The 137,889-nt window shown below is 48.7% G+C and overlaps 1 protein-coding gene across 2 annotated transcripts; it reads right to left on the reverse strand.

Moving 5' to 3' along the window:
- Positions 1–22,690: 22,690 nt before the first annotated feature.
- Positions 22,691–121,255, reverse strand: HUNK (hormonally up-regulated Neu-associated kinase). 2 transcript variants are annotated; one of them, XM_082723828.1, is made up of 11 exons: positions 119,701–121,255; positions 80,794–81,086; positions 69,141–69,196; positions 63,926–64,061; positions 52,094–52,221; positions 45,174–45,309; positions 40,352–40,514; positions 37,550–37,633; positions 32,623–32,670; positions 28,735–28,915; positions 22,691–25,990 (listed from the first exon to the last, which is right to left on the reverse strand). In XM_082723828.1, the coding sequence occupies exons 1-11, from the start codon at positions 119,959–119,961 to the stop codon at positions 25,332–25,334; spliced, it is 2,145 nt and encodes a 714-aa protein (XP_082579954.1). In that variant the 5' UTR covers positions 119,962–121,255; the 3' UTR covers positions 22,691–25,331. The 2 variants fall into 2 exon arrangements, with proteins under 2 accessions (XP_082579954.1, XP_082579955.1); XM_082723829.1 differs by lacking the exon at positions 119,701–121,255 and adding an exon at positions 118,469–118,564.
- Between the last annotated feature and the right edge of the window lie 16,634 nt (positions 121,256–137,889).

A 137,889-nucleotide genomic window follows, 5' to 3' on the forward strand; every position in this document is an offset into this window, starting at 1 on the left:
ATAAATGTTTCACTCCACTATCTTCTTGCTTGCCTGGTTTCTGAACAGAAATCCAATGTGATCTTTATCCTTTTTCTTCTCTAGGTAAGGGGTTCCTCACCCCCCCCCTTGAAATCCTTTCAAGATTTTCTCCATGTCTTTGATTTCCTGAAGTTTGAGTATAATACACATAGAAGGAGTGAATGCTCCTAACCCACGTGGACAGCTTTATGATCACTGTGTTCCTACAGCACTGGAGTGAGGAATTCCTTTCCTGTGCATGCGTGCATGTACATTCACACTCACACACACACACACACACACACACACACACCAAACTGCCAAGAAATTCTAAATCAGAAAAATAAGAGGTTCCCTTGGCATCTGTAAATCTTCCATTTCATGGGAATAAGTTTCCAGACTCTATTTTATAGGATCCTGGAAACACAAGCCACGGTGACCCACAGGCATCCCGTCTATCCCTTGGCCTGGCAAATAAACACTTTGAGTTATGCAACATGTTGGGTTTCAACGGCGATGCAAAGTTCAGGGTCGGGCGGGGGGTGGGGGGCACAGTCCCTGCCTTGAGGTTCAATAATTCACTGGAAGGACTCATGGAGATCTGAAAGCTTTATACTTATGGTTACGGTTTATTGCAGGGAGAGGGTACAGATTAAAATCAGCCATGAGAAGAGGAGCATAGGGAGAAGTTCAGGAAAGTTCCAAACACAGAGCTGACAATTGTCCTCTCCTGTTGGAGTCAGGACAGCCTCATTCTCCCAGCAGAGATGTGTGACAATCTGTAAAGATAAACCAGGAGCCAACCAGAAAAATTCTCCAGACCTTGGAGTCCTTATCAAAGTCCCCTTACTTCACCCTGGTTGACCTCATACATGGTTGACCTCAGTATCCAGCCCCTCGAGCTGATACGGAGGGACCTGATGCCCCCACCCTAAATCACATTATAGTTGTAGCTCAAAACCTCAAGGACTCCAGGCAAGCAAACACTCTCCTGCCAGGCAAGATGTCTCAAGGGCTTAGCGATCCCTTCTTGGAAGCTGAAGACCAGACCTCTATCTTGGGAAAAGTTGAATTCTTCAGCATGCAGAAGATGAGAGTTCTCTCTCCTCTCAAAGGAACCACATCACACCTCACATCCCCATCTCTTCACTGGGCCTATAAGTCTGGAGAGACTCAATTCATAGCCCTTTTGTCTTTTCTGGATCAGATACCACCTCCTCACCCTAATCTAAATAAGGAGATATAACGTGAAATTTGTAATACTATTTGAAGATATTGTACTCTGTTATAAAAGACAGGAAAACAAATGGAGGGGATGAACTTAATAAGGTGAAAGAGAATGAGGAAGCAAGCAGCTTGGGAGACATAAGCAGAATTCATAAGAAATGTTAAGTATAGTAAGAAGTTAGTAACCTGTAAGAGATGTTAGTGACTTAGAAGGAGGAGGAGGAGGAAAATAGCCAGAGGGCTACTTGCTCTTGGAAAGACCAGGTCATTAGGAATGGGTCATGCCACCTCCAAGCTCATGGCTTTGCCCCTGCATCTCTCCAATAGAACAAGCATACATGGACCACAGGCGTCTCCCTCCTGCTGAACCCCTCGTCAACCCGGGCACCAAACCATCATGGCGGAAGGTTGGTGCAGGCCACAGAGAGAGAGGACATGTACATGTCATGCAACCTGGATTTGGGTGGATGGCCTTTCCACCTCACCGGCCCACCCTCCTGACTGGGGTAGCGGCCCTAGCCCTTTCTCCCTGCTTTTTGCTTCGTGTTTTAAGTTGATTTAACAAACCAACAAAACCTTGAGAGGCGAGCATCTTAACTGGAGCTGTGCGTGTCTGTCCGGGGAGCACTGGAACTGTTCCCAGGGCAGTGTTCCCAAGACCAAGGTAATTTCCCACCTGACAGTGGGGTTAAAGGTTACAAATGATGATAAGAGAAAATTCGACACAGAGCTCAGGGGCGGACCCAGCATTTCACTGACCTTTGAGGAAGGAAAGAGGAAGATGTGGGCCGTGCTCCCAAGGCTCTGAGGGCAGCATCCGTCCCCTCACAGCCCAGGGGAGGAGCCTGGATAGTCTTGTGAATAGCGAGTCAGGCAACTCTCTGCCTTAGTGATTCCCACATAGGAGGGAAAAATCATGAAGCCAGGATTTGGGTATTTATTTTTACCTCATACCAATTAAAATAGGAGTGTTTTACTTTTTAAATGGGTATTTATTTTACCTCATACCAATTAAAAAAATTTTTTTAAAGATTTTATTTATTTATTTGACAGACAGAGATCACAAGCAGGCAGAGAGGCAGGCAGAGAGAGAGAGAGAGAGGAGGAAGCCGGCTCCCTGCTGAGCAGAGAGTCTGATGCGGGGCTCGATCCCAGGACCCTGAGATCATGACCTGAGCCGAAGGCAGCGGCTTAACCCACTGAACCACCCAGGTGCCCCGGAGTGTTTTACTTTTTAAATGAGACAGGGTCACCCTGATCTGTGACTTGTCCTCAGAGAAGTTCCACTGGAAAAAGGTTCAGGATCCAGGACTAAATTTCCTCTCTGTCCAGGTGAAATGATTGAGAAGAAGAGCCTTGGGAGAATAAATGATCTTAGAAGAGACAGCTCCCCTAAAGGAATTACACTCGGCCTTGGAGGAAATGGTGGGAAGGAAGTAGAGGCAATCTCGCCCTGGGGAAAAAGAGGGGATGGTTGCTAGGGCTGGGGATTGGATTCGAGTACCTTCCTCCCCCCCTCTCCCCCTTCTGCGCCTCCCCTTGCCATCCCCCACCACACATCTTTTCCTCAATGAGCCCCAATAATTCTAAAATTCGTTGTAGGAGAGAGTTAGGGAAATAGAGGTGGCCAAAGGCTCTGGGAGAAATGTAAATGAGTAAAAAACTTAAGCTCAACAACACTAGTAACTTCAGAAACAGGATTTTTTTTTTTTAAGATTTTATTTATTGATTTGACAGACGGAGAATACAAGTAGGCAGAGAGGCAGGCAGAGAAAGAGAGAGAGAAGCAGGCTCTGCACTGAGCAGGGAGCCTGATGCGGGGCTCCATCCCAGGACCCTGGGATCATGACCTGAGCCGAAGGCAGAGGCTTTAACCCACTGAGCCACCCAGGCGCCCCGGATTTTTTTTTTTTTAATTTTAGTTATTTATTTGTCAGAGAGAGAGAGTGCGCACAAGCAGGCAGAGGCGGAGAGAGAAGCAGACTCCCCACCGAGCAAGGAGCCCGATGCGGGACTCGCTCCCAGGACTCCGGGATCATGACCCGAGCTGAAGGCAGCGGCTCAACTGACTGAGCCACCCAGGCGCCCCAGGAAACAGGAATTTAAAACAATACAATTCCTTCGGAGAGTTTGAAACAACTGAGCAAGATGGCTTCAAGTCTGTCCAAGTCTGGAGACCTTTCATAACTCCCTGGGTATGCCTCGAGATGTAAATGATTCTGATTTTAGAGGTGTTCTTTTTCCCCCTATGCTAGTGAAATAATACTGTTATATCATCAAAAGTTGCAGGTATCTGGGATTTAATAAAAGCATGATATCCAAGATTTATTGAAATTGTAACTCAAGGCGGTCTTGTGAGATGACAGTCTTAATTTTCTTTGCCATTGTTCATATGGAGATTTCATTTGGAGAAATCAGATCCGGAAACCAGCACTGAGTTTTGCGAGAGGAAATGGCCCCATCTGCATGATGCCCGGAGCCTTCTCTCTCTTTCTTCCTTGGACTCTTGCCCCACCCCCCACCACCGTCCTGCTCCCTCACCTGTCAGCTGGAGCCTGGGCTGCAGAACTAATAAACTACTGAGACCCAGTCACCTTCCTTGTTAGCAGCTCCTCCTCTTTCCTCGTCCAGAGAAAATGGACGTTTGGAGGTTCAGCTAAAGAACTTTCTGGTTGGCTCCCCTCTGAAATAAAGCTGAAACTGCCTCGCATCATCTAGGAACAGAAATGTACAAGATGGAACGTCCACGTGTTTCTTCCACCCTTCACTTGTTGAAGGAAAGAAAGAATTTCCTTTTCTCTTCCCTCTGTCTCCTCCTCTCCGCTAGGAAAGAAGTTACCCGTGAAGAAGCAAAGCTCGAGAGACTATAAACTCTGAAAAACAATCTGAGAGGTTTGAAGTGGCGGGGGGTGGGAGGTTGGGGTACCAGGTGGTGGGTATTATAGAGGGCACGGATTGCATGGAGCACTGGGTGTGGTGAAAAAATAATGAATACTGTTTTTCTGAAAATAAATAAATTGAAAAAATTAAAAAAAAAAGACAAAACAAAACAACAACAACAAAAAACAATCAACCTAACAGAAAAAGAAAAAAAAAAGCAAAGCTCAATCTTCCAATAATGCCAACTGCCATAAGGCATTTTCCTTGGGCTCTGGTCTACCTACAACCCACCTCCCCAAGGGGCAGCTCCACTGAATATCTGGGACACAAGTTGTGAGGGCTGATCCCTGGGAAAGTTCTGCCACATTCCCAACCCCATGAAGAGGGGGAGATTCTTGTGTTGTGATCATTAAAGGATTCTGGAACCACTTTCTGGGATTAGCAGAGGACAAACCCAGTAGGATTTCACTGGCCGCCACCATCGTGACCCTTAGGAAAGTTCACCGAAATATTTAAATCAAGCAAGGCTGCTGGAAACAGAAATGCTGGCGGAACCTCCCGTTGGGGGATCTCTCCTAGGCCCTGTTCTAACTCGCAGTGGTGGTACATTTTGCCTCAACCTTTGAAACTAACAAGTGGGCCGCTGGGAGGACCACCGATGCTGGCTTTGAAATTCCTGGTTGTTGTTTTCTTTTTTTCTTTTTCTTTTTAATTCCCGTTTGTATCCGCCCAGGAGCCGCTTGGCACCGCGTGGCTGGGAACGGGCGGAATGCCAGAGCCTCATGGCTGTTCCAATGGCAGATTAGGACGTCTGAGAGGCTGCTTCATTCACAGTTTGCATGCCTTGGCCAACGTGAACTCCTCCGGGAACCTCCCCACGGATCACGTGGATGGGGGGCAATGCGCAGGATGCCCCTGCCACTCACGCTGCTGGCTCAGACTCAGTGCGGCTGTAGTCAGCAGCCAAAGGGAGCGATCAGCCTGGGGGGCAAGCACGGGGTGGAGGGTGGGGGGCCTTGGAAAGCCCCGTCCTCTCTGCAAGCGTGCCAGGTGCCTCTGCTGCAGCCAAGGCAAGGGTCCCCCATCATCCATGCAGGCACAGAGGCATCAGCTGGAGGGCAGGGGGCAGGATTCTTGCCCAGAAAGGCTCTGGTAGGCTTGTGTGTTTTGTTAATGTCTCTGTAACCAGCCTTCACGGGCACGATATGCACTGAATTGTCATCCCCAAATTCTTCCGTTGGAGCCCCAGCCCCGCAATGTGACTGTATTTGGAGGTCTGAGCCCAGGTACATAAAGTTAAATGAGATCATAAGTGTGAGTCCCAGTATAAAAAGAATTAAGTGTTGTTATAGGGAGAGACTCCAAAAATCTTTCTCTCTCTCTCTCTCTGCACTTGCACAGGGTAAAGCCCAGACGAGGACACAGCTAGAAGCTGGCTGTCTATAAGCCAGCAAAAGAGGTCTCACCAGAAACACCCCTGACAGCACCTTGACCTTGGACTTCCAGCCTCCAGGACCACAAGAAAGTAGTATCTTGTGCAAGCCACCCAGTCTATGGTATTTTACCGTGGCAGGCTGAACAGACGACTGCAATAGATTTTCAGAGCAAAAACTGGGGAAGTCCAGGACAAACCAGGACACGATCGTCACCTGACCTAGGGGTCCCATATACCCCCCATTACCCCTCCTGGAAAGCACAAGGGTATATGCTGCCAGCCCCCCTCCCACCATGGGAAGGTTAGCACTCCTCACATCTTCTCCAAGGAGCTCTGGTCAGCCCTGGGCTCTGGGCAGGCCCTGGGGCCAGGAACTCCAGGGCACGTCCGCTCTAGTCCTCTGCGGATCCGGCAGTGGGCTGCTGAAGGTCACAGGGACAAGTGGGTAGAAACAAAGCAAACAGAAGCTGGGAGATGCATGCACAGGGCGGATAAAAGTGATCCCTGGATTGCTGGAAAGAGCATCCAAAGTGTCCCCGGGGTGGGGGCACTCCTATCATCCCGTTTCATAGATGAAAAAAGTGAGGTCCAGGGAGATGAAGTGATTCGCCCAAGACTAGAGAGCTTTGGTTTGGGGCACCTTGATTTTAGAGTTCTGGCCTCCAGAACTTACGAGAACAAATGTTGGTTGTTCTCAGCCTCTCGGTTTGTAGCACTTTTTTATGGCGGCTACAGGAAACTGAGCTGGGGGCGGGTGGCCCGTGATGGTTGGGGGGGTGGGGCGGGGGAAGGATCTGTGATCATGGATTCGGGGGCATGATTTTAAGGACCCTGGGCAGCTGCGGGGTGTTTAAATGAGTGGGGACCACAAGGACAGCGACTGAGATCCCCAGGTCCAGCCTCCCCGGCTTCCCGAGAGCCTGGCCAGTCGCTGCCGCAGCAACTCCCCGTGGGCCATCAGCCATTGTCAGCGCGAACCTCCCCACGCAAACATAGTCCAGCCCCCAACTGCTGTTTTCTTTTCTGAGCCTCAAGAACACATGTTAGAAATCAAGAGTTCCCTGCGGACCTCCTACCGTGATATTTCCAAGGCTGGTGATTTACTGTGCCCAAAAGGTGAACAGGAGCCAAGCGCACCCCGGGGAGCACCAGTTCTCCCAACGTGGGTCCTCAGGCTCAGGGAGTCACCACACCCCAAGGGGCTCACCCAGTGACCCTCCGACCTCGCAGCCTAGGAGCAGGGAGCACCCCCAGGCTACCCTTGAGCCCCTCCCCACTCCTGGAAGGTCCTCTTGGGGCAGGGAAGCCTTGGCCCTCATGCTGACTAGGAAGCGGAAAAGAAAACGACATTTATGGAGAGGTTTTCCTTCTTTTGTTATGTATTTGCATTTTGTATTTTGTATTTGCAGCCAAGACTGCATATGCACTTAAAAAGAAAAAAAAGCTTAAAGACGCCTATTTTCTTGATAACGGTACTGTGGTGGCAGAAGATCTCATCCCCAGCCCAGTCCCTAGGACGGCCATCCTCAAAAAAAGAAAACACACACAGCAAGTGTTGGCGACGATGCGGAGAAACTCCGGGCTCTGCTGGCGGGAGTGAAGCATGGGGCCGCCACTCTGGAAAACAGGACGGGGAGTCCTCAAAAAACTAAACCTAAAGTTATCATATGATCCAGCGATGCCCCTTCTGGGTGTGTATCTAGAAAAAGCGGCAGTGGGGTGTTGAACCCGTTTCGTGGTACACCCAAGCTCCGAGTAGCTTCATTCACAATAGCCAAGGGGCTGGAGCAACCCGTGTATGCATCAGCGAATGAATGGGTGAGACGAATGGGGTCTATCCCTCCGAGGACTGAGTCAGCCTTCAAAAGAAGGGGGTCCTGACACCTGCTGTGCCACGGAAGAACCTTTGGGGCATTGAGTTACATGAGAGAAGCCAGTCACGAAGGGAGAACTCCTGTGTGATTCCATTGACAGGAGGCACCTGGAGGAGTCACGTTCAGAAACAGAAGGCAGAACGGTGGGTTCGTGCAGGGGAAATAGGGGGTCGGTGAGAGCTTTAGTGTTGCAAAATGAAAAACATTCTGGAGGGGGACGGTGGTACCAGGTGCAAAATCATGTGAACGTACGTATGTCACGGAATTTCACGCTTAAAAAAGCGAAATAGTAAATTTTATGTGATGTAGATTTTTCCACGATTAAAAAAAAAATGAAAAAGATAATATTTGGGGAAACCGGGCGAAGGGGGTACGGGAACTCTCGGTGCTAGTTTTGCAACTTATATGAGCCTAAAACGATCCCAAAATAAAAAGTTTTTTAAAAATCCATTTAAAGAGTAAAGATGTCTTTATAAATGCACAGGAAAAAAATTCTGAGTACACATCAAATGTCGTTTTTAGGTCATGGGATTTGGGGAAAATATTTTTTCCTCTTTTTTAAATTGTCTAGACTCGTTAAAATCCAATGGCATTATTTCAATTGAGGGGAGAAGGAACCCTACGTTTAGAAACTCCTTGGATCCTCTTCTAGTTAAACAGAGAAATGTCTCTTTTGACATCCGAGGGCCAAAACAGAGTCTTATTTTAAGAGCCCCAGCCCCTCGCAAAATTTATTTATAAACAAGTATTTATAGATTTGTAAATCTATATTTATAGTAGTAAGTACATTTCTGTTGAAGGAATTATAGCCACCATCCCTCTAATCAGCAGTGAGATGAAAACAAGACAGACCAGCTACTAAATAAAGGAAAACAGGCGTCAGCCACAGCCGAGACGAGTGGCCGGATGCTACATCCTGAAGGGGAAAGAGTGTCATTGCCACCAAAGACTAGCGGTCTTGTCCGTGGTAATCAGGAAACTTTTCTATGACGCTCCGTCATGACATAGGGACATGGGGGCTCTGGCGCCTTCCGCCATCAGGCCCCTTGAGCGTTTCCCACCCCCTCCTTCATTGGAAACCACCGCACAAAGTGCAGAGAAAAGATTTCTTGGGAAAATTGGAGCCAGAATTCTCGCCTCCTGGATGACAGGCTGTTATAGGGTAAGTAGTGCGTCCCCCTCCCCGCCCCGCCAACAAAAGATACATTGGAATCCTAAAGCCCAGGACCTAGAATGTGACCTTATTTGGTTGGAGACAAGGTGTCTCTAGAGAGAACAAGGTTAAAAGGAGATCGCTAGGACATCCCTAAATCAATACCCGTATAAGATATCCGTATTCGAAGGGGGGATACAGAAGTGGACAGGCTCAGAGGGAGGAAAGCGTGAGGACACGGGGAGAAGGCAGTGGCCTTCAAGCCAAGGAACAAGCGAGGTTCCCAGAGACTAGAGAGAGACCTGGAGAAGAGTCTCCTTCGCAGCCCTCAGAAGGACCCAAGCCTGCCAAAGCCTTGATCTTGGACTTGACGCTCCAGGACCGCGAGGCCAGGTGTTTCTGATGTCCCAGCCTCCTGCCCGTGGCCTTGCTACGGCAGCTCTCTCGAGCAAATACACTGGCCTTCGCGGCACTTCCAAGCCCTCTGCTTTTTGGACAAGCCATTCTCAGGCCGCTGATGAGGGGGCTCTGCCCTGGACTCAGTCATTGCCAGTTCAACCCTCTTTCCAGACCCATCGGCATCTGAAGCAGCGGTTTTCCTGTTTGTACTGGAAAAGTACGAGCTTGTCATCTTTGGCCCTGTTATTTTAGGCTGCCTGACAGACTGGATCTTAGCCCATCCCGAAGACCCCCTCTCTCCATTCTGCCTCACCGCAGCCCAGAACAGAGGGATGCCGGACCTAATGACCTTTGACACCCAAGACACCAGCTACCCTGGGAGCCCCAAGGACAGAAGGACGACAGGTTCCAACCAGCCGGTTACTCAGCCTTTCATGTCCCGGGTCGACAGACAGAGTGGGCACAGACTCAGATCGGGGTGCGTTTCCACCCTGCAAGGACTAGATGGTGGCCACTTTTTACTTATTTATTATTTTTTTTACTTTTTCAACCCACAGCTTGTGGGTTAGCCCAGAATGAAGGAAATGCAGCAGCCCACACGCCACCGTGGGGAGGGTGGTGGGTGAGTTCAAACGGAGTCATGAGCTCCAACTCCATGTGGTTTGGCAACATGAAGACCCAGCAGTACTAACGTCTTCAAACCTCAAACCTCCTCTGCCAGGGGATGAGGGACCCTCAAAGAGCCTCCCCCACCCCAGTTCCGCAGGGCCTCCCTCCTGTGTACCTCCGACCTGAGAGGGAGCCAACAACTTGCTGGGCCCTTTCTTCTCTGCACTAGCTACATTCTTGGGTGATCTCAGCCCACGTCAAGTCCAGCCAAACGTTAGATCTGAAAACCACAATAATGTCTCTGTTTATATAACCATCCAACAAATGTTTGCTGAGCACCTCCTATGCTTGGGGCATGGCTGGTACTGGGAATACAAGACGAGAAAGGTAGGTTCCCATGCTTAAAGAGTATGCAGTTGGAGGAGAAGGGAAGGGGGGAGGGGGAGAGAGATGCAGACATAGTCGACTGTCTGTGGATAATAATAGTAAGTGACATATATAACCGGTTATGGGAGAATCAGAGAGCATCCTTGTGGTTCACTGAATAATGTCCCTGGGAAAGATAGTCACATCCTAATCCCCAGAACCTATAAGTGTTATTTGTTATGGCAAAAGGCAGCTTTGATCACAGAAATGATTAAAAGGCTCTTGCTGGGCGAGGAGAGATTCTCCGGGATTACCCAGAGGGACTCCGTCTAATTGCAAAGGGCCTTATAAGAGGGAGGGTCAAGGGTCCAAGTCGGAAAAAAGAGGCATATGATAAAGGAAGCGAAGACGGGTGTGATGTGTGTTGAAGGGGTTCACACACCCAGGAATGTAGGCAGCCTCTAGAAGCTGGAAAGGCGGGAGACAGATTGGCCCTTCAGAGCCTCCAGAAAAGACCAGTGATGACAGCACTGTGATTTTTAGCCCCATCAGATCCATTTCAGGCTTCGGATCTCCAAGGACGCGCGAGAGGTTACGTCGGCGTTGTTAAGCCATTAAGTGTGTGGTGATCCAGGACAGCAGCCACAGGCGGCTAACCCAGTCTCCGAGGTCGCGGGGGGATGATTTCTCCTGGTAGGACCACACCTGACACTGTCTCACGAAACAGGCAGGAAAGGGGGCCCAGCAGAGAAGACGGCAAATGCGCAGGGGGAAATCTTAGCAGTTGAGCAGTGCCAGAGCACCAAGTTGTAGGCAAGAGACAGTGAGGGCACAGAGCCCTGCATTCTTGCTGAAGAGTGGGGATTTGTGCTGATGGCCGTCAGGAAGCCAGGGAAGGGCCCCATGCACAGGAGTCACGTGGTCGGGTTGCTATTAGGGGCCAGGGCCGACGCAGGGTGGATTTCGGAAGACCTGTTCCCCAGACCCTTGATGTGAGGGGCTTGATGAGAGTTGATCAGGGTCAGTGTATAGGCGACTGAAGGGTGGAGAAAGTTAGATCCTGACGTTGGTTGACCGTGGGAGCCAAAGCACGGGATTCAGGCCTGGGGGCCACAGATGACAGAACAGAGGAGTGAGAGCAGGTTCAGAGGGGGACACTGTTAAGTCGGGCTTTGCAAGGATTGACTTGGACGTGCCCACGGAGTATCTGACAGACGTCCCTCCAGAAAGGGATGGACCCCCACCTTTGAAGGTCAGGGAGCTCCAGATGGTGACAGCTCTGGCTGGCAGAAAGGAGCTAGACAATGATGCGGGACGGGAGTGGGGGACACCGTTGTTCAGAAAGCAGGTGAGAGAAGAAGAAATCCAGGGGGCAACCAAGAAGCAGGAATCCGATAGACAAGACGAGAGTGATGCAACCAGGGTAGGAAAGAGTTTCTGGAAGGAAAGTGTCTTAGCTTGATCTTAAACAACCACCGTTTCTTTTATCCCAGTTCCGGAGTCTGAAAGTTCCCGATCAAGGTGTCGCAGGGTCGGTGTCTCCTGGCAGATGGCTGCCGTCTCACTGTATGTTCACGTGGCCTCTTCTCAGTCCCCTTCTTCCTCGGCCATGGGTTCTATCCCATTGGGGACTACCCTTATGACCTCATTCAGCCTTCCTTACCTCCTTAAAGGCCCTCTCTCCAAATACCGTCACACTGGGAGTTTAAGGTTTTCACCTATGAATTGGGGAAGGGGGGCAGAATTCGGTCCATAACAGAGATAGTCCAGGAAAATAAGCAAGAAATGTCCGCTAGAAGGCACGGCTGGCGGCCTGTCAGTGTGACTGTGGCCAAGGGTCTCCATTCCAGCAGGTTCCGCAGCCCGGGGCTGACGGACTCGTGGCTCCCAGTGGGGACGCAGGGTACAAAAGAGAAAACCCAAAATGACTAATATATTTGACAATGAGAAAAGTTTAAACAATGCGGGAGAACAATTGCTGCGAGGCGGTGGGAGAAGATGCCCAGCATGCAGTGGTCCGGCAAGGTGAATGGAACAACGTAAAGAGGCAGAGGCAGCGAATGGGAGGACATCTTTGTTGGGGGGGAGGGGCGGAGGGGAGGGGCGGAGGGGGTGGGACAGAGAGATTCTTTTTTTTTTTTTTTTTTAATAAACATATAATATATTTTTATCCCCCCGGGGTACAGGTCTGTGAATCACCAGGTTTACACACTTCACAGCACTCACCAAAGCATATACCCTCCCCAATGTCCATAACCCCACCCCCCTTCCCCCAGCCCCCCTTCCCCCAGCAAGCCTCAGTTTGTTTTGTGAGATTAAGAGTCACTTATGGTTTATCTCCCTCCCAATCCCATCTTGTTTCATTGATTCTTCTCCTACAGGGACAGAGAGATTCTTAAGCGGGAGCACCCCGGGGCTCGATCTCACCACCCTGAGATCGTGACCTGAGCCCAAATCAAGTCAGACGCTTAACCAACTGAGCCACCCAGGTGCCCCGTGAGGACATCTTTAATGATGGTGGATACGTTGGGATGAGAAGGGGAGAGGAGAAAACAGACTCAAGATGGGACCGTGTTGGGTCAAGACAGGGTAGGACTGACGCCTTACTGTTGTTTATGGGGCTCTACAGAATAAAGCTTTGTGGGGAATTTGGGGGGACTCCTAGCCAAATGGCACATGGCCCTTCTCAAGTCAGTGTATTAGTTGGGGTTCTCCAGAGAAATAGAACCAATCAAATATGCATACATGTTATACATACAATATCCATGTCTGTGAAGGACAGATTTACTATAAGACATTGTCTCATGAGATAAGGAAGCTGAAAAGCACCACAGTCTGCCCGCTATAGGCTGAAGGTCCAGGAAAGCTGGTGTTAGAATTTAGTCCAAGTTCAAAGACAGGAGAACCAAGGGAGCGTCTGATGTAAATCCCAGTTCAAAGGCCCCAGAGGATGGGATGAGATGTCCCAGCTCAATGAGTGAGGCGGGAAAGAAAGGGGAGAATTTCTCTTTTCTCTGTGTTTTGTTCTATTCAGGCCCTCAAGGAATTGGGTGATGCCCGTCTACACTGGGGAGGGCAATCTGGGTTCTGTGTCCTCCAATGCGGTAATGCTAATCTCATCCGAGAAGGTGCTCACAGACCCAGGCAGATCTAACACGTAACCTGACTGGAGCTCCCTGACTCGTCAAGTTGACGGGTAAAACTCATCCTGACGGACAGAATAAACATTCTAGCTCTTCCCTGTGACTACATCTGTCTGTTCATTGAAATGGTTTCTGTGTGCTCCAAGAGGGGGCCTGCGAGGCCGATGGAAGTCAATGACTCATCTTAAAAGGAATTTGCTCCAACCGGCCGGACCCCCCACACCTGGCAGACAGGTCCGGGCCAGAGGCCTGAAGAAGACATGCGTGTTACTTCATGCCTGAGTGAAAATGGTTGTAGTTTTAAGAGCAAAGGATCTCAAAGTTTGTGTCAAGTGAAACAATGGGCAAGCTAGACATTTGACATATTACAAAGAAGCCTTTGGAGAAGAAGCCGAGAACCGATGGCAAAGAGGAGAGGTTTCGGACGGTCACGGAAGGCTGAAGCAGGGAGGAGAGCCGGTTCAGCGACGGAGCACGAAGGGGTGGCCTTGTCACTCACGAGAGCGGTGGAAATGCTGAAAGGTCAGCATGTGGGACAATTCATCATGAGCGTGTTGGCTGACGTGTTACATTCACTTGGAAGACAACTTGACCACCAGGGGAATTTCTGTGAAAACTTGCCAAGGATTCTGAATGATGAACTTAAAACTAAAAAGCCTTGGCATTTGTTCTGACTGTTCAAGGGTGTTGGGGTGGGGGTGGGGTGAAAAAATTTTAAAAAGCACACGTTTTTGAGAAAGATAGTAACCGATCACTGAACATGGTGTCTCTATTTTGATCCAGAAGCAAAGCCTGAGGGTTTGTGGTAGAAAACTTCAATATCCCTAAGACTTAGAAGAAACACCCGGGGCACCTGGGTGGCTCAGTGGGTTAAGCCTCTGCCTTCAGCTCAGGTCATGATCTCAGGGTCCTAAAATGGAGCCCTGCATCGGGCTCTCTGCTCAGCAGGGAGCCTGCTTCCTCCTCTCTCTCTCTATCTCTCTGCCTGCCTCTATGCCTACTTGTGATCTCTGTCTGTCAAGTAAATAAATAAAATGTTTAAAAAAAAAAAAAGAAGAAACACCCATTTCCAAAACAAAAGTGAAGAAAGTACCCATTGTTTCTTTCACATCAGTGATGTTGTTCATGCTCACAAAGGAAGAGTTGACCAGACTTTTTGTATGCATAAATCACATGCAAATAGTTAATGCTTTCATTGCGCTTACTTTGTACCAGAGTGTACAGGGTGTCTTATATATATTAACTAATTCATCTCATTTACCCTATTACCCCCAAATTCCTATTTTGCAGATGGTTCTGGATTTGATGTATCTTCAATCACACCATGCTAAATGGCAAGAGTGACAAAAGAACGTGTTTCCTGCCTCCCATGTGGAGTTTGTTCTGATGGCCCCGGCTAGCCCTTCATCTTTGGAGGATGGAACTAACATGTGCTTTGTGAATGGACCAGATGTGGGAGGTGAGGGAAGAGTGTGGTCCAGGATGATGCTCAGGTTGGGGCGTCTGAGATGCCCTTTACTACGTTAGAGGGCGTAGGAGAAGCTGGTCTGGGGCACGAGATTATTTGTTTTGAATACAACGGGTTAGTGCGGACCTTCTGTGGGGCTCCATAGGCATGTCTAAAACTCCAGAGAAGGTTCTGTTCCGAACAGAGAATTGATGAGTGATGTGGATTTTGTGAGGAATCACAGGTCCCATCAAGAATCCATAAACCCTCGGGCACAGCATTCCCCCAGCTGTCCCTCTGTGAAAGTCTATGTCGGGAGGACACCAGAATGTCTACCTGCTTCAGGATCTGCCTTCCCGGAATGGGCATGTCAGTCACTTCGTGTGATCGGATATGGATTCCTCTCCTCTCTGCCTCCAAGCATCCTGAAGTTTCCACCCAAAATGTCACCTCCTAACATCCTCTATTCTGGATGTCACAAGACTTTGCAGAGTTGACTTCCCTGTCGTGCCCAAGGCTTCACGTCAAGTCCAGATTTGCCAGGCTTCCCGGCCTGGTGACAGAGAGCGGGGCCCTTAACTAGTAGAGCAATGAATAGCGTCTCCTCCAAAATTCACATCCACCTGCAACTTCAGAACATGACCTCATGTGGCAATAGGAGTTTTTTAGATGTAATTAATTTCAGATGGCTCTAAGTTCAATGACTAGTATCTTAATACAAGCAGGCCACATGAAAGCACACAGGGAAGAAGGCCACGTGAAGACGGAGCAGACATCAAGGAGAATAGGACACCAGAGCCAAAGAATGCCGATCTCTGCCTAGAACCACCAGAAGCTGGAAGAGGCAAGGAAGGATCCTGCCCTAGAAACTTCAGAGAGAGCATGGCCTGCTACACCTTGCTTTCAAACTTCCCTTCTTCAGAACCGTGAGGGGATTAATTTCTATAGTTTGAAGGCACCAAGTTTGTGGTGACTTTCCACCGCAGTCCTAAGAAACTAAGCCAGGTCAGTGGGGTGAGAAGACATACCACCCCGCCGTGTGATACGGCATGTGCAAATGGACAGTGGCTGGGAGATACGTGACAGCAGGACTCTGACCCACCACCTCTGCGGTAACCAGACTCTGAAGTCAAGCCGCAATCAGCCCAAATGATTAGGGCTTGGTCAGTGACTCCCCCCAGTTTTGCCCCTCCTTCCAACTCAGAACCAACCAGAAAAGTCTAATATGCTCCCCGAACCAGTCATGTAGGATGCCCCCCTTCTAGTTTGCCTGCTTCCAGCTTGCCCAGGACAACAGCCACTCAGCAGGGCACACCTGAACTCTCCCCTTTATCCCGCTGTAAAGCTTTCCCACTCTTCTGCCTGCTGCTGAGTCTCTGCTGAACACAAGGGATGGTTCTGACCCCTTCGCTGCAGCAAGCTCTGAGAACTGCCTCTGTTCTCATCGGATGCTCTTCGTTATTTCCATACCTGCGATTTGTGGGCATGGACTGCTGGGGCCACCATGACAAAATGTCGCGACCTTGGTGGTTTTAACCACAGAGATTTATTTTCTTACTGTTCTGGAGGCTGAAGATCAAAGCTGGCAGATCTGGGGACTCTCTCTTGGGCAGACAGATGGCAGCCTTCTCACTGAGCTCACGTGGTCTTTCCTCTGTGTTCTTGCATCCCTGGGGTCTCTCTGTGTCATCGAATCAGGTTAGGGCCCACCCTCCCAGCAGCCCTGTTCTGAACTTAATCACGTTTTCAAAGCCCCTATCTCTGAATGCATCTCCTGCAGTACTGGGGGTTCAGGGCTCAATATATGGACTTGGGGAGAACTCAGTTCAGCCCACAAGAGTGGAGAAGGTCAGCTGGAGGGAGACAGGTGTGTGAATGCTGTCTGGTCAGCCATACACCTGCCTCGTAAAAATGCCTTATCTGTGTGTAGCCTTTAGATGGTTTGTGCGTAATGATGTTGGAAGCTTGGGGCAACAAGATGTGAGTGAGGATACCGGCAGTTCAGAGTCGGCATTAGGACACAGAGAGGAGTCTGGGCCTCAGTGTCCTGGCCCAATAGATGACTGTGAGAGGGAAGGAGCTGGGCCATGGTGCTGGCCCTACTTCTCATATAGTTGCCTCACATTCTTGCCAAATCTAAGGTCACCAAAGGTAAACAGCCAAATGGCTGTACATGCTTTTGACAGATGAGGACAATGGCTTCACCACACAACCAAGGTCATGATTACTTGTTTCCAGGGTGGCGAATAGACTTAGAGTAGCCGGAGGCAGTGCTTTGGCTGCCACGTGTGAAGGATGTTGGTACCCAAAGTTTGTGCCCTATTTATTTTCCAGGACCTTCATTTTTATGTTTAAAAAGTATTTGAGGGCTCATGCCTGAATTAGGGGAGTATTTCCCTTTCCCCTAAGTGCCCTTCAGCCATCCACTAATCTAAGTCATTTAACTCCTCTTGGCATTTACTCTCAATCCTACTCACTCATCATTCTGTCCCCCACCCATCCACCCAACCTCCCACCTATTCACCACTATCCATCTACCATCCACCACCCAACCATTCACCACCTACCCATCCACCCACTACCTACCATCTACCAACCCATCTATTTGCCATCCATCCAACCACCCACCCATCCATCACCATCCATCTATCATCTATGCACTCATCTGTTCATCTCCCCAATGACCCATCCATCCATCCACTATCTACCATCTACCAACCCATCTATTTATTATCATCCAACCACCCATCCATCTGCCACCATCCATCATCCACCCACTCATCTGTTCATCTCTTCACCCACCTATCCATCCACTACCTACCACCCACCCATCTACCATCTACCTTCCACACACCCATGTATTTACCATCCACCCAACCACCCATCCACCTACCACTATCCATCTATCACCCACCCACTCATCCACTCATCTCTCCATCCACCCACCCTCCCGTCCATCCAACCATCCACATACCCACCACTATCCCTCTACCATCCATCCATCCATTATCTACCCACCCATCCACCCATCTAGTCATCCATTAATCCATTCATCTATGTGTTTAGATCACTGGTTATAAATACAAAGATGAGTGAAAGAGTGTCCTAGAGCCCTGGAGGACAGGGCAATATGTTGACAATGATCATAGTCAGTGCTCCAACGTGTATACCTAGGAGTACTCAAAGGAAGTCAAGACAACTTAGGCTTGGGAAGGTGGAGAGAGCTCTATCTGTATCCTCTCCCTTCAAACACTCTTCACAGACCAATTTCCTTCTTTCTGTTATGATCATCACCATATCCACCCTGTGGACCAAAGCTCTGAAAGGGGAGCAAGTAGACCCAACATCACAACATCCCCAAGCATCCCAGCCTTCCTTTAACTCTGGGCTCTTTGCCAGGGCTGGTGGGAAGAAAACTGACCATGGAGGCGGGACATTGCCACCGACAAATTGGGAGTTCTTTAATGCACCGTTTCTCCATTTTTGTGTCAGATACATCATGTAAATCAATGTAAAATGAGGGAGGTTGGCTCTGACTTCTACCTTTCAAAATTATTCCCAGAACTATCCAAAGCAGAGAGGACAAGGAGGGTTGGACTCGCAAGACTCACACTGATTTTGCATCTGAACACTTGACAGGTTAGTTGTAAGTTAAAAGAAAAATTAAATTTAAATTAGAGGGGAGTTATAGAAACTCCGCTCCATGAAGTTGCTTTGTGCTTATTCTAAAAACTTACATTTTTTTGGTGCTCTTTGAGAACTGCCCCAAATTCCAGGAGACTGAGGCTAGGGCTGGGTGACCACCCCCCACCTGCCAGGTCCCTGATTCTGTGGCTCGGACCCGAATGTTCTAAAAGTGAGAATTGTTCATGTAATTGAAGCGGTCATGGGTGGGAAGGACTCTGAATGGGCTCTTTGGAACTGATTCAGATGACACGATTCATCTTTCATGAAAGGGGACACTTGTCAAACCTGCGGTGACACGGCATCATTCAGGTGTGAGTAATGGCAGTGATTCATCTATGAGACACTGTCCCGCCTCGCATCTGCTCTAGATTTAGACTTGTTCTTTAGGACTTTCCACAAGCTCTTTATCAGCCACGAGAACCCATTTTTGAGAGGCCATTCACAGAGAGAAAGGGGACATGGCTTGAATGGAAAATGATTTGCGCCCCAGAGCCACGCTCCGTTCAGCAAGGATGAAGTCAGGGATGAATCTGAGGGTGGGGACTCCATCGCAGGGCCGACTCCTGACAGGGACGGCTCTCCCGAAGCACCCCCAGGTCTGTGGACAGCAGCCAACCCTGAAAATCCACTAAGAGCAATACAGGGAGCAAGGCCAGAGTCTCTCCCCACCTCCAAATTCCCTTAGGTTAAATGCTCACCCCAGGCCCTTTGCCTGGTTCATTACTATGAATGATGACGCCTTCTGAGCACCTGTGAGCCCAGATATCACAAAAGAAGTTCTTTCTTTTGTGAAAAGAAAGGTGGCTCGTTCCTAAAACGAGTGCCTGCAGTGTGTGGCTGAAATTCTGATTGTGTGAATTGGGCAAACGACCTAAACTTACCTCGTCTGAGACAACACGGCCATTTACAAGGTTCTTGGGAAGGTACAGCAGGAGGCCTGAGGGCCCAAGTCTGCAGTGGTCTGTCTTTATATGCCCACCAGGTAAGAATTGTTGTCACATGTTTCAAGGGCCGTAAAGAAAACAAACACCAAACTACAAACCCCAAAATGAATATACAGCAGAGTATATTTCCCACCTGGAGAAATATACTGGAGTGTATTTATATAAATATACCAGGAGTATATTTACTACCTGGCCCTTTACAGAAAGTTTGTGCGTCTCTGGATTAAAAGAAATCTACTTGGAACTGGCTGGCACAGGGCCTGGCACACAGGGGACACTTGGGAAGGTAGGCTCTCACTGCCAAAAAAGGAAAAAAAAGAAAAGAAAAGAAAGGATATTCCAGGAGTGATTTAGTTGTCAGAAAATGTAAATGGGATGCAGACACAAGAGAAAGTTTGCCAGATTTGTGGAGCATATAAAAATGTTCCTATCTGGCCTCCCCACTGTGTTGGTTCTCTCGGGCGGCCATGATGAAGAGCCATAGACCAGGCAGCTTAACAGAAACTTATTTCTCTTTAGTTCTAGAAGCTGGAAGTCCAGCTGTCGGTGGGTTTGATTTCTCCTGAGGACTCTCTCCTTGGCTTGTGGATGGTTGTCTTCTCGCTGTGTCTCTCTCACGGTGTTTCCTCTGTCTGGTGTCCCTGTACGTGTCCAAATTTCTTCTCCTTGTAAGGACACGGGTCAGATTGGACTAGGTCTCACCCTAACGGTGGCCTTATTTTCACTCACCTCTTTAAAGGTTCAATCTCCAAAGACAACCACATACTGAAGTCCTGGGAGTGAAGGCTTTAATATATGAATTTGGGGGAGAATAATAATTCAACCCACAACACCCCCTCTTAAATTAAATGAAACATTAATAATTAACAATGCTTATTCCTTTGTTTGGGACAAATAACCCATACATACTAAGAGGTGCCATAATTGGGTAATGGAAAGGGAATGGCTGGTCTAGTTTGCGGGGCAGGCATCTTTACCTTCCCTGTGACAGAAACAGTGACTGTACCCCAAATATTCATATGCACCCCCACATCTCTCAGCCTCTGGCTCATAGGAGGGCCATGGCACTAGTTGCAGCCCTCAGAGAACAGGCAAGGGCAGAGGAAGGCCCACCACTTCATGCTCTCTCTGCCACAGCAGCCACAGAACCATGTTGGGTGGATGGAGCCAATGGGCCAGAAGCAGCCTGAATCCCTGAGTCACCACAGGGAAGATGGCTGCCCTGGCGTCAGCCAAACTGCCTACACATCTGTGTGAGAAATAACCTTTATTGGGCAAGTCACAGAGATTTGGGGTTTGTTAGCAGAGCAAAGCCTCGTCTATCTAACACATCGGGTCACCAGAGAAGAAGTGAACCCTGACGAAGGGGTCACGGAAGGCGTTCTCCTCTCAGACCCGCCATGAATTCACCGCCCAGCTTTGGGCGAGAAGCCTTGTTTGTGACATGGGCTCGCTTCCTGCCCTCTTCAGCTGGCTCCAGTAATGAGGCCGATACAGAATCCTTTTTGTTATTCCTGAGGGTTTCTAATGCCAGCCAGAGACCTTTCTTTCAAAATAGCTAATGGGTCATGTTCTGAGCAGGGACTATGTTGCGTAACTAGCTCAGGACCTGAAGTCGGACCCATTTCTTTCGTCCACCTGAGAACCATGCCATGTCCTGGCATTGTCTTCTCTGCCAAGTGCCATTGCTTGGTTTTATACCGCTAAGCTCTGACTGACCCCTGGGTTTACTCCAACCCGCCAGAGCAGGTTGCCCCAAACGTCTCCTTACCCACACACCAGCTCAGACGGAGACAGACCCACGGAAGGAGACTACTTTCTGTAGGAAGGAGACTCCCCACCCTTCCCCCACCCCAGTCCATCAGTGCCACAGCCATCAGATCTCACGGATAACTGTGTGTCACGGAAACAGGACCGCAGAAAACAAGTATATACCCCATTCGTCTCTGGAACCAGATGTCTGAAAAGCTCCCTTGACGAAAAAGCTGCCACAAATAATACATTCATTTACTACTCAGGAAATACGCTCCTTTCATTGAGAAGTGATGACATTAAATTGAACCGGCTCCCAGTACTGCTCTGAATTATTCTCACTGTGCCTGGAGCTCACAGGGGGTCCTACAAATAAAACAATAACCGAGAGGCTTCCAGACCCCCCTCCCAAAATATCAGTCTTGCACTCTTTCTGAATTCATTTCATTTTGTGACATGGCTATTGAGAAGATGTTTTATATTGATTTAATCTACTAAAATCTAATAGCATTTTAAAAGCTAACACAGATAACTAAGAGTCCCAGGGGTCGCTGCTCACTTGGAAGACCTGTTGAAACAGAAAGTCTTTCTCTGTGGTTGGATGGTGAAAAGAGCGTGATGCGCAGAATCTTAAGAAATCAGAATCTTATGATTCTGATACTGACCTGAAATTGCAAAGACCGGTCTATGGGAGGAACTTAAAGACACCTGTTGTAATGGCAGCTTGTTCACGGTGGATTCCCCACTTTGTCCACAACAGCCACACTCTGACTTCTGCGTGTTCTTGGAGGGGGGAGCCCTGCCTCCCAGACTTGCTCTGGCACCAGCTCACTTAGGGACATTGGGGAGTCCTTAAACCATTCAGGGCCCGAGTTTTCTCTTCTGCAGAAAGCTTGGGGTTGAAGCACATCATTTCAGGTCCCTTTCTGTTCTGAAATGTTTCTGATCCCTGGGTGGAAAGAGCATCGCCAAAACCTGATACTCATTGGGGCTCCCTGAGCCCACCACACTTCAGGAAACCTGGCATGGCAAAAGGTGCACTCCCACTACACCATCCTCTGAGCTACACTGTGCAGGGGGCACAAGGCTTTAAGTGAGGTGATATATATGTATATATATGAAAAGCTTTTAGCAGACAGTGATGAGTGAAGTCAGAACTAGGACAATTCAATCCTCCCATCCCCCTCATCACCCTTCTTCCCCCAACCCTAAAGCAAGGACAAAAGCTGGAGGTACTATTCACAGATGTCATTCTTCAGGTGCCATTTTCAGAATCTCCAAGGGAGGTCCTGAGCCTGCTGAAAAAGAGGGAAAATGTTGATTTTTCTTGAACCACCGTCAGCTGTCCCTTGGTCAGATAAGAATTCTGTGGATCAGGGCACCCGGGTGGCTCGGTGGGTTAAGCCTCTGCCTTCGGCTCAGGTCATGATCTCAGGGTCCTGGGATCCAACCCCACAATGGGCTCTCTGCTCAGCGGGGAGCCTGCTTTCCCCTCTCTCTCTTCCTGCCTCTCTGCCTACTTGTGATCTCTCTCTGTCAGGTAAATAAATAAAATCTTAAAAAAAAAAAAAAAAGAATTCTGTGGACCATAGACCTGCTACGAGGGAAATGAAGCAGTGATACAGGAATGGAAGATGTCCCCAGATGCCCTACAGCTGGGTTCCCACCTGTATGAAGTCCGAGGTGGGGTCACAGACATAGAAAACAGCCTGACTGTTGCAGTGTACGCATTGTGTTAAGATTGACCAAATGCAAAGAAATGAAGCAGTCCAAGTGAGGGAAAAAGTGTATTTCACAGTCATTATAAAAGTACATATATTTAATAATGGTGACATAAATACATTCCTTACTTATGACCAAATCGTACAATTACACTTGACTTTTTCCTCCTGGACTTCACGTGGCAATAGGTCAGTCATTTCCATTGGTTAACTACAGGCTGACTGAGGTCATGGGCACAGACTAATGAGAGACAGTCATGGGTGGCAGAGACAATACACTCTGTACTTAACCAAAGGGACAGTCAAGTTTCCCATATAAATATAATAAAATAATAAAGAATTTAACATTTCTTCTTTCACTCGGTTTCATAGATTTGTCAGGTGCTCACATACAAAAAATACAGCTGGCTCCCCCCGTTTCTCACTCCCCCCTCACCTCTCACTGGATTCTGGAATAAACCTGAGTTCACAGTTCAAGCTACCAATGGTGACATGGTCAGTTAGCTGCATGACCATCCGTGGCTGCTCCTGGATTGAGGAACAGAATACAGGTCCCAATGAGCTAAGAGCGATACAGAAAAACACTATGTTCTAAAGGCAAGTACAATACGAGAATGAGACACAGGGGGCAAGAAGTCCACAAGGCACAGGGACAGGGCCTACAAACCTGCAGAGCGGGACACTTGCAAAAACGGTTCCTTCACGGATCAGAAACCAGACACTTCACATCCAACGGAGAGGGGTCTTTTTCAGATGCTTTTCTTCTCTCTGCTTAAAAAGCTCCATTTTCAATGGAAAGTTCTGGAACCCGGTCTGGAGCCACAGAGAGGGATAACACCAACACCCAGGAACCCGACTCCTTCATAGCAAGCCCTAGAGCCAGGAGGACCCCATCGAGGGGGGAGGCGGCGGCTCCAGGGTCTTGTCAAGATCAGCCGAGACTGGGCCTATCCCAGCGGCTTCCAGGGTCAGACAAATACCTTTCCTGCCTCGGTCAGAATCGTGCAGAGCAGAAGGAGGTCACAATGGCTAAATGAGAAAAGACGAAGAAGCACCCCCCAGCTCCCCGGCCTGGGCTGGCTGCCAGTGGGAATGAAGGTGGGCTTCGTACTTCTCCAGGCCCACGGCCTGTTTCAGACTCAGAGGGCTGAGCGGACTAGTTTTGGGGTGACCTGTGGGTTCTGCTCATGCCTGTACGAGTCAAGAGCTGAAGACCCCAAGCCACAGTGTGACCTGTCTCCTGAGCTAACCATGATCTGCCCCGTGCTGGTTCTTCTTCTTTTTTTTTCCCCAAATTTGCTCATGATGGAGTGGCCTCCCCTCCCCATCAAGCCCCAGGGCCCAGGCTCCACGTGGAGGTGGCCCCAGCAGGCTCCTGCGAGACATGGTCAGACAACACGGAGATCCACAAAGCCATGCAGGGATGGCACAGACAAGGAACCGGAGACGCATCTTTGGTTCAAGCCTTGGCAAAAGGTGTGAACATGGGACGCAGACTCAAAGCGCATTCGAGGAATGCTGCTCTCCTCAGAGAACACGTGGAACTGCTTTTCTGACCACGATTCCCGCCGCGGGAGGCGGCTCACAGCTTACACAGAACCCGTCCGGCCGAAACCCCTCTTGGTCTCTTGGCAGCCCCAAAACGGCACTAAGCAGAGGTAATGAATGGTGCTTTCCAAACGCATCCACATTGAACCTTAACGTCTTCTTTCTCAACACCCAGCTGTAACTAGGTCCCATGCCTTCCAGAAGGTTAGGCTGTGTTGGGAAGGTGGGAAGAACACAGGGCCCACGGCGATCGTGCCCTCCTGCGGGCCATCACGGGGAGGGCCACCAGCCACTGAAAGCCTCACGTGGGAGGGCGCCCAGGCCCTCCACGTGTATCATCTCGTGAAAACATGACTTTGGTAGGCTTGCTTCTCATCTCCCCACCCAAGTTTTTTTTAAATCCTGTTACTCTGATTTGACATCCCCTAAGGAAAAATCATCTTTGGAAAAGATAAGTCGACACTTAGCAAGTTTCAACCAAAAAAGATGGCAAATGTGTGTCCGCTTTGGCCTTCGCCTTTCGTTGGGGCGCCACCGTCCGGCTCCATCTTGGCCTGCCCCTTCCCACGCAGAGAGGGCGGCACCGCTGGCCGAGGCTGCGGCCCACTTTCCTCGGAGGTGTCCGAGGCCTGGCCGTTGAGTCAGCAGCTCCCCGGGCCCTGCGAGGAGTCACCTCTCCTAGAGGAAGGGGAAACGCTCTGGGACACTGCCAGTCCCCACGTGACAGGCTCCCTGCTGAGAAGTCACAGTCCCGAGAGGCGCCCCCGGAGTACAGCATGAGCATAGAGCCCATAACAGGCTGGGACAGGGGTAGCCCAGAGGCTGATGGCCACAGTGGCCCAGCAGGGGGAGGCGGGCAGAGGGCTGGTGGGCGAGCGGGCAGAAGCAGGACACAGAGACTGCACCTCTAGCCAGACCTCCAAGTGAATTCCGGCATCTCTGGGGTCCCTGTGCAAGGCCGGGCTGTGCAGGCTTTGGGTCTGTGGGTGTCAGCCATTCACAGTTGGGAGACGGCACGGCAGGGGGAGAGCAGAGACCCTGAAGGAGGCTCCCATGCGGCCTTCCAGTCGTTACACCCTGATGCGCGTGCGGAGCTCTGTTCCTTTGCTTTCCTCACAATCACCCAGAATCCCACCCCGGCCCAGGTCAGCACTGGCCCTTGACCCCATCGGGCACGTCGAAGGAGAGGCTCACGGGGGCCATGGGCTGCAGCGGGGGCATGCTGGCCTCCAGGGGCCGGTCTGCGGAGGGCTGCAAGCTTTGCTGGCGTTTCCGCAACATCTGTCCAATGCCCATCATGGGGAACCTGCCCCGGCTTTTCACGCAGTTTGGGCTCCCCAGGGGCTGTGTGGGGCCACTGCTGGGAGCTGGAGATGGGGAACACACACCCTCTTCCTTCGGGGGGCTGTTCTTTTCTTCGTGAGCAAAGGAGACCAGAGTGGGATGCAAAGGAGTCTGCAGGGGGGACAGGCTTCCGGGCAGCAGGGCCGGGGAGAGTGTCCGCTCCCCGGGACTCCCGCGGCCCAAGCCCCCAGGCGAGCCGAGAATCCTATAGTGATGAGACGGGGACAGTGGCTCCGTGTGGTCCTCGCGATCCACGGACTCGAAGGAGCGTACCATATCCAGCACCAGGGGGTCTTCCTTGGGGGGCAGGCCAGGGACCCCAGGGCCCTGCTGAGGGGGCTCTGGTCTCTTGACAATCCTGGGGGTCCTGGGAGGGGGGACGGGGATGAACTCCATGGAAGAAGAAGCCACACAATTGGAGTCTGAGGTTTTGCGGAAAATATTGCGGCAGCCGAAGGAATCTGCACCCAAGAAAGCAAAGGACAAAGGAGAAAAACAAAAGACATCGTGAGAAGAGTTGTATCCACTGTGCGGACGGCCCTCCCCGGCCTGCTGTGGCCTCCTGACCGAGCCAGACCCCTCTTAGGGAGACCAGAAGGAACCGAGAAGCAAAGGGCTCCGGCGTCCGGCGCTCCCCACAGGGAACCAGATGCTCTTCCTAGGACAGAGGGGACAGCAGGCCGGGGACAGGCGGCCTCCCGCATCCTGATCTGCCCACGGCACCACCTTAACATCTGCTCTCCTTTCGGTTGCTGAACTCCGGACCCTGCCAATGAGTCTTTGAATAAAAAAAGTACGTGGCTCAGTGGAACGACCGCCCCACAGCCAGAATGACACGCACCCGGCCTGGCTTGCTGCGGACCCATGAACTTGGTCCTCAGACAACTGACCCTGGAAGGAGTGTTTCCCTCGTGATTTTGTTTTTTGGGGTTTTTTTTTTTTTTTAATTGTGTTTAAAAAAAAAATGACATAAATTTCTTATCCTAATCATTTTTCGGTGTATAGTTCAGTAGGGTTAAGTATATCCCATGTTGTTGTGAAATAAAACTCTTAGTGGCAGAAATCTAGAACTCTCCCCGACTCAACAGGAACTCCCGTTCCCGGCCCCTGGCACCCACCAGCCTGCTTTCCGTCTGTGACTCTGATGACACCAGGCACCTCATGTAAGTGGGATCTCTGCTGCCTTCTGGGACCAGCTTGTCTCACTGAGCAGAACCTTCTCGAGGCTCACCCGTGTGGTAGCAAGTGTCCGAATTTCCTTCCTCACGATGCCCAGTCGGACCGGAGCCTCACCCTGTTCTGACAGGGGTGACACACTCCTCATCTACACACCGAAGGCCACAAGCTAGTCTTCACAGTTTCCACCTCAAGCAGGCCCAGCCTGGAATCCAGGTTTGTAAACCGGGCCAGAAAAGAAAGGGAACCCCCCCAAATTTGAAGCGCAGGGCAATCAGGCCAAGTTCCTGCGGAGCAAGGCCGGCCTCGGCGTCCCTTCTCTGCCCCCAGGCTTTACGGGCCCCCATCGAGCCTCAGCCGCAGGATCAAGCAGTGAGTCACGAGCAGCCGAGGCCCCCAGGCATCCTCTTCGCCTCACATGAATAAATCGCAGGTCCCAGAATAAATCTCCTGCTCAGGCCACCGCAGGTTCCTGGGGTCCGCCGGTGGAGACAAGCAAATTCTCACCAACGGCTGACGTGCGCAGTGCACCAGCCAGCATGCGAGCATCCTCTCCCTGCGATGGCCGTAGGCTCCTAATTGGTGGCCCGTGGTCCCCCTCCTCTGCCCAGTCCTGCGTCCTCCACTTCCCCGGAGGTGCAGAGCCTGTGAGGAAGCCTCCCACGCATGCCCTGCTCATCCCCAGCCCAGAGTCACCTGGAAGTCACCCGCGCACCGCATTACCCACCCCCAGCCCCCCACCCTGTGAGCGCTCTGGCTGGCTCCTCCTCATCCATCCTCATCAGGAGGCAGGCGCCTGCATGGATCAGGAGAGAAAGTTCTAGAGCCAGGCGGCCCAATGGGAAATCTGGACTCTGCTGCTCACCAGCTCTCTGACTTTGCACGGTTCCCCGTGCCTGGTTCCTCTGCTCTAGAGAGGAGGGTGAGAATAAGCTCACTGGGGTGAGCTAAGAGCCTGTAACAGGGTCTGGCCACACAGCGGGTGTTCAGTGCTAATGACTGCGACCTGCCAGGCTCTCGGACACCTCAGGGCGAAGGAAGTAAAATGCAAAGAAACCAATGATGACCTGCCGAGGAAACTACCAGGCACAGAATCCACCTCGAGGGTGACAAAGTTTTCCAAAGTGTCAGCACTGACCTAGACTTTCTTGGGGACAAGCACAAGATAGCACCATCAAGGGCCCAACTTCGCTGCTGGTGACCAAGCCAGAGAGCAGAAGCACTAAGGGAGGGGGACAAACAGAGCTCCGCCCAGAGAGATCCCCTGCCTTCTGCAAGCTCAAGAATGAAACTGAATCCAGTGGAACTTTCCTCCCCGGCTGAGAACCAGGTCTCTCCTAGGGGAACAGTCCCACTGCTCGGCACTCTGAACCTTTCCAACACCTTCCTGCCCCCCTACTCGCTTTCCACACTTCTCCGTGCTGTCCCGGAGGAGGGAGCCTTGTATTTATCAGTTACCCGAGGGAACGAATTCGGATCCTCTGAGGGTCAGGATCTTAGCTCACAAGAAGCCAAGAGAGCAGGGGTCTGAGCCCCCCACCCACAACCTAGAGCCCAGACTCTATCGACCAGGCTTCAGTGCCTCTACCGGGCTCTCTCTCCTGTGCACGCTCTCTCACCACCATGCCCTGCACCCCGATCTCTGCTCCTAGAATACTGAACACCTGTCCCTTGTTCCGCAACACTGGGCACCCCCATTTACTCCTGCATCCCAGTCTCTGCTGCTGGAATATTTTGTTCCCTGATCTCTGCTCCCAACCACGATACCATGTACCCCGTCTCTGCTCCCACAATACAGCGCAACCACCCCCCCCACCACCCCGCTGTCTCAAAGCCTGCCTTCATAGGCAGCCAATACCGCACGGTCTGGACCTTGACGGTTCTCAGGTTCCCTTGGTGTGCTCCCTGCCTTCCCACGGGCACAGGAATCGCGTGCGTCCAGGGACCCACACAGCCACCCATGAGGAGTGCGCAGCGACCACGCATCTTGAAACCCAAGGGGTCCAACCCGCAGCCCGAGCTGACCCACCTTTGTCGGGGAAGCCGGCCTTGGGGGCCTTGCGGTCCTTCAGCAGCGCTTTCGTGTTCTGAATCTGCGTGATGAGAGAGGCCGAGGGCTGTTTGTGCGCGGGCGCGTTCTTGTCCGGCTTCTTGGAAAACGGCCGATGAAGAAAATCTCCTCTTTTTTCTTGTTCTTTGGGCTTTTCATCCTTCGAGTCAGAAGTAAACACATGGCCTCAGACACACACAGATCTCCGAGGAGATCCGAGACAGCCCGGACTCCCCAAACTCTGCTCTCAACTGCACCATGAACGTCACAAGAGCCAGGGCCCCGCAGACGCTCCGGGGAAGCTCCCTTCCCTGCCACACAGCCAGCTTCCCTCACCCCCAGCTCCCTGCACGGCGCTGTTTAGAGGTGTTCCAGCAAGGGCAAGGTCACCCTGAGGAGGTCCGTGGTTCCAGAACATGCTGGAGAAACTAAGGCATAGCCCATGAGGACTTCTGGAAATCTGTTGACTTATCTAAAGCAGGGCCCTCAGATTTAGCCCGCAGAGGAGACACAACCACTTCCATGCCCATGTCTACTCATGTGTGTTCAGTCAAGCCAAGGAGGCGGGAGCCCCGAGCCGCCCTGGGCGTTTCTGACCCGTGCCCACCCTTGGTCACACACGCCCTCGCGTGCGCACTTGACACCGGCACTATTTAGCTATTTTTGCTCAAAGTCTTGCCTTTCCTGAACTCTACCAGGATCCCTCTGACGGGAGTGAAGTTTCCTATTTTACGTATCTTCCACCCCACAGCCTCTGGCATAAAGCCAGACACACAGAGAAGGTTTAATAGGTATTGAAATGTTTATTTTAAAAAAGCCAGTGAAAACCGAACCGAATTAAAATCGAGTTCAAGCTTCTGGGAAGGGAGTGATATGGCTCTGGAGGTCCTTCTCTGGCCCTGAAGAGTGTCTGATGTTTACCGTTTAACAGAGTCCCTGACCTCACCACCAGGGAGGGGGGGAATAAAAAAGACAGTTTTGCATTTTTGCCTTCAGTGTTGAGAGCATTTGCGATTCAAGAGAACTCATCCATTTTTCATGGGTGTTGTTGAAAAGCTTGTAAGGAAGCCTTGGAAGGCTCTTTCTGATGAGCATTTTCAAAGCCTCTCCAGAGTGGGGTTCATTACGCCCACTCTGAAAATGGCAGGGAAGGAATTGAAAGTGGGGGTGCCATGCTGAGCCTGGGGGTCTCCGTGAAGGCCACCTGGCTGTCACCAGTGTAGGGCCGAGGTGGGAAGAAAGGAGAGGCGGAGCCCAGAGAGTGGTCGTCCTCTCCCGTTGCCACTGCGGGCCCTCTGGAAGCCTGGGGCAGGGCCAGGAGAGAGAAAGAGCGGGGCACAGGGGCTGGCGAGGGACAAGGACTGAGCTGTGGTCCCCAGGCTCCAGGTCGGCATTGGGGATGGCACAGAGAAGGCTTGTGCTCCGGGTCCCAATGCAGAATGTCACTGAGTGGAGAGAGGGGGCCGCCTGCTCCAGCCCATCTCGGTCAAGGCCAAGGTTCTTTACAGCTTCACTCTCCCTGTTTCAGTGAAACACCAACATCCCCTTCTCTAATGCAAAGGGGAACAAGCTTTCACACGCCCCGGTGCCCCAAACATCAAAGGGCACATGAGAGGCTTGTCCTAAAAAGTCTGGCAAAATTTCCTCCTCTCACGCTGTTCTTTCTACTTCTGTTTTTATGAGGAAAGTCACCAGGTCCACTGTTGACACTCTGAACAGCAATAAGGCAATCAAATGCACTTCTATGAAACACTGTAAAACAGTGTTTAGAAGTAAAGACAAGATTGGCGTTCCCTGCTTTTCAGGACTGGTCTACAACAATGAGTACAGTCCCCTTTGGGCTGCTCTGGGACCTTAAACTCTTTAGAGAGCTGCGGGGTTTCCTGGCTTCATTTTAGCTCCTCCCCAGCTCTCTTTGGCTTCTCAAAAGCGGAAAAGCCAAGATGCAAAGTTTCTGGGCCCCAGCAACACTACTTAACTAGAGTTCATTAGCATGGAGAGGTGTACTAGACATGAATTTTCTGCAGAGAGAACCCAAGGTTGGCTCTAGAAATCTCTCTGGTAACTGACAAAGGGATATTTGGCACCAAACAGAAAGCTGCTATGGAGGGGGTCAAAGGAAGGGGGAAATGGAATAAGAACACCTGCTCGGGCCACCCTATTGAACCTAATTCCAGGATCCTTCACCCTGGTGTTTCTCCCAAAGGCCCCAGGACACCCTTCTCCAGCCCAGAAGAATGGGTGATTTCATGGTGACCTGTTTCCTGGGGGGATACCAAGAATTCAGAGTCCGGCAGATCCCTGCCAGGGATAAACTGCCCAATCGATCGGTGTGGATGGTCGACAGCCCACACGAGGGATGCGTTTGTTTGCATGTCACCAGCCAATCTTAGCACCCTCCAAGTGCAGGTAACCAAATGCAACCGATCATCCAATTATACCTTTTCATTTGCATGCTCTATTTTCTCCACAAGAGATCTAGGGAACAGGATGCGAAAATGCTTTATGTAACAGAAACAGATCTTCAGAGGGACTCATTATGTTCCCCCTTCGACATGCCCACACCCGCTCCTGCGCTCCGCTCCCAGCGATGCTGCTGCCTGCACGGCCTCTTTGGTTTTCTTCTGATTCTCACTTGCTCCCCACACCCACACACACCCCCCACTGCAACCTAACTCCCCAAGGCAGATCAGAGAGGGGGAACCCCAAGAGGACCCAGAAGCAAGCCCCGTACAAACCTCCTGGTTTTCTTTAAACCACTTTCTACCCACTGCCCAAGAGAGCGGACGTTTATAAAACTGGACACTTTGAAAATGTGGCATGATAAAGGAGGGTCTGCCCAAGACTCTTCTAATGTCGGGACTGTTTCAGAGAAGAGAGAAAGCAGCTAGTGAGTGATGGTGCACCGGGCTTCTGGAAGGAGCGGTCTGCAGGCCTGACAGCAAGTAGGAAGAGGAAAAAGGAGGTCCTCAGCCTCTGAGATCTGAGCCTCAGCACTGGTCCCTTGAGACTTGTCCCTGTGACTCCAGCCTTTTGGCCTTTCAAAGAGTAGGACTCCTCCACTTTCCTCCTCAGCTCTGCTCCTGTGGGAGTAATAGGGTGACCTTCTGTTGGGATGGCCCAGGGGCCCAGGTGTTACTTGCTGGTTGCTTTGGGAAAGCCACAGAGATCTGATTTTGCCACAGGACAAACACAGCAGAGTTGAGAAAAAGAGGGCTTGGTTCATAAATTGGCCCGTGGAAGCTCTGGACTATCACACAGCCCACTTCTCATGCAGGTAGATACATAAATGCATAGCCAAGTATAGAGTTACAGCAAGACAATAAAAAATGATCAACTAAACCTAGAAAGCACCAGTCTAATATGAGGGGATTCTGATAAACCCACTCACAACTGGATTCTGCATTTTAATTCCAGACTGGGATGAGGGGAAGGGATGTAGAGTCCAGACAGCCCCGAGCAGAGAGATCCCTCAACCTTCAGGGTCATATGTCATGGTTAATTTCAAGTGTCAGCTTGGCTAGGCCACGGTACCCAGTGTTTGGTCAAACAGCAGTCCGGATGTTGTTGTAAAGGTTACTTTTCAGATGCGATTAAATCAGTAGGCTTTGAGTAAAGCAGAGGACCCTCCACAATGTGGGTGGGCCTCGTGCAATCAGTTGAAGGCAGTAGAGGAAAAAGACTGATGCATCCTGAGAAAAAAGGAATTCTGCTTCCAGAAGGCCTTGGGACTGAGCTGAAACATCCATTTTTCTCTTGGTATCCAAGCATCTCTCTCTCTCTCTCTCTCACACACACACACACACTCTCCCTGTTGGTTCTCCTTGGAGAACTTAGACGAATTCATCATAACCCCCAAGTTCTTACCTGCACAGCATGAAATTCAAGGTCTCTGGTCCAGGTGTCCAGGGAAGCCTGTGAACAGCAACATTGTCAACAATTTAGAAACTGTACCTGCTATTTATCCCCTAAACTCTATCCCCGACCACTTGCAGCTCTGGCTAAGAATTATTCATTTCCATGTTTAGAGACAAGAAGCCAAACTCTTAAATCACCACGAAAGTAGGTAGCAGACGCTCTAGGTCATGTACTGAGTAGGTTTTCTAGCCAAGTTCTTAATTAAAGTCTAAAACATGTAACAGAGGAGTGCTCTAACGGCAAGGGAGTGGTTCAACCAATGCATTTTCTCCAAGAGTAAAAACACGCACGGAACGAGCACCCAGACCAGGATACAGAACCCAACTGTACCCCCACCCGTGTCCTCTCCCAGTCCACAAAGGTAACCACCACTCCGATTTCCAACAGCACGGAGTGTCTGATCTGATTCCACACTTTATTTTTACAAGTTGCATAGATTTGAAATAAGACACCAAGGGAAAGTTTCAGTATTTTCCCTTTAAACTTACTGCCCCTGTGATGGGTTGAATTGCATTCCCCCTAAGTTCATACTCTGGAGTCCTCACCCCCCAGGACCTCAGAATGAGACCTTCTTGGAAGACAGGGTCAGGACAGGCCAATCATGTCCCCTTTGATGCTTGGGGGACAGGAGTGTGAAAGCGCATTCTCCTTCGCCTTTGAGGAGGGGGCCCGTTGGGGGGTCACCTTTACGGAGGTCATCTAGCCCCACTGCGATGGGACTGGGATTCTCATTAAATGGGAGAAACTGGACCCAGAGACACACACACAGAGAAGAGCAGGTGAAGACACAGATTTCAGTCGTGCTCTAAGCCAAGGAACCCAGAAGATACTGGTAACCCCCCGTAGCGAGGAGGCGTGGGCCAGGTTCTCCCCTCACAGCCCTCGAAAGAAACCCCCCGTAGCGAGGAGGCGCGGGCCAGGTTCTACCCTCACAGCCCTCGAAAGAAACCAACCTTCGGCTCGGACTTCTGGCCTCCAGAGCTGAGAGACAGCGAATCCTTGCTGTTGAGCACCCTGTGTGATGCTCTGTGACAGCAGCCCCCCGCGCGCGGGTCCGGTCCTTCTGCGACCCCCGGCACAGCGTCCCTCCCAGGCTGCCCCATGGCTCTGCGCCACAGAGGAGCCCTCCAGCCCGAGCTGACTTTGATCTGCACATGAGCGATTTTAACATACAGGGCCTCTGGTTCTCTGCGGCTTTAAGAAACCAGTTTAAGTACCATGGCTGCCTCTCCTTGACCTCCGCAGCCCTTGGTCCTTGAGGGCAGCTTTTCTTTTCTTTTTCTTTTTCTTTTCTTTTCCTTTTCCTTTCCCTTTCCCTTTTCCTTTCCTTCCTTTCCTTTCCTTTCTTTTCTTTTCTTTTCTTTTTTTTTTTAGGAAGAGGAGTCCCTGGGGCACATGCTCAAGGCGTTCTAAGGTGAGACAGATGTCCCACTTTTACAGACATACTTGCCACCTTTTAAAGGAATAGGAGGAGGAGAAAGGTGGGGAAGTCGTCCACGGACAGCCCTGTAATCCCACGGGGGAAATTATTCCTGCTTAATTCTGCTCCTTTGTCTCCTAGGAGAAACAGAATTGGAGCCGAGAAGAACAAAGAGGCCACGCACGCTCCCAGGACACGGACATGGCCCCGAGCCACCCCCGAGCCACCCGGTGCCAGCTAGGGCATGACCTGAAACCCATCCCTCTCCCCGCGGCTTTTCCTGGACCAGCGGATGGCGACTGCGAGGAGGCACACGAAGGCTCCGAAGGGGTTTTATCTAGAAACCCTGGGCCCCTTCAGCTCCTCTGAACACACTGTCTAACTGGCCTCATTCCACGCTCTGGGCTCCAATAGAGGCGGGTGAGACAATCTCAGAATGGCCTGTAATTTAATTAGTACAAGTATGGCTGCCGTTTGGAGAAAACAAATGGCTCATAGAAAATTGAAATGCTCTTTTTCCATTAGTGTTCCTATTGAAACCCTAACCATTAAATGTTTCAACAAGTGTTTAAAACACTCGCCATGTGTTTTCAGGCCAAATAAGATAATCATCCGAGAAAATAATCTGGGTGGAAAAAAAAAAAAAGGCCCTTTTCCCATCACAGATGCTTTCAAACAAACAATCGCAGGGGTCAGGTTCAAGGGCGACCAAGGACACAGGCACCAGCAAGGTGACTCGGAGGCCACTTAGGGCTCACACATGGGGCACTGGGTATGTTGTTACTGGAGTCCCTCAAGAGTCAAATGCAGACCAAGAGGCAAGGGAGCCTCATGGTGAATTCTGAATCCTCTGCACCCCAGTAGAGGTAACAACCCTCAGAGCAAGTGACTGGATGTCCCTCCCTGCCTTAGGGCTTGAGCAGCAAAAGGGACACTCCCTGCTCTTAATGAATTCACAGTCCAGAGTGGGAGATAAGCATGAGTCAAACACTCCCTGAGCAGCAGAACGTGCAAATGGGACAAGTTCCAGGACGCGGAATGGGGTGTGACAGCCTGTAGAGAGAAGGGACCCAATGGCAAAGGCCACAGAATGGCGGGGGTTGGAATCTGAAGACAGAAGAGATCAATCAGCAAAGAGAGGTGAGGAGAACATTCTGGAAGAGGGAAATAGGGAGTGCATAGCGCTGGGAGCCAGGAGAGCACAGAAGTCTGAAGGTCCCGTGGGTCTGAGCCCACAGCAGGAACCAGGGCTGCGTGTGAGGGTCTGGGGGACAAGTTAGATGCGGCGGCCGTATCACCGACTTTGCCTTCCAGGTGAAGGAAGGCTTCGAAGGCTTGGAACAGGGAAGTGATCCCATCTGAGTATGGATGGTTGGCTCTGGCAGCATGCCGAGAAGCGAGAGGCAGGCGTTCATGGGAAACGGGTGACCAGCGAGGGCTGTGGCCAACATCTGGGCCAGAGGCGGTGCTGTCTGGACGGCCGGTGGGAGGGTCGAGACGGAGGGGGTGGATGGGGTTGGAGAAGTTTAGGTGTCAAGCTGGCAGAGGGGCCAGGAAAAGCACCTCCTGTGTTTCTGCCCTACACCGAGTGTGGGCGGTCACCGGCAGAGGGACACAGGGGTGGGGCGGTTCCAGGCACGCTGGACTGGGGACACCTTTGCTCATGCAGGAGGAGGGTTAGTAAACAACCGGCCAGAGGGGTCTGGAGCTCAGGGGAGTCTGCCCCCTACACCACCTGCGCCCTCCTGCCCTCAGCCTGAAAGCCGTGCTCGGGCTGGGGGCTCAGCCCCGGAACCCCCACCCCCACCCCAAAAGCTGACCTGTACCCCTTATCATGCTGGCACTGCAGCCTGTCTCAGAGGAAGTAGGAAGCCCAGGGTCAAGGCTAAGCCCTCCCACCACAGCCATCCCTGGAGCTCCTCCCATCTTCCCCACCCTCACTCCTCCCAGCCCCCCAGCCCGCACGGCCACTCCCCCTCACTGCCCACGTGACCAGCAGAGAGGTCTGCCCTCACTGTCTTCACTTTCCTCCCTCCCTTTCTGGAGCCCGTGAACTCTCTTTCTGCCTCTGCCACTTCCGTGGGCTGGTCTGCTGACCCCGCCAGAGTCTAACTAACAGCTCAGCTGACCCCACGGACCATTTTACACTCGGCCTCTCCCGCGGTCTCCTCTGCGCCATTCCCGGCAGCGTCTCCTACACGCCCCCAGGCCCCCCCTGTCACCCTTGCCAGTTGCTCAGCCACGGGTGCCTCCCCATCCCCACCGCCCTCAATCTCACCCCCCCCCCCCCAGGTTCTGCCTAGACGGGACAGCCCTGCCATTCTGCCCTGCCTTGACGCTCGGGGTGGCCTTCCTTGGGCTCCTGTCATAGCAGTGCCTGGCAGCTCAGCTCTGTGTCACCCGTGTCACCAGACTGGCTTGGGCCATGCCCCAGGTGCTCTCTGTCGCAGACAGGGAGCCCGGAATGGTGTTCAGTCACCACCCACCCTCACTCAAGAACAACCCAGAACTTCCTTCCGAGGTGACTGGCCCAGCTTGTGCAATCACGAGGATGGAAAACGGAGTTCGAAAAGGGAAGAGGAAGGGGGCAGGCCCACGGCATGAGGAAGGCTTCCATATTGATCTCTCCTTAAATGAAAACATTCCGGGGGCATATGGCAGAGGCTCCTGGGGGAAAAGCAAGCAGATTCCCAGGAAAATCAGTGAGAAGGCAGAGGAGCCACGTGTGACAAAGCACCAAGTGAGGAGTCCGGGACGGGTGGGTGGGGGTGACCTCAGCTTGGGCCCCGGGACCCCGGATCTGGCTTTCCAGGCACAGTCTCTTCACAAGCACATATATTGGGTCCAACACTGGTACAACTTGCCATACGATAGTAGTTTTCTAGTTTTTCTCTGAAATCAAAGAATCTCAGTGTTTTCTCTTAGATATGTACTGGGTAGCAATAAGTTGCCAGGAATAGGTGCCTGAAAAAACTTGGTTTCATCCAAAACTTTTTCTGTCCCTCATTTACTATCTCCTTTCGATGCCAGGCGTTACACTCACGTACTTTTTTGAGCATCTATTTTTGCCTTCTGAAGCCCTGACAGTGGTTTCCGACCTTGGCCACTCAATGGAGTCAGCCAGGGAGCTTTAAAAAATACGGAACCCCCACCCCACCGTCCCCTGATTCCTGCCCCCATGAGCTTCAGTGGGGGGTCAGAGGGGGCAGTCCACACACCCAGATGTTTAAATGCTCCCCAGTGATTCTAACATGTGGCCACAGCTGAGAACCACAGTCTGACGACAGAGATGGTGGCTTGACTGGAAACCATTTTTCCGGGCTCAGTTGAGCCAGGAAGCATTTGTCTTTTGCTGCTTCTACGTCCCACCATCCTGGGTTTCCTTTCCATTCTGCTCTCCAAATGGAAATCCACTCTTCCTAAGCGATCCTGGGTTTTGCTTTGGGGGTCACTCACCTCGTAGGGCTCCTTGGCCGGCCTGCACTTTTCTATCTGGTAGAGCTGCGTCTTGTAGCAAACGCTGTCCTGGATGTCAGATTTCTATCAGACAAGAAGAGGGGGGGAAAGCATGGTTTAACCCACAGGAAACAGAAATGTCCATTAAGCAGTCATTAATTTTTCAGCCAGCACTTGGCGGAACAAGTGTTGAAAGCGGCTGGCAAGCCAGTTCATTGCGATGCAAAGCCTCATCTGAGGACGGCAGGCAGGCGGGATGCGGCGAGGGGGGAGCCCCGGACCCAGAGTCAGGCAGCCTCTCCTGCTGACTCTGGGCACATCTCCACTCTGGGCTGGTCTCAGATTTTTCATCTGCATGATGAAGGCTGCTCTAAGATGTAAAAGCAGAAACCAAGTATGTGAGCTAGAAAGAATAACTTACGTTATAGAACCATGAAATAGGACGGGGACCTTGTTTATTGGCTTTATTAAAAAACAGTGAGCCTCGTCTGCGCCTCCCCCCGTGATTCACAGCAATTCATAATATGGGTTAAAGACGATGGCCAACTATATCTAAAACAATCTAGGTGCATGATGGAGGTCCCATCCTGCCTGGAGATGGGTAAATTACATGACTAATTGGTTTACTAACCAACAAATATTCACGGAATGGCCTCACAGGCTCCGACACAAAGTCCACACTTCTTGGTTCTACGAAGAAGAGATGAGAACCAAGAGAGAAAGGGAGAAACGACCAATAATTAAGTAATAATCAAGGTATGTATTTTACTTTTGAGTTCACTGGTTTCGGTTTTTAAATTATACAAGGCTTGTTAGTAATCGGCTGATGAGATTAATAGCTGAGACAGTGCATCCCGTGCAATTAAATCAGCCGTGCGTGGAAATTGTGGAGCGGACCAGCTGTAGCTGTCTGTGGGGATTAATTCACTCTGGTTAAAAGCAGCCCCTTGCCTAGACACTAGTTCTCAGACCAGGTAGGTGCTATGATTGAAGGAACAAGCACCAAACAGACATCATACAATAAAAACCTTCTCCAGCGAGAAGCACATTCGCTGAGTTTCCATAGAACATTCTCAGGAGACAGAGCAGGGCTCAGCTTTGCAACATTTGCGTGCCACCCCGACGCTGGGCAGAGCGGAGGAGCAGAACCAAGCAGATGGCAAGAAACAAAGACAAATCAAGACACAGCCGAAGAGCTTCAGTGATTGTTTAGGAAGAGCGTGAGTCACCGAAATTTGTATCTGTACATACGGAGGCAGGCAGCAGAAAGAAAATATTTTAAAAACTAAAGACCTGGGGTACCTGGGTGGCTCAGGGGGTTGAGTGCCAGGTTCAGGTCCTGATCTCAGGGTAGTGAGGTCAAGCCCTGCCGCGGGCTCTGGGCTCAGCATGGAGTCTGCTTAAGACTCTCCCCCTCTGCACATGCACTCACGGGTGCGCTCTCACTCTCTCCCAAATAAATAAATAAATTTTAATGAAAAAAAAAAATACTGAGTCAAGGGTCCTGTCTTTCTGGCCTCCACTCCTCTCCTACAGTAGCTTTCCCGCAACGGTGACACCATCTCTAACACCCAGTCTCAAAGCTGAGTATTTGTCCCCAGCAGAAGCGTCATCCGATCACTGCTTACACAAAGCATGTTTTCTTCCCCTCCATAAAACACTTCGTATTTTTGGGGCACCTGGGTGGCTCAGTGGGTTAAGCTGCTGCCTTTGGCTCAGGTCATGATCTCAGGGTCCTGGGATCGAGTCCCGCGTCGGGCTCTCTGCTCAGCGGGGGGCCTGCTTCCCTTCCTCTCTCTCTGCCTGCCTCTCTGCCTACTTGTGACCTCTCTCTGTCAAATAAATAAATAAAATCTTTAAAAAAAAAAAAAACACTTCGTATTTTTAAAAGCCTTTCACTGTTGAGAATGCTTCTCCTTGTGTACGTCTCTCCTTTGGTGGTTCACCCAAGAAGTACTTCTGTGGATAATTTCCCGCTGGAGCCAAGTCTAGCAAATTCCCCAAGCTGAGTCAGCTTAGAAACATCTGCAGTCTCGGCCAACTGTCTGACAAACCTCCCAATGAGCTTCTTCGTCGATCTAGCAATGTTTTCTAGACATCTCCCAAATCTGTTTGCTGAAGAGATACGCTCTGACCATCTTGTCTTCTGGGCATCATCGCGTGGTCCTTTCTGCCATGGCAGGGAATATCATCTCCCCTGTTCTAGGCAGATTATCGTCTTTAGCCCTAATACAGAAACCTCACAAAAGGTTTCAAAGCCTATTGTTTAGCGGAATTTTGCGGAACACTGGGTTGCCTATCACATGACTTTAAATAACACCGCCATGAAGGGCGATTCTCATGGGGTGAGGGCTTCCTTTTTACTTTCCAGAGAAGTACAAATAAATAATGGCCTCCTCATAGGCCATGCTTTAGAAATGAATGCCTGAGAGACACTGCTCCCCAACTGGTAGGACCACAGAAGTCCCCGATGCCTTTAACACGGGAACCCAAGATACTCAGAGGCAGATAGAGAAAGCAACAGAGAAACTGAAGGGGAAAGTGGCTTGAATGTCTACCGCTGCCGCCCGGGGGAGGGGGTTAACTCTGTGGGAGGATGTTTGAAAAACACCTCAGATAAAAAGCACCAGCCACCTGAGAAGCAGGTTTTGCTACTACTTTATCCCACATTCAGAAACCCAGCCTCCCATTAGTTCAAATTAACAGCTCAGATCAGGTGTCAGCAACGGAGAAACACTCCAGGTGTAAGAGCTCCTTTTTCCACGGAGAGCAGAGAAAATGGCCACGAGGGCCCCCACTCACCCCTGACAGATAGCGCTCGAGTTTCTTGTTTAAAAGGAAGTAGATGGCGAGGATGTGGCAGGCGCGGTTGGAGAGCACAGTGTTGATCACGTCGCTGTTCTTGTAACCCAGCTTCTCCGTCATGTGAAGCACCACGCTCGGGCTCAGGTCCTCCAGGGAAATCCTGCCCAGCAAAGGGAGCACCGGTCACCTCTCCACCTCCACTGAGAAGCTCCGGGGCCCCCTTAGCGATGCTCACAAACATGGCGGCACAGAGCACCCACTGCCCCCCACCAACCAGGGCCCCAATGGACAATCGTGTCCATCCATCCACCTGTCCATTCATTCACTTGACCTTTTTATTATGAACAATGTCACACAGACAGAAAGCTAGTAAGAAGAGTATAAATCACTTTTGTGTACCCAATACCAGGAATACACCAGTGTTAACACTTTGCCCTATTTTCTTCATTTATTTACTTGTTTATTTAGTGCTCAAGCATTTTCAGTCACAGACATCATGATGATTCATTCTTACACACCCCAGTGTGCTCCTTTAAGATCCAAGGACACCTCCTGCAGAATCACAATGTCATCCGTATACCCAACAATTTAATAATTTGTAATAATCCTTAGTATTCTCTAATATCTAGCCTATACTCAAATTTCCCCCAATGAGCTTCGAATTTCTTACAATCTGGCAGTCTTTTCTAAAAATGTGTTTACTGGACACAGGTATAGAGCCCACACTTGAGTTGGGTGAAAGCTGGGCTCGGAAAGGAGCACATTCACGAGCCAAACCATACTGCGTTTAAAGGAACAGTGTGAGACCCTGCATTTACAGAGGGAACTGGGGGCTCAGGTGTAAAGGAGGGTGCGCTGGGAGGACAGATTAGAGCTTCTTCGCAGGGGTATTATGAAGATAAACTCCTTGGTTAGAACTGAATGCTTGTTATTTATTTATCTACTTATCTACTTATCCACTCATTCCCTTATTTATTCCTTCAACAAGTCCCTGTCTTGTGGAGTCAACATTCCAGTAGGAAACAGATGACATTCGTTCATTTAGTCTTCATGAAAATCTTATGAGTGGGTACTATGATGATCCCCATGTTACAGACGGGACAAACTGAGGCCCGCAGCTGTGAAGTGCACTGCCCCGGGCTCCCACAGGCAAGAAGGAGCGCACCCTCAGGTAGAGTCTGGCTCGGAGTCTGGATGCTAAACCTCTGCACTCAGCAGCTCTCAAACAGACAGACACGAGGAAGGGCTGCGGAGAACAAGCAAGCAGGCTGGGGCGTGTAGCACGTGTGTGAGGGCAGCAGGGGTACATCATCAACTAGAACACTCTAAATCCCATAAGAGAGCTATAAATAGGGCAGTCTGAGCAGAAGGCAAGCACAGCCGGCCGGAGAGCTCTGTAGCCCACCGACCCTCCGCCAAGGGTCCCAGGACACTTTTTATGGGACCTCAGACCATAACATCCCGAGAAACCACCCAGGACAAGCCCATAATGATACAGAAGAGGAAACTGGTTTGCGGGATTTACAGGCCAGCTGAAAAGGGGGGCAAGAGCAGACGTGGGTCCGCGGCCCACCTTCCACCCCGCATGGTGTCGCCCATGGCCGCACACTCCCTCGCTAGACACGTAAGTGCCGTTCAGAGAATGCACCCAAGGAACCACAAAATCTGCCCTCCCCTCCTTGTTGGCCACAAAATCAAATTCTCGATAATGGATGGGAGAGGGGTAGGAATGACTAGTGGTAAAAAAGCAATAATAATAATGTTTGTTTAAAAAGAATGCAAATGAACTTTGACAAAGCACTTACTAAAGCAGAAGGCTCCATTTGGGAAACTACCCAGCAATGCCCGTGTGGGCGTGGACCTGCCCCTGGCCAATCAGACCACGGCCCTGTACCTAGTTCTTGGCCAATCAGACCACGGCCCACATGGCCTCACCCCTGGCCAATCAGATCACGGGTACATGAGCCGCCCCTGGCCAATCAACCACCGCGCCATCCTCGGCAGCACGCCCCATACCCCGCCCTCTACCCAGAGCAAGCCGGGGAAGGGAGAGCGATCGGGAAGAGGGGTGCCTCCAGGGTGAGGTTGGGGGATGGAGGTGAGAAGGGGGCAGTAAGCAGGGTCCGGCACCCCATCCCTGCCCTTCATATCTCCTGTCTTCAGAAACAGGAGAGCTCTGCCAGAAGACACTGTCGACTCCGTTCACTGGGAGTATTAAACATTTTCAGTAAGCAACATGTATATTTGGAAGTCTGCAATATCAGTTATTTAATTGTTTACTATCTCCCCGTGTTTGAACGATATAGACCCTAGTAAAACATTCCAGAACATTAGCCAATGACTTCCTTCCCCTCCCACCCACCCCCAGAGCTAAGTGGACGGTGGGAGACTGTCCAGGCTCGAGCAGGGCGATGGAGGAAGGCAGCCAAGGTCACCTGCCTAAAAATATCTGCTCCTAGCACAGGGAGGCTGGCTCCCTGCACAGCAAACTCTTGACTGACTGGCATGAATATTTATTATAAAAAGTTGACTTTTAAAGATACTTTCCTCTTGCCTTTTGGAGATCAACTTGGAAGCCGAAATGACTTAACAGAAGGCTTTACGGAAGAGTGATATAAAACATAAGCCCCATATTTTCGCTCTTTCCCAAAAGTAAAACATTTTAACGACATCTAAAATAATGACATCTGAGGCTAGGCTTGTTAGGAAGCTATAAAATATACTTTATGATATAGTCTGTATTCCTTTCCCTGATCACACGCTCTGACCCCGATTATCTGTGCTCTGGTCAAACCAGAAAAATAACTATCAAAAGCACTGTTTCTTTTTAATTTTTCTTTCTTTTTTCTTTCTGGTTTTGTTGTTGTTGTTGTTGTTGTTGTTTTTTGCCTTATCAAAGTCAAGACTAAAAAACCAACCTCCTGCAAGAGTTTCTTTAAATCTCTTTAAATTTCTTTAAATCTAAAACTTTTTTAAACGGAACATGATTTTGCCTCTGGTAGAAAATGAGCAGTGGGCCGTGTATAAACAGAAAATAGCAAGTGGTTGTTTTTTTTAATATACATGATCTTAACCATTTTCACAGGCCAACTAGTTCATGGGCAGCCTTTAAGTTTCTGACCCAAGTCCAAAAGCAAAAAATTGCTCACCTGGCAAAAACCAGTGGAGGATCCTTGCATTTAAGTTTGAATTTACAAATACTGACTACCACCCGTGGGAAACTATCGTATGAGACGCCATGGTATGATTTTTTGTCAGTGACGATGGGAGGTGGGGGAGACTGGATTTCCAATACCAGCGCTGCTTCCTCTGAACAGCTGCCATGCTGAGTGGATTGATTACGCTCATTTAGGCAGTGATTACATTAGCTTAATGACTCATGTGGCTGCCACCAGCACCCCCTCCTCTAAGGAAAAGCACACCTGCATGCTGCCGTCTTCCACAAGCACAGGTAATGAGGCATGGCTCCTCGGCTTTGTTTTGCATCTCACGTTGAGGTAATATTTCTGGTGTCTGTTTCAGATACCGGCCAAGTGGAGCTCGTGTTGGAAACCAGCAATCTATTTCCAGATTCCCTTGGTAACCTAAGTAACCTAGACTTTGCTTAAATTACATCTCAAGAGTCAACTGCTAGAATTCTAGATCACTATGGAGTGAAACCACCTCATCTACAGCCACAGGGAGGGTAAATTTGGCTCAGTAGCACGAGAGGCAGACTCTACCGTGGCCTCTTAAATTCTTTAGGAACTTTCTCCCCAAGACAGAGCCCTGCTTGCCCATCCAATTTGGAGAACTCAGTGTGACAGCTTTCTTACAGCTTGATGGATGTTTCTAGAATTTTCTGAACATTTTGAAAATATCTGTACCCCTTCATTAGCATCTGGGCTTCAGACCAGAGTGACCAGGCCCAGGCCCTAGAGCGTGGGTCTCAGGCCTGGAAGGTATTTGACCCATGTGGTCTTCATGTTTGCTGACAACAAACCAAGGTGAGGGGCCTTGTGCCTTTACTCGGGGAAGTTAACAATATGTCCAGTGAGTAGGCAGAAAGCACAAGGCAATGTTTTCTTGTACTAGTTTTCAAATCTGTAGTCAGCACAGCAACAGTGGAGACGTGTGTGGAGGTGCCCCTCAGGGTCTCCCCGCCTGCAAGCCTCGCCTGAAGCCTTCTCCTCTTGGAAGCTGTGAAGGGGAAGCCCTCACAGGAAGTCCACAGGGAAACATGGCCTGAAGCAACTGTCTCCTTCTACTGCCTTTTCTTCCTGCCCCCAACATTCTAGGCAGGAACTCCACATCGGAGCAAAGAGGCAGCAGCAGAAGGGCCCAAGGGGCAGTCTGAATGGCAAGAGGGACTGTCCCACTGCATTCTGTCTGAGGCTGGCAGGAGGGCTCGGGAATGGATCTCACACACACTCAAACACAACCAGATACCCTCACAGACGCACTCAAACACACACACACTCACTCAGGCCACAGCTAGTCCTAATGGTCCCTTTATGTGAATTAGAAGGAGGGGCCACTCTGAAGATGCAAGTCGCCTGGGCAAGTCTGACAAGGGGACTGTGGTGTGGATTCCAGCCTCCACCCACCCCTGCTGGGTGTTGCAAGCCGGGCACGCTCGGCACAACCACATGGAATGGCCCCATCTACACTTCCTCTCGTGTGCTGAGGGTATGCGGGCACGGAGTGGGGGGGTGGGCTGCCACGAGAAAACACAGCTTTTCCTTAAATCACCTACCGCTTCCTGTCTAGAAGGATTCAGGGCTCCTAAGGCAGCCCCATCCAGCCTGAGAAGGGGTCCACTCTGTGTGTATTTGGTTACCTGTTGGGATAGGTGACGTTACACGGCACTTTGCCCGTGTAATTCTCATTAAGCCAGCGGTTCGCCAGTGCTTGCTGGATATTGGGTCTCTTCACAGGATCTGGTTCCAGGAGAGAGCGCAGGAAGTTGATGGCGCCTGGGAAGACATTGGGCAAACATACCCATGTTACAGGCCGAACACAGATGCCCCCAAGACTCAAGGCAGGTGGTCCACCCCCTCTCCTGAGTCACGGCCAGCACTGGTCCATTCCCTGGATCTCCGGGTGCCTCAAGTCCCAAGAGCTTAAGATATCTGTCCAAGAGTACACGGTGAAGCAAGAACCAGTTCGGGTCTCCCCGCGTCCTGCACATCCCAGGACAGCCTGTGTTCCAGTCTCGCAGCCCGTCTCTAAAGATAAGCCCAAGAGCTGTTCTATTTCCAGGCTTGAAGGGATAAAAGCAAGTAAAGAGAAAATGGTTGTCCTCAAGGTGGGTTTTTGAGTAAGTACTCAGAAAAGAACCAGGGGGTAAAGGCACTCTAAATTATACCCTCTAACTTGCCCCCTCACCATGTAACACACAGTCTCAAGACACCAAGAGAGGTCCTGCTTGCTTTCCGGTCTTTTTTTTTTTTTTTAGGGTGCGGGAGAGGCAGAAGGAAAAGGGGGGAGAGAATCCTAAGCAGGCTCCACGGCCAGCATGGAGCTAGACGCAGGGCTCCATCTCACAAGCCCAAGATCACGCCTGAGCTGAAATCAAGAGTCAGACGTTTAATCAGCTGAGCCCCCCAGGTGCCCCTGGTCCTTTCTTTTAAAGGCATTTTACTTGGCTGCCCACTTAGTTCCCAGACTCTGAACGGACAACACGGTGCCCAGACCAGCCAGACCCCACACAGCCAACCCGATCCGAGAGCCAGGTTGAGGGAAAAGTGTAAGAACACTCTCTAACAGTCACCCAAGTTTTAAACACCTCGTTTGTGTGCAAAGTTCCAGTAAACCCATGTCTACTTGATGGGCCCCTTCCTTTTGTGCTTTCCCTCAAAATGAAGGGGCTGCTTGGGCAGGATGTACGCCATTCAAGGCTGTCCTTATTTTGCAGCCGACCAAAGTTGGCTGTGGTCACATCAGCTACGCTGAGCGTGGTATGTAATAAAAGAGTACTAGAAGCAACTGACAAACTATCCGATCCTCCCATCCCCCTTTCCTTTCCATCCCAGGCGAAAATGATTTTCAAAAGCCCTGGGTCTCTTTTCATTAGATGAGCTTTTAACAGAGCACCTGCTGTCCCCCCGGGCACTAAGGATAGGAAGCTGGTTCATCTCTAAGTAAGTATTTGCAACCTTGAAGATTCTAACAATGTGGGACAATGGCATGATGTTGGAGAACATGCGTATAATTCACAGGAAGGTCACAGGCTCCCGGACTGCTAGCAGAATACACATGACCACATATGGGTAAAATGCCAGGGAGTACTTCCAAATGAAGATGGTCTGTCTTGCTTGAGTTGTGGGGCTACTATTTTCTTTTCATTCTATGCTCCTTCTTTTATGGAGCATGGTCATATCATCTTGGCACTACAAAAAAATATCCTTTTACATAGCTTTGTCTATAATATTCAATTTCCCGTATACCAAGTAATAGACTCCAGAACACAGTCCTAATTGGCTTCTCCCGCTGCCTGCCACTCCCCTGCTTCTGTCCATTCTCCTGCTCTCTCTGACAAATAAATAAACAAAATATTAAAAAAAAAAAAAAGAAAGAAAGAAACAATTTTTACTTGGTCATGCCACCGGTAACCCCCCAGTGGGCTCTCATCCAGTTGGTGTGGTCACCAGAAGGTTGTTTCTCATTAAGAACGGCGTGGGTAAAAATAAGTGCAGACACCAGCTCGCACATGAGGAACATTTAATACTCTGAGTTTTATAGTGGGGTCTCCAAATAAAACTTTCCTAAAATATTCTTCAGTGGTATGAAAAGCAAGATCTCTTTAAACAAGCAAAAAAAAAAGTTCCTCTTTCCAGAACCTCTAGCTCCCTTCTCTCCACTCCCCAACGTTGCAAGAGTCATCTGGATACCTGATCAGGGTTGTCTGTGGGTCAAACAAAAAAGATGTGGGTTTCCAAAATTGAAATGTGGAGGCTGCGAGTTCACAACGTTTCTGAGACATCTCTGTAGCTTACCCTCAAAGGACCTGTACAGCAAGGCTACCACCAGGCTTTTTCAGAGTATGATTAACCAGAAATGCTAAGAACAGACTGGATGTGTGTTTCTGTTCTATTTTCAGAACCACGCGCTCTCCATCTTCGCAAATTGCTGATGAGCACAAGTAATTTGAGTTCTGATCTCTACGGATGAATTTTATTTCTTTGGACATCACCGACATTGCGTTCCTATCCAAAAAGGACTTTGAAAATATCAGGAGAGTTCTCCAAAGTTTGTCTTAATGATCTTGAAAATCCCAATGTTTCATGAGCAAGAGGGATTAAAATTCTCCACTGTCCTGGAAAGCCATGGCGGGCACAGCCTCTCATGGCTCTCCGCTCTTCTAAGCTAGTCACTGGGGTCTCCATTCAGGCCCCAGGGTAGGGATGACCCACACAGAAAGCTCTCTCTCTGAGCCCCATATCACATGCAACACACACTTCTCTGGTGCAAAACCTACTTTCCTCCGGGAGGCGTCTGCTTTCCATAGTCTGGACCAATGTGTGTGAGCACCTTGACACCGTACCTAGGGAAAGGGCTAGAGGCCACAGACACAGCCACGGGACCTTCTGTAGAAGGGGAGCCCATCAAACACGAGTGGAGTCCTATCCCCACTCGAAGTTCCCTCCCTACCACCTCCAAGGCAAAAGCAACAAGTTATATGACCTTTGGACCTTCTCAGAGATCTCCGTTGGCGCTGGGTTCTCAGAGATCTCCCTTGCAACTGGGAACACCTCCCCTTCGGCTTCACTTTCCTGACTTCATGGTACAAAATTCTCCTGCTCGGAAATGACTGTCTGGAATGTGGAAGCACCATCACTGAGATGTAGAGATGTAAAGACAAGCTGTCTGAAAAATATGTAAGCCATGAAAGGCATTCCTGACGCTGTGATGCGCCAAGTGCCAACAAGCCAAGAGAGACTGTCTGGAAGCAAGAACTGGAAAGGTCCCAGAAGCTTCAGTTTCCAAGCTACGTGGTGGAGATGAGGGGCAATTCTTCGAAAGCAGGCTTGAAGGACTCACAAAAGCAGTAACACTGTCTTTTTTCTTCCAACTCAGCAAAAATGCTCCCAACTTAATCTAAAAAAGAGTACTACAATACAGTCGATGGATAGAGATCATTGCAGATATAAGTGACAGAGTCATTAAATTAAAGATGCATTGGTGAGGGGCACCTGGGTGGGCTCAGTCGGTTGAGCGTCTGCTGCTCAGCTGGGGGTCTGCTTCTCCCTCTTCCCCAGCCCCTCCTCCCGATTGTGCACACACGCTCTCTCTCGCTCTCTCTCTCTCTCAAATCAATAAATAAAATCCTTAAAAAATTAATTAAATAAGGGTGTTGGTGAGAGACTTAATGAAACTGGCATATTTACATCTGGACATCCTAGTTCTGACATTACTCAGAATATAAAAGCAATAATAAATAATTCCCCCAAATCTGGGGGGAAGGGAAGCATCTTATACCCAGTAAAATAAAGGGAGAGAGGCAGCCCAGTCGAGGAGGAAAACCCAGGTTTGGGAGTTGAGCAGACATAAAATCAAAAACAGAGAAGCTACGTAAGTTCATTGAGACTCAGGTTCCTCACTGATACACTGGGACTAAGAGTACTTACCTTGCAGGATTATGATGAGAACAAAGGGATAATGTGAAAAGCACTTACATCTGGCCATTCAGCTACTCTTGTTGCTGGACAGTGAGTATTTCTGGATATAAACGAGATGGTACCACATGGTATCATACAGGAAGGTGGGCCAGGCTGGTTGGGAAGAAGGGGTAAACCCGGCAGGGTGTAAAAGGCTAAGGGCTGGAGAAATGGGGGGTTGTCAGGAGGCCAGGGGCTCATCTCCAAAACTGGGATCCTTCACTGTGTAAACAAGATAAGAGAGCCAGCGCGGAGCTCAGGGCCCCAGTGGCTGGGGTCAAGTCCCATCCGTGAGCAGGTGGGCGGATCTATGGGCTGCCTTCCAGAGACATACATTTGGACAACCCAAGTCAGCAGCCTAGATTCCCTGAGCAAACACCACGCTTGATAGCTGGCATGTGCCCTTGTTGAGGAGAAATACTTATATATCCCAATAGTTTAAAAAAAAAAAAAAAAGGTTAGGGAAGGAGTCTGGATTCCTTAACTGGAAAATCAAATATAGAAATGCAATTTTGGGGGAGCCTGGTTGGCTCTGTCGGTTGAGCAACTGACTCTTGGTTTAGGTCCGGGTCATGACCTTGGGGTCCTGAGACTGAGCACTGTGTGGGGCTCCACACTCAGCAAGGAGTCTGCTTGTCCTTCTCCCCCTGACCCTCTCACAGAGAGAGAGAGTGAGAGAGAGAGAGAGGCAGAAAAGCAGACTCCCGGGGCGTCTGGGTGGCTCAGTGGGTTAAGGCCTCTGCCTTTGGCTCAGGTCATGATCCCAGGGTCTTGGGATCAAGCCCCACATCGAGCTCTCTGCTCAGCAGGGACCCTGTTTCCCACTCTTTCTCTCTGCCTGCCTCTCTGCCTACTTGTGATCTCTCTTTCTCTCTCTGTCAAATAAATAAATAAAAAATCTTTAAGAAAGAAAAAAAGAAAAGCAGACTCCCCACCCAGCAGGAAGTCCAACACACGGCTCGATCCCAGGACCCTGGACCCTGAGCCAAAGGCAGACGCTTAACCGACTAAGTCACCCAGATGCCCTTAAATAAATGAAATCTTTTTTTAAAAAAAGACGAAGAGGAAGAAAGAAATGCAATTCTTGCTTGTTCACGCTTGACAAGTCAAGACAACAAAGTCCCTTAGGAATGTGAAGATCTTTAAAAAGCACACACAGAGCTTAAGGCCAAAGTCAAAGCTGTCTGCTCAGAGCAGGAGCCAACCCCAATGATGCTAAAATTGCTCAGAACATTTCTAATATATCTTCTTTGGAATTTCTTCTGAACTATTTTTTAAACACCTTCAGGGTGGAGCTTTTACTTATTTAAGGTAAATTTAATTTCCACAATCAGAAAACACTCAGAGCCCAGCCTGCTAAGTCTGGGTAAAATTACTGGGGTTAAAACGGTGTTGGTTCTTTGCCTTTTAAAGGTTGAGATATTGATTTGAGAGAGTGAGAGCACGAGAGGGAGGGGCAGAGAGAGAGAGGATCTCAAACAGACTCTGTGCTGAGCGGGGGACCCCAACACGGGGCTCGATCCCAGGACCCTGAGATCATGACCTGAGCCGAAACCAAGAGTTGGATGCTTAACAGATGGCACCACCATTTAGAACAATGTCAGTTCTAAAGTCAGGAGACTGACTTCTTGGACTGCTGAGCTACTTGCCCTTGTCCTGCGGCACAGCCCATCCCAGGGACCATGGGCCAAACCATCTGCTCCTCCTCCCTCAACCCATGGCTCACACTCACGCTGTTCAACAGATGTTACCCATTTTCTGCCTCCTAGACACACACTTGGGTTGTATTTTCCCATCCCTTTTACAAAGCACATTGGTGGGAGACTTAATTGCTAAACAAGATATGATCTAGACTTCTCTTCCTCCACATGGACCTGGTATGTTTGAAATGGTAGCTGCTCCAGCAGGCTGGGACCCCAACTGACTAGGAGGGGTGGAATCCTCCAACTCTGGATTCAGTTCTCCGCAGATCTGTGGCATGAAGGAGAAAGAAGTCTTTGTCGTCTGAAGCCACTGAGATTTGGGGGCTATTTGTTACTGCAGCACAGCCCGGCCTATCATGACTAAAATAACGAGAAGCCTTTCTCTAGGTCCTTAGGGTCTCCACAGGATCCAAAGTGAGCTCTGTCTGCCTTTTCTAGACATAAGGGTACAAAGAGATTCTACCCTCCCTAGCCAAGGGGAAAGTACAGACCAAATTAGGTCATTAAATACAGGAACACATTTCAGCTTGAATTCCATTTGGCAAGCATAAATTCAAGGTCAGCTTCATGGATGCCTTACAAACTCAAGAGAAAAAATACCTAACAGTGATAAAATAAAAATTCTATATTTTAAACCATGTATTGTAAGTTGAAATAATTACTTTTTTTTATTGTTGGTTGGTCACATGCCTTATCTCAGTGAAGCTGAGTTTATTGTTTATTCTAAGGAGCCAATTAAATGATCGCCAGGGCCAACGTGAAGCCAGGAACTTGAAGTGAATCGTGACCCAAACAAAGGAACGAACTGTGCTAATTTACTGGATCTGAAACCAAATCTCAAGGCGACCCATTTACTGAAACGTGAACCACCTGAAATTCGAGAGTACTTGCCAAACACACCTGACGATTCAGTCTAATCAAGTCACTGAAACTACATATATTTAAAAACTTTCGACCAGGCTCCAAACCTCAAATAGCAAAACAAATCACAGACCAAATTTGAACGAAAGCAGTATTTCTTTACAGGGAATTGACCGAGGAAAGCACAATAGAAATGTGATTACAAATGCTTTTTTCAAAGACAACCTTATAATATGGTGAGATTGAAAACAATCAAGGCTGCAATTATTTTTTCCAAGATCCTTTCGATGAGTGTGTTTTGTGCAGAAGGAGGAAGGAGGAAGTTGGGGGTTAGAGTTATAACCGAGAAGAAAAGGACCAAGGTGAGACAAAGAGTGGCTTAGCCATGGGAAACTCAACCACCCCTGAGTCAGAGTTTAATCCCAGGAAAAGGCCTGATACCATTTCTGTGAAGTAAATACTGGTTTCATGGACAGACCAAATCGGATAGGCACACAAGTCCTGGAACCCGGGAGTCACAGCAGCGGGCACCTTACCTGCGGAGAGCTGGGTGGGGAGGGGGTTCATTTCCTTGTCCACCATCTTCTGGTACAAAGCCCTCAGGCTAAAAGGCTCCACCGTGAAAGGCAGGGTCCCGGTCAACATGGCATACATGTTCACGCCTCTAAAGAGAGAGACACCAAAGCATGAGACCCGAATGAGGCTCCCGAGAGGGGAAGACAAATAGGGCACAGGCTTGGCAAAGTTTCAGCCCCGTCACTTTCATGCTGGCCTCAAGAGGCCTTATTTCTAGAAAACCACGGTGAAGGAGCAAAAGCGAAAGGCATGGGTAAAAGCTCGCCTGAGAAGACTTGGACAATGGACTGTGGAGATCAAAGGAGGCTAAGGAACTTCTAGAGCTGCCCCCTAAGGAAGGGAAACCATGTCCTTCCTTCTGGAAGGAAGTCCAGATGAAATTCTGTGGAAAATACCAGAAGCATGCTAGGAACATGCTAGCATGAGTGAACATGCTCGCTAACATGAGGGAAAGTAGTCTTGCCATTATGGGGTCTTCCAAGGATGGCTCACAAGGTGGAGCCTGGCCTGTTGTTCCTTGCGCCTGTAACTAGAGAATTCCACGGGCGGCAGGGGGTGGGGGTGGGGGGGAGTGTCTCCTTCCCGCTCTTATTTTTTTTTTCTTTTTTTTTTCTTTTTTATAAACATATATTTTTATCCCCAGGGGTACGGGTCTGTGAATCGCCAGATTTACACACTTCACAGCACTCACCAAAGCACATACCCTCCCCAGTGTCCATAACCCCACCCCCCTTCTCCCAACCCCCCTCCCCCCAGCAACCCTCAGTTTGTTTTGTGAGATTAAGAGTCACTTATGGTTTGTCTCCGCTCTTATTTTTTATACCACTCTTCATTGTGAGATTTGGCCCTGAGCCCTGGCCCCTGTAGCTCCCATGTGGTCGGAAAACCTTCTGAGTGGGCTTAACTGCTCATATCCAAAGCCAATGGCAACATCTTCTGGGAGGACTTTTATTTTCCTGATGTGCAAACCCAGTATCATTTTGATGAGATTTCCTGATGGGGATGAAATGGCTGCCTCGCCAAGAGGTCGCAAGCATTCAAAAGGGCCCGAGGGACTATGTTTTAAAAACAGGCAATAGGATTTCCAGTGAAAAAAAATCCAATGAGACCGATTGAAACAAAGACCCTTGGGGCCCAATTCCACGGAGGCACCTCCGAATTACAGTGCTCCGATGATGGCAGGTACAGAGCCCACGGGCTCCAGCCAGAAACCATTCTCAAATTGCAGGCATAACCCTTAAGACCCAGTTCCTCCTCTGCAACCCACAGTGGAGTTAAGGAGAGAGATACATAAACGTCCAGGCGACAGACATTTGCTGGCCGGCTCTCTGCCCCGGGCAGTGGTAGAGGTACTGGGCAGCCGTGAACCAGACAAGGCCCCGCCATCTTAGACTGTGGGAACAGACAGTCAACAAGTCAACAGGTGACTTAAGCACCATCTCTTCAAGCAGAGATGAATGTGCAGGGGGTTTAAGAAACTCTGCCGCTCCTGACCATAGAGGTGTTCAATTAAGGGAGAAAGAGGTCTTTAATGAATACTTGAAGACAGGTGGCCTCTTGGGGAAGGGGTGAGTATCTGAGTGAGCTTCTGCGTCTTTGGGATGGGGATGGTAAGCTGGGCAGAGAGGGTCCAGAGACAAGAATGAACCAGGCGTACACAGAGCCATGTAGACAGCATTTCCCTGTGTGTTTGGTGGAACGCCCTCCCCGGGACAGGAATAGATATTGGGCAAATACAAGTTCACGGCCAGACAATCTGGAGAGCAGTCATCTGGTATGAAGTGATTTTTAGGGGCTCAGAATGGGGAGCAGGAGCCTGGGGCAGTAAATCGGCAGGCTGCTCTCGACGGCTGAGCGAGAGGGACAGGCAGGCCAGAGAGAGAAAGGCTAGTGAGTGACAGACATCAGAAGGAAATGTGCCAAGTTGTCCCCAAACCTGGCAAGCAGGCCCAATGGTGGGAATGGTGACAGAACTGAAGATGCCGGGATGGAGAACTAGGGCTGGTAACGCGTTGGAGGACTCATCCTGCAAGGCTGCATCGTGGAAACGTTTGAGCCAGAGCTAAACATCTTGGCTGGGAGGATTCTTGGAGACCAACAAGAGAGAAAACTAAGAAGACCCCCCGCCCCCCGACCCAGCTGTAGAATTTCTGCATTCGAAAAGTCTTGGACACGTGGCTTTTAGAACAGGAAACCCTCCCAGAACATCCACAGAGTTCTTGTTGGGGACCCCTGAACCGCCTTCAAGACCGCTGTTTCCAACCTTCCCAGTGCAGCTCATTCCATTCAGGGCAACTCTAGGCACGAGGAAGGCATCCCCGTACTAAGCCACAGTCTCTCTCTTCTCCCCTTTGGTTGTGGAACAAGACTGGTCCTCTCTGTCCCTGCTCGCGTCTGGGCACTTTTGTCTTGGTCTTCATATTCACACCTAGACCTGAAAAGCCTCGTACTTACACAATATCAGTCCCCGAACCAACAGGTAAATGTTTTATAATACCCAAGGGTATAGTGTTTCCCAAACTGAAGTATAGAGGACACATCTTCAGGGCTTCTATTTTTTAGTTTCTTTTGGCGATATACATCCTACAAGTCGCAACCAAGGCCATCGGATGGCCACCCTAGAACCAAGTACACACTGGATTTCCGAGCTTGCTTTTGCATTTGTGTTTACAAATACACAACCTTTGCCCAAATACAGCACTCTTATTATCACAGACTAATGAGGAAGGAACAGAAATGAACTCTGGGAGGGGGAGTTCCCAACGTGCACAGCATCACCTGGAAATTTGGATCTGCAAATTCTGGGACCCCGCCCAGAATCTCTGGGGATAGGGCTGTGGTTGTGGGCTGTGGGTTGTCACAAGCCCTCCAGGTGCTTCAGAGGCAAGATCAGGTTTGGAAGCCACTGGAAGGGTGAAAATGGGGGAGGGGGGAGAGTTGAATTACCACACAGCAAAGGGCCGAGCAGCTCAGAGCGCCTGTGCCCAGCAAGGAGAATTATGCCCAGACCTCTTAGAGCAATTCTATTCTCACGGCACCCGTCTAATGCTGCCCATTTGGCTATCTGGGGATTCTTTCAGTCTTGGTTAAATTTAATTTGTAAATTAGTTTGGGGTTTTTATTTGTGCAGGGAAGTACACAAAAGGAGTTTAATCTTGTGTAGCGTACATTCAAGTACATTAAGCAACACTTAAATAAAATATAAATTACTCAAGTCAATATAAAGAACTCAACTCTTAAATAAAAAGAGTTCAAGTCAATGCCAGGAGTTACCAAGAATGTTCTTCCCTTTTAAGAACAGTATAAGATACTCCAATTTGAAGAAGGCTGCCCTATGACCTTTTCTATTTCCCTTTGTCTTCAGGGGACATAGAGCTTCCTGTCACAGGTGGGGAAAATAAAATAGTGCTACATTCTGTAGGAGGCAGGACATTATGGTCATCATGGAGGGAAATCCGACTGAAGGACATAATATGTAACATGAGGACCAACTTTAAAGCCTTTATGAAAGTTTCTTTCTGGGGCTCAGCTGGGTAAGCGGCTGCCTTCAGCTCGGGTCATGATTCTAGAGTCCTGAGATCGAGTCCCACATCGGGCTCCCTGCCACTCCACCGGCGGGGTGTCTGCTTCTCCCTCAGACCCTTCCCCACTTCATGCTCTCTCATTCTCTCTCAAATAAATAAGTAAAATCTTTTTAAAAAGAAGAAGAAGAAAGTTCCTTTCTTCAAGGTGTCTTTGAGACATCTGCTTGCCACCAAATGGCTTCAAAAGAAGACGTTCCGGTCACCACCTTTCTCCATTATCTGGCTGAGACCCCAGATAAAGGAAACAGATGCTTGTTCTAAAGACAGTGCTGGTGACCCTAGGCAGAGGAGTCCAACTCCATGGAGCGAGTGGTTTTTATAAAAACCGATTCTTTTACCAAACCGACTCTCAGAATTTCATGTCGCTTGGAGAATTTTATCATCAGCATAAATAGTTACAAGTCATTAAAGAGAACCCCGCGGTCTCATCCGGGGTCCCTCCTCTACAAAACATTCGTAACAACAGTACCTCCTTCTCAGGCTGTATGAGGGTCAAATGAACTACGCCACAGAAAGTACTGGATTCTGGGCCTGGTACAGACTCAGTGCCTGATCAACATGATGGGCTTCATCACTAAACTTTTAAAAACCACAGATACAAAGCTATAATTGTTATACAATTGTATCCTGTTGCCAAATTAATAATGGAAATCTACGTGAAGAGTCATTTCGTCCCAGGAGATTTTATAAAGAAACAAGATCGAGCGCCTTCCTTCCTCTCCTCCAGGCTTTTCATACATGTTTAATATTGGGATAAAGGGAAACCTCATCCCTCTGACATTTCAGAAGTATGTGAGAATACCAAGGGAAAAATGCGGAATGCGGTTTATAAACTTCTGTAATCCCACAGAATTAGTAGGAGTCCCAAGACATGTTCAGAATTTCCTGATGTGTCTTTTGAAATATGGTCCAGGGGCTTTCTAACTGTTCCGTGGCAGACATGGGGCCCCCAGGAATCACAAATGGGTTTTTTGCTTAATATTTTTTAAATTTATTTAGTAGAGAGGCAGTAGAGGGGCAGAGGGGGAGGGAGAGAGATTCTCAAGCAGACTCCACGTGGGGTGCAGAGCCCAACACTGAGCAGGGAGCCTGCTTTTCCCTCTGCCTGCTGCTGTCCCCTCTCTCTCTCTAGCTCTGTCTCTCTGTCAAATAAATAAATATTAAAAAATAAAATAAAGCCTTGAAAGTAGAGTGGGAACAGATCTGTCCATTTGGAAAATCTCAAACTTCATGACTGCTCCTTAAAATGGACCATGAAGGAAGCAATTTGTTGTGGATTTTAACACTTTTCCTTCCCTTTTCCTTTTTTCCTTTTACATGTACAGGTTAGCTACAAAAAAAAAAAAAAAAAAGCCTGAGATTTTATAACTGAAAAATTTTAGAAGCTAAAGGAAATCTGTCTGGTAAAAGTCAAAAGCCCTAAGCTATCCAAAAGAAGTCATAGGTCTCCTGTTTCTACCTCCTTCTCCTGCCATTTTGAGGGGGTATAAATGGAGAGAAAATGCAATTTCTTCCCCATTGGACCACTAGCAGTAGCTGGTGATATCTGTCAGTATTTACAAAAGAGAGCCTAGGGGCACATGGGTGGCTCAGTGGGTTAAAGCCTCTGCCTTCAGCTCAGGTCATGATCCCAGGGTCCTGGGATCGAGCCTTGCATCGGGCTCTCTGCTCAACAAGGAGCCTGCTTCCCCCTCTCTCTCTGCCTGCCTCTCTGCCTGCTTGTAATCTCTCTCTGTGTCAAATAAATAAATGAAATCTTAAAAAATCAAACAAACAAACAGAGTCTAAAGCCTAAATGCCTGAGCAGAGCTGGCAACAAGATGGCTCCCATTCAGCCAAGTTGTCTACCCAAAGGGGCAACACCGGGGAGAGATTTTTCCCACTAAATGAAAAGAGATTCAGAGAGACTGGGGTGGTGGTCTGGGTGTGTTGTACACCACCCTCCAATAGGCACAGGTCTTCACATAAATACTTCACCCACTCCCACTCTCACCCCCAACCAGGCACTCCCAGGAGAGCAAAGAGCAGCTTTGGTTGAAACAATATAGCATTTCCAATGTTTTGGGGATTGGACTCTCAATTTCTATTTTCCTTACTCTTAGAGATTCACCAAAGTTCTCAAAAGGGCTCTGTAATGTTCTGAAAATAAAGTTAATTTTTATTCTTTTCATTTAAAAAGTACATCTGGATTAGTGTTTTTTCTTTTCAATTAGCATATATGCCACTCTGAGGAAAAGTCAATTAACCATAAAAATGGTTCACTACCACAGAATGAACATTTTTGGTTTCATGTCTTACATCTCAAAGTTCACTAGAGATCAAGATATGCCAGTCACCTCGATTAAAGGTAAGACACGGATGATTTGAAAGATACTCATAAATGAAAATGAAGACCACTGAAAATAGTAAACTGACATTGTTAATGCCCAATTCACTAGAGGAGGAGGGTCCTGGGGGCCCAATTAATGGAAAGAGCTCTCCTTCCGAAGACTTCCATGAGCGACAAGCTGGTTTTCTTCTGAAGTCAGTCCCAGAAGTCTTGGAGAAAGGCGCCATCCATCCGTCAAAGCCCAAACCTCTGGGAGGCAGAAGTTTGCTCTTGATTTGAGAAGTGAATTCTTTATTCTGTTGTTTCAGAACGATAAAAAGGATGTTTTATACTAACAGTGTCTGACCCAGAAAGAAAATTGGTTCCATTTTCTCTCTCCTTCTTAAACGGCCTTTTAAATTAAATTCTCTTTGGGTTTTCCATTTCCAACTCTGCCAGCAAAGTCGTGGGCACCAAACAGAAACCCAACCAGTATCTCAGACACAACATCCCAAAGCAGTGGAAAATTAATCTCTTAAAGAAGGTTCTGAAGTTTTTCATTTTCTCCAGGATCAAGAATGATCGTCATCAGGTTTTCATACGTTCAAGCCTCTGCATATGCTGTTCCCTCTGCATATGCTGTTCCCTGTGCCTGGAAATCTTCCTCTCCTCTCCTCCACCTGGCAAACTCCACTTTATGCCTCAGACGCAGATTAAACTCTCCTCTGATGGCTTCTTGAACTCACCCAGCTATGCAGCTGGGCCCCCTGAAAAGCCGGAATTGTTTACAGGTAATGCAAGTAGGCAAGTACGTGTGTTAGTGGCTCCGGGCCACCATGACAAAATACCACAGATGGGGTGGCTCAACCAACAGACATTTTCTCACAGTTCTGGAGCCTGGAGCCAACGTGGCGGGGCTGTGGTGGGTTCTCTTCCTGGTGTGCAGATAGTCACCTTCTTGCTTTGTCCTCACTGTCGGAGAGCAAACAAGCTCTCTGGACTCTCCCTTCTAAGGACCCTTATCCCATTATGGGCACTCCACCCTCATGACCTCATAAAGGCTCCACTTCAATTCCTAATTCTGGGGAATTAGGGCTTCAATGTATGGATTTGGGCGGGGGGAGGCTACAGTTCAGTCCATAGCAATCCATAAGTGTGTTCGATTGCAAAACAAAACAAAAACCCAAATCCCACACATTCCGTACCACTCCCCTCATCACAGGGTGGAAGCTTCTCTCTCTCCCCTTGATTCCGGGTTGGCCTTGCAGCCTGATTTGCCCACTGGAAGGTTAGTAAATATGACACAGACGCTTCTTGAAAAGCGTTCATGCACTAGGGATTGCCCTCTCTTACTCCCGGGGGAACCTTCCACCATCACGTGAATGAAATTCTGCATATTTTTTGGTCTTCTTTGTTTCTGGTTTTCATATATCCAGTAACTTCTTACTTATGGGTAGCAGCAATGCTTGAGAATTTGGATTTACAATCGAACCACATGGGGCTCTCAGCTGGGTGGCTGATGGGGGCTTCCACTCGGCTGGGTAAGGGATGACCAAGAATTCCGTTGGTCTACTTCATTCGTCTGTTAGTGAGCTTGATTCAGTACAGGAATCACTTCCTACTTCCTGGGAAGGAGAACGGCTCTTGAGATCTGGAGTGGTAAATTTTGACTCATCAGTTTACTTTTGGCCTTTCCTAAGATTTCAGAGCTTAAACAACAGAAATTGATTTTCTTACAGTTCTGAAGGCTTGAAGTCCGAGCCAAGAGAGTCAGCATGGTTGGTATTTTCTGAGGGCCAGGAGGGAGAACCTGTTCCATGCTGCTCCCAGAGCTTCTGGTGGTTTCTGGCAATCTGGTATTTCTCAGCTTGGAGATGCAGCATTATGGCGTCCCCCTGTGACTCTTGTGTCCCAATTTCCCCCTTTATAAAAACATCTGTCAGACTGGATTTTATGACCTCATGTTCACTGGGTTACCCTTATAAAGACCTTCTCTCTAAATAGCATCACATTCTGAGACACTGGAGGTTAGGACTCTGTCATATCTTTCGGGAGGAGAACCCAATTCAATCCGTAACACGTTGTTACCCACCTGCTTATAATTTTCCAGTGGCTTCTCACGACCTTTAGGGCAAAACCCCAAACCCCTTCCCACACCTCCCCTCCCCACCCCCACCCAGCCTTGCCACATCCTGTTCCCTGTGCCCTGGGCCCTTCTCCCTGACACCCCCCCCCTCCCCAGAGTGCAGTTCTACTCATCCTAAGGAGCTGGCTTTGAGGTCTCCCCCCTGGAGGCCACCCCCATCCTTCTTTGCTGTATCCCACCCGCCTCCTCCTCAGCCGTTCCCACACCCAGCTTATAGCTTGTTTAAAAACCGTCTGTCTCAGGGCGCCTGGGTGGCTCAGTGGGTTAAGCCGCTGCCTTCGGCTCAGGTCATGATCTCAGGGTCCTGGGATCGAGTCCCGCATCGGGCTCTCTGCTCAGCAGGGAGCCTGCCTCCTCCTCTCTCTCTGCCTGCCTCTCTGTCTACTTGTGATTTCTGTCAAATAAATAAATAAAATCTTTAAAAAAAAAAAAATAAAAGTCTGTCTGCCCCACCAGAACATAAACCCCACAAGAGGAAGCACAATGTAGTAGAAGTAGAAGCAGTGAAAAGTGACCATTTAAGGCCAACGCTAGTGTCAAGCCAGCTTGGTCAAATCCTGGCTCTATACCCACTATCAGTGCCACTTGCCTGAGAGCCCAAGACTCCTTGGGCCTCAGTTTCCTTATCTGTAAAGTGGAATCACAGAGCCCTCCCTTGAAGGGTTGTTGATAAGATAAGTTAATGTTGATGAGATAAGTTAATACTTGCAAAGCCCCTGGAGCACTACCTGTCACTCCATCTGAGGGACATGAGCGTTAATAATGACCTTTATGGGAGCAGGGACTGACCAAGGCTGTTTGGCTATTTTACTCCCCGTTGTGCACTCAGAATTCGGCACAGTGCCCGGCTCAACCCCTATTTGCCAAATGAACAAATTGCTGGTAAGCTATCTCTGGCTCTCGTGGCTTCTTTTTGTTTTCTAAGCTTTATCAACGGCTTCTAAAAGGGGCCTCGCTGATGCCATTGCTGTGAATTAGGCATGGGTCCTGTGACCTCATCCCCTAGAGAACATTCCAGGGTCAGCTAACCCAGACTTCCCCCAGGGAAACCTCGTTATAAGAATAAAACAGAGTCCTTCTCGGCTAAATAGGGAGAGACCACAACTCCCACAACTCCCCCCTGCAGGGTACCAGCACACGGAGTCTCTGGTCTACCTGGGATCCAGAGCTCTATGCCACAATCAACGAAAGACCAAGGTGTATAGGGCGTGTTACTTTCTGTCAAAGACTTCCCCACACATCAATCTCTGACACCAGGACCAAGAATGAGGCCTGATAGGAGCTTTTCAAAAGACCTGAAGCTGCAAATCACCTTTTTGGCGGGGTGCGGGGGAAGCAACCAAGTGGGAGGTGAGTGGAGAAACATCCAGCAGCTCCAGACAGCCCAGTGGTGACAGACGCCGGCGTGGGGGAGGGGAGCGAACATTCCGGGTCACCCCCATCCCTCCCGCAGCTTCCCCTCCACCCTCCCTCCTCTGATGCCGCGTTCCCCATGGAATCACTACTTCTGGCAGACGGAGGGGGACAGGACGGGTGGCAGGAGACCACGCCCCTTTCTTTGAATCATGGGGTCCCAAAAACTGAGAGAGCCCCTGGGGTCCCTAAATGTAGCTTTCTTTCTCAAGTCCAGGGACTTGGCAGGAGGGGCAGGAAAGAAGCCTGAGCTCTCACGCCTGACCCTCACCCTGTGCTGCCTTTTACAGCTGGTGCCTTTCATTGCCCCTTGGATTTCCCCAGACCAGGAGAGACAGCGTCTTCCCATCCTATAGTCAGCACAAGGGGATGAGAGGTTCCACGCCGGTGAAACGTGCCCAGGAGCTTCCCTGAGGCTCTGACAATCCACAAGGCTCCTTCCCTCTACCAACGCTTCTAGACAGCGAGGAGCTGCCTGCTTTGCGAGTCACGGAGCGGAAAGGTCCCCCTTTGTAGGCTGAGCCCCGTCACCATGACAACTTGTGCTTACACCTATCCTTCCATCCCAGGGACAGCAGGGCCGAGGAGGACACTGTCACCGGCTCTCCGGCTGCCGGCTTCTCATTCCCGTGGCTGTATCCCGCTCACCCACCTGTTACATCACGCCTCGGAACCTCTTGGCCTTTCAGGCTCCCTGTGCTCCACAGCCTTTTTATTTTAATTTTATATTTTGTGCACCAAGGGTCCCTGGTATAGCTCTCCATTTAGCATAAGTGAGTTCCCCGACTGTTAAGGAGAGAAGGTGATTACAGACTCTAACATGTATATTCTTCCCTTAATAAATATCTACATGCACCAGATACGCGTGAGAGTTCTTCAGCACTGAAAGCAACAAGAATGGATTTCACCTCAAGGGTCGACTCTGATCCCTTGGCAGTGCTTTCCGACATTGTGCTAAGAAGGATTCTGAGGCCCTTCTGTGAGTCACCAATGCCGACCAAACAACCCAGGGCACCTCGAGGAGAAGGTTTCCTCTGCCGGGACTTCCTGCCCCCACTCCCACCCATTCCAGTAGCCCCCCCAGAACCCGCTCCCTGGAGTCTGCCTGGTTCAATCCCCAGCTCCACCACTTAGTAGCCCCGTGACCTTAAGAAATTTTATTTTTGGCTCTAGCGATGGGTTTCTTCTTCCATAAAACGGGGATAGTGGAGAGTAACAGCTTCGCTGGGTTCCCGTGAAGATTAAGTGCCATACACCATGCATGGGGCAAAGGTTCCCTTTTCTCCAAACAGGACAAGGGACAGGTAGCGAGAAGGGAGAGAAGTAGGGGAATTCCAGAAATGTGTGGGGTCCACACACTCTGGGTTCAAACAAGCCACCCTCATCGTCAGCTTCCTTAATCAGGAGCCCCCCTCTGTCTGCAGCCCACCTCCCCTCGGTCAGGAACTTGATCCCCACCCCGGAATCCAGGATTCTGCTCGGCTCCCTGTACCATGCACACCTGATGCTGAGGGGCTCACTCAGCGTGGGGACCATGGGGACCATGGGGACCCGGACTCAGCAACCCCACGGCAACCCCTGACTCATCCCTTCGGCGGTGACTGAGTTTGCCCCAGGAGGCCCACGCTGTGCGGGACACTGGCGGAGCGGACCCATCAGGTCCCCGTGCTCACGCAGCATCCTTTCCCGACTGGGGAGACAGACACTAAACGGATTCACAAACCATAATATGCCAGGCTGCCATGGGTGCTAGCGAGGGCTATGCAAGGGTGAGGAGACAGCATCATGGGGGCCTTTCTCACAGGGAACTCAGCGATGCATTCTGCGGGGGAGGAGAGGGGACACTGGATTAAAACCAGAACGTGGGAATGGACAGGCCACCCGAAGATCTGGGCAATGGCATTCCAGACCCGGGGCCTAGCAGGTGCAAAGCCCAGACTTGGGAAAGATGAAACAAAGGCCAACGTGCCTGAGGACTCGTGAGTGGAGGGTTGGGCAGGAGGCCCAGGCGGCTTGCTTTCTGGGACCCCTGGAAAGCCACGAGTTGATTTTAAAGCAAGGAAACCACAGGAGTGACTCCTGAAACCAGAACATGAATTCTGGGAGCTCAGGACCCTGTTTTTTTTCTTGTCTCCCCAGCAACAGAATGAATTTTGGCAAAAGCCTCTCCGGTGGTCTGTGCAGAACCAACCAGAAGGCACAGAGGTGGGAAGCCAGGCCCCAGGAATCGCTGGATATCTGTCCCAGAGCAGGTAACACGACACCCTTCTCATGGAAAACTCAGGTTATTTTGTAAGAAAGGGAGATCGGACGCGGCAGGAGGGCACGGTCCATAACTCACATGGACCAGACATCGATTTTGGGGCCGTATTTCTTCCTGGCGAGAAGTTCAGGCGCGGCGTAGGCCGGGCTGCCGCACTGCGTGCTGAACGGGTCGGAGTGGCCCAGGATCCCCGCACAGTTGCTCAAACCAAAGTCTGCAAAGAGGGGAAGACAAAACCGCCTCCGAGTTAGAAAATTGTGAAACAGAAGAAGGAAGGAAAAAAATAAAACAAAAACAAAACGAGCAAACAAACAAAAACCCCACAAAGCCAAAAACAACAACAACAACAAAGCCAACAACCAGAAGTCAGCAGGAAAGGAAACATTCTCTCGGGCTGACACATCAGTCAGGATCCCAAAGGAACACCGGCAGCTGCAGACCATAACCTCCGAATACGGGTCCCAAGCCTGGAAACATCGGACCTCAGGCCTCACTGTAAGATCCAGCTAGAGCTAAAACGATGTTGCACCAAAACATATTTTCACCAAACCTTGCAAATGAGTCATCTAGGAAAAAAAGGGAGGCTTCGCTTTCTAGGACGAAAGGCAAGAAGAGAGGACGAGCGGAGGCCTCGGAGTCAGCAATCTGGCTTTCCAGGGGCCGCGTGTGAAACGCAGACGGGAGATCCGTTTTCTCTGGCTGGGTCAGCGTCACCCCAGGTGACATGCGATCCCCCCACGTAGACTTGACTTTTTTCAGCTCCATGTTTCATGTTACGCAAGTCATTGGAAAATGCTCCTGATGCACGTAGCCCTACGTGGGGATTGGAAGAGGGAAACCATCCCCCCGACGATTTAGACGATGCTGAGTGTTGGCTTGGACGCTCACGCCAGGAGACAGCTCAGCGACCTCCTAGCGTTGCCTTGTTCTCGGAGGATGAAGCAAATGGGAAAAGCCAAGAAGAGCCCAATGCCTCCAAAGCTTTTCTTTCGTGTTTACGTTTTTGATCCTCAGGCTACGGCAACTGACAGGTGATCAGCGACGTCAGTGTCTCGTCCTCATCTGACATCTTTCCCCCATCTTTGCTGGCCCCCAGAATTCAGATCATGGCTTCTCCTTTGAACTTCAACATGAATATTACGGTTCTCGTCCCCCAAACAGGAGACTCTGCGCACAGGGCTCAGTGGCCAGAGACGGGCTCCATGTGTCTTGAACAAAACCCCTGTCTTTTTTTCCTCAACCGGCAGGATTTATACCTGCTTTCACGACTGTGTTTTCTCCTTGACTGACGGGCCACCACCTGCACATGCATGAGTGCTCTAACCACTCCGGAAGGTTCAGGAACAGAGGAAGACGGGACAGGACGCGAAGGGACTCTCTCAAGTCCACGAAGTGACACCCCGGGTCAAGAGGTCCTACTAGAAATTCTCCCCACAGTCGCTGGCTAAGGCTGTGTCATGAAGGAGCGTTCCTAAAAAGAACCCCCACCAGGCAGAGCGCCGAAAACTCTTCAAGGCTCCAGGCTCGGAGACGGAGAACCAGAACCTACCCCAGGGACTGGCAAACCACCCGGGGATGCTGCTTGTGGACACAGTTAACTCTTCCTTTGTTTCTGGTTTTTATGATTTCATGTTTTCTTCTCATGATTTCCCTTTGCTCCCTACACTCCCCCCACACCTCCACCCTCCCTGCCCCAGTCCATACCAGTAGGTCCCACATAACCTGCCCAAAAAGGCCCCTACAGGAGCCACGGGGCCCCCAGTTCACCATCTCAAGGGAAGATCTCTGTGCCAAAGGATCTGAGGGCGCCTGTTCTCAGACCTCTCGGACCGTGTGGTATCGCCTACACGGGAAAAAAATGGAAAGGCGAATATTTTCATAAGAGGAAAAATCATAGCGTGCTTGAAACTGGATGGTTGCTTAAGTGTTTTAGATCTGCAAATCACCCTAAAGGAATTTTAATAAAACAACAAATGCAGAAAGAACACCATGCAATAAAGATTACATTGTTTGGGGGGCAACATTTTAAGGGAAGTTTCGCAGTCATGTTAGAGGCCCGCTCTCCTAGGAGTCCCGTAAAGTTTCTCTCTAGATTTCTGACATTAGATCAAAAGACTCGGTGTCTAATCTCAGCGGGGCGCCATTCCCAGCAAAGGACTGCCTCATTCAGGTCTCTCCCTCCACCGCGCCTCCCTGCACTGGGGTCTGAGAAGAACAGCGGGACACCAAGAGGGCAGGGCGGGTAAGAGACCAGGTCACCCCCAACCCTCCTACCTACCCCCTTCAGCTCCCCCCTACCCTCGCTCCGCTCCCAGGCAAACTGGAGAACACAGCGCCTTGCCTTGTCACAAGCAGTTTCAAAAAGGTAAATTAGCAGCTGATCTGGTGGAGGGAAGAGAAATCTGCATTTTAAATGACTTAAGGTTGACCTCGCTGGAAGGGTTTCATTTAAAATGTATCCTAGAGAAATAACCGGTTCTTTTCACACCCATAAAGGCAATTATTAAAATGTTATGCACGCGCCTATAATTAGAACAGTGACACTAGAGAGAGGTCCGCCTCCTGGAGTGTCCCCCAGGTCTGCCCCAATTAGATCTGGTAAATAGAGAAGCCCACGAGCCTCAGTTTTCCAAGAGCCACAAAGCGAATCTCACAAAAGGTCCCAGGGAACCCTGCTGTGGGACACCAAAGTGAAAAACCGTTCTAAACCATCAAACATCAGACTGCTTTTTCTGAAAGGGGGAAAAAAAAATCTTGATTAAATCAGACCTTACCCCAGTTAGCTCTAGTTTATTTGAAACATGGTGGACCTGGCTTAAGTAAATGCATTTAAATCGAATTATTTCAAAGAAGGAAAACTATTATATGAGGCAATGCAAAGAGCTATAATCCATCTTTGAAAAATAACGAGGTAATGCTTTTGAAGAAAAGGTTCAAAGAGCTTTCAAGTTGCAAAAAGACAGTCACAGAAACATGGGGTCCAAATGGCTTGACCCAGGGGCAAGAAAACGCACATGACCCCAGGTCTTCCCTTCCTCCAGCGCCCACCACTAGCTTCGTGATTGACCCATTGGGGAAAATCGGATACTGGCCAACACAAGGCAATTCCCAGTTGTCCTCTGCTACTGTAACGTCTCCTTGGATTACGGGTGTGCGGTAGGACTTCTGGTTAATCCTGGTCATAAGGGAACTGGGAGCTACATAAAAAACTCCAATAATGGGAAATCCAAAGATCAGAGCCTCCTTGCCAGCAATCTTGGAAATGGTGATCTCTGACACCACGGACAGAACCCACTTGCGTCCCGGCTTGGATGCCTGTCCATTGGCTGCCATGTTGAGCGGAGATGACTTGAGGCATCCGAATCCAAATCCACCATCCTGCTCTCCTCCAGGGGAACCGTGGGCTCCCACGCACGGAGGGCTTGTCTTCCTCTCACTTGCACGGCTCTGCTCTGAGAGGGTTTGCCAGGCGGCCAACCTGTAAGCTACTTATCCACGCATCCGCCATCTACAGAGATCGGTTCTTCCAGAATCTTCTGAGCACCCTTCTAACCAACAAAAACAGCTGTGCTTTTCAACACCGCTCATTCCACAGTGCATTTCTAGTGTCATACGTGATTGTCCAGGGCTATCACTTGGGGAGAAAAGAGAGAGCGAGCCCCCAGGGGAAGGGAGGCAAGAGGGAAGAGAAGGGGCAGCGGGAGTAGCACCAGGGTAGGAGAAAGATACAGCCCCTGGTGACCTGCCTTGGCCTCAGTCTGGATGGTGCACGGGGGACGTGAGCTTAGCCTTTACTATAAAGGACATCCAGCCTTCACGTGGCCTACTTTCTTATGATCTGCTGGAAATCAGAACCAGTAAGACATCCACAGGAATGTCAACGTCTGTCTTGTTTAATGTTTCTGTATTTGGCCCTCGGGACAACTGAAACACGACAGTGAAACAACACAATAAAAAGAAAACTCTTTGAATTCTCCATTATAAAGCATCTGATCTTTAAAATCTTTGGGAGGAAATTAAAAAAAAAAAAAAGGTTCCCTCTGGTTAGTTTTCTAAAAATTGGTATGTTCATTCATTAACACCTGTTGGTGGTGTTTAATCAGCCAGCCAAGGACTCCTGGTTTGGGGAGCCCAAGAATCTAACTGGGTTACTTGAATGACATGTTTCGGAGAGTCTAGTGATGGTGTTTAGGAGTGGCCAAACAAAATTTCCTTCTTGGGGACAAGAGTTAAATTCACACTGTTCTATTGATCCTTCTCTTTTCTCCTAATATAAAGCCTCTTCAAGCCATCGAGATGGAAAAAATGACTTGCACCTGAGGTGGGAAAAACAAAGGAAAGAAAGGAACCAACGATGGGGCTCACATCTGGGTGTAAAAATGACGCCATGAGACTTTGGCCAAGAGCAATCATTCAGGCAAACAAAAACGGAATTCTTCTAGAAAATGAGTCATGGAGTGACCTCACTTATGGGCCCTGAATTATGAACCAATTATGACTCAGTCTATCCTGGAACTTCCTTCTGATTACCTTCCTTCTAAATTCTCCCTCTGTGGGGATTTCTCTCTGCACAGCCGCCATTGTACGATGGGCTTGGCTAAAACACAGAACAGTAGTGGGGTTCCCTTTCACTTCAGTGTCCCGATATTCACAGAAAGGGAATTCAGCCATGGCTAAGCTAAGAGTAGGACTTCTGAACACAACTATTTCCCTTTTTTTTTTTTTTAAAGATTTTATTTATTTGACAGAGATCACAATTAGGCAGAGAGGCAGGCAGAGAGAGAGAAAGGGAAGCAGACTCCCTGCTGAGCAGAGAGCCCGATGCGGGGCTCCATCCCAGGACCCGGGGATCATGACCTGAGCCAAAAGCAGAGGCTTTAACCCACTGAGCCACCCAGGCACCCCTCTCATTATTTTTAAGAAGTTTTATGGTTAATCGAAATAAAAATAACCACTGTAAAATTCAGATCCACCTGAGTGTAGGCAAAGCTGAACTCTGGACAAACCGTGGAACACAGAACCAACACTTACTTATAGCTATGAAATTCATTTTGTGGTCACTTTACAGTATTTCTACCTTCCCAATTATGGTTATTATTAAAATTAATTTTACTTTCAAAACTATTATTAAACAATTGGAGGCAAAAGGAGGAGACCTCGAGTATTGTCTGGGATGAGAAACGGACTATGAATCATTTTCAAAGTCAATAATCCAGCAATACATAACAGAAAATTGACAACACAACACTTAAAGGATAATCTTGCTTAAAAAATAAAAACAGAAAAGTCATACCAATCAGCTTGATATTATTGTCTTCATCTAGTAGCAAATTCTCTATCTTCAAGTCCCTGAAATAAACAAAACCACAGAGCATTTCAGATAAGGCATTTGAAATCGTGGAGTAACATTTTGCTTCTGAAGGCAAAGGAACTGTCTGAGAGCCACTTTGAACCAGCCCAAAAAGCCTGCTGCCAAAACTCACACGATCGACAAGTAAATATTTATAAGTATGATACAATTAATGGCTGCAGACTGAAAAAGCCAAAGGATTTCAGAAAAGCAGAGAGCCCTGAGGGCAGAACACATCCTGAGAAGTATCTGGAAGGAGTGGGAACAAAGCTGAAACTTGGAATTTAAATAAACGGGGTTGGGAGAGACTGGAAGAACATTCTGCGACAGGCACTGCCTGTAACAGGTGGGGACATACCAGTGTGGCCACGGGTTGGTGAGCTGGTGAGAGACACCAGCCGCGGGAAGGAACAGACTCGAGGAAGCATCCAAAAAAACAAATGGAAAGATGACAAAATTTATCCGTTCTTCGAACTCCATCCATGGAGTTCAAGTGTTATCTACAAATTGGCAGGCGATCATCTACTTAAGCAAGGAGACATCATGGCAGGCAGAAAAATGGACACCAAAGATGTCGGCTCCTAACACCTGGTGCTACACCTGAGTGGATGTTACCATTACCTACCCAAAAGGAATGAAGTTTGCAGATGGGGTGAAGATTGTTAAATAATCTGTGGGTGATTCCTACTGATCACGGACACTGGGGGACCTCAAAGAGTGGATGGGAGAAATGTATTCAGGCTCAGGCTGATCAGGCTCAGGGATCTGTGGGAGCTGAATGTAAGCTCCTAGCCAGCAGGAAACATGGCAGCCTTGCTCACCACTGCACCCCAGTACCTTTGCACGTCCCAGGCACTCAGTCAATACAAATGAATCTACTTTACCGAAGAGATTGTTTAGGATTTCAGAAGAAAAAAATGTGAGCGGAAGTATATATTTGGTCATCAACACCATCTAAGTTGATTACAGTATAAGCATCTTTAAGCTGTCAACTCAGACACACCATGAATATTAGATATATAAGAACATCTTTCTCTTACAAACACACACACACACACACACCATGTTCTCTTCCATGGTTTTGAAACACACAGCATTCTTGGTCCAGTTTTTCTCTTTTTCCCACTTTTGAGCAGAGGCATAGGCAAAAGAAATCCTTTTTTCCTCCTATCTCTACTGTAAGGAATAGAATAGTGTAATCATAAGGAAACATGGCAACGGACAACACTACATCAAAGTCTTGGGACAAAAGGGAGCAGGACTTTTCATAAATAAACAGGAGAGCAGTGTCCCATATGTCATGAGGATAGTTGTTCACAGCTTGGTCCCAGCCAGGCCAGCTCTAGCCAGGAGCTAGAAATCTGGATTTTATCCCAGTTTTTAAATGTTGGCAACAAATTCACATTCAAAACAGTAACAACCATGCTGCATGGGCCAGCCTTACAGACAAGACATGGCCTGCAAACTACCAGTTTTCAACATCAGTACGTGGGGAGGGGAAGCTGAGTCTTGAAAGGACATGAGATTGCCCAGGGAGAGAATGGGGGGGAAGGGGGGAGTCAGGAACCTTGCTGTCACGGGAACGAGGAAGGGAAGCACTGGGAAGCATTTCAAGACGGGAAGAAGTCAAGTGCAGAAAAAGGTGAGCTCTAAAAAGCGTCCAATGTCTTTCAAAATTGGAAATGTGGCTGGTAGCCTTAGGGCTGGACACTTGGATGAGAAGGATGGTCTGAGTTGAAACTTGCAGCTAGGGAATATGGCTATCTTCCAATCTGCATACACCCACCCACCTGGGGGGCAGTGGGGGTGGGGGGAGAACTGGATCCTTCCACTTGGATCCAGTTGAAACAGTACACACATTATCTAAACACGATGTCAGCCTTTAAAAGGTATCATGTGGGGCGCCTGGGTGGCTCAGTGGGTTAAAGCCTCTGCCTTCGGATCAGGTCATGATCCCAGGGTCCTGGGCTTGGGAAGCCTGCTTCCGTTCCCCTCTCTCTCCCTGCCTCTCTGCCTACTTGTGATCTCTGTCTGTCAAATAAATAAATCTTTTTAAAAAAACAAAATAAAAGGTATCATGCATGTCCAAACGCAGGGTAACCCCCAATATACAATAATCTCCCCCTTGTTTTTCCAATGGGAAGACTATGTCCCTCAGTAAAGGGTTTTTGGAAAACACAATTATGTAATTTTTTTAATGCAATGGAATTATCAAATGACTATCTACAAAGCTGCACTATTGGCTTTAAGTGCATATACCCTAATATTAACTTTAGAAATATTGTTCCCACACCCTTACAGTTCATGAAACAATTTCACTGAAACACATCACAGCCAGGACCAGGATGACAGAGTCTTCGTGCCGTATTACCAGAGTGGCACGGTCTTAAAGTTGACTGGATGTTTGTCACAAAGCACTTTTTGAATCGCTTGCTGGTAATCTTATTGCAAGCCATTTAAATAATAAGCGCCCATTTAAAATCTCTATAAATTAACCACTCAGTGAATTGTTTTTAGAGTTGTCTCCCAAACTCTCACAATGGTGAGGTCCAATCGTGAGACGTTATCATTAAAGCCCTGTAAAATATCCTGGCCTCCCTTTCTCTCTGTTTCCTTGGGAGATTTCTAGAGCTCCCTAAGTCATAAGTGAGTCCAGGTGAATGTGGCTTTTCCAGTAGTACCTGGTTGTTGAAAATGAGGCACTTCCTCTTTTTGGAGGAGAACCAGGACACGATCTAATTCGACCTTATATTCAAGCATATACGGTAATTCAAAAAAAAAAAAAAAAAAAACTGCCCTCGCACACACAACAGTGGGCCAGCAATAGCCCAAACTGTGATCCTGTGAAAACTGATTATAAAGCAGCAGTGCTATTTAAATCTAAAGGAAGGCCACAGTTTGTTTCTACAGAAATTCAACCTCCTTCCCTGGAAAGAATGGAAGCCACACTAAGGTATTGAAGGAGAAGTTTGGTTCAGAACATCCACTACGGAGAAAAACAATTTAAAGAGGTGAGGCAGAGAAAGCAATTGCTGTGCATTATAAAGCGAAGCTGGATAATTCTGGAACCACAAAAGCCTAGAGAACAACCACAATGATTAGAAGAATGATATAAATGGGAGACTAAAAATAAGAAAAAAATGCAAAAAAAAAAAAAAAAGGCCCACTTTTGAAATCAGGAAAATGTCATAAAAGCAGGGGAGGAAGTATAAAATGTAATGATTAGGCAAAATGAAAAAAATGAAATCGGTTTTCATTTTCACCCACTGCATCCCAGAATAACCTACTTCAACCCCTGGGGCGAACACTCAGAGCAAACATGTTCACCGGCTGTTGGCCCCTGTATCACCCTTTTGTCAATGTGTCTAGAAGATTTCAGCAATCACCAATCTAACTGCCTAAAGATTCCATGACTCGTTAAAGGCGAGCTCCATTAGTCTCTGTCCAGCAGATGAGTGAACCTAATCCATCCAAATGAAAGGAACATTTGACCGCTTTTGGCTTCATCTATTTCTACCTCCCACCTTGTCTTTCGAAAGATCTAGAAGGAGGGGGTGACTATTTTCCTTCTGACTATTAGGGGGAAAAAGCATTAAAATCATATTTTTAAAAGTACTTTTTGCCTAGTTATTAGCTCAAAGAGTCAAAAATGTGTGGACATAAATGTTCCTAGCAAAGCAGCTTTATTCATAATTACCAAAACTTGGAAGCAACCAAGCTGTCCAGTGGGTAAATGGATGAACAGACTGTGGTCCACCCAGACAAAGGAAAGAAATGAGCTAGCAGGTCAGGAAACGCCAAGGAGGAAGCCCAGTGCGTGTTTCTGAGTGGAAGGCGCCAGTCTGAAAAGGCTTCACACTGTGAGATTCTAACCATGGATCCTTGGAAAAGGCAAACCTATGGAGACAGTAACAAGATCCCCGATTGCCTGGAGGAGGAGAAGGTGGAACAGATGAAGTAGGTTTTTTTATAGGTGGTGAAATTATTCTTTAGGATACTGACATCATGCATTTGTCAAAATCCACAGAATTATACACCACAGAGAGAGCCCTAAACCACGGGCTTTAGTTACTAATGATGTATCAGCACCGGTTCATGAATTCTAACAAAAGGACTGTACTATTACAAGATATTAACAGGAAAAACAATGTGGAAGTGGGGTGGGAAAGCAAGTGCAAACTCGATGCTTTCAGCACATTTTTCTGTAACCCTAAAACTGCTCTACAAAAATAAAGTCTCTTAATTCTTTAAAAAGTACCTTTTGGGTATTTTTCCCCTTTCCCTAGGAGTTCAGTGCTAGGAACGTTATGGCCACAGTCACAAGTGCCTCACCCAGGATGTTCACGGCAGTGTTGAGGATTCTTACCCCCTGAAATTAATAATGAGTCCCATTCAGCACAGTGGGCCACTCAGACCCTCTGCCCAGCTCATTGACAATGACCAAAGGAGCCACAAAATGTTCCCAAGAGGCCACAAAACGAAGAGACACCTCTTTGAATAATAAAAGAGGGATGAATCTATTCATAAGGTTTTAGTGTTAGCTATTACAAGGTAGCTTTAAAAGAAAAGACTGGTAGGCCTCTGTTATCCAGAAATCCTCCCGTGAATCACGTGAAAAGCATGGTGCTAACGCTAACTCCACCCCCAAGAACAAAATATTTGGCTCTCTTAAGTGTCAGATTTGACATGGGGGAAGGAAGGTTCTGGACAGCTGACTGGTTCACACTTGATGGTGGAGGCAACGCTCAATTTCACAGTAATGCTCCTCGATCATATTAATCACTTTATGGAGAGGAGAGAGAAGTAGGACGCTCTTCCCACGGTCCGGCAGGGTGAGGAGTTTCTCCTCGTGGTAGGCAAACTGGAAATTCGGAGTAAACTTGTAACTCAGGAAAAAAAAGGGAAGGCAAGAAGGCGGCCCCACAGATGGGGGGAAATAGCTTTTTCCTTGGCCAAAGGAGCTTCAAGGAGGGGTCAAGACAAGCAAGAAAGAGGACGGGGCGTGCCCCAATATAAGGGGGCACCAGAGGATCGGTTTACCTAGACAGTGCTGGGCGGAAGGATGCATGTATCTTGGGAATTTACTAAAGGAAGTTATCATGTGTCTTGGGAACAAAGGAGGGAGCCCAGCCCAGAAAAGGCCTCCCGGGGTACAGGCACGGACCCTCCTCTGGAAGCTGGGCCATTCTGGGAGACATGCCCAAGGGTCTCTCATCACAGCGCTCTGCAGACCTGACCGTGGGTCTCTGGGTGTACCATGCTTCAGGAAGGGGGAGACTGGGGAGACTGAGAGGGCCCAGGGAGAGCCCTAATCACCAGCCCTTTGTTCTAGTTTATTTCAAAAGAACAAGCTCCAACAGGACTAACAATTAAAGGTTCACCCACAGGCTACGAAGCACGCTCCCCTGCACCTACTCGTTCACCCACACTCTACTGGCATTTCTTAACCGATGGCAATCTCTGAGGTCTGGAAGCTAGCCACGAAGAACTCCAGTCACAGCCCTCCCAGACAGAGGGGCGTGTGTTGACCCCGTTGCCATAACAAACACACAGGGCCCCAGTGCTCCGCGGGTGAGGGGAGGGGAAGGGCTGCTGGGCCCCTTCAGACCAGAGGCAGCCAGGAGCAGTGCCGGGGAGGTGTGGCGGGGAAGCGTGTGTGTATGTGTGAGTTGTGTGTGGATGTGTACATGTGTGTGCATGTGTGTGTATGTGGGTGGGCTGGCATGTGTGTGTGCACAGGCATGTGTGTATATGGGTGGGCGTGGGTATGCACATGTGCACACATGGGTGTGCATGTGTATGGGCTGTGTGTGAGTGTGCATAAGTGCACGAGTGCACGTGTTCATGCGTGCATGGGTACGTGGGTGGGCGCATGAGTGTGCATGAGTGCACAAGTCCACGTGTGCATATGTGGGTGGGCGCGTGAGTGTCCATGTTTGCACGAGTGCATGTGCACATGTGTATGTGGGTGGGCGTGTGAGTGTGCATGTGTGCATGCATGCAAGTGTGTGTGGGTGGGCGCGTGAGTGTGCATGAGTGCACGAGTACGTGTGCATGTGGGTGGGCGCGTGACTATGCATGACTATGCGCCCATGTGGGTGGGCGCGTGACAAGTGTGCGTGTGCACATGAGCGAGCATGTGCGTGTGTGCACACCTGAGCACACACGCAGGCACACACACTCAGAACACTGGGATGGGAGTAGAGGAAGAGTCTCTCCTGGGCTTCCCCAGGCCCCACCCAGCCCCGCAGGGAAGATCGAAGGTCGGGCCCCTAACAACCTTCCAGCCTAGATGGAGGGACCCCCGAATGGGGCCACTCGTGTGGAAACGGAAGATGAGAGTGAAGAACCGGGCGCCAAGTGCAGCCAGGGTTCAAGGCCGCGAAAGCAGGTGGCTGTGTGGCGTGAGCGGCGGAGGAGACGGGAAGACCCAGGGCAGACGCACTGAGTGTTCTCGGGGCGAGACCCCGCAGCGGGGGACAAGGAGAGACAGGCCCTCTGACCCACTGCCCTGCGGCTCTGGGCAAGTCATTTAAATGGGAAGTGCCGACTCTGGTCTAAAAGACGGCGTCCCGACCGTGACGGCCTGGCAGGTCGTGAGCAGGAGTCCATGCGTGAATGTGTCCAAGCGTCAGGTGGCCCCTCGGAGGCCAACTGGGAGGCCGGCCAGCCGCCAGCAGGAAGAGACGAGAGGCTGAAGCAGAGGGTAGTGCACTGGGGGGGCCCAGCAGAGACTCGGGAGGGTGATTAATTGGGTGATAAGCAAACAGCATTAGGGGCCGTTAGCCCTCCAATGAAAGGTCAGGGAGCAGGAGCCCAGGGGGTGGCCAGAGCAAACGCAGACAGGGTTAGGTCTAGAGGAGAGCTCTGTGCCTGTGGAGATGGATTTTAGCAATAAGCTAAGAATAAAGTATCCAAGAAAAGCACACAACTCCCCAAGGCCATCAGCATTTTGCAGGAAACAGGAGAGGTGGTGTGTTTGGTTTTTGGGGGTTTTTTTTTGGGGGGGGTTAGGTTTGTCTTCAAAAGCACTGTATTAAAAGCAAATGACTTTTTAATCACTGGTTTACTTACAATATGGGCATTTTGATACAACACAAGAATAATTTGTTAAGCATGTACCTGATTCATTTATTCAGAATGAAACCTTTTATTGAGTTCCTACAGTGCTCCAGAAATGAACTGTTTATAAAATCAAAGATCCGTTTAGTCACTAAAAAGATGCGACTCTACAGATTGTGACCTGAAAAATAAACGAACTGGTACTAAGTCCATGAGGAAACTCCCTTGAAACTCCAGGGACAGTATGGAATATTCCAGAATGACCATGGACCTGGCTACCAGAAAACTTCCATCCCCAGGGCCAACTCTGACACTAGCTGTGCTCATTCAACTTCCCCTTCGTGCCTTCAACGGTCTTGCTGCGTGCCTGCCGGGCTCGAGGCTGAGCTCGCTTGTGGCCTGTGCAGAAAACAGATATCAAAAAAGTCAGTCATCGTTCGAGAAAAGTGTTTGGAAAGCAAAGTGGAAATGCAGCGTGCGTCTATGACCAGGGCGGCCAAGCCCGGAGAGCCGCCTGGAGGAGGTGAGCTTAGGGCAAGGACCTGAAGGATGAGTGGGACGAGTGCGAGCCCAGGATATCGGGGAGGCTAAGCGCTCAGTTTCCCAGGCACAGAATGAACGAGGTTGGCTTGGGAGCAATGAGAGCATGTGCTCGGTCCCTACCGTCTCAGTTTTGACACGATACCGTCTCAGTTTTGACACGATACCTCAGTTTTGACTCTCAGTCCTCACAACTGCCACGTGAAGTAGATAATCCATTATCCCCACTGTGGAGGGAGGCATGAAAGCCCAAGTGATTTGCCCCAATGTGGCTTGTACGTGGCACAGCCAGCAGATAAGGGCGGACGGTCTAGCTTCCGAATCAACACCCCTGACCGCAGGACACCCCACTCCGCAAAGCTGCTGCGTTAGAGCTCTGTGAAGTCTCATAGTTCCGATCATATTTTTAAAACCCAAAACCTTTGATATATATCACCAGTGCCTCTGGATAGGTGCTCTCTCTCTCTCAGCAGAAGGCCCTGGGAACCCAAACAGTTCCTAATCTCCTCCACCTTCCCCTACACCTCCCCTCTCCAAGAAAACCTAAGGGTTAAAAGTCTCAAGACCTTTCCAGTGCTTCTTGTCAGGCCCAAGAGAACAAAGAAGCGTCCCTCTCTTCCCCTGCATTTCTCTTGAGCACAGAGGGCCCTTTCCCAATACTGATGAATGAGTAAGGTCATGGCCTTGGGAGCGGCAGCCCTGACGTCCATCCAAACACGGGCTCTCACTCCCTTTGATCATGTGTCTCTCTGTCCTGGTCCCGCGGGGCCCCACGGCTTGTCTCTTCCTGCTTAGGGAGGGCGGTATTGTGTGACCCTGTTATGTTTTGTCTGTACAGTTTGATTGGATTTTGTTATTTTGAATGCGCAGATGAATCTCAAATTAGCCTCTCGGTATAATCACACTTTTCACTGATGGATGTTAAGCATCAACGCTCCATCGACAACAGGCAAATCATCAGGTTTTGGCATCATGCTGGGTAAGCACGTTTGAGGGAAAGAGAAAAGAAAAAGCAAAAACTCTTAAACGAGGAGTATCTCAGGCAATCCTAACACGGGGTAATGAAGAAACGGGACCATACACTTCTTTTGCAAAAGGTCACCGTCGCAGCCCTCTTACAGCAAAAGTCACAAAGGTATTGGTGGGTCCAGTTTACAAACAAATTTCTCTGCCAGCTCAGGGAATCTGCTAGACAGAGCTCTGGTTTCTTTTTTCCTTTTTCCACTTAGAATATTTACATGATTTTTCGAGATCTGCTTCCTTTAAATGATCTTTTAGTAGTTCTGAGTAGATAATTAAATATTTAGATCCCATGTCACAGGAAATGAGGGCTTTGCCAAGCATTAAGCTGATGAGAACCCAAGGATACAGTATCAGCCTAATCAGGAATTGCGCATTTAGAGCACACTCTCTGACCCCGTAACTGTAACCGTAACCGAAAGCCCTTCCAATCACCGCATATGCACAGCCGCCAAAATTCATCCCGAATCTTTTGGGCTGATCAAATCTATTTGCTCTGAAATCTGCCCACCAGCGACTCCGGGCCACCCCCAAAATACTGCAGTCTCTTACTCATTTGCAAAATCTACTTTCAAAAGAATTATGAAATTCATTCCATCTCTGCAGCACAGAGGAGAGAAATTCCCACCAAGCAGAGGGGCTACAGGGAAAAGCACACCAGCAGCAAGCTGGGTCCAGTATGCTAAGAGCCGGCGGTATAGAATCCGGGAAAGCCACGATATTCAGCTGAAGTCACCCATTCTCACGCGAGGTCTCCACCACCTAACCCCCAACAACGTCTGTGTGCACCGACGCTCTTTACCGTGATTTCTAGAAAGAAACAGGAAGAACTCCTCCAAAACAACATCCAGCTTTCCAACCCTCCCGAACTTTAAAAGATCTGAGCCTCTGCCCTTCCAGGCTGACGGATCTCTTTCCAAGGAGCAAGGAAGAAGTAGAACGCCAGAGATCAGAGGAAGAAAACCGCCCGTCTTTGCTATCAAAACATTATTAAATTCATTCCTTTGACATTCTGGCAGTAATTGCACTGAGAGAGATTGGAATTTGTTAAAATAACTTGAAAAGGGGTGTTGAGAGTTTTCTGCGCCAGAGGCCGGGGAGTCATGCACAGCCCTCCCTGGCTTTCCCTTGTGCGTCCCCGGAGGCCTGTGACGCCGGGCCCTCCTCTGGGGTCTGACAGCACGAAGCCCTTGTCACAACACCCCGGGCACCCCCCGCCCCCGCATCCAGGTTCTGCTGTGGCCAGCAGAGCCCGTTATCCCGGCTGATCCATTCCCGAGGCTTCTGTGCCTTTGTCATCGCCATAAACAGAGCGCGAACCAGGCACACTGGCCGCTGTCATTCTCCTAATCATGGCAGGGTGGTGACAGGGCAGGCTTCACACCGGTATTGTGGGAGAGAGCCAAAAATAGTGTTATTCACTTAAAATTTCTGAATGTTCCCTTCCTCGCAGATCTCAACTCCGAGAGTTCGAATGAACTGTGATTTCACGATGACACGGGTGACTAAAAATATGTTCACGGAGAGAGTCTCTCACCTCGGGCAGGGAACGATCCACTTACAGGGTGCCTGGCCAGGGCAGGCCCCGGAACAGCCCTGAGCCAGGGGACCTCCCCCTTCGGTGTCCCAAGGCTTCACCCAATGGGGCAGAGCATCCGAGCCCGTTGAGTGGGGAAAGCCCTCTTCACCTGGAAAGCCTACAGGTTCTGTCAACGAAAGGCCTAGAGCTGCCCTCTGCACCCATCAGAATATGAGTGGTTTTCAAACCCAGAGCATGCACCATGAGAAGCTGAATTTTTAAAAATATGTGTCTGGCCTAAAAGTCAAACACAGAGCAGCCATGTGACCTAACAGGTCCTCTCCTAAAGGCAGAATTTTGCAGAAGGGAAAACACATGCTCATGCTGTAACCTGTATACGAAGGTTCAAAGCAGCATCGTTCACAGAAGCCAAAAGGTGTGAACAGCCCAAAAGTCCACCAGCTGATGAACAGATACACAAACGGAGTCTCTCCGTACAATGGACTAGTATGCAGCCATAAAAAGGAGTGATAATCAATGAAACAGGACCCTTAATTTTTCTCAACAGCCCAGAGTGATTACTGATCTAACTTCAAGAACGAAGAACTACGCACTTATTGGTGAAGTCCACATTTCCTTGGGAGGAAAAGATGGCCACTTTTAAAAAAAAATTTTTTTTCTCACTTCCTTTTAATAGAGAACTAAAAATGGCAACATTGCCAAAAATGCTATTTCCTTTCCCTTCTCCTTGTGGAGCTTCTCCTCAGGAGGGAGCAGATCGTTTCAAGAAAAAGTTTGATTTTCGTAAGCATTTGCAAGGTGGGTCTGGCTTATGGGAAAACCCCTCCCTTGCAAGTGCAAGGTCACAATTTACATGCTGATTCAGTTCAGCTGAATAACACATCTATGGAGTGACTACCACAGGTAAAGCAAATGTAATGAAAGCATCATCCTTAGCATGAGCCGAAAAACCATCTCATGCCATCGTAACACTGAGTCTTCTTTCAGACTCCCAACCAACTGGACTCATTACTATTTGCAAGTCAGAAGAGCAGCCAACACTCAACGTGGCTGTTACTATGTACCAAGCCCACTTCCAAGTACTTCTCATATATTCACTCATAGCCTTCTCTGTTAACCCTTACACCAGACACAAGTGCAAGTATCATTATTATTCCCATTTTACAGAAGAAGAGACTGAGGTTCAGAGTGGCTAAGTAACTTGCCCAGCGTCACACAACTGTGAAAGTGTAGAGCCAGGATGCAAACCCAGGTTCTCTGGCTCCTGATGTCACTCTCTTAACCCCATGATGGCATTAACCCAGCCCACAGAATAATTCCACAACACATGCACAAGAATGGTAAAGCCCCCTGCTACCATCAGCCTTGTGCAGAGCATGCGGAAGCGCTGTCCAGCCATTCAGCACAGAGTCTCGAGGAGGGGAGGGCCCTCACCTGTGCACCACTCCAGCCCGGTGCAAGTGCTCCACAGCGGAGATGAGCTGTCTGATGTATCTGCGGGCTTCAGATTCCTCCAGACGCTTCTTCTCATAGATCTTGTGCATCAGGTTGCCCCCAGGACACAGCTCCATGACCAGGTAATAGCTATTCTCTGTCTCCAAGATATCAAGGAGTTGGGTGATGTTGGGATGACGGATCATTTGCTGAATCTGCCCTTCTCGCCGAAGGTTCTTGGTGACGTAAGTGTCCTTTTTGGCTCTCTTCTTGTCAATGACCTTTATGGCCACCTGAGGAGACACCGAGAACACAGCCATTGTCAGGCCCTGCAACCAGAGCTTGTTCCCCGTGCCATTCCAAAGAACCCCAGGGAGATACATAGCTACTCCTCTGTCCCAGGAGAAAAGCCTGATTTAAAATGGCATCAAGGGGGGGACACCTGGGTGGCTCAGTGGGTTAAAGCCTCTGCCTTCGGCTCAGGTCATGATCTCAGGGTCCTGGGATCGAGCCCCGCATTGGGCTCTCTGCTTGGCAGGGAGCCTGCTTCCTCCTCTCTCTCTGCCTGCCTCTCTGCCTACTTGTGATCTCTGTCAAATAAATAAAATCTTTTAAAAATAAATAAATAAAGTGGCATCAAGGGGATGGGGGTGCCTGGGTGGCTAATTCGTTAGGCATCTGCCTTTGGCTCAGGTCATGATCCCAGGGTCCTGGGATCGAGCCCCGCATCGGGCTCACTGCTCAGCAGGGAGCCTGCTTCCCCCTCTGCCTACTGATCTGCCTACTTGTGATTTCTCTCTGTCAAATAAATTAAATATCTTAAAAAATAATAATAATTAAGTCTTGGGGGCGCCTGGGTGTCTCAGTTGGTTAAACATCTGCCTTTGGCTCAGGTCATGATCTCAGGACCCCGTGATCGAGTCCCGCATCAGGCTCCCTGCTCAGCGGGGAGTCTGCTTCTCCCTCTGCCCCTCCCCCGGCTCATGCTCTCACATTCTCTCTCACTCACTATCTTTCAAATAAATAGGGAAAATCTTTAAAAATAATGAAATAATAATTAAATCTGGCCAACACTCACCTGAACTATGACAGCAATGTCCTACCTCATTTCCCTGGTGCTTGTCTTGACTCCCCTTGAAGTCACTCTATGCTCTGCCCTAAAATCATTGGGTCTGGAACTCTGATTTCTTGTGTAAATCTCTTTGGGACTTATCACTGCCTACAGGGCAAGGTCCACACTCCCTGGCCCAGCATTCAAGCTCTACCACCTGGGCCAACCCCGGCTGCGCTGGGTGGCCAGTCTCCTCTTTCTCCCAAACACACACCGGGTTATCCTCCAAGTCTGTGCTCACGCCACACACCCCCCACCCATCTGAAAACTCCAGTCCTCGAGCCATTAACTCCAGTCCCACCTCCCTCCCAGAGGGTGCTTTCACTCCTTTTCCCTCGGGCCCACCACAGCCATCAGCTGGGATCCCCCTGAAAGCGCCCATCCCTTGAAGCAGGGACCACGCTCCTCCTCTCCATCACACACACTCTGCATAAACAGTAAGGGACCAACAGGTTACTACCTGAGCAAATCCTAAATATCTTAATTTATTATCTCTTCTGGAGAGCAGAGTCTCACTTATTGTTTTTTTTTTAAGTTTGTAATTGACATGCAACAGCACAGCAGTTTTGGGTGTACGACATCCTGATTTGAGACGTCCTGATTTGAGATGGTGTTGAGCCTACAAATGGATTACCACGATAAATTTGGTGAACATTCATCACTACACATAGTTACAACTTCCGTGCTTGTGTGATATGAACGTTTCTGTCCTGTCTCAGCAGCTTTCAGATACACAAGACGGTATCATCATGCCGTGTGTTATAACCCTAGGACTTACTTCTAACTGGAAGTTTGTGCCTTCTGAACCCCTTCATCCACTTTAATGGGGGATCTTCAGATCCTTAATCCAAAGATATGATGAAGAGGGAACAATCAGCCAACGCACCACACAAGCTGGGGGTCTGCTGTACCCCAAGTCAGCCTGGGGCTGAGGTTGTCCCCCCAGAGCGGGTGAAGCTACACTCTGGCTGTGGTTTGGTCCCAACGAGGTCAGAAGTGCTAGACTAAAAGCTTTATAAACTATACTCATTTGTGACCCCCCAGAAAGAAAAAAATATATAGATACACATACACACACATGCAAACACATGCCTAGACACCCACGGACATCCACACCCACACACACACTCCTATGTGTGCGCACGTGAGTCCCCGCGTGTACGTATCCATGGTCTCCTGGGGGGGAGAAAGGGATGCTGAGAAGTACAATTAGAGTCTCTCTCTGCTCAAGTCTGTGTGGCAATGTTTTAAAAATTACACCCTCTGGCAATGAAATTCTTCAAAGTCCTATGAACAGACAATAGTCTGAAAGCCAGGTGGTAATACGATCTGCCCTTTTCAACAGAGCACACAATAATTATGAGGATAATTTATTTAGCTCTTCAATCTCCTGTCGTAGGTTACGTAAGGGCCACCCAAAGACTTTGGGTCCTACTCCCTGGAATGTGTGAATGTGGCCTTATTTGGAAAAGGCGAAGGATTTTGAGATGAGATTAATCGGGACTCTCTGAGTGGGACCTAAATGTCAGCTCAAGCGTCTTTATGAAATAGAGGGGCGAGGGGGGGGCGCCTAGATTTCGCACAAATACCCAGAGGAGCAAGATGTGGGAAGGCGGAGAGACACCGTGAAAGCCCACAAGCCAGGGTGCGCCTCCACGTCAGAGCCATTGGAGGGAGCACAACCATGGCAACACCTTGATTTTGGTCCAATGACATTGACTTTGAACTTCTGGCCTCCAGAACGGAAGAGAATACATTTCCGTTACTTTAAGCCACCACGTGTGAGGAGCTCTGTCTCCACAGCTCTGGGAAACTAGTGTACCAGATGTGCCCCCTGTCACTGGGTACCTTCGTTCCCACCTTCTGCTGGCTCTGAGAGCCCCCTGGTGAAGACCTCCAGCCCCCAGGTCACCGCACAAATCCCCCCTCTCCATTTCCACACACCACCCCATCCCCGGGCTTTTTAATTCACCCACGACACTCATCCCCTCTGCCTTGATAATACTGAAAATGGAATGCCGTTCTTGATTACAGCTTTCGGTTGTCATCTGTAACAACCGAAGTGGGAAACACTAAGCGGGGAAATTAAGGGAAAGGCAGTCAATGATCAGCAAAGGGAGGGATCTAATTGAGTTTGACAGTAATCAGAGATCTGCAGGCAGAGTAGATCTAATGATGATTCTACCCGGTGGAAGCCTGGCATGCTGATGGGTCTGAAAAGAGAAACTGCTTGAGTCAGGAGAGTTTTAAAAAAGTAAAAATTAAATGGGTACAGACTCGCTGAAGACCAAGGCCAAGGACCCAAATGGAAGCAGTAGTTCGGGGAGGGCAGGACGGGGTTGTGGAGGGAGTGCGGAAGCCTGGACGGCATCCAGAGCACATCAAGAGAAAAAGTCTTGCTGTGGAAGGTGAAATCAAGGGTACCAGATCTTCACCAGAGTCAAGTTGCAGAGTCTCCCAAAATCTCACAAAGGAATCTGTTTCCAAAGATTGCCCCCATGCTTCCAAGATGCGTCTCGAGTCTTGTGCGGGGGTGAGGGGGGTGATGAGCAGAGAGAGAATAACACGGCTCCAGCGGACTCCAGCTGAAACGTGTTATTCACCAACTTTTCTCATTGAAGTAAGAAACTGCATTTCTCACAACCTGGCAACTCCTAGCATCCTCCCCACCCCACCCTCCTCCTACCAAAAAGAAGAAAAAGGAAGGAGAAGGAGAAGGAGAAGAAGGAGAAGGAGAAGAAGAAGAAGAAAGAAGAAGAAAGAAGAAGAAGAAGCAGCAGCCAACCAATGATGGATAAGATCAGCAAATTTAAATAGCTAAGCTCCTAAGAAATGAAAGGAAATCCCCCCAAGGCCAAAATGATGAGTACATCTACAAGAACTGGGTGCCTACGGGGTGGGGAATAGAAGATACAGGAGAGGGGCGCCCGGGTGGCTTGTGGCTTGGTGGGCTCAACGTCCCACTCTTGGTTTGGGCTCAGGTCCTGATCTCAGGCTTGTGAGATGGGGATGGAGTCCCGAGTCAGGTCCGCTCCCGGCAGAGTCTGCTTAACATTCTCCCTCCGGCTCCCTCTGCCCCTCCCGCTGTGTTCTCTCTCTCTCTCTCTCTCTCTCTCTCTCTCGTTCTCACTCGCTCGCTCTCTCTGAGATACGTAAATAAATGTTTGGGGGTGGGGAGATACAGGCGAGAAGGGGGTTAACTGCAGGCGAGAAGAACTCAAGGATGCAAAGGAAGAGGTGGAGGAGTCCCCGGGGCATGGAGGGGGAGGAGCAATGCGGGGAAAGGGGAGGAGCTATGCAGGGAAAGGGGAGGACCAATGCGGGGAAAGGGGAGAAGCAATGTGGGGGAGGGGGAGGAGCAATGTGGGGGGAGCAACGTGGGGAAAGGGGAGGAACAACGTGGGGGAGGGGGAGGAGCAACGCGGGAAAAGGGGAGGAGCTCAAGCGCCTGGATCCCAATCCATCAGGAGAAAGATGATTTGCAGAGAGGAATTCGTGCTTAACGGCCTGTATTAGGAGAAAAAATTCCAACACTGAATGAAGGAAACACAAAATGACCCCGTCATGACACACAGTCGTTCCTAAGATAATGGGGACAAAGCACGTAGTACGATGTCAGGCACATGGGAAGCGCTCCTTAAATTGATGCTCTTACTCTCATTACCATGTTACTTTCACTGAAGCAGCCTACAGAGAGGGTGAAAAAGCACTCCGGCTTAGCTCAGCTAAGATTTTTTTTTTTTTAATGTGTGTTTCCGTCCCCAGCCGATTAAAAAAGACACCTGGCCCGCGTGTCGGTGTCCTGAACTCTCTGGAATGGAGTTGCTTTTAAATCCCAAGGCAGTGGTTTAAGAGCAGCCTAGTCTCTCATCTTCTTTAAATATTGACTTTGTTGAGACCGTCTACATAGGATCAGAGTTAACGGGATTTAAAATTCATCCCTTCATCCTCCATCCCCTTCCGCTGCCTTTAAAATTCATTCCTCTCAAGTGCGTCAAGAATTGTCAAGAATCGTAGATGTGGCTCATCTCTGAAAGGAAAAGCCAGATGCAAAATGGAGCTTCCAGAGGACTAAGAAAAAAGAATGCTGACCTAAGACCTACTTCTTACCATCCCCAAAACCCACACGGATGTTTTACCCTTCCTACAATGTGTGCCGTGGTTTCGAAAGTTTAGGTCTTTCCTTAATGTAAGCGCTTTCATGCCATGTTTTAAATAATCAGAAGGTATAGGGAGGAAGAGGCCACGACCAACAGAATTTTATTACATGGAAATTAGCCGAAAAAGGAGCTTTCCTCCAGAATGTTTTGGTTTCTTTCTTTCTTTTTTCCTTCTCTTTTTTTTTTTCTTTCTTAAGATCTACTTATTTATTTATTTGAGACACAGAGAGAGCACACAGGCACGTGAGTGGGGGAGAGGCAGAGGGAGAGGGAGAGAGAGAATCCTCATGCAGACTGCCCGCTGAGTGAGGAGGCTGACGTGGGGCTTGACCCCAGGACTCCCGAGATCATGACCTGAGCCAAAATCAGGAGTTGGGCGCTTAACGGACTGAGTCACCCAGGCGCCCACAGAATGCTTTGGTTTCTTAATGAATAATGTACGTGAAACTCAAATGACTCTTTTCTCCTTCAGCAAACATTTATTAAGCACCTAAAATAACACTTGACACTGTTCCAAATGCCAAGTGTATACTACGGAAGAGACCTAGATCTCCAGACCCTCTCGTGGAGAGAACTCAGATCCTTTGTCGTGGTTCAAGATTATCATCTGTTCTGGACTGAAGGCGGTCCTCCTGCTACAAAATGTGTGTATGGAAGCCAAACTCCCCAGGTGACTGTACTTGGAGAAAAGAGCCTTTAGGAGACATAAATGATTAAAGGCGAGGATAAGGGTGGGCCTTAATCTGGTAGGACTGGTGTTCATATGAGAAGAGGAAGAAGAAATAGCACCGATTTCTCTCTCTCTCTCTCTCTGCACATGCATAGCGGGAAGGTCATACGAGAACGCAGCAAGAGGACAGCCATCTACAAACAAGAAAGGAGGCCTCACCAGAAATCAACCCTACTGGACATCTAGCCTCCAGAGCTATAAGAAAATAAGTGTCTGTTGCTTACACCTTCAGTGTGTGGCCTGTAGTCATGGCCACCCAAGCGAACCAAGAGATCATCCAAGCATCAGAGAATTCTATGGGATTCCCTTATCTTGCAGAAGAATGAAAACCTAAGTTAAGAGCCAAGAACTCGTGTCCCTTCACCAAGGGCTGGAGCCAGACCTGTTTCTTTCCTGATCTCACCTGCTTTCCACCCTCCAGCAGGTGACGGGGAGGCACAGCACATCAGCTGGGCCTGCGGACTCCGAGGCCCCGGGGCCTTGATACCAGGGCCGGTCTCTGCCACTTGTTAGCCTGGACCTCTCTAAGCCTTAGCTTCCTTACTTTAAAAAAAATAATAAAAATTTAAAATGCAGGGAAGGATAATAGTGCGTACCTCATAGGGATGCCGGAGAGAGAAACCAGGCCACCCAGGAAGAGTGCTCGGCATCCAGAACATTCACGGAAGCCCTTAATAAGTGTTCACTGCCGGGAGCCGCGTGTTTGTGCAAGAGGAGTGGACACAGAGCCAGGAAGGCCCGCCCCCAGGCTCCCACCCCCACCGCTCCCTGTTGACCTCACAGGCGGGTCTGGGGCCCTCAGAGCCCCCCAGTCAGGAGGTGAGAGCCGTCTCAAGCGTGGGCTCATGTGCCGCCCGCCGGGCTCTACTCCGGGCTCCCCCACTTTGTGACCCATATGTTGGTGAGACCCAACACCCATGTCATGTTCACACCTCTTTTCTGAGCTCTGTCTCCACCAACCCCTCTGGGCTGCCTCCCCAGCCCTGCCCCCAAGCCCGGCCTGGAATTCGCCCCCAAAGGGCGGCCCTTCCCTGGCCGGGCCCCACTCCCTCCTGACCTCAGAGGACAGTTTACTTCTCCAGCCTGGACTGCCTCAGGTCACCGACACCTCCCCAGCTCTCACGCCCACCACACATGTTAACAGCTTGGGACACCTCACTGAGATCCCTAGGGTCTATAAATTGCCTCTCTTTTGGGTCCCCCAGCTTCTAGCTCAGTGCTTGGCTCTTGGAGAGCTACTGGGGGCGAGAATGGAAGGAAGGGCGAGAAGGAAGGAACGAAAGGAGGACAGAGGGTCCCCTCAGTCTGCCACAGGTGGTCAGTACGGTGGCTTCCTGGGCACCCCTGCCTGCTCCTGCCGTGGGTAGGTCTAACGGCTCCAGCCCTCCTCATCCTCTGCTACAAGACAGGCAGACCAAAATCCTTCCCTTTGACTGTGGAAATGCCACCTGTGGATGTGTTTCAGCTTGTGCGGGATTACGAAGCAGAGACACAGACGTGTCCTCTTCGAGAAATGTCACCTTCCAGGAGAGGCTTCCCAGACCCGTCTGATTCCAGCTGTGCCCATGCCCTGTGCCCCCACCATGGATGCACCCACCATCCCTCACTCTGCCCTGTGCTTTTACTGGGCTCGATCGTGCTGTCCCTACTTCTCAGCACAACATTCGCCCACCTCCACACCCCCTTCGCAGACTCTGGGCCAGACCCCTCTCCGCTTTTTTCAAACCTCATCCTTTTTCTAGAACCCTCTTCTTCTTAGAACCCCCTTCTTGGCACTAGCCCCACTGTCACCTCAAACAGTGGCCTGCCCTTGTGTGCCCAGTGCCTGGCACAGTGTCGGGAACAGAGGAGCTCAGGAAACAGGTACGAGAGCAAAGGTATGTGCAAACTAAGGATAGAGGGAGACAAGGAGCAAAGACGGATGCCTACAGCCACCCCCTGTGTGCCCTGGGGACGCCACTTCAGGATCAACAGAAGGCACACAACTTAGACTAAATGTTAGCAGAAGCAGATCAGAGGACACTGTGCAAAGGGTATCCCTGGCGGCCCTCTCTGGGCAAGTCAGAGAGAGAAAGAAATTTAGGATCACTGTCAAGCTAAAGGCGGTGGGCTGATGTCCCCTGCTCCCCACACATGGACTGCAACCGTCCCGCCATCCTCCCCCATAAAGCCGTTTCATGCTTTCATGCCTCAAGCGTCTGGCTGAGTATAGGAGAAATCACTAGGGAGAGAGGCGCCGTGACCAGAGTTAAAGGGTGCGTCTGAGACCCCTGGCATTCCAGAGCAGAAGATCTGTCATTCTTCACCAGCCACTCCCTGGGGTCACCTAAGTCCCTCTCAACGCCACAGCTAATTATGGACTGGGCCTGGGCTGGGGAGCCTTTCTCCCTCCCAAACTGGTCTGACTCACCTGTCACCTTCTCGAGAGCAACTAATGGGGGGGGGGGGGGGCGGTGGCGGACAGGAAAGTTCTCCAAAAGCAAGGACCAACCCCCATTTCTCCTGGAGGAAGAGCCAAGTGCTGACGATGCCCGCAGCTCCCCACAGGCAGCCAGCTCACTCCCTGACCCCATTACCCTCTGGTCCCCCCTCCCATTCCCGCCACTCACCCACTGCTTCCTTACCGTTCCTCGGATGTGACAGGAGTATCCCCCTACTGACAGCTATAACCACCAAGCCCTTAATACAATCCCCTTACTTCTGCCTGCTCCCCCCGCTTAGCACTGGTTACTTCTTAAATCCTATACCGCCCGCTGATTGAGTGTGGGATCAACCTGACCCTCAATGCCCCAGAGGGGAAGGCACAGTCCTCCGTTCTTCACTGACACGTTCTCACCATCCAGAAGGGTCTCTGGCATACAGACAGCACTCCAGTATTCTTGAAGGAAGGAAGAAATGAGTACAGTGTGGTTGGAAGAAAAAGACACTAGTAACTACATCAGAATCTGTTATAGACTGAATTGTGTCTCCCCACCCAATTCACCTATTAAAGACCTAACCCCTCCTGTGATTATTTGGTGACAGGATCTTTAAAGAGGAAATTATAAGTAAACGAGGAAATGGGGAGGGGGTCCCCTCATCCAAGAGGACAGCGAGCCTTCTAAGGAACGGAAGAGACACCAGGGGTTCACAGTGCAGAGAAAAGAAGGCAGCCGTGTGCAAGGCAAGCACAGGGGTCTCAGGAGAAACCGAACCTGCCAACACCTTGACCTTGGACTTCCAGCCTCCAGAGCTGTAAGAAAATAAATGTCTGTGGTTTGAGCCACCCGTGAGAGCAGTTCTAGCAACCTAACACAGAACGTTTACAAAAGTTATTAGCAGTAATTGAACGGCTTACTCTGTCTCGCATTCTAACAATGAAGTCTGGATGAACAACGCTGGACCAAATGAATTGGGCAAGGGGGTGAGCTGGAGGGACTGTCCCTAAAGCCGGGAAGAAAATGACAAGGGCCCAAGGGCTCTGAGGCTCCAGCCCGGGCTGATGCGCAAGGGCTGAAAACTGGAGCGATTAGCATGACCCAGTGGGGAACTCTGAAAATAAACAGGTTTCACGCCTTCTTCCCAAGAAATGGTATGTGTAAACGCATCCAAGTGGAACGGGGGCCTGTGTGCAGGTTACTCATTTCGCAGAAAGCAGAAAATATCCTTTGCTGGCTTTGTAATTAATTTCAAGGTTGCTCCGATTCACAGAGAGACGAGGCTGGACAGCAAACACACATCGCCGTCTATTACAGGGGTCCATTAATTGCTGCTAGGGACGCAGCCAGGCGCGACAGCTTCTGACCCCTGGTTCCCCACCGGCCGCCCTCCCGCTGCTGCACACTAAAATCTATCTTCTTGTAAATGAGGGGGAAACGTTTCCTTCCCCAGTTTAAACAACAGAGCTCCATGGGACATGATTTGGCAACAGTAACAGAACCCTGCTCCAGGTAAAGGCAAAGAGCTCAACTCCAGTGGATGGGCCGGGGGGGGGGGGGGGGGGGGGGTTGCAGCTCGCAAGGCACGCCCACCCAGTAGACTTCTGAAACCAAGGTGCTAGGATTCTCTGTGCTGGGCTCCAGCTTCCGCTCAGAAAGCAAATCACATCCCAACGCCCTAGAACTAGCTTGCTGGTGGGAAACCAGAAACTGATTCCTGCAAGGAAGGAAAAAATGCAAACTAGAGAATTTTCAGATGGCAAGGTACACTGGTGGGGCCCTGTACCAAGGGCAGTAGCTACACAAGCTGGAATTCTTAGCCAAAACCCCTTTATGTAGACAGAATATGCCCACCGCTTGGTCATCAAAATCCACAGAAAAGTAACCCCAAACTCCAGTGCCCAGAGTTCTCCACAACTCAGGAATCTCCAGGGGAGAGGAAGTTCGGATTAAAACAGGTAATGCTAAAATCATTTCTCTTTGGCTTTGGAAAAGAGTCAAAAGGCCCAGCTTGGCAACAGAAAACAAGTTTTTTTACACCGAGGAGAGTTAATCTGGGTATTCCCCACCAGGCTTGGCTCCCGAAGTGCCAAATACATTGAATCCATAAATATCTAGGTTAAAAAACTGAATACCCAGTTTTCTCCAATGTGCTCTAACTCCGATCCCCCAGCAACCCCTTCCTGCTCCATATTCCTTCCAGTTTGGCCCTGGTTTTAATTACCCAGAATGTCACTTGGTGACAATGGAGAGGAAGCCACAAGTGATGTCATCTGAAAGCAAAAAGATGGATGACTCCACAACAAAGTGGGCTGGTTAGGCAGGACCGCCCCGGCCACCCATCACTACCAACGCGCTGAGAAGAGCAACGTGCCCACTGCCCATGTGGACGGCCTGCACCCCACCCCGCTGTAGCCAGCCTCACCAAAAATCCCAACTGTCCCTGTTCTCTGTGCTTTTGTCCTGGAGGCCATCTCATCTCCAGTCGTTGCCGGAGCCATTGACTGTCCCTTCTCCCCTCCTGGCAACCAGTCATCAAGTCTCCTCCAACAGCTTCCTTCCTTCTAAGGACTTCCCTGCCCTCTGTCAGGTCTCCCTCCTCCTCCAAACTGAGGCATTAGAGTCCTCCTTCTAAGGATGGTTAAGATCGTCCTTTAAAATAAACCTGATTCCTTAATGAGAAATTTATTTATTTTCTTTTTTTTTTTTTAAGATTTTATTTATTTATTTGACAGAGAGACACAGCGAGAGAGGAACACAGGTGGGGTAGTATGAGAGGAAGAAGCGGGCTTCCTGCTGATCAGGGAGCCCGACATGGGGCTCGATCCCAGGACCCGGGGATCATGACCTGAGCCGAAGGCAGATGCTTAACAACTGAGCCACCCAGGCGCCCCCTTAATGAGAAATTGAAAAAATCCTTTTCGATCTGGCACCAGCCCCCTAACCTTCTCCTCTGCTTTTTTTTTCCCCCCTTAACATTTTATTCTGACTAGCTTCCATCCTATCAACTTTCACTGACCCAGCTGTTTTTGGTCAAATATTTTCACGTAAGAGTCACAGGGAGACTTACGGTCCTTAGGATCTTGGTTATTCTTTTTTTATTATTTCTTTTGCTAAGACGCCTGCCATAAAATAAACCATTACTAAGTATGTTCATAACGGTCGTGCGACCATCACCATCTTCCATCTCCAGAACACGGTTCACCTTGCAAACCTGAAGCTCTGTCAATCTCTTCAACAAATGGTGTTGGGAGAACTGGACAGCTATATACAAAAGAAAATGAAACCGGACCACTTTCCTACAGTGTACACAAAAATAAACTCAGAATGGATTAAGGACTTAATTAAGGACCGTAAAGAGCCCCAGAAGAGAGCACAGGCAGTAATTTCTCTGACATCGGCCATAGCAACATTTTTCTAGATATGTCTCCCGAGTTAACAGAAACAAAAGCAAAAATAAACTCTTAGGACTACATCAAAATATAATCTTCCGCTGAGCAAAGGAAACAATCAATAAAACCAAAAGACAACGTACTGTACGGGAGAACACATTTGCAAATGAAAATGATAAAGGGTTAGTATCCCAAATGTATAAAGAACTGATACAACTCAATGCCAGAAAAAAAACAAATAATCCAATTAAAATATGGGCAGAAGACGTGAACAGACATTTCTCTGAAGAAGACATCTATATGGCCAGCAGATACATGAAAAGATGCTCAAGGTCACGCATCATCAGGGCAATGCAAATCAAAACCACAATGGGATTTCCCCACATGCCGGTCAGAACGGCTAAAATTAAAAAATGCAAGAAACAACAAGTGTTGGTGAGCATGTGGAAAGAAAGGAACCTTTCTGCACTGTTGGTGGGATTGCAAACTGGTAGCAGCCACAATAGAAAGCAGTTTGGAGGGCTTCAAAGAGTTACAAATAGGGCTACCCTTTGATCCAGTAATTCCACTATGGTGTGTTTATCCAAAGAATGCAAAAACACTAATTCAAAAGGATATATGCACCCTTATGTTGCTGTAGTATTATTTATAATAGCCAAATTATAGAAGCAGCCAAAGTACCCTCAACAGATAAACAGATAGGATAAGGAAGACATGGTGTATACATACACAATGGAATATTACTCAGCCATAAAAAAGAATGAAATCTTGCCATCTGCAAAGACATGGATGGATGCAGATGGTATAATGCAAAGTGAAATGATCAATCAGTGAAAGACAAATACCTTATGATTCCATATGTGGAATTCAAGAAAAAAAAAAACAGACAAAGGAAAAGAGATAAACCAAAAAAAAAAAAAAAAACAGACTTTACACTGTAGAGAATATACTGCTCTTGGCCATTATTGTGAGTGGCTCTTAATGAGATAGGTTACATTTTTTTTTCATACTTTGCAACGTCTGACACGTATATTTTACACTTCAAGCACATGTGAACTTGGACAGGTACAGTTCCAGGGTTCAACAGCCACAGGCGGCAAGTGGCCAGGGTGTTGGAGAGCACTGTCCAGGCTCGATGGCTCTGGCCAAATCACTTACCCTCTGAGCCCCAGGACACAGTGCCCTACCTTCCTGAGACAGAGCACTCAACAGAAAAGTCTGAATGAATGAATGTGTAAAGAAACACTCCACAGTCTCCTATCATCTACAAGCTCTGTAAATTACCCACCCCACAAATTTGTAGTGAGACTGAAATCACACCTTTTATTTTTTTTATTTAAATTCCATCAGCCAACATTACGCAACTGATAAATTAACTGAACCACATCATTAGTTTCAGATGTAGTTCAATAATTTATCATTTAAAATAATAATAATAATTTATCATTTGATGTAACACGCAGCGCTCGTTCCGTCACGCGCCCTCCTTAACGCCCATCCCCCAGTTGTCCCATCCCCCCGTCGACCCCCCCTCCAGCAACCCTCAGTTTTGCTTCCTACAGTTCAAAGTCTCTCCTGCTTTGTGTCCCTCTCAACTACCTCACATCGTTTAGGACCAACCCAAGGAAGGAGGCCCAGCACTAAGAGATCCTGGACAAAAAGAAAACCTGACCCCAATAAACCTCAGATTGCTCATTTGAGGAGGCAGTAACAGCGGCCAAGGTGCATCGCACCAAGAGCTCGGGACACAATACCCATTCATTAGCGTAGTTACAACTGAGCAAACACAGCGACAACACGGTTGGAGAGGATATGATTGATCTCTGCAGATAGCGCTCATGGGGCAGAAAACGAACGTCAGCGGTGCTCGGGGAGAGTGGCTTGTGTCATGGAAACCCGGAGGGCTGGGCTCCTCCAGGTGCAAAAGCTCTGCACAAAGTGGGGAAGGGCAAAGGCCCAGTGGGGGGGCAGGGGGGTGCTCCAGGAAAGGGGAGTCGAATAATAGTTGTGCATTAACCGAGCACAGGAACCCTTATGAGCCCTCCCATCTCCGGCCCCTGGGGCCTGCTGGTGACCCTTTCCCATGAGGTCTTCAACAGACGTCTGCGGCTGGCTTCCCCACGCCACGTGCGTGCCCAGCTTCCTTCCCCTTCTGCTTAAATCACGCGCTGAATGTCAGGGCCAGCCCCAGTGCCTGTGTTCATCAGGAAGAGAAAGCCAGGTCTTTTTTCCACTCCGCTCTGATTTATACATGTACATTTATGGTGTCAGTCTGGATAAAAGCGGAATTTGTGCTCCTGCAATGACACCATAAATCCTCCCGGCCTCCGTTCCACTCGCCGGGAATATTGAACGCTCGCCTTCCACCGACAGCAGATAATGGCTCTTAGGAAGGGCAAGGAATTCACAAGCAGATAACAAGGGAACTCGGTGGGAGGTGTGTGCGTGTTCGCACGCATGTGTGCACAGGATGGGGACTGCGGGGAGAAGGCCTGGCTGAAACCCGAACCCCCCCAAGGGCTTGACTCTTGTTTCCTTCTTTAAATACAGCTCGTTCTTTCCGTCGTTTTAATAAATCTCCCCCAGTGTGTTCGTTTGCAGAGGCTGCTATAGTATAACCGCTTAAACGCAACTGAAATTTGTTTTCTTACAGTCCTGGAGGCCAAAAGTCTGAGATGCAAGTGTCAGCAGGGCTGGTCCGCTCTGAGGCCTGGCTCCGCAGCCTACAGATGGCTGCCTTCTACCTGCATCTTCACACGTCTTCCCTCCGCGCCTGGCGTGTCCTCATCTCCTTGCATAAGGACGCCAGTCAGACTGGATGACCTCGTTCAAAAGTAACTACCTCTTGAGGTACCTGGGTGGCTCAGTGGGTTAAAGCCTCTGCCTTCGGCTCAGGTCATGGTCTCAGGGTCCTGGGATCGAGCCCCACATCGGGCTCTCTGCTCAGCAGGGAGCCTGCTTCCTCCTCTCTCTCTGCCTGCCTCTCTGCCTATTTGTGATCTCTGGCTGTCCAATAAATAAATAAATAAATAAATCTTTAAAAAAACAAAACAGTAATTACCTCTTTATAGATCCAAATCCAAATATAGTCACAATCTGCCCTACTGGAGGTTAGGACTTCAACGTGTGAATTCTGTGGCGGAGACAACTTAGCCTGTAACCCCCACCAAGACGACGTCTCACAAATGGGAGTATTAAGAAAGGAAGCAACCAACAAGCCCAAAGGAGACTCACCAACACTTGCAAGGGGGAGGTAGTGCGAGCTGAGCAAACTCCGTTCCGGTCATCACAGCGCTTGGTTGCTTTTTATCTTTGTCACCTGTTTTCCCTGCTTGTGAGTTTCAAAATACTTACTACTCTAGGTTATTAACTTCTCTTTTTTTTTTTTTTTAAGATTTCATATATTTACCTGAGAGAGAGAGAGAGAGAATGATAGAGAGCATGAGAAGAGGGAGCTCTGAGGGTGAAGCAGACTCCCTACCAAGCAGGCAGCCTGATGCAGGACTCGATCCCAGGACTCCGGGATCATGACCCGAGCCAAAGGCAGTCACTTAACCAGCGGAGCCACCCAGGCACCCAGTTATTAAATTTATGACAAATGAGCATAGCTTTTAGGTCTTTGGACATCTACTTCCTGCTTCTCTTTAGAAAAGGAGGCCGCCATCTTTTTATTTGCATGCAGCGTGGTGGATTTTCTTCCTTTTCTTCTCTTTCCTTTTTTGGCTGCTTTTAGTGATACATGAAGTCATGAAGTTTAGGAAACATCAGCTAGATATGCTTTCTACTCTCTACCATTTGTCCATTTAAGGTTCAGCAAAAAAAAAAAAAAAAAAAGAGTAATCAGAGACAGAAAGGGGCAGCAAACGTAGAACCAAAAAGATTTCCTAAAGAAGACCCATGTCAGAAATCTGCCAGAATTTCAATCTTTGACCATTTTAAACAAACAAACAAACAAACAAACAAAAACAGTTCTTTGTGGCAAACAGTCACGACCTGAATACTCAGGTAGAGAGCCGTGATTACTTGTTTAGCTTACAGGAATGGGAGGAACTCAAGATGGTTCTAGGAAGAAATAGAACTGGTTTTTGGCTCCATCTTCCTTGAAGAGGTCTTCAAGCCTCTTGCAGTGACTGCAAGTTATGAACTGGGAAGGTCACACCCATGCCCATCGGGGCTGTACTTCTGTTGCTATTGTTGAGTTTCCTTAAATGTCAGTGTGTTTCAGAAAGAGTTCACTTAAAAAAAACCTTTCTCTTATTTTCTCTAAAACCCCTCATTTGTGAAAGTGCACATTTTTCCTAGCCAATCCCTCTGAAAATGTGACCATTTAAGAAAGGATTGGGAGTTCCATTTTGTTTCCATTAACGAGAGGGGCTTAACTATATTTAGCAGAGGTTTTGGGGACTTGCCTGGGGTGACACAGTGTGGCAATTCCCCGACTGGCACAATCATTCTGATTCTACACAGGATATCAATGTTCAGAATCCTTGTAAGATGCAGACATTTTATTCATCATTTAGTCAAGTGCCTGCTATAAAAGGTTATTTTTTTGGCAAGAATAAGTTAATCTGTTCGGCCAAGAATGAAAATTGTCTTCAATTTAACACTATTTTCAGTACCTCCCAAGCATTTTTTTCCTATTCCAATGGCAAAAAAAAAAAAAAAAAAGTAACTAATGAAGCAATATTAAATATACACGTACAGCAACATGAATATTTATATAGTCAAGTCCAAAAAGAGAATCATTTCAAGAGAGCAATCATTGACTTCAAAAGGATGTTTCCCACTTAAAAGTCTGTGATCATGAACTCTGAAAATACATTTTAAATTCCGACGTGCCTCTTTAAAATTTTTCCCTGACGCGTTCCTAGGACTGGGGTTATGATTCTCGGTTTGTGATATCCTGTGCTCGGGTCCCTCCTGCGAATTTGGGTCAAGTGCCAGTTATCTACTTCTTCCATCAAAATTAATCGAGCTTTGTTATGTCAAAATCAGGCTGGGAAGATGTTAATAGTGTCTTTTATAGGAGACAAGACAGACTGGGTGGAAAGCTCGCCTCTCCCTCTCCATCAAAAAAACAAAACAAGCAAACAAAAAGCTAGACATTTTGATCTGCTATCATAGCTTTGTAAAGTAGATCAGTAGTGATAATCTCATTATATTGAACACATTTTTCTCATTACATCAAGAAAAGATTAACTAATAGCAGAATAGCATTAAAAATTCATGTTGTAATTAGGCCTGGGTCTCCACGGTCCAGATCAATCGAACGATCAAGGCAGACAACTGTCTGAAACTTAAGCTAGAGAAATAATCAGGCGACTGGGGATCCATTTAGTGATCCAAATTACATAGTTTAGTTACCTATAAGCATAAAATTAATGAGCTATTGGACAACTGCCATTTCTCTGTCAACTGCTTAGTGGGAAAACAAATAAAAAGGCACATGTATGGACCACCGTCCCCAAGCCACATAAATCTCAGCTGGGGACTAGTCCCACTTAGCAAGCACTCAACAAGCAAGACTCCACAAGACTCAGTCCGTACATTGTCCCTTGAAGCTCCCACAGCCTTACGGAGAAGACCCTCTTGTTCTCCCTTTTTACAGAAGGGCAAGCTCTTGGTTTACGCAGATTCAGAAATGGACATCGCCCTGCTGGGCCTTGGTACAGCCTGGATTTGACTCCCAACCCACAGCAAAGCTGCTTCTCGTCGTGTAGATGGGACCATGGGATCGGGGTTGGGGACCAAGCTGGGCTAACCCAGGCTGATTAACATAACTGGCTCCACCAAGAAAAACAAAAACATATCCTCCTATCAACATGGATCACTATAAAAGCATAATTCCCAAATCTCTACATACTTCCACTGCTTCATGAGACCTGCATGGCATCAAGGGCATCGTTCAATCACCCCGATCATCAGAACTTGGTGAACAGAGGAAGAAACGGCCTGACAGTGTAAACAGAGAAGAGTGAGTTACAAGTTTAAGCATTAGTTAAACACAGATGTGACTGATGTTAGGTCCTTATCTCTGAGCTCTCGAAAGCTCTCCCTGGGAGGTCCTACTGGTCCCCTTTGACCAGGAGAGCAGGCCTGACCCCTGCCTGCCTCCCCCAGACCAGGCTGGTCACTCTTGCCGGCAAGCGTGACGCCCCCACGGGGCAGAACAGCTGGGACCCCACCCACAGCAGACCCAGGGTGGCTCTCCCAGGGACAGGAAGGAAACAGCGTGGACAGAACGGTCACCCCCCTTCTCAGCTCCATCTTCTCTGAAGAAACAGCTCCCTGACGTGGCAAGCTTCAGCACCTCACCCAAGTCCAACAGGCTCCAGGCTCACAAGAGACTTGCTGCTGGGTACTGAAGGACTGAGTTGCGTGCCATCACCCCCACCCCCGCCTGCCAAAATTTCACGTTGAAGCCCCAACCCCCCAGTACCTCAGAATGTGGCCTTCTTTGGAAACAGAGCTGTTGCAGATGAAATCAGGTAAAATGAGGTATGGGGGGAGGGGCAATCCAATATGGCTGGTGGCCTTCAAGGGGGCAAATGGAGACACAGAGACACACAGGCAGGGAGAAGACGGAGGTCACAAGGATGTTGCCACAAATCAAGGAGCTACAGGAAGCTGGGAGAGATGCACCTTGATCACAGACTTCTGACCTCCAGGGCTGCGTGAGAAGATGTCTCTGTTGTTCTAGACCACCAGGGCTGTGGTCCTTAGTTAATGGCAGCCCCAGAACACAAACACAGGACTCTGAGGTCACCTGCATCCCCTCCATTCTGACACCCAGGAAATTCTTCCCAGCCGCTCTGCATCCAATCCATCAAAAAGTTAAACATAAACCACAATCAACTGGCAGCTGACTTTGGATAAAGGCCGATTTCCACAGTACTGATTAACTTAGGTGTCACACAGGCCTCGACAGAGGGATGTTGTCCAGAGGAAACCTCTGGACTGTGACCAAGCCTTAGAAATGCAGCCAGAACTTCCACAGGAAGACAGACCTCTGTTCTGCGGAGAGGCCCAAAGACCACCCCGTGGGAAGCCTCAGGCCAGGCACCGACGAGACCGTTTCCTTTCTCTGCCTCAAACCTGGTTCTACCTCAATAATCGGACAAATTGGCAAGCAAGCAAAGGGCCGCTCACTTAATGTCCACAACGCACAAGGAACAGCGGAGGGGACAGGGCAGGTGAGACAGAGACAATGCGGCATGCTGCGCACAGCGGGGCCGGCCCTTGGAAAAAGGGGCATCTCGGTGGTCTTTAAGGGCAGGCGGGCAGGAGGGGGCCGGCGGGACCCCAAGAGGGACACTCAGAGGACAGAGAACCTTTGCCAGGACCAGCACGAGTGGGGGTGGGCCAGAAACGAGAACACTGACCAAGGACTGAACAGAGAGCCCTGAGTGCAGGCACCAGAAGGGGGAATTCACTGTGTAGTAAGGGAACCAACCAGTCCAGGGTTTTGGGGTTTTTTTTAAGCAGGCTATAGCATGATGAGAGTCATTTCAAAGTGGTTAAGATGGATTATGGCCGCGAGCAACGGGAGATGCGGGGGATTACCAAGGACTCAACCTGAACGTGGCCCAGGGGCGGGTCAGCAGGAGGTGACATCAAACAGCAACGTGGACCTAGAGCCCACGGCAGCCGCGAAGGACCCGAGAGAGGCTGAGGAGGACGGAGGACATGAGTCGGTGCTAAGGCCAGACGGGAGCAGCAGGGGAGCACGGAGAGATGGGGAGGCACTGGGCTCGGGGGCCGCAGCGAATTAGGTTTGCAATGTACTAGGGGTCGAATTAGGTCCCTGCAAAAAGACACGTGATCGTCGAAAGTCTCTGTCCTTCCCAACAGGACCTGATTTGGAACCGGGCTCATTGCTGGTGTCATTAGTTCTAGCAAGGTGAGGTCAGACGGGAAGGGTCCCTGATCCAACGAGGCCAATGTCCTTAAACGAAGAGACATGAGGAGAAGGCACTGGGAAGGTGGAGGGAGCCTGAGTGAGACCGTTGCAAGCAAAGGGACACCCATGGACTACTGGCAAATCACCAGAAGCTGGGACAGGGGCAAGGAACGGTCCCCCACAGGTTTCGGGGGAAGTGGGGCCCATTCAGACCACTAGCCTCCAGAGCCAGGAGACCAGGAATTTCTATTGTTCTAAGCCACCTGGTTCGTGGTGCTGTTACAGCGAGGCCAGGAAAGCAACACAGAGGGTGAGAACAGAAGATCTAAGTAAGGTTGGCTCACCAGGAAATCGCCGTCAGCCTTAAAATCACTTCCCCCATAGCATCGATGCGGGGGGGGGGGGGGGCTTCTCAGCTCCTGCTCCTGTACCTATAGAGAGCAGGGGGAGGGGCGTGATAACTTCAGAGCAATTTAGCATCATTAAAGCTGTCTCCGCTATAACATACATTATAAATGTGCGCAACACGAAGCCATAAAGGACAGTCAGTTCACAAATGGTGTCCCCACGGGACCCCTGACCAACTAACAAGCCACACCGGCTGAACGCTGCGTGGATATTAAGGGATCTGCTTTCAAACCAGCCTCTTCCAGGAGCGGCCGATGCCGCCCTTGCTCTCTGCCCTCCCAAGTTCACTGCTGCACACCAAGCTGGTCTCACAATCGGTCTCTCTTCTCGCTTCCAGAAACCTCCATCCCACCCCACAGCAAAGTCCGATGCTCGACTTCACTGTGAGGGTGACTGACACAGGCTCGAGAGTCCCGAAGAAAAGAGAGCTCGCAAAACCCGTGTTCAACACACCTGCTTTTGCCCTAATAACACCAAGTACTGTAATAACCACAAAACATAAAATGAATGTGCCCGGTGGGGATTCACCACGGTCAGGCAGGGAAACAATAAGGCTAAGAAATACTGCCCTGTGTTGCTCACCTCTTTGCCTTTCCATGGAAGCAACACTGGTCCCCCATGTCCCTCTCTACCCAAGGGCACTGTCGCTCTGGGATGAGCCCCAAGCACCCCTAGCAAGTTCAGTGTCTCAGAAAGCTAGACGATGGGGAGCGGAGGCGATGACACCCCATGGAAGGTGCGAGAAGCTCTGTCCACCCAACACCCAGGGAACCCAACGCCTGGGCAGTGGACCTTTTGGTCCCAAGCACTCCACCTCCTTCACTGTCCCCTTGACTTTGCCTGTCTCTTGCTCTTTGTTTGGAGGGTCCCAAGGCCATTTGGGGCTAGTGAATGAATAAGACAGGGTAAGGGGAGAAAGCCTAGCAGGCGGTGATGGACTGAATTGTGTCTCCCCCAAACACGCTGAAGTCCTAACCCCCCATACCTGTGGATACATGACCTCATTTGGAACGAGGGTCTATGCAGATAGCGAAGTTCAGAGAAGAGGAGGTCATTAGGGTGGGCCCTAACCCAGTATGACTGTGTCCTTATAAAAAGGGGACTTTGGGGGCACCTGGGTGGCTCAGTGGGTTAAGCCTCTGCCTTTGGCTCGGGTCATGATTCCAGGGTCCTGGGATCCAGCCCTGCATCAGGCTCTCCACTCAGCAGGGAGCCTGCTTCCCTCTCTCTCTCTGTGCCTGCCTCTCTGCCTACTTGTGATCTCTCTCTGTCAAATAAATAAATAAAATCTTTAAAAAAAAGGGGGGGGGGACATTTGGACACAGACAGGCACACACACAGAGGGAATATGCAGAGAAAATGCCTTCTATGAGCCAAGAGATACCAGAGTCTACCAGAGGCCAGAGAAAGACCTAGAACAGATTCTCCCTCACAGCCCTCAGAAGGAACCTGTGGCAGCTTGATTTTGACTTCCAGCCTTCAGAACCAAATATATTGGTTTGTTTGAGACCCACAGAGAGAGAGAGAGAGAGAGAGAGAATTCCAAGCCATCAGAGGATGCTTCATGCCCAGTTCAGAGCCACTGAGCACGGTGCCCCCTGATCGCCCTCTCCGTCTTCCCCGCTGCTCCTGTCCAGTCTTAGCAGTGACTCGTGTCCTCCATCTTCCCCAGCCCCCCTCGGCTCATTTGTATTCCTGTGAGCTCTACCTCCCCGCGGTCTGTCTCCCTCCTTCTGCCCCTCCCCCGTGCTCTCTCTCGCTCTCCGAAAGAAAAAAAGAAAGAAATTCCTTTAGAAATTTAAAACACTTTAGTCTTCTGAAGGCTACAGAAAGTAAATATATCAGGAAAACAGAAATACTCTTGGCACTGAGTTCACAAACTTTTCAGGGGGTTGGTTAGCTGGTTGCTTGGTTGGTTGGTTGGTTGATTGACTGACTGAACTATTCCCACATGGAATCAGACAGCACATGGCATCACTCGACAAAAACAAACCCGGAGTTCAATCAGCAACAGTAACTTCCTTACTGAGGGAGGGGGTTGTTTCCAGGCATTATCCTACGTGGATCCAACACCACTGACTAGAGGGAAGCAGCCCAGTGTGATTCCTGAGGCTGGCCCTGGCGCTCGGGACCCCCAGCAAATAGGGGTAGATAATCACTGTGTTTGTTTGCTGGGCCACCATGACAAAATGTCGCAGACTGGGGGCTTAAACAACAGCACTTATGTTCTCACAGCCGTGGAGGCTGGAAGTCCAAGAGCGAGGTGTCGGCAGGGCTGGCTTCTTCTGAGGTCGCTCTCCTGGTCTTGGGGATGGCCGCCCCCTCCCTGTGTCCTCACATGGTCTTCCCTCTATGTGTGTGTCTGTGCCCCAATCTCATCTTCTTAGATCGACACCAGTCAAATTGACCTCATTTTACCATAATCACGTCTTTCAAGGCCCCATCTCCAAATATAGTCACATTCTGAGTAACCAGGGGTGCGGACTCCAACGTAGGAATTTGGGGGGACCCCACTCAGCCTCAACAAACACCTACACAGACGCGAGACGTGAGCCTCCACATGGGGATTCTCAGGCCAACGGCAGCCTGACAAGCCCCACAAAACACTAGACACCAGCTCACGAGCCCTTCCGGACACAGAAGCCAGGCTGAACCGCCATATTTAAAAGGCTGCTTCTGCCCGGGCACCAGTGAGGCACAGCCCACCCAGCTGTCTGTGATAAATCAGAAGTCACTTTCCTAATGCTGAAATTTTCCTCGGTCACACCAAGACGGATGAGCCTCTCAGATTACACACAGAGAAACCCAAAACCATCATGAGCCTTTCCAGGGAGGGGAAAAAAAAAAAAAAAACACCACTTTTGAAAGACCCTTGCTTTTGACTCTCTCCACTGGCAAGCAACGGTCACCGACCCTTTATTAAACTGTCACACTATTTACCCATCCAAGGAAGGAACTGTGCAGAGGGGACTGATGAACGATCAGCACATGGGGGGGATTTTTCTCTTGGAGCTCCCAGAGCAGGGGCTCCCAGGCCCCAGCCGAGCAGCTGCTATAGCTCTCGACACACAGGAAGTCTCAGCCCCGGGCCCCTCCATCAGGTTGAATGATGACTCCGGAGACAGACGGGGTCAAAGGGCTTGAGGCTCCAGCGAAGGGCATTTCCCCCAAGATCTTAACTGTTACATTTGCTGGAGTATGTCTTATGTCTCCTGGGCAGTGAGTGACTCAAACAGACCTGAATTTGTTTCTCATCTTGCTTATCTTTCTCTTCTCCGGCAAAGCAATGAAGTGGGCTTCTCCGAACTGGCACCAGGACTGAGTCTGCAGTTTTACTTAAGATTTTCTAAAACCCCCGAGGACACTTACTCTGTCACTCTTTAAGGAAAAATTCTCACCGTAAGGCTGTAAGTTCTGTGTGGGGTTCACAGCTCCATTCCCACTCTGGGATCTAGTGTTCTTTGAGAGTAGATCTGATTCTTGTGCCTTTCTTTCACAAAAACACCCAAACAGGGCCTCCTGGGTGGCTCAGTGGGTTAAGCCCCTGCCTTCAGCTCAGGTCATGATCTCAGGGTCCTGGGATCGAGCCCCGCCTCGGGCTCTCTGCTCAGCAGGGAGTATGCTTCCCCCTCTCTCTCTGCCTGCCTCTCTGGTACTTGTGATCTTTCTGTCAAATAAATAAAATCTTTAAAAAAAAAAATTTTTTTTAAACACCCAAACACAAAACCACAAACACGGAGGAGGCCATTTGGGACAGAAACCCAGGCTTGCTTGGCTTGCCATCCTGTATGCTCTGATGTATATATAAATTTTTCCCCCAAAATACTCTGCTTACCAAATCAGGCATCATGGAGCCACAGCCACTTAGAGGAAGCCCCTTTTTCCAACTGGTCTACCAGAGGGGACGCCTCTTTCTAAACGGTCTGCCTAGTCATACCTTTTTCTAATTCACACAAAAGCCTATACTGGTTCCCAGCAGCTCTGCATAAAGAAGGCAATCAATAAATGTTTTAATGAAAAGACACATGATCATCTCCAATGACCAAGTAAAGATAACGCTTAAAAAAAAATTATTTATTGGTTTATTTACTTATTTATTTGAGAGAGAGAGAGAGAGAGAGAGCACACAAGAAAGCTCGAGTGGGTTGGGTGCAGAAGGAGAGAGAGAGGAAGGATCTTAAGCAGGCTCCATACCCAGCACAAAGCCCCACATGGGGCTCGATCTCCTGACTCCCAGATCATGAGCCCAAATCAAGAATTGGTTGCTCAACCAACTGAGCCCCCCAGGTGCCCCAAGATAATGCTTTTTTCATTTTCTTAAAGATGTATTTATTTATTTGAGGGTGAGCATGCGTCCAAGTGGGGGGAGGGGCAGGAGGAGAGGGAAAGAGAGAATCTCAAGCAGATTCCCCCACTAAGTGCAGAGCCTGACGTGGGGCTCAATCCTAGGACCCTGAGATCATGATCTGAGCCGAAAACCAACAATGGCGTGCTCAAACAACTCAGTCACTGGGTGTCCCGAGATAACGCTTTTTTAAAAAAAATTGGTTACAACTGGAAAACTTCTCCAGCAGTGACCATTCTGACCTCATAGTACACCTAGCAAATGGCTTTAGATTAGGAAATCTATCTTTAAAAGGACATTCTGAAAATGGGAAGGGTTTTCCGTGGGTGTAGAGGGAATGATTTCAAAAAGCAAGAAGTCATCAGCTTTTTTCTGTTTTCCTCTCCCTTCCCCTAAGCCTTACATGACCTTCTCTTCCACAACAAAGAGATCTCAGACATGCTTTCCTCAAAATCTGACATTTAATACTTAAACTAAAATTAGCCCTAATTCAAGAAGTATTCCTGTCCCAAAGGCAGCAGGGAACAATCGATAGTCTATTCGCACATCCTGGGACCAAACTGGCAGCCAAATGTGGCTGAAAAGGTACATGCATAAAGGAGCCTTTGGGTTGGGGGAAGTTTGTGAGACACTCTAAGAGCCGGAAACACAGAAATTTCGGCGATAACAGTCCAAGACAAAATCCTCATCCCGGTCCTGGAATCTAAAGAGGTCTTAGATCACAGCAGAAATAACGGGGACTTCTAACAGAGAGCCAGTGGGCAAACGTAGCGTGGTATCTTCAAAACCACAAATGTAGAAGAAATCATAACCCCTAAAGACAGTAACATGTTTTGTTGAGTGCTGAGTACAGAGTTGGCTACCAAACCAAAACATCGGGAATTAAGTTGTCCAATAAATTTTTCCACACCATACCGATCTGATAACTCGGTGGGGAATTACCGTTAGATTTCCTCTTTCTTACATCGTTAAAATAACTTCCTACTGTTAAAGGCTACTCTGTCCCGAGAAGGTAACCAGAAAGTAAGGCCAGTAAGGATTCAACGATCATACCTTCCTAGCACTCTGTCACCAATTTAAGAAAGGTAAGGGATCCAGTAATACTCAGAAAGTGTTGGAAGTAAAAACCAATCAGCAGAGAAGCCATCAATAGTACCAAGCTGTGAGGCAGAGAGGAGGGTGGCCAAAGGAATATTCTCAACTAGCCATAGAAGCTGCTGGAAGCCCCAGGCAGAAGAGAGAGGAGGGAAGTGGGATCCTAGGAATGCAGGCATCTAGCCCCCCTGGGGTGCTGAGTGGCCCATCAGGTCCTCAGGGAGGTGTTGACTGCAGCCCTGAGAAGCACAGCCCTAATCTTCCTCACTTCCCTTCACACCTAAAATAAAACTCCGTCACCCAGTGCTGTGAACTGTGTAAGCCTGACGATTCACAGACTTGGGGCAAATAATACATTATATGTTAATAAAAATAATTAATTTTTTAAAAATGAGTCTCTTGTAGACACCATTAAAAAAAACTCCATCACCCATGATAAACTCAGTGAGCATCTATTTCTCACCATCTGAAAAAGCCTCATTCACACCTACCTTAAGATTAAATACAAAAGTGAAAGTCTAACAGAAGAGAATAACCAACTGCCACTTGTTCACTGACATAATATTGAATATATATATGTATTTTTTAAGATTTTATTTATTTGACAGATAGAGATCATAAGTAGGCAGAGAGGCAGAGAGCCTGATGTGGGGCTCGATCCCAGGACCCTGAGATCATGACCTGAGCCGAAGGCAGAGGCTTAACCCACTGAGTTACCCAGGTGCGCCGATACTGAATATATTTTCAGAATAAATATGTGCTTTATACACACATACATATATAAAATATATTTGTGTACACTGCATATTATATATATGTACATCACATACATGTATATGTATATGCATTATCTATATGTATATATATGTTTCTATGTTCAGGTATATATAAATATATATAAAATATCAAATCCCCATTGAATACCTAGAGTTAATAACTTTTTTTTTAAGATTTTATTTATTTATTTATTTATTTAGTCAGAGAGAGAGAGAGAGAGCACAAGCAGGCAGAGTGGCAGGCAGAGGCAGAGAGAGAAGCAGGCTCCCCACTGAGCAAGGATCCCAATATGAGACTCAATCCCAGGACCCTGGGATCATGACCTGAGCCAAAGGCAGTGGCTTAACCGACTGAGCCACCCAAGCGTCCAGAGTTATTAACATTTTGTAGACACAGAAGTTAAAGTCTGGAGGCTTTGAATACCTTGCCCAAGATCACACAGCTTAGTAGTAGAAAGGTGATAGGGACCCAAGATAGGCGTTCCCCTAAAGCCTGTGCTTTAGTTCATGATACCATTAGATTCCACTGCAACTAGGTAAAAAACAGAGTCAAAAATTCCCACCCAACAACACAAAGAGTTTTCTGCACACAACAATGAAACACTGGCAAGAGTCTTAATACTATTTAGCAATAAGAAATTTATAAAGCCAAACTAGTAACAAACAATCTAGTTTACTTAAGCTTAAAAAATAAGAGAAAACCGGGGTGGGGGGTAATAACTGGTTGGACTAGATAAAATTAAAATTTCTATCTGCCCTCCCTCAAAAAAGAAGGAGACACAAAATGAGTCAAAAGACAAATGACCAATTAGGAGAAAATATTTTCAAAGAATCAAAAATAAACAAATAATATCCTTAACATGTAAAAAGTTTGCAGAAATCAACAAGACAAACAGAAACACAGGGGTTGGGATATTAGCAATAATGAGTAGATGAAGTACAATCAAGTACACAAATTATGCTTATCCCTAATAATTACCAAAATGCACTTTTTTAAAAGTCACTTCCATAGATTGTGTCACTTGATAAAATCTTTCCAAAGTGCAATTTGGCCATATGCCAAAAGCCTTCTAAGTATTTATCCTAAAGAATGGCTTCCTGATGTACATACAAGGATAGTAACACAGTATCATTTATGTAGGGAAATGCTAAAAATAACCTCAAAGGACAACAGCTGGGAACGAGGTTGTAAAATTACAGTAATTCTAAATAATGGAATGCTAATTATCACCAAAAAGTGATATTTTATTTTATTTTATTTTATTTTATTTTATTTTATTTTAAAAGAATAGTTAACAACATGAGAAAATCTTCTCACATTAAGGTGGGGGAGAGTAATCAGAACGCTGGAATCTCAATTTTGTAGCAAATGGGTTCAAAGGGGAAAAAATAAACTATGTGTACATGTATCTGTATACGTAGCTCTGCTCACGTGTACGCAACCCAAACACCCAAAAATGTTCACAGTGATTACTGCTGGGTTGTGCGATGATGACTGATTTTTATTTCCCTCTTTGTATTTCTGTTTATTTCTCACAAGGAACCACAGATAAAAACTCATGTTTAATTACTCAAAAAACAAAAAAAAAAGACCATTGTTCTAAGGCATCTGAAAAAAAATGGAAGTAGACAATGAAGTGTGATTAGGGTAGTGTGGTGGCAAGGGGCTGAGTTGACGATGAAGAGGGGGTCTGTAAGTAGCTATGCAAGAAAAAGGGCATGGCGATGAGGAAATATTAGCCCAGGGCCTAACTGAATAATAACCTCAGATATTCTGGAATGTACCTGTGACTGACCTGGTTTAAAGAATTTTAAAACACTTAAATACCTGGTCAAAAGTGGTTTTACTCATTTATTTTTAAATATTTTGTTTGTTTATTGAGAGTGTAATTGTGTGTGCGTGCAACACAGGCACACAAGCTGGGGGAGGAGCTGGGGGAGGGGCAAGTGGAGGGGGAGGGGCTACGGAGAGGGGGAGGGGCCAGGGAGAGGGGAGGGAGAGAGGCTCTGGCACCCACTCTGCACTGAGCATGGAAGCCCAGCTCTGGGCTCCATCTCACAAGCCTGAAATCCTAACCCGATCTGAAACGGAGAGTCAGATGCTCAACCCACTGCGTGCCACCCAGGTGCCCCCAAAAATGCTTTTAAAAATTGTTTTTGAAATATTTACAGTTGGTCATCTGAAGAAATTGGTTTCTAATATATGATTTATATTTATTTTTAAATAAATATGCCCCTTGGAAATCTGGAAGACAGTCTTCTAAGTCTGGTGATTGGAAAGAAACTGTTAGTCCACACACTCTCGGATGCTTGAATGTAAAGGCCTTCTATGACAAAAAAGAAAGAAAGAAACCTCATTCTTGATCTAGGAAAAGGGCATCTCACAGTCATGAATCAGGTGAGAGTACAAGAGTCATAGAGCCATTCCCTCTAGAGGGAAATTCACGTTTCAAACATTACACCAAATTGGGCTTGAAATTGTAACTACGGCTCACAAATGTTAGTTTTTAATAGAATGAAATGTCATCCTGTGGGAATGACACTTGAGAAACCTGGAGAAGTGTTTTCAAAACAAGTTTTTTGTTGTTGTTGTTAGTATTCCTAAATACAAATGTTCAACTGAGAACTGAGTCAGAGACTACTTTCTCTAATTAAATTTTCACCCCGGAATAAAGACTGCACTTAGAAAGCAAGGCTTCTAATCGGGGCAGCAGTAATTCCAACTGAAAACCAGATTACATCAGTGAGAACACTACCTTTATCCACTTGGTTTCACTAACGTGAGGCTCCGATAAAATTCTAGAACATTCTGCTCCCACACCCCACAGCCAGCCTGCCCTCCTCACCTGGGCACTTCCTCATTTCATTTGCCTCAGATACCCCTTCTCAGCCCAGACAGAGCTTGGAAAAAGCTGGTCAAGGTCCAGCTGGTCTGCATAATAAGGACGGTGAAAGCCCTGGGTGTTTTCCTTTGTTTTTAATAAATAACCTGTGTTCACTCTTGCAGGAGGGCAGTTTTATGAGAAGACTGTAAGGGACTGTTTGGTGAGCTGCAGAAGACATGGATTTCAACCCAACTTCACCATTTGACCCAAACTCCTCTCTCCCCTCACGGAGATTTTCCTCCCTCCAACACAAATGAAAGGTACCAAAACTAAGACTAAGATGCCAGGGTGGCTCAGTTAGTTAAGTGACTGCCTTCGGCTCAGGTCATGATCCCGGAGTCCGAGGATCAAGTCCCTCATCAGGCTCCCCGCTCAGCGAGGAGTCTGCTTCTCCCTCTGACCCTAGCCCCTCTCGTGCTCTCACTCTGTCTCTCTCTCTCATTCTCTCTCTCTCAAATAATTAAATAAAATCTTAAAAAGAAAATCTGCTGTTAAAAAATTATGCATTTATATTTAGCATAGTATGATGTGCTTTCTATTTAATATGGATACACACACGTTGGCGTACCTGTATAGATATTTATGTGTGCACGGGATACACACATACACACCCACGCACGTGCGTGCAAGGCTCAAGGTCCTCATGTCCTAGTGAACTTATAAAAGGTGGCAGACCACAATCGCTGCCCATGCTCCAACACTCGGAGGGAACGGTGAACCCGGCACAGTAAAGCGAACAGGTGGGAAGCGGACCCTTCACTACCCGGGACCACACAAGGAGAATGTCATCCTCAACAAGCAGCGCCCCCCGGCCATGCCCAGGACTTTGGGTCATTCATTGCTAACTCATGACCCAATTAGCTGCTCACTTAAAACTTTTATTCGAAAACCCTCAGTAGGATTCCCAACACTCTGATGAACTGTTCTCTTGAGCAAATCTGGTTTTGCCGTGATCTGACGGGTTTCCCAAAATGTGGGATTTTCATTGCTAAACTTGAGAGCACCCTGGGCACCACGGGATGGCGGGTCACTCTGCAAAGTTAATACAAAAGTACCTACCACAAAAGGCCCCTGTAAGGGAGAAATTACATTACGCAGCAAAGCATCCAGGACACAGCCTAGCAGACCGTATGAGAGCCGTAAATGCTCGTGATTATTATATCTGCGTGGGGAGAGCCAAGAGCAGGCATTCTTTCCTTTCCTGTAGAGTTTTGGTGATTCGGGAGTTCCCGAAATGCCTGTGTTGCTCTAGGTAGACAGAAGATTCGCTGGGAGTATAATTTCATCCTCCACAGAAACAGCAAGACTCCCCAAGGGGGCAGGTGCTCCCTCTGTGGCCCAGCACCCCACTCCGTGCTCCATGAGTGCGCATCACTGTCGTCCGTCTCCCGTGTTCTACTCACAGAGCTCGGGCAAAGGGCACAAAGTGACCAAGAGAGGATGTTATGGAACAAGAGTAGCTAAACAGAGGCTGAAATAAAGCCAGACCCCTCACCAAAAAGCCATAGGATGGGATATAAGACAACGAGATAAAAATGTAAGAAGTAACGCAAACAGGGAGACGAAAAAGCATCCAATGGCTCAGAGAACAGGCGAGAGGAGCAAGAAGGATTGCCAAGTGTTCTGGCAGCCATTTGGCTTCAGAGACTGATAAACTTATTAAAAAATTATAGTCAAAGAGACAGATCCAAACCTCCATATATCTCCATGGGAAACATCCAAAAAAATGTATGTTTGCAAATAGCAATTTCGCCCATCTGTTGCAGCGCTGGTACATTTTCCCAGGAAAGAGCTGAGGGTCCATTAACAGTCCCGTGACATTGCAAAATATTTGTTTGCTTCTGGCTGGTCACCTGTCGCTCCGATGTCTAGGTGCCTTCCTTAAATCGCTGCCAAAGGCACAGCTGTTCCGGGGCTGGGATTTTTTTCCCCAGGAACGCCACCTGGACGGCCCATCCCCTCTACACATCCTCACACAGGCAGACCCTCGAGCTGCAAGGAGCGGAGACACGGTGCCGGCAGTCAGTCCCTGCTAACTTGGGCACTGTCATCGGGACCCTGCCCTCCTGTCCTGGGAGACATCAAAGCATTCTCTGACGCACTAAAAAAAATATTAACTGAGGACCTTCTCTGTTCCAGGTTCTAAACACCAGGGAGAGAGCAGTGAGCCCGTCCTCATGGGGTGACAGTCCAGGGGGAGACAAACAGTAAACACATCCACACATAAATACATACCATGGGGTCAGGCAGTGTTATGGACTGAATTTCAACACCCCCTCCCAAATTCATATGTTTAAGCCTTATCTAATTCATCCTAGCTACTATAATAAAATGCCATTGACTGGTTGGCTTCTAAACAACAGAAATTTATTTCTCACAGGTTTGGGGGCTGGAAGCCCAAGATCAAGGCGCTGGCATATTTGGAGTCTGGTACGGTGTCTGGTGCTGTGTTTACTTGCTGTGTTCTTGCAGGGGTCAAGGGAGCTTTCTGTAGTCTCTTTTTACAAGACCACCAGTCTTATTCGTGGGTGCTCCGTCCTCCTGCCTAATCACCTCCCCAAGGCCCCACCCCCAAATATGATCACACTGGGGCGTAGGCATCAGGATATGAATTCTAGGGGGATCCAAGCATTCGGACCCTAGCAAGTGCTAACCCCCAGTGCCTCAGAATGTGACCTTGTTTGGACAGTCTTCACAGAAGTAATCAAGTTAAAGTCATTAGACACCTAACATGCTGGTGTCCTCCTAAAACTGGGAAATGCAGACACAGAGACGGACTCACATACGAGGAAGACGACAGAAGAGTCACAGGGAGAAAAGCCAGCCATCTGCAAGCCAAGGAGAGAGGCCCAGAGTGGATTCTCCCTCACAGCCCTCAGGAAGAACCAACTCCGCCCAGCACCTTGATCTTGACTCCTAACCCCCAGAACTCTATGACAGTAACTTCGTGGTGACGCCATCCAGTTGGTGGCACTTGGTTACAAAAGCCCCAGCAAACGAATGGAGGGGATGAGAAGCACTTTGAGGGAAGACAAAGCCTCTTTGGGGGTAAGCGGGGAGGGAGTGACAAGGTCATGCTGACCTCTGTGATCCCAAACACCAAGGCCAGCCGTTCCTGCCACCAGCACTGCTCCCCAGGGGGCTTTCTCGGGTAGACAAAACACCCCGAGGGGCCCAAGCCGTATTTCTACACAGGTGCTTACACTTAGGGCATGTTATGTCCGAGTCAAGAGGGGGCCACTGCTCCTTTAACGGTTCTCATCTCCCACAATAGTCCCCTTTTTCTTCTTTTTCAGCCACCCACCATAAGTTCTATCTATTGCCTTTGAGATTATGGGACATGGGTTCAGAGCTGTCCCGCGGACACCGGGCTTGCTTCCCAGCTTCCTCCGCTTCAAGGCTAAGGAATTTCCTCCCTGCTGTTGCTGGCTCCCAGCTGTGGGCCCCCCAGAAATGGCCCTCGGCAAGTGCCCAAGGCCATGCCCCCTTCCCAGGGCAGCCCCCCTCCAGTGACAGGTCCCCTCACACCAACTCAGACACCTATGTAAGACCATCTCAGCTCCATGGCCCGGGCAGAGACCCCATGCACTGGAGCCCAACTCCTCCCCCTGCCCGATGCTGCTCTGCCCCTCCCTCCCCTTCCCTCCCCTCCAAAGTCCCCATGTGAGGATACTCCCAGAGACCACATCGTTGTCCCTCTCAAGGCCTGCTTCCCAAGAAACCCCAGGCAACAAGAAGCCTCACAGTCTTCATGGGCGCTGCGAGCTGCACTGGGTCCCAGAAAAAGACATGTTCAGGTCCCACTCCCAGCACTTGTGAGCGGGACCTTATTGGAAACAGTGTCTTTGCATGCCATCAAGGGAAGGCGAGGTCCTACTGGCTCAGGGTTGGCCCTAAATCCAAGGACTGGTGTTCTTATAAGGAGACGCAGATTTGGAGACAGAGGTGACACACGGAAGGATGAAGGCCACGTGAGGACGGAGGTAGAGCCTGGAGCCACATAGCCACAAGGCAAGGAATGCCACGGCTGGGCGGTGAGCACCAGAAACGGGAACAGCAAGAAAGGATCCTCCACTAGACTCTCCGGAGGGGGCCCGGCCCGGCTGACCCGTGGGTTTAGGACTCCTGGCCTTCAGAACTGGGAGGGAATAAATTTAAGCCACTTGGTTTATGGTTATTTGTTATGCAGCCCTCAGGGGAGAGAAGAGGAGGTCAGAGGGAAAAATCTACTCCCCATTCCTCCGCGTCATCCGTACAGGGAGTAAGAGCCCAGCAAGTGGCTTCTTAGCTGCCCAGGGCCGCTGCAAGCGTGTGGTGAGAAAATGCACGGAGGACGCCGGATAAACCACAAAACACGCTACACCACACCCCTGAGGGCTGGTCCTTGTGATCATGGAGAGGCAGTAGCCCTTCCTTCCCTCCAACACGTTATCAACCTCCTCGGGTCCTACTCGGGCCCCGTGGCTCACCTCCTTCCTACTGGTCACCCTACCAGACAGCGGCCCCCCAATAGAGAGCCCAAAAATTCAATTCAGGTCCGCATGTGGAAGTGGCCAGGGAGGGCCCAGGCTGAGCAGAAGAAAAGCTCTGGCCAGTTTGCTGAGAAAAAGGCTTGCAGGTTTGTCTATGCATTTCCATCAGCCAAGAGAGCAGGTCACCAGGTTACCCCCAATAATGGAGAGGGGGCGTATGTCCCAAGGGAAAGGATATTTCATGCCCAAACTACCCAGTCACTGAGAACACGCAGAGCCTGCCCATTCCCTGGGGCAGACGATGCAGCTGCCACTCGCTCCCAGCGTGCAGATCTCTGTCCTCAAGCCCCGCCCCCCAGCCCTTACCGTGACTCAACACCTGCAAAGAAAATTGAGAGTTGGACCGCTCTCCGTGGGCTCCACGCAGCACTGTGGTGCCGATCCCTAAGCTCCCTTTTAAGCCCACGGGACCTGCGCATCGACGAACACTAAGCATGGAGCCCTACGTGCCAATTTCCACCCTTCACGCATACTTCAAAAAGATGAGACGGGGCAGGAAGTTCAGAAAGAATGTGCCGCAACTGCGGCATCCAATCTCGGAAATTACAGGCATTGCCTTGTCACGCACGCCAGGCTGAGCAGGTGCTTTCACCGAACGCCTCCTTCTTGCCAAGAAATCCCTGCTGCAGATTAATAGGAATTTCCAGTTCTCTAAGCATTTCTTGTTCCTCGGAGCTATTACCCCTAAATTTCTAGCACTTCAAAAAATATATATATAGATAGATATAGATATAGATATAGATACACAGGATTTAGCACCTGTTTGTTTCAGAAACACTTGCTAAAAACAGATCTGCCAAAAGGCCATCTCTAAAATTAGTCATATTTCCTGTTCTGCAAAACATAGTAAATTGTATTTTTAGTAACTCCTTCACTCCAGGTATCTGGCACTGTCGTGCTCCAAGCATAATTATTGGCAACTTACTAAGCAGGCAACCCTTATTTTTAGCCCTGAAATAGCTCCAACAAAAGTGACAAACAGGTTTTGTTTTTTTTTTAACCAAGGGCTAGAACAAGATATTTAAACATCTTACCCAATCATTTATGTACCCAACTTTGTATCTCAGAAAGACTTAAACACAAAAGGAGGTCCTCTGTGGCATCAACCTCTGTCCCTTTTTTGTAGCTCTGCCTCTAAAACTAGCTCTCTACCTGAAATATACCATGCTTTTCTCTGTCAGCCTTTCCAACTTTCTTTTAGCGAGTCTTTAAAAAAAAATGTACTAATAACCTATTATGTGCCAAAATGATACAATGCATAAGTATTGGGGACCAATTTCAGGAGCAGCGAGCACAGCCTCTCTGGGTCTTTCAAAGTCATCACTCAATACCCCCGTTCATCAACTTTGCTCTTTGTCAAAGCCACCGTGAATTCTCTTCAAAATCCGATTTTGTGGTCCCTTTTCCTCCTCCAATCATCAGCTTCCTGGAGTCACAGACACTGTGCCCTAAGAACATACCAGTTAAGCATCTCACATGACCAAGTGAATTACTTATTTTTAAAGCCATATGAAGAGAGATGACATCCACTCAAAGCTAAAGGAGGACAAAAGTAGATGTCACCCAAACCCACTCTTTCTTTTTCAAGCAGCAACAGCGCCTCGTTGATCCAAATGACTTTCAAACAACTTCAGAGGAAAAAGGCAGGCAAAAGACTGCCCAGCAGACAGCAGTGGCTAAAGGAAGCTTCTTGATGAGATAGGATTGAAGGCTGAGATGAAAGTCAGGGAACAGTGGTTTTCTGTCATCTTGGACCGTTAATTCCCAGCAAGCCAGGGAGAGAGGATATTGCCCAAATCTTTCTGGAAATGTGCACCAAGATAAAACATAATTAACACACACACACACACACACACACACACACACACACACACACACACATACCCCTTCATCCTATGCACCTAAACCAGCAGCACTCTGGATTTTGGCACAGATCACACAAAATGCAGTGCATAGTTTGAGTGCAACCGTGAGGCAGGCCAAATGTGGGTACCCCCTCTTCTTCCCTTTCTCCATCCCACCTTTCAGCTTTTGCATGAATGGATTCCCCATCACAAGATGCCCCCGGTCCTGCCCCTCCAGGGACGGCGTGGGGCCGTGCATCCATTTCTTACTGCAGTGCTCATGACTTAGTTTCCCTCCCGCTGTGGTCTATGTCCTTTAAAAAAGGAAGGCAAGGATGAAAGTGGAGGGCTCTATCCAAAGTATACACCCCAAAAAAGGGGGCAGTATTGGAGAGCAGAGGCTGGAAAGGGCCATTCACATCACCCCCTGGGAGGGACACCTCACTTCCCTTCCCCCAGGGTACTGTCACCTTAAGGTCTCCCCTTGCTACGTTCATGTAAGTACCCCTCCGCCAGTCTGAAAACCCTCTCACTGCTCCCCTTGTGAAAAGAGGGCAAGGCTGCACATAGCAGGAGGTTGACTTCACCTCCGTTTGGGCTTAGTAAGACAATATGCAGAAGGCGAGTGCGGATGGGGGCTCGTGAACTAAGTAATCCCTCCCAAGGTCATGCATGCACGTGCATGTGTGTGCGCGCGCGCGCACACACACACACACATTTTAATCTCTGCAATCTGCCAAAACCCTAATCTGTTAGTTAAGCATTAAAGGTGTTGGATTTGGGAGATAAAAGCTATGAATCACACCCATTGTTTCCTTAAAGCCGGCAATTAAGTGAACTAAAATCCAGATTTCTCATGATGCTTGTACTCCCAAAGCACGGATTCTCAGGACTAGAGCCAATCAAGCCGTCGAGAATGACAACTTGACAGCCAGTTAATGGTCTCCTTCCCTTCCGGAGACTGGGTGAGATTCACTTAAGAAAGGTTAAGGCAAGGGGCACCTGGGTGGCTCAGTCAGCTGAGTGTCTGACTCTTGATTTTCAGCTCAGGTTGTGATCTCAGGGTTGTGGGTTCAAGACTCCAGCTGGCTCTGCTTAGCAGCGAGTCTGCTGAAGATTCTCACTCCTTCCCCCTCTGCCGCTCCCTCTCACCCCACCAGCTCACCTGCACACTCTCTCTAAAATAAATAAATCTTGAAAAAAAAAAAAACAAGAAAAGAAAGATAAAACGGGAGAGGAAGAACATGGACACCTAGGGGTGCAGAACGCCCATTTGGACCCCATTTGGGCAAGACCTCCCTGCATTCCAGCCTGTCCTCTGGGCCCAGCATGGAGCTCCTGAAGCCTGAGCTCCGAGTGCATCCTCACCTGGTTCAGTCAAGGCCAACAGCCTTATGTTACGGAGCAAAACACACCAGTGAGGAGCCGGAGGCACAACGGGGCATGGGAAAGTGGAGAGAGAAGCCAGCCGAGGCCGAGCAGCCGGCCAGGAGAGATGAATGTGCCGCTAATGCTGGCCATATGCTGTCAGTATCCAGTCTCGTCTCTTTTTGCTAAGTTTCAAGAGGGAACGTGCGCAACCAGACAGAATCCTGTATGTTTCAAAGGAAAAACAAAGGTCTACTACCCATGCCAACAGGAATTTGCCCAGGCATGGGGAAGTGAGCCGCTGTAGTTGGCGAGGGGGCCTCAGCCGTGCACCCCAGCCGGATGTGTAAGTTGGCCGGCCCACTGCAAACCAAAGGAGGAAAGTATGCTGTGCTCCCCTTGGACTAGAATGAGGTTAGGAGTGTTTTTTCTACGTCTTTGAAAAGTTACTCAATTCAGTGAGTTCATTCTGTGCACTCCCTTTTTACATGGAAATTCAAGCAAGAGGCACTTTTTAGACTACTCCCTCTAACCCCACCTATGCAAAACAAAGGGACCCCACCAGAATGGGGAGCACCGAAGGGAGAGAGGACAAACAACAATGGTGATGGAGACCTGCACTCAAATGCAAGCGGCTTCCGAACCCAGTGGGAAAAGGAGCAGGAAAACCAAAGTTAGGTGAGGCTGGGGACAGGAAGGCAAGGCAGCTCACCCTAGAATCGGAGCTCCACAGTCTGGCACTCCCAGGAACTCCCAGGCTGCGCAGAGGATCCCAAGTCCATGGGCAGAAGGGTAGGTAGGAAGCCTACAGCTTCCCTCTACCCCATATGCTGATCCCTCCCTGACCAATGAGCCACCAAAAGGGGCCACTCCCAGGCCAGTGCTGGGAGACTCCAAGCCTTGGGGGGGAGGGGGGGGAGACAAGGAGAAGGGGAAGCCTTGAGTCTGAGATGACCATGAGCTTGCCCCAAAACTTGGGGCAGCTGCCAGGCAGCCTCACCACCTGGGGTGACCCAGAGTCTGGGCCACTCCCTGCAAAACAAGTCATCCTATCTTGGGTTTCTTCTCGCAGATCCCAGTTACAACTTAGAGCTACCCTGGCAACACCTGGCCAGGGGTTCACAACCATCTAACTTCTTGGTGGGGGGTCTGTGCCCCTTCGGTCTCTGGGGCTCTTCCTTTGCTTTCTCTTCTTCCTGGAAGATCGAAGGCACCTCCCAAACCCCAAAGCCTGGGGATGCCAGTGTGTAGTTGGGTGCCTGCAGCTCCCACCGAGTGGCTGAAGAGAATGGAGGAGAGATGGAGGAAGGAGATGGACACGGCTGGGGGACTTAGGGGTGGGTGAGATCGGGGGGGGCGGGGAGGCAGAAAACCCTCATCTGAGCACGAAAAACTTCCCTAGCTGTGCCAGCCTACAGGTGGAAAACGTCCCTGGGAGTCTCGGCCCTGCCCCACCTCCGAAGCCCAGGAGGGGAATCAGAGTCTAAGCTTCCCCAAGGGCTGGCCAAGCGGCTCCCCCACCCTCAGAGGAACGGCCCACGCGACACAACAGCCTGACTCCTGCCGCTCCACGCATCCGGGACCCCTTCGGGGCCGCAAGAACGCAGCACCTCCACCCCACCCCACCCCCGCGCTGGCGTCCACCAGGCGGCGCCCTTCGAGGAGCAAAAAGGCTGCGGGTGGCTTCGTGGGTAAACCAGCCGCCCCCCGGGGAAGCCGACCCCACTCCGCCCCTCGGGAAAGGCCGGTCGCTCGGTCGCCGGGGCGTGCGCGCGCGATGGACTCGTCCCCTCTCCCCACCCGCAAGGAAAGACAGGGGGAAAGGGGAGGGGAGGGGCCCGGCCGGGACTGCGCCGCCTGACTCCCGGCGCAGTGCTCCCGGCGGGGTCCCCTCCGCTCCTCCCGCCCCGAGGGCCCGGGGACCCCGCGCCCCGGGCGGCTCACCTTCTCTCCGGTCAGCACGTGCAGCCCCTCGCGCACCTTGGCGAAGGAGCCCTCGCCCAGCTTCCTGCTGCCGATGAGGTAGTTGCCCACTCGCTTGTGGTGCTGGAAGTCGCGGAGCCGCTCGCGGGGCACGCCGCTCACCCAGGCCGGCAGGAAACTTCCCTCGCAGGCCGCCGCCGGCCTGGCCGCGTCCTCGGCGCCGCCGCCGCCCCCGGGCGCCGCCGGCTCGCCCAGCAGCCCGTCCCCGGCCGCCGCCGGCATCGCGCTCGACCGCGGCCCGCCGGCTCGGCTCGGCTCCCGCGCTCGCCGCCCCGCCGCCGCCGCCGCCGCCGCCGCCGCCTCCGGCTGTCCGGGCTCCTGCGCCGCCGCCCTGGGCCCGGCCCCGCCCGGCCCGCGTCTCCCGCGCCCCGGGCCGCCGCCGAGCACCGCGCGCAGACAATAGCGGGCGACCGGGGGCCGGGGACCCGCCCCCGAGAAGTTCTTCCTCGGAGGGTCGCCCGGGCCCCTGCCAGCGCCCCGGGACCTCGGCCGGGTCCCGTCCGGCGGCTGATGCCAGCGGCCCCGCTCGCGGGCGCCGGGAGCGGGGCTGGCGGGGTGGGGGCGCGGTCGGGTGCCGGGTGCGGGGTCCCGGAGCCCGGGCGCCCCCCGCAGCCTCCGCCCTGAAGCCGCCGGCTGGCCCGCACGGGCTCGGGGCCGGCTCGCTCGCCCTAGCTGTGCACGGAGGGACGGCTCCCGCCCGAGAGCGGCGCGCGGCGGGCTGCAGGCGCCCTCTGGAAGGCAGCAGAAGAAAGCCCCATTCAGTTTGAATTTGCAGAAATTCAATCCGGTCGCGGGCGGCGGGAACAGATGCGAGCTCCACTCCGCAGCCTGTGCACTTTCAAATCCCTCGTAGCCCCTCCTTCGCCGCGCGCAACAGCCAAACTCGACCCTCGCCGGAGAGGGGAGGGCCCGGGGAGGGGAGCGGCGGAGTGGGCGGCGGAGTCACCTGAGCGCCAGACAGGGGGACCCTGCGCGGCCTCGGAGACGCGCGCTCCCGGGCCGCCCCAGTCGGGCTGCCTCCGGCTGCGCCTCTCGTCCGGATTCCGGGCTTGGGCTTTCTGGACCTTTCCGCGATGAAATCCACCCCCAGCCGCACCCACCCGGGGCAGGGGGAGGGGAGGGCGGAGGGAGAGCTCTGGAACCCCGCGGACCGGGCTTAGGAGCCGGGGGGGTCCAGTCCAGGGCCCGACACACAGTAGGGCCCTGCGGACCCTGGATGGATGGAGAGACGCGGAGTGCGAGGAGGGGTGGGGAGGCGGCGGGGCGCCTGTCCGGGCTCGCACGCAGACCCGATTGCCGTGTGGGAGGAGGAGCAGCCGCAACAATAGTAGTGGCGGCGGCGACGGAGGAACCCGGGCGCCCGCTGCCTCTGCGTGCAGGTTTACACCTTTGCTTTCCACCGAAACGCGGCCCGAGGAGCTGGATCGGCGCCCCGCCCCCCACCGCCACCCCGGCTCCTCAAGGCTTTTGTTCCGAGCGCGCCGTGACCGTGCTCATCCCTCATAAACAAGTGCGGCTGTCCTGACGGCTCCGGTTTTCTCCTGCGTCCGCAACGCCTTCCCGAACCCAAACGAGGAATCTCGGGAGGCAGGAGCTTGGGGTGGGGGGGAAGGGGGGAGTAAGTAAGGGGAAGCATTTACCAAACACTACCTGTTGAGCGGCTAGATAAAAGGCGTCAGCGTTTAATGCAAACTTAACCCCGGGTGCGACATCCGAGTTGGAAGGAAAATTCGGTCCTAACCTAGTTCCTTCTTTATGGACCCCTCGGTGAACGAGTGTGGCGAGATCCCCGTCAGCGCTCTGAGATGGGGGGGGGGGGGGGACACCGCCTTCATCAATCCAGGTGGGGGCTCTCTGATCCATCGGAAAAGCGACCCAGAGAAACGCCTCTCTTGAATAGATCAAATGTTAAATATGCTATAGTCTGTTACTCAGAAGTTAGAAGGCACTAGCCTCCTTAACGACAAAGCTTGTGTTTTCTGTCAGTCTTATTGTCTCCATTTTCCAGAATTACATTGTTTTTACGATTTTTTCCCCTAAGATTTTATTTATTTATTTATTTGACAGAGATCACAAGTAGGCAAAGAGAGAGGAGGAAGCAGGTTCCCCTCGGAGCAGAGATCCCATGCGGGGCTCAGTCCCAGGACCCTGTGATCATGACCTGAGCCAAAGGCAGGGGCTTTAAACCACGGAGGCACCCAGAGGCCCCATGATTTATTTATTTATTTTTAGAGAGAGAGAGCACAGAGGGGAGGGGCAGAGGGAGAGAGTTTCAAGCAGGCTTCTGGCTGAGGGGTGAGCTGACCAGGGGCTCTATCCTACAATCAAAGATCATACCTGAGCTGAAACTAAGAGTGGAACACTTACCCACTCCTCCCTCCCAGGCACCTCCCAACATTACATGTTTTTCAAATGTTTTTCTTGCTGTGCTTTGAGACTATGCCCACACCCCACCAGCACAATTTCTGCAAGGCCTGTCCAATCACTTTAACGTGTCTGATTCAACAATCAGAGTTGAGGACAGTAACATGGGGTGGAGGGAACGGGGGAGCTGTAAGACTAGCCCTGGTGTCCTGCAAAGTAAAACGGTCAACAAATGTCTGGTGAAGAAGTACGGACTCCCTTTGGGGTCATAATCATTCTGAATCTTCTTTCAGGAAAGATTTTGGAATTTCCCCAATGTTGTTTTAATAAAGTGTGAGGTTTTCATTTTTTTTTTAAAGATGTAATTTATTTATTGGAGAGTGAGACAGAGATAGTGGGAGAAGACAGGAGCAGGGAGAAGCAGGCTACCCGCTGAGCAGGGAGCCCAACAGGGGACTCGATCCCTGGCGTCCGGGATCATGCCCTGAGCCAAAGGCAGGTGCCTAACCAACTGAGCCACCCAGGCACCCAAGAGAATGTGATGTTTTAAAAAAAAAAAAAAAATTTAGGCCACTGTCTCTGCATGAAAATTTGGAAGTTCCTTTTTTTATGGTATAAGGCAAATTTCAGAGCCGGTTTATCAAAGTTTCTTCATGGCCAAAATAATAATAATAATAATAATAATAATAATAATAATAAATTCAGCTTCAGGCACAAAAATGGTGAAATATGTTTACAGTAAAATAGAGACTTTTCTTTCCTTTTAATTATCCTCTCAAGGTAGAAGTCAGAAAAGGGGTGAAGAAGAGAGAAAATCCAGGCCTATTAAATCTTTTTCAACCTTTGATGCCTGGGTTTGATTCAAGTTCACTGCTAATTCCATCAGCTGGGATGGATGCCAAAGAGAAGTCCAAACCCTATGCTTGCCTGGGTTTAGGAACCGGTGTTTGAACTACAGGTCCTATTCTCTGAAATGATCTGGTTTGAGAAGGAATTCCTTTATGTAAGACAAATTAGTACCCAAAACAATCTACTGCCCTCATAATAGATATGCAGAAAACATCTGGTTGAAAAGCAGTAGTCCAGCATCCAAGATTTACTCTGAATTCTCTATAGACTTCTCATCCTCCTGTGGGATCTCTTTGGCACTTGTCTTCATCGAGGATCGGGCTTTTGCACCTTTGCTTACGCCACACCTACCCCCCAGTCCGCTGCCTCCCACCCATCTCTGCCCAGTGCAGATGTCCCCTTTCCCACGATGCCCCCCCCATCTGACAGCTGCAGGAGGCTCATCACTGCTTCCCTCCCTTACTCTAGGTCATTGATTTCACATTCTCCTTATGCCCTGCATTCCTTACCATGAGGGTCTTTCTTCTCTGTTAGACTCCCTAAAAACAGGGGCTGTGTCTTATCTTACATTTTACTTGCCCCAGGGCACCTAACAGAGTGCCCAAGACATGGTCGTTATCCAATAAATATTTGCTCAGCAAATGAATGAAAGTAAGCGTTCGCTGATTCTCCAGTGAGTAGAGTTTGATGGCTCCTGACTGAGAGACTCCATCTGTCTTGGGGAAGAACATGTCTAATAAGTTTCCAAAAGCCTTTGCAGTTATATTGTTGGTTGCCTTGGTTGAGGGGGGTGGGGAGTCAACAAATCGAGCTTCCTGTCTTGCCAGAGTTGAGCCGTTGTCTCCTTTGGATGAGTTAACCCTTTAAGAAGCATGACCAGCTCCAGCGGGCTGAAAAGCTCTGTCCGTTGACTTGTCCCCACCGCTCCCTTCCTTGCCATCTTCCTGCCGCATCTCCTCCCTCCAGATGGCAGGCGACTGTCTCTCTGCTCCCACAGAACAGCCAGCTCAGAGACCCAGCTGGAAGCAGTCAAAGACAATTAGAAGTAATCAGGCTGGCACGGGCAGGAAATGAAAGTTGGCTAGAGGGGGTGAGGCAGGCAGAAGCTGGCTGGTGACTTGGGCAAGGGACGCGGAGAGCAAAGCGAAGACAGCAGGCAGGAGTGGATCCATGCTGCCTGGAAGACATTTTGTGAACTCTGTTCTCGATCATTCTTCCCAAGCCAGGCTTCCAATATATACTTGAGGCAGCGTTTGCACCCAGGTCCCCAGAGTTCAAGGCCCCACTCTTCCTTCACGACCCCCCCGATGTTGAGTGTCAGTCACAGTGTGAGGCTGAGGAGAGAAGCATTCCTCTGAAGGAAAGGCGTGTGTGGAAGCAGCCTGGTGTGGTGCTGGTGAGCAGGCTCTTCCGCCAACACCCCGCAGTGAAGTACTTCTCTGAAAATGAATCGTGACTCACCACCCCTCTGTGCCTTGGTTTCCTTCATCTGTAGAGCTGGGATGTTAAGGAAGCACGAATATTAAATGAGATGCTGTACACGAGGCATTCAGCCTGGTGCCTGGCACTTAGAGGCAGACGGTGACCTTTATCAACACCTCTTTTGATACCCTCATCACAACACCGAGGGAAGTCCTTGGAGAATGCCCCAGAATTCCACCAGCACAGTTGTCCCTGTTACGGAAGAACTCAAAGCCTTTTCTCCAGGTTGGATCTCTTCCCTGAATCCAGAGTCGTGTAGCTTCCACTCCCAAGCCAAAACCATGTCTTAAAAATGGGATTCGGTTCACATCGCTTTGCCACCCCAAACCCTTTCGCAGGCCACCACCGCGAAAAGATATCCCAAGTGACTCATCCTGGTGGTGCTTCCCTCTTCGGCGCCTGGCCCCCGAGACCAGCTGTGCCTCCCTCGCACTCTTCCTTCAAGCCACTGAGCTCTTTTCCCCATCAGAACCTTGGCCCTTGCTGCTCCCTGCACCGGCAACACGTGGCTTCTAGAACTTGGACTGGTGTGTGACTCACTTCGCTCAGGGCTCTGCGTCTGCATCAGAAAGCCACCCTCTCCCCACCCACCCACCCCCATTCCAGGTCAGCGTTTCCTCATGCCATTCATCTAGCTTATGTGTTTACTGTCTCTCGGTCCCTTTAGAATTTCAGGTCCACGAAATAAGGAATTTTCTGTCTCCCAACCCCTGTGCACACCTGCTCAGCAACACCTCTGGGACCTCCCATAACTCCAGCAAGAAAGGGGAGAGCCCCGGACTCCTGGAGCGTGATGGAGCGTGGGCCGTAGCACCAAGCCCACCCTCTTGTGACAGCTCCCCAGCACCCCTGAGCTGATGTTTGGGACCGGAATTTGAGCAAAAGGCTGATAGCTGGCCCTTCAAGAGCCAGGCTGTTACCATGAATGTTTCCCATCAGTCCTCAAGAGCCAAATGTCCCATCTGTTTCAGTACAAAAAACGGTATCCCTCACCTCCCAGCGGTAGGGGAGCCCAAGGCTTCTGGACTCCACATTTTGAGGTTTGCCCCTTCCCTCCAAATTCCGGACAGAGGCTACTGAGAAGGAATGGAAGGTCAACTGTCCTATAGGAAAAGGCCCTCACAACATAATCCTCGGGATCAGTTCTTCTTGCATGAATTTCTCATTGGGAAGGGGCTTTTCCCAGATCATGTCAAGTCAATGCAACATCCTTCCCATGACCTACGAAGCATCCTGCCCTGTGAGGGACCCATACTCCTTCCCTGGTCTCTCCACTTCTCTGACCTCAGTTTCTCTGTTCTCACTACCCCCACCACGCTGGCCTGCACTCTGCGCCCACCGTGGGCCCTGCCCCTCATCAGCTCCCTGGAATATCTTTCTTCCAAACACCTGCAGAGCCGGCTCTCTCACCATCTGTGGGTCTTTGCTGGAGTGTCACTTGCTGAAAAACCTAAGTCTGACCTCCTCATTTGCAATGCAAATTTCCCCCAAATCCTTATTTGCCCTTCTCTGCTTGATTTTTCTCCGTGGCCCTTAACACCACGTGACAAAACCTATGTCTCCCTTGTTTATTTTGCTTGCTCTCGGCCTTCCTTCTTATAGGATGGAGGCTCCCTCAGGGCTGGGCTTTTTCTAAAGTGCTTGTATGCACTTAGGAAGAACTCCATACAAATCTGTTGTGGTTGAATGAATTCTTAATTCCCAGGGTCTCCCGCTGCAGAAGAGGAGACCATAATACATGAGAAAATTGGGGCGGGGGTGTGTGTGTAAAGAGTTCTGCTGGAGAAAACATGCATCATAAAGACATATTTGAAAAAAAAATCAATATGCATGCCACAAAGATAAACCTCCATACCAAGCTCCACATTTGTATTATGGCAGGAAAGGAAAGGCTATTATTAGCACTAAAGGCTTAAAATGTATGGCCTCCATTTACGGATGCTACTGCCTGTCCATTTCTTGCTGGGGTCGGGGCAGAAGCCGGTGACATCACCGGGTCTGCAGCGGGACCTGGAGAGGGAGCACACTCAGTGGGACAACTCTCAACTGTGACCAGCGGTGGGGAGGCGGTGAGAGGAAGGGCAGTCGGGAAGCCAGCCGAGTCCCCAGCCACCTGTGGGCACTTTCCCCGCAGGCTGATTGCGGCCGAGAAGAGGCGGGCGCCCCCTGCTGGTTGACTCAGCTCCGCTTTCGCTCCAGGGCAAGGGGAGGCAGCCCAGGGCAAACCCGGACAGAACGCTACTGTGGAAACCAGAACCTTCCTCACCAGCTGGCTCTGTGACCTCGAGCAGGACACTTACCACCTGCGATCATCCGTTTTTCTGCATCTCTAAAGGGAATAGCTCACGGGACAGGTGGCAAGGATAAAATAAGGCAGATGTAAGTGAAGGTGACAGATGTAAGTGAAGGAGACGATCGATCTTGGTTATTGTTGTCTTAAACCAACATGGAAAGTGTCTGGGAGGTAGATTAGAATACAATGAATTTATAAATGAATAAATAAAATAAATACAGTTGAAGTGATGGGGTCGTCTAAAGCCTCTTCCTTCAAGGGGGTAGTTTGCTAGTCATCATGGGCGTGACTGTAAATACCTCTAGGCTTTGTGCCCACTGTCTTAGGTCCATCCACGTGCCCCTACCTCAGCCCACCCTTAATCCTGACCTTCCAGCCCCCCCCCCCCACACCAGGCCTCTGATCGCCTGACCCAGTCATGTGATACTGCCCAGGGGTCTGTGCGTGATACCCTCCATCTAGACCAGGGAGATAACCAGGGGCACCATGAAAGCCCCACCCATTCGAAGGAATTCCCTTCACTGTGGTCTTTAAGGCCAATCCGTGGGCAGCAGGAGCGCAGTCACAGTCTATTTCTGGTGTGTACCCACACACACACCTTCCAAGAACCAAGTTCGTGTTTTTTCCTCCAACGTCAGTATGTCTTAAGGGGCTCTCGCTTCCCAGTGTAGCCACGGGTGTGAGCTGGTGGTGGAGACAGGGGTGCAGGTTACAGAGGTCTGAGCAGCGATCACGTTACGGGGGTCTGAGCTGCGTGCTCACGTAGCTTGCGTCGGGCTTGTGCCGGCCCTCCCCTCCCCCTGCTCACAGTCGCTTCTGGAGACCTCATGTCTACCCAGCCATGGAGGCTGCTGATCGCAGGTGGTCTTCTAATCTATTGACTCGGACAGAACCCAACCTGTGATGAGCAGCTCTGGAGGCATGGTCACTGGGGGGCCCAGGTCCAGATGCTCTATCTCTACTGGGGTCCAGGAGCAATGCCCCATAAGCTCTTTTCTAAAGGATGTGAAATTCCCCACTACAATGGCATGGCCAATCTACTCTAGGATTCTCCGACTGGGACCTACTAAAAGCTGCCCACAGTGGTCTTTTCCTAGGATCTTAGCCTAGGGACTAATGTCCCTAGGAACCTAGGATCTGCTGGCTCCAATGGCCCAAGCAAGACCACACACTGGCTCTATATTCTGGATCTCCTCCAGATCCTTCCACTGGGCCTGGCAGTGGGCAACCTTTCGTGTAACCCAGTCTATGGGTTGGAAGAATATTCCCAGGCATGGAAAACGCCACCTCCAGGAATTATAGGACCTACAAACACTGTGCTTCCTTTTTTGTGGTGGGAGATGGGAGAGGCAGTCGTGTGTCCTTTTTCATGGAGGGCTCATTGCAGCCATCCTCAGACCTCTGGATTCGTACCGTGATGTAGCAGTCCTCTGAAACAAGTTTATTTTCCATGATCCGGAGCTCACGTGACTCGTCAATGCTCCCATTACACTTGCTACTTCTTGCTTCTATTGGATCAGCAGGAGGCATTGCTATAGTCCTCTTCAGGGAGTCCTGTTCAGACTATATATGACAGAAAATGAGACAGTTAACTTAACCCGAAGGAAAACAATAAATAGATATGATTATCTGTTCTAAATGAATGAAAATTGTGGGTTTTTTTTGTCCTTTCCCATAGTGATGGAAAAGAATACATTCTCCAGACCAAGGGCCACATACCATGCATTGAAGACTACACTCATCTACTTTGTCAGACATTGACTATGTCAGACCAGACATAGTATCACGGATTTGTGCTACTTCTGGCTGGGTCTGCAGCGATCCACTGTCATGGTCCGGGATCTAGTGGCTCCTGCCGGGGCCAGGCTCATGAATGAAATGAGATATGCTGGGGCCATTGTACCTGCATCCTTTAAGTCCTTCAGGATGGAACTAATCTCTTGTGTTCTTCTGTTCTTCTTGGGATGCCCAGCTGTCTTGGCCTTTCCCGCTACAAGACCTTTTACCCCACAAGCCAAATAATCAAGGTAGTGGTTGTGGCAGTTACTACATACACCCATTCCAATTGTACATGTGGAAACTGGAAGCATCACCACATGAGTCCATGAATATGGTGAACCCACAACGCACTGGATGTGGATCAAGACTCCATTTATTTATTTATTTATTTATTTATTTATTATTTATTTTAAGATTTTATTTATTTATTTGACAGACAGAGATCACAAGCCGGCAGTGAGGCAGAGAGAGAGAGAGAGGAGGAAGCAGGCTCCCAGCCGAGCAGAGAGCCCAATGCAGGGCTCGACCCAGGATGCTGGGATCATGACCTGAGCTGAGGGCAGAGGCTTAACCCACTGAGCCACCCAGGTGCCCCAAGACCCCATTTATTATCTTACTCCCATATGCCTCCACTCTAACAGAGGAAGGACCCACGATGAGGAGCTAAGTGTCTGGATAGCAATTCAGACCTAAAGAGTCATTGAAATATTTGGGCATTTCCCTGTATTAACTATATACTACTGTGTAACAAACTGCCCCCCAAACTTAGTAGCTTAAAACAACAATAAACACTCCTGATCTTGTAGAGTTTCTGTGGAGAAGGAATCTGAGAGTGATTTACATGGGAGATTCCAGACCAGGATTTCTCTTTAGGTTGTAGACAAGATGTGGGCTGGGGCCACAGTCAGCTGAAGGCTTGACTGGGGCTGGAAAATCCAGTCCTGAGATGCACAGCTGAAAAGTTCATGTGGTGTCTGGCAGGAGGCTTCGGCCCCTGGTCACATAGGACCTCTCCAAAGGGCAGTTCAACTCTCCTCCTGCCAAGACAGCTGGCTTCCCCCAAATACAGTGATATTTAAGAAAGGGAAAGGTGGGAGCCTTAATATCTTTTCCTCCTATTTTGTTGTTTTAATTAACAATTTAAAATTGCATCTACTTAAGGACTACCACTTGATGGTTTTATATATTGAACTCTGAAGTGTTAAGGACAATCAAGTTAACGAACACACCCATCACCACACATACTTGTCTCTGTACGTGTGTGGTTAAGATCTTCCCTTTTAGCAAATTTCAAGTCTACAATACAACATTGTTAACTCTCATTACATCGTGGCCGTCAGATCTCTGGAACTTATTTATACGGTGTAAACAAAATTTTGTACCCTTTGACCAACTTCTCCTCATATGCCCCTCCCCAGCCCCTGGTAACTACATTCCACTCTCTGTGTCTATGAGATAGGCAATTTTAGATTTCAAAATCTAAATTTTAGATTTATAAGTAAATGACAACATGCAATATTTGTCTTTCTGCCTCTAGCTTATTTTCCTTAAAATAATGTCGTCCACGTTCACCTACATTGTTGCAAATGCCGGGATTTCCTTTTTGTTTATGGCTAAATAGATTCCGCTGCCTATATGCACTTCTCTTTCTGAATTCATCCCTGGGTTGTTTGCATATCTTGGTTATTGTGAGTATTGTTGAAATGAACATGGGAGGGCAGATATCTCTTCAAGAGAGTCATTTCATTTCCTTCAGATACATAACTAGAAGTGGTACTGCTGGATCGTAAGGTACTTCTGTTCATTTTTTTTATTTTTTGAGGAGCCCCCATACTGTTTTCCATCACAGCTGCACCAATTTGCATTCCTACAAACACTGCACGAGGTTCCCTTTTCTCCACATCCTCCCCAACAATTGTTAGCTTTTGTTTTACTGAAAATAGCCATTCTAACAGGAGTGAGATGGTATCTCATTGTGATTTCAAGTTGCATTTCCCGGATGATGAGTGAAACTGAACGCTTTTTCATGTACCTCTTAGCTATTTGTACATCTTCTTTCGAGAAATGTCTATTCAGGTCCTTTGCTCATTTCTTAAAATATTTATTTATTTATTTATTTATTTGAGAAAGAGAGAGAGAGCTCACGCACAAGCAGGAAGAGGAACAGAGAGAGAGGGAGAGAGAATCTTGAGCAGACTCTGTGCTGAGCCCAGAGCCTGATGCAGGGCTTGATCTCACCATCCTGAGATCATGACCTGAGCTGAAACTAAGACTCAGATGCTCAACCGACTGAGCCACCTAGGCACTACCTAGGCACTGATTTTCAAATCAGATGATCTGTTTCCTTGCTGTTGGGTTGCATGAGTTTCTTATGTTGCAAAAATTAACCCCTTATTGGATACATAAACCATATTTTCTCCCATTCCGTAGGTGGATTTTTCATTTTGTTAATTGTTTCCTTTGCTTTGTAGAAGCTTTTGTTTGAGGTATCCCATCTGCCTATTTGTGCTTTTGTTGTCTATGCCTTTGATGTCAGATCAAAACAAACAAACAAACAAACAAACATTTCCCAGCTTGTTCGACCCAGTATCCCAGGACAGTGTTCCCAAATTGATGAGATCTTCCTTATCCAATTTTCTGTTCCACTCCCCTTGATCCAGCACCTGCAAATCCAGTTCTTTCCATTCTTGTTTGGCTTCTGCCAGCACATGTTGGCTAGGTCCTACAGCTTCTTCAACATATGATCACATTGCTCCCATATTCAGACCAGCACTTCACTGGCTTTGTTATGCTGTGACTTATCCCTAGTTTTTGGCCTCTTGGCCAGGAGGGGAGATTAGACCAAGGCTCTGTGTCATCCTCAAGCAAGAGGGAGAGGCTCTAAGCCTTAACAGGGAGATGAGACTACAACAGTAAAGATAAATGAGCTCCAGTGCCAAGGTGGACATGAAAAGTAAAAGAAATCTGGAAACTACATGCCGTTTTTAGACCAAAAGCATAAAATTCAACATATCAACCAATCTCAAAAGAGAAGTCATGAAAATAGGCACGTTGATGCTTATAACATAGAAACAAGTCTAAATGCACAATAGCCAGTTCTGAGTCCAGACTTGTAGCAAAAAAATGTATTAAAGATTTCAAGGTCTACCTTGAAAGGTCTACCTTGCTTAAAGCCAAAATTACAGCTTTTCGGTGATACAGTACACAGTACTATTGGAAATAGACATAAAATAAAGCTTTGGTGACTTACCGATGGTGTGCATTTGCCTCTAAGAGAAGGCTGAAGATATTTCAGGGAAGAAATACCCCAGCACCAAGAATAAAGCAAAAACTCAATGGAAATAGGCTGAGAGGAAACACTGGGTGTTCTCCCCCCATTTCATCCTCAGGAAAAAGAAATGTGAGAAGGAGCTGTCATTCAGGAGTTGAGACAGTGGAGTATTTCTATTTCAATTTATTTATGCCATCCATAAGTTTCTGGGCTTCCTGAAATTATAATTAAGAATAAAGTTATTTTGGGGGCTCCTGGGTGGCTCAGTAGGCAAGTGTCTGCCTTCAGTTAAGGTCATGATCCCAAGGTTTTGGGATCAAGCCCTGCATCATTCTCCCTGCTCAGTGGGGAGCCTGCTTCTCCCTCTCTCTCTGTCTGCCTCTCTGTCTACTTGTGCTCTCTCCTACATCTCTGTCAAACAAATAAATAAAGTCTTTTTTTAAAAAAAGCATAAAGATATTTTGGAAATATTTTTCATAATTTTTACAAACTGTAAGTAGGATCAGACAACTATGACATGGGCCTGAAATGTGGTGTGGGGACCTTGGAAGCATGTGGAACTCTTCACAGGGGGCAGGAGACGTGCTCAATTCCAGGGTTTCACGGAATCATGAGTTATGGATATAAGCCATTATCACTACGTAGGGAAATTTCTTTGCCAAGGACCTTCTGAATCCTATAAAAATGACAGGAAGTAATACAAACATTCCTAAGTGTCCAAGGTTATCCCTCAGAGCTCAAACATCCCAGAAACCTTGCTGACCTCACCCAGCTAGGACACCTGTTTCAAATGCATACTCCTTGAATTATTCTGGTCCCAAAGTCCTCCCTGATACAAAGGACATATACCTTGGTATTACAGAAATTTGCTTGGTCTGACTTAAAAAAAAAAAAAAAGTTGAATGAAACTGTTGAATGAACGTAAGTGAACTAATTTGAATTGATCTGAAAAAAAGTTGTTTATTTTTTATTTTTTATTTCATCTTTCACTGACCTATTTTATTAATGACTTTACTAACGGACAAAAAAGAATGCATCTATTTTTGTCTCTATTCTTATGCTTTCAAATCTTTTCTATTAATCTTATTTATGTATTTATGCTAGCTAAATAATATATTTTTATTAGTTCCAGTGGTAGAATTTAGTGACTCAAAAAAAAAAACAAAAAACCCCTCACTCATAGTTATTTTACCTTTTCAACTCAATTTATACCCCCTTCGTGCAAAGATTTTCACCTTCTTCCCAGAGCCCAGAGAAGTAACTGGGAGAAAGTGCCAATTTCCCTCAGGTACTGGTGAGGAAAATGAGAAAGCAAGATTTGAGCCCATAGTCACAAACTCAGGCGTGGAAAGCTGTAGCTAAACCAACATTCAAACTATGTCAAAGGGTTCTTCCGGATGCCAAAAATCACATAACTGACACAGAAAGAGGACACGTTTAAAGGGCAAGATCTTAGAAAGACATAGCAGGAAACCCCTACTCAATGAAGATCTCAGTGCTATCTATTCAAGGCTGGCATCAGGAACAGTGACAGTGTCACTGAAAAAGAACCCAGGTACAAAAGAATCATCTGCTACTGCAATAATCCTGCCAAAGAAAATGACTGTAGATCATCTCGATGAATGCAGAAAAAGCATTTGACACAATTCAACATCTTTTCGTGATAAAAGCTTCTGACAAACCGGGGATAGAGGGAACATATCTCTACATAATAAAGACTATGTATGACAAGCCCACAGCTGACATCACACTCAACAGTGAAAAACTGAAAGCTATTACTTTAAGATCAGGAGCAAGACAAAAACCTCCACTCACCATAGTACTAGACAGAGCAATACACAAGAAAGAAAGAAAGAAAGAAAGAAAGAAAGAAAGAAAGAAAGAAAGAAAGAAAGAAAGAAAGAAAGAAAGAAAGAAGAGAGAAAGAAGAGAGAGAGAGAGAAAGAGAAAGGAGGAAAGAAAGAAAGAGAGAGAGAGAGAGAGAGAGAGAGGGAGGAAAGGAAAAAAGAAATAGAAGGCATCCAAAGCAGGAAAGAAGAACAAAACTTTATTTGCAGATGATTATATATAGATGATATATTATATATGGAAAACTCTAAAGGCTCCACCAAAAACTTTAGAACTCAAAAAATTCAATAAAGTCAAGGATGCAGAATTAATGTACACAAATCAGTTGTGTTTTTATACACTAACAACAAACTGTCAGAAAGAGAAATTAAGAAAACAATCCCATTTACAACTACATATAAAAAATATATATTTAGAAATCAATTTAACCAGAGGTGAAAGATTTGTATACTGGAAACCCTAAGGTCCTGATGAAAGATCCACATAGATGGGTGATTGCAAACTTTATTGCCATTAAAAGATTTCAAACTGCATTCATGCTTCTGCATACATGTAATGAAAAATGGGCAAAATAATGAAGATTGATATTTCTCTAAGTTGCTCTGTTTAATTCTACTGTCTGGTCCTCCATAATGCTTCATCTCTAATTATACACGGTTTAGTGATCTCTAAGAGTATGGAAGTTGTTGCTCATCAATAAAAAAATCACAAAGTTTGTCGGGGGCAGCTATGTACGTAATACGCAACATGGCGCTTGCTCCTGCCGCCAGACAGAGGACCTGCGCACCACCTGAAAGATGATTGGCTATGCCCAGAACAGGTAGCCCAGGACACTGCGTGCTTTTTATCATGCTAAGCGTTGATCAGGCTTCCTTTCACATGTACAGTCTGCTGATGGGAGGAGAGGGGATATAAATAGGGGTAAAGATCCAAGATTCGCAAGCTTGTCACTCCATGTCTCTGGGTTGTTCTTGCTGGCGAGAGCGACAAAAGTTGGTTTAAAAAAAAAAAGATATTGATGAAAGAAATTGAAGAAGACATAAATAAATGGAAAGATATTCCACATTCATGAATTGGAAGAATTAGTATTGTTAAAATTATTAACACACAATCTACAGATTCAATATAAACCCTTTCAAAATTCCAAGGGTAATTTTCACAAAAATGGAAAAAACAATTCTAAAATTTGTATGGAACTGCAAAAAGACTCTAAATAGCTAAAGTAATCTTGACAAAGAAGAAAAAAGCTAGAAGAATCATGTACTCAGATTTCAAAGTATATTGCATAACTATAGCAATCAAAACAGTATGGTATTTGCATAAAAATGGACACATAGATCTGTGGAACAAAATAGAGCCCAGACATAAACCCTTACATATATGATCAATTAATTTATGAAAAAGGAGAGGATATACAATGGCGAAAGGATAGCTTCTTCAATAAATGGTGTTGGGTAAGCTATATAGCTACACACAAAAAGGCAACCAGACCACGATCTTACACCATACACAAAAATCGACTCAAGATGGATCAAAGACTTGAAGATAAGAAACCATAAAAATCCGAGAGGAAAAGATAGGCAGTAAGGTCCTTTACAACGGTCTTGGCAATGATTTTTTGGATTTGACACCAAAAGCAAAGGCAACAAGGGCAATAATAGATAAATAGGACTACATCATTCTAAAAAAAGGTTTTATACAGCAAAGGAAACCATCAACAAAACAAAAAGGCAACCTAAAGAATGGGAGAAAATATTTGCAAACAATATAACTGACAAGGGGCTAATATACAAAATATGGAAAGAACTCATACAACTGAATAGCAAAACAAAACACAACAAAAAAACACAACTGACTTGAAAATGGGCAGAGGAACTGAACAGACTTTTTTTTTCCAAAGAAGATATGCAAATGGCCAACAGGTAGGTGAAACGAAGCCCAGCATCACTCATCATCCAGAAATGCAAATCAAAACTACAGTGAGATATCACTTCACATCTGTTAGAAGTGGTTATCATCAAAAATGCAAGGGATAATGAATGTGGGTAAAGATGTAGAGAAAAAGGAGCCTTGTATGCTGTTGGTGGGAATGTAAACTTGTGTAGCCACCCTGGAAAACAGTATGGTGGTACCTCAAAAGATGAAAACTAGAACCACCCTATGATCCAGCAAATCTCCTCCTGGCTCTACTTCTGAAGGAAGTGAAACCAACTATCTTAAGAGATATTTGTGTTCCCATGTTCATTGCAGCATTATCTATAATATCTAAGACATGGGAACAACCTAAGTGTCCACCAACAGATGAATGAATAAATAATGAGACTACATATTATATAACACATTATATAATAATATATTATATTATTCACCATAAAAAGAAGAAGGAAATCCTGCCATTTGGGACAACATGGATGGACCCTGAGGGCATTATGCTAAGTGAAATAAGTCAGAGAAAGACAAATACTATATGATGCACTTATGTGAGATCTAAAAAACAAACAAACAAACAAACAAATTCATAAAAGCAAAGAGATTGGTAGTTGTCAGAGGCAGGGAGAGAGTCAGCAGGAGATGGCTGAAGATGATCAAAAGTACAAAATAGTTAACAGGACTATATTGTATATTTGAAAGTTGCTGAGACAGTAGCTCTTAAGACTTCTCATCCCTAGAAAAAAAAAGTCACGCTATGTATATGAAGTACTGGATATTAACCAGACTCATTGTAGTAACCATTTCACAATATATACATATGTCAAATTGTTACATTGTACACCTTAAATTAATACAATGTTATATGTTAATTACATTTCATTAGAACTTGGGAAAAAGAAAATCATTTTATTTTTAATATAAAACTTGGACCCTTTAGTATTTTATCCACTAATAGCATTTGCTCTAAAGGAGACAGATAGATATAGAAATATATAGATGTACGTATTAGAGGCCATCTTCTAGGTACATTAAAGAAGTCAGGCACCACACTAGCTAAGCTAAATTTGACATATTGTGAAATGAACCAATTCATAGAATGTGAAAATTTTAAGCATGTAGAATTTAAAATATAAGTTTAAGGAAAGCTTGATTACACATAGATCACAAATCGTAAATGCAGGTACAGTTGTGTGATACGATATATGACATATGGTATGATACAATATTTGGAAGCATGCTTCTTTACTCTGCAACTTTAGTGAGACTATAAAAATTAGACTATGCATCAGTATAACACCCACCATTAATATAATTAAGTGTGTGCACAAATGAAAGAAACTGGATGATCTCTGATAAGATTAAAACTCATGGACTACTACCAGGTTCAGTCACACCACCATCATGGTATGGCATCATACCACCATCATGAAGCTAAAAATGTGAATTTTCTCTTCGTGTACATCTAGACTCTCGGGTCTTGTTCAAGCAAGTTTTCCGTTATGGGTAATGTGCTACAGTCACGCCTCTCACCACGCAATTTTCTTTGCTCCATAGAAGTGAGATGAATTGGTTTGCAGTGGGATTGAATTGCTTGGGACACACTCCATTTTAAATCTGAACATTTTTGCAAAGATGTGATATTTTTAGAAAGCCTCCTGATATTTCTTTTCAGAAGCACTTCTGAATTTATTGCAATACCAACTGTAATAAAAGCAAAAGCCATAAAGATAAACATCTAGAATAGATGAAAACACATTTATGCTTTATTGTTCTGAAGAAGATAAGTTTATTTCAAAACATCCAACATGACTTTTGTTGAATGTTCAGTTTTGATTCCTCAGAAATGAGAAAATCATATTGTATGAATATATGTCAGAGATCTCGGAAACATACATGCCTTTTGACCCAGGAATTTTACTTCTAGGAATTTATCCTTAAAAGATTTCCTAGAAAAGTTCAAAGCACCGCAACAAATACATTCATTGCAGTATTTACTAATCACAAAATACTGGGAAAAATCCATTTGCCTCACACTGGCAGATCAAATCAATAAAATACAGTACCCCCCAAAATGTGCAGCTAACTACAAAGCCTTATAGTGAGGTAGAAGAAAATTTGTGGCCATGGGAAAGTCATACTATTAAGTGGAAAATATTATAATGTCAATGGTATTTACAGAAGCAATCAAGCAAAAAGAACATGTGCCGTTATAGTCCATTTGCTGAAAATATAATGGAATCATATTTTAATAGTGGCTATCTCTAGGGAGGAGAATAAGTAACATTTACTTTGTTTGGCTTGGGCTTTTCTGTGTGTGTAGTCAACAACCATT

This window comes from Mustela nivalis (genome assembly GCF_964662115.1).
Source record: "Mustela nivalis genome assembly, chromosome: 1".
NCBI classification, from domain to species: Eukaryota; Metazoa; Chordata; class Mammalia; order Carnivora; family Mustelidae; genus Mustela; species Mustela nivalis.

Excerpts from the sequence above, each read along its gene's own strand:
- HUNK (XM_082723828.1), bottom strand. The coding sequence starts at position 119,961 with ATGCCGGCGGCGGCCGGGGACGGGCTGCTGGGCGAGCCGGCGGCGCCC. Across the intron at positions 52,222-63,925 it reads AAAATCGATGTCTGGTCCAT|AGGCGTGAACATGTATGCCA; the intron begins GTGAGTTATGGA and ends CTCTCTCTTTAG. Across the intron at positions 32,671-37,549 it reads CGGCCAAGGAGCCCTACGAG|GCTTCCCTGGACACCTGGAC; the intron begins GTGAGTGACCCC and ends TGCTGTTCACAG.